This window comes from Lepidochelys kempii, chromosome 6, assembly GCF_965140285.1.
Source record: "Lepidochelys kempii isolate rLepKem1 chromosome 6, rLepKem1.hap1, whole genome shotgun sequence".
In the NCBI taxonomy this organism is placed as follows: domain Eukaryota; kingdom Metazoa; phylum Chordata; order Testudines; family Cheloniidae; genus Lepidochelys; species Lepidochelys kempii.
In genome coordinates, this window is record NC_136385.1 from 9857765 (window position 1) to 9987037 (window position 129273).

Sequence of the window (129273 nt, forward strand, 5' to 3'; positions counted from 1 at the left end):
TGAGGATTTTTATCAAGCCTTCCCCAGGAAAGGGGGTGTAGGGCTTGGGGGGGATATTTTGGGGGAAGACATCTCCAAGTGGGATCTTTCCCTGTTCTTTGTTTAAAACGCTTGGTGGTGGCAGCATAGGGTTCAAGGACAAGGCAAAGTTTGTACCTTGGGGAAGTTTTTAACCTAAGCTGGTAAGAATAAGCTTAGGGGGTCTTTCATGCAGGTCCCCACATCTGTACCCTAGAGTTCAGAGTGGGGAAGGAACCTTGACAGGAGACCTTGCTCATGTCGGTGCAGAAGGAAAGCTTGGGAGGGCATTCAAAGATAGATGGTATGAATGTCATTCAAGATTAGCAGTTCCTTTTTATAAAACAGACACATAAAATGATACCTGAATTAAATGTGGCCTCGGGGCATTTTTCAAAAAGCAGCAGGAATGGTGACAGAATGGGAACATCCACCTTTGAGTCACATATGACAAAAAAGTTTGTCAAACCAATATGTTTCCAAGAAACATTGCAGTTTAGACTGACTGGTGTTTTTCAACAGAAACTAGTTGAGTCAAAATTTTGTCAACCAGTTCTACACATTAACTTTCCAATTAGATTTCTCCATCCGCCCCTCCCCCCCTCATCAGAGGCTGGAGGTGCTCTTCCTAGTTTGAAACACACACATAAAAACCTGCAATCTGCATGGAAACTTTTTAAAAACATAATAGAGGCTCAAACTACATGTCCACCCCAAATAAAAAGAAAAAAAGGTAAGAGGACTGTGATGGGGTACGCTTGCCCCGCACTGGTACTGCAAGGGTTAACTCCACCCTTTGGGCCGAGGAGGCCATGCTCTTTTGGCCCTGCTGGGCATGCTCCAGCTAGACCAGGCATAAAAGGGAGCAGCCCAGCTCATTCAGGGCTGACCGCCAAGGAAGGAGGATGCATGTTGCAGACTCCGCCCAGGAACTGCTGAGGCTGCAGGTGGTGATGAATGCCCAAGCTCCTGCAGATGCCCAAGAAGAGACAGAGCTGCTGAGAGTTGCACAGGCTGAGGGGCCCAGAGACCCTGGCGACACCCAGACCACCGCACCAGGGACAGGGTAGGAAGTGGCTCAGGGGGATTAGTCATTGTGCAGGGGCGGTGTCACCATGTTTCAGACGGACGCCCTGCTGACCCAGTGGTAAGCACACTTGCCACTGCCAGGGCCCTGAGCTGGGACTGCTGGAGCAGGGAGGGCCCGGGTCCCCCTATCCCGGCCGCCACCCACCCATAAGTGGCAGCCCGCTTCCCCGACTGGCCACTAGACCATGCAGCCATATTGACTCAGGCCATTAGGCCACATGGCCCTGCTGAAGAGGGCAGCCCTACTGACTTGAGCCATTGGGCTACGCAGCCCTGAAGGAGAGGACAGCCATATTGACTCTGGCCATTAGGCCACACAGCCATGGGGGAGAGGGCAGTTATATTGACTCTGGTCAGTAGGCCAAGCAGGCCTGAGGGAGAGGGAAACCTCAGTTGATTCAGGCCATTGGGCAACACAGACCTGAGAGAAGGCAGCTATATTGACTTTTGCCCCTAGGCCACGCTAGCCAGAGACAAAGGGCGGTCTCACAGACTCAGCCACGGGGAAATAACCCTCACCCTGCCCCAAAAGGGGATGGGACACTCTTCCTCTGTGACAAGGACCAAAAAAGTGCCACCAGGACTAAACAACAGAGTAAAAGAGGCAGAGACAAAGGAAGACATCTTTTAAAAATTGGAAGTCACATCCTACTGAGGAAAATGTAAAGGAGCATTGCAAGCCAAGTGTAAAAGTATAATTAGGCAGGCCAAAAATGAAGAGGAACTAGCAAATGACACAAAAAAATTACAGCATTTTTTAAAAGTACATCAGAAGCTGGAAGCCTGCCAAACAATCAGTGAGGTCACTGGACAATCGAGGTGCTAAAGGAGCACTCAAGGAAGACCAGGTCACTGAGAAGAAGCTAAATGAATTTTTTGCATCAGTCTTCATTGCAGAGGATGTTAGGGAGATTCCCACACCTGAGCCATTCTTTTTAGGTGACAAATCTGAGGAACTGTCCAAGATTGAGGTGTCTATATAGGTGGTTGTGCAACAAATCAATAAGAAGTCACCAGGACCAGATGGCATTCACCCAAGAGTTCTGAAGGACTTCAGATGTGAAACTGCAGAACTATTAACTGTGGTATGGAACCTATCAGTTAAATCAGTCTCTGTACAACATGACTGGCAGATAGCTCATTTAAAGCCAATTTTTTAAAATGGTTCCAGAGGCGATCCTGGCACTTACAGGCCCATAAGCCTAACTTCAGTACCAGGCAATTTGACTGAAACGATAGTAAAGAACAGAATGATCAGACACATGGATGAACACGATATGTTGGGGAAGAGTCATCACAGCTTTTGAAAAGGGAAATCAAGTCTCACCAATCTACTAGAATTCTCTGAGGGTGTCAACAAGCATGTGAACAAAGGTGATCCAGTTGATAGAATTTACTTGGACTTTCAGAAAGCCTTTGGCAAGAATCATAGAATCCTAGAATATCAGGGTTGGAAGGGACCTCAGGAGGTCATCTAGTCCAACCCCCTGCTCAAAGCAGGACCGATCCCCGACTAAATCATCCCAGGCAGGGCTTTGTCAAGCCTGACCTTAAAAACTTCTAGGGAAGGAGATTCCACCACCTCCCTAGGTAACGCATTCCAGTGTTTCACCACCCTCCTAGTGAAAAAGTTTTTCCTAATATCCAACCTAAATCTCCCCCACTGCAACTTGAGACATTACTCCTTGTTCTGTCATTTGCTATCACTGAGAACAGTCTAGAGCCATCCTCTTTGGAACCCCCTTTCAGGTAGTTGAAAGCAGCTATCAAATCCCCCTCATTCTTCTCTTCCGTAGACTAAACATCCCCAGTTCCCTCAGCCTCTCCTCATAAGTCATGTGTTCCAGTCCCCTAATCATTTTTGCTGCCCTCCGCTGGACTCTTTCCAATTTTTTCCACATCCTTCTTGTAGTGTGGGGCCCAAAACTGGACACAGTACTCCAGATGAGGCCTCACCAATGTCGAATAGAGGGGAACGATCACGTCCCTCGATCTGCTGGCAATGCCCCTACTTATACATCCCAAAATGCCATTGGCCTTCTTGGCAACAAGGGCACACTGTTGACTCATATCCAACTTCTCGTCCACTGTAACCCCTAGGTCCTTTTCTGCAGAACTGCTGCCGAGCCATTCGGTCCCTAGTCTGTAGCAGTGCATTGGATTCTTCCATCCTAAGTGCAGGACCCTGCACTTATCCTTATTGAACCTCATCAGATTTCTTTTGGCCCAATCCTCCAATTTGTCTAGGTCCCTCTGTATCCTATCCCTACCCTCCAGCGTATCTACGACTCCTCCCAGTTTAGTGTCATCTGCAAACTTGCTGAGGGTGCAATCCACACCATCCTCCAGATCATTTATGAAGATATTGAACAAAACCAGCCCCAGGACCGACCCCTGGGGCACTCCACTTGATACCGGCTGCCAACTAGACATGGAGCCATTGATCACTACCCGTTGAGACCGACAATCTAGCCAGCTTTCTATCCACCTTATAGTCCATTCATCCAGCCCATACTTCTTTAACTTGCTGGCAAGAATACTGTGGGAGACCATGTCAAAAGCTTTGCTAAAGTCAAGGAACTGAACACGTGCACTGTTTTCCCCTCATCCACAGAGCCAGTTATCTCATCATAGAAGGCAATTAGATTAGTCAAACATGACTTGCCCTTGGTGAATCCATGCTGACTGTTCCTGATCACTTTCCTCTCCTCTAAGTGCTTCAGAATTGATTCCTTGAGGACCTCCTCCATGATTTTTCCAGGGACTGAGGTGAGGCTGACTGGCCTGTAGTTCCCTGGATCCTCCTTCTTCCCTTTTTTAAAGATGGGCACTACATTAGCCTTTTTCCAGTCATCTGGGACCTCCCGCAATCGCCATGAGTTTTCAAAGATAATGGCCAATGGCTCTGCAATCACATCCACCAACTCCTTTAGCACTCTCGGATGCCACGCATCCGGCCCCATGGACTTGTGCTCGTCCAGCTTTTCTAAATAATCCCGAACCACTTCTTTCTCCACAGAGGGCTGGTCACCTTCTCCCCATGCTGTGCTGCCCAGTGCAGTAGTCTGGGAGCTGACCTTGTTTGTGAAAACAGAGGCAAAAAAAGCATTGAGTACATTAGCTTTTTCCACATCCTCTGTCACTAGGTTGCTTCCCTCATTCAGTAAGGGGCCCACACTTTCCTTGACTTTCTTCTTGTTGCTAACATACCTGAAGAAACCCTTCTTGTTACTCTTAACATCTCTTGCAAGGTCCCTCACCAAAGGCTCTTCAGCAAAGTATGCAGTCATTGGATAAGAGGGAAGGTCCTCTCACAGATTAGTAACTGGTTAAAAGATAGGAATAAATGGTCAGTTTTTACAATTGAGAGTTGTTAATAGTGAGGTTCCCCCAAAGATATATACCAGTGCTATTCAACATTTTCATAAATGATCTGGAAAACAAGGTAAACAGTGAGGTGGCAAAGTTTGCAGATGATACTAAGTTACTCAAGATAGTAAAGTCCACGCTGACTGTGAAGATTTACAAAGGAATCTCATAAAACTGGATAATTGTGCAAGAAAATGGAAGATAAACTTCAAGGTCCATCAGTGGCTATTAGCCAACATGGTCAGGGATGCAATCCCCTGTTCTGGATGTCCCTGAATCTCTGACTGCCAGAAGCTAGGCCTTGACACTAGAGGATGGATCACTTGATAAATTGCCCTGTTCTGTTGATTCTCTCTGAAGTATCTGGCACCAGCCACTGTTGGAAGACAGGATTCTGGGCTAGATGGATTAGACATTCCCCAAGGTACAATCTGGACTGCTGGGTCCCCTTAACTCTGCAATCTGAGATGCCTTTTACACTGCTTTGCTGGAGAACAGCAACCCCTCCAGGCTCTGCTCACACAGCCACTAGCATATAAAATCACTCCCACCTGAATCCATGAATGCTATGCCCAGACACCCACTAATTATATACATGGAGACACCTGAATATCCCCAGCCCCAACCTTGGCTCCCCAGAAATGAGTGTCTTATACTGCTCAGTAGACCCCCTGGACAGTATAAGCTCATAGATAGCCTGATATTCCAACAATAGGTAATGTTTATGCACCAGCCTTTGTTATCTCAAGTAGAGGTTTCCCAAACACTTCAATCAAACACACTGGTTTAGATAAAACAATAAAACAAGTTTATTAACTGGAGAAAGATAGATTTTAAGTGATAAAGCATAAAGGTTAGAATTGGTCACAAAACAAATAAAATAAAACCACAAACTATTCCTAAACTTTACCAAGCTAAATGAGATTTGAAGCAAACATCTTTCTCACCACAGCAGATGCTTCAGGCAGTTCAGAATTCACAGCTCTCACTTCACAGGCTGGATTTCCTGTTAGCCTGGGACATCTCTCCTTGCTTCAGTGTCTTTAAGATATTCATTAATCTCAAGTAGAGAGAAGGGAGGTGGAGAGGAGAGGTGGCCCGAGGCCTTTTTTCCTCCTTCTTATACTCCAACCCTTTGTACTGGAAAAATCCTTGCTGGGTCATGGGGTAGGTCTGTTGCATATGCGAGCTACAAATTGTCCTTCAGATGAATTGTAAATACTTTGTTTTTATCTCCCCCCCCCGCCCCCCACGCTGATGAATGTCTGGTTAAACAGGTAATGACTCTTTAGCATTCTGCTGGTGTACCAGTGTGTCTTTGTCTCTGGGAAATTAGTTTGTGGGTTTTACCCAAAATTACAACATATTTCATTAAAAAATATAGCAAAATCTTGTAAATTTACATGTAGTGTTGTTACACACATTTCAACATGATAATAATATTCAGTAAATTGTGAGTTTTCAAATAATACCTCACAAGGCATGCTTTGTACACAATGTATCATAACCACATAAAAGAGGTGAACATGGGGTACAGGCTGTCACAGTGGACCATTGGTCTGATGCAGTAGGCCATTCTTATGTTCATTTGTTCTTATGATCACTGGATACCTCCATTCCCAAGGGAACAGTGTACCCCAGTTTATCAGTTGCACCTTGGACCACTGGTCTTGTACCACACACAGCTGTTGAGTTCACAGCTGTTGAGTTCCAGCATAGTAAAACAAAAGGAATTTTATTTTAAGAAAGAATAGAGATTCAAAGAGAAACAAGCGTAAGTGATGGCATCAAATGGTTACATCCAAAGCAAAATCACAAAATGTGAACTAGGACCTACCCTTATTAATAGTTACCTTTCCTATGTAATAAAATAGATTCTCACCCCAAAGTTAGGAGCTAGGACCCAGTCTTTCACAAAGTACCCTGCTCATCAAGGTATCTCCTCAATGAATGGATCCAGGCTATCTTTCTCCACCCTGTGATATACTGAATCAGGCCTGGTCTATGTTACAAAATTAAGTCGGCTCAAGCATATTGCTGAGGGGTATGAAAAAATCCACACCGCTGAGCAGTCTAGTTAAGCCAATCAAGCCCTGGTGTAGGCAGCGCTATGGAATTCTACTGTCGACCTAGCTACTGCCTCTCGGGGAGGTGGATTACCTATGCTGATGGGAGAACTCCTCCCGTCAGTGCAGGTAGTGTCTACACAGAAGTGCAGCTGTGTCACTGTAGCATTTTCATTCACAAACAGTGTGATCCCCTCACTGTCATAGAGTTCCTTTTCATTTCCATATGGTTTCAATGTTTATAGTTTGATGGTTTTCCATAGACTTTTCTGGGTTGGTAGAATGGTAGACAACTGAGCACTATATTACATAATCAGCTAACCAGGGAGGGGTGGCAACTCCCTCCCATTTCAGTGGGCCTCCATTGAGACATGTTATTCCCTGGTGACTCACTTTCACTCCAAGACCAGAAGGGCATAATTTTCAATATAGTTACACTATTTCTTAAAAATTACCCATATCCACACCTCACAATGACTATGAGTACCAATAAGTTACAAGCTTTCAGTAGAGACCTCACATGCTACCCTTCATAGATAAATACCATGAAAGTGGTGTATTAGGTGCAGGGAGTTTGTCAGGTTTGTTGAGACAGGAATTGCTTGTAAAGAACAGTGACCCTTTTACGAGTTGGCACCAATGCCTCTGTGTCACATGTACCATGGGAAGAGCCATTTGAGGAGGAGGAAGAAAAAAACCCTCCCCTACTTCCCCCATGCCCACACCCAATTTATTATAACATAACCTATATAGGTGCTCATTAACATTTAAACAGCATATGTAACAAATTGAGATTGATATAATATATACTATTTCACCTTAACAGTTAGTAGGGTTACCACATTAAGTGAGGTATTACATCCTACATACACGGCAAAGATTGGCAGTCCTCTAATGATCCACACATCCACAGAAGAGGGGAGGGAAAAGGAACCTAACATGTAGCAAGGCCATGTTTCTTCATCATTATCGCCAATAACTATCAGGGTATGTTTACACTACGAAATTAAATCGAATTTATAGAAGTCGGTTTTGTAGAAAGTGTTTTTATACAGTTGATTGTGTGTGTCCTCACACAAATGCTCTAACTGCATGTTGTCGGCAGAGTGTGTCCACAGTACTGAGGCAACCGTCAACTTCCAGAGCGTTGCACTGTGGGCGGCTATCCCACAGTGCCCGCAGTCTCCGCCGCCCATTCGAATTCTGGGTAGAAATCCCAGTGCCTGATGGGGCTAAAACATTGTTGCGGGTGGTTCTGGGTACATATCGTCAGGCCCCCGTTCCCTCCCTCCCTCCATGAAACCAAGGGCAGACAATCACTTTGCACCTTTTTTCTTGAGTTACCTGTGCAGATGCCATACCACAGCAAGCATGGAGCCCGCTCAGCTAACCGTCACCGTATGTCTCCTGGGTGCTGGCAGATGTGGTACTGCATTGCTACACAGCAGCAGTTAATTGCCTTTTGGCAGCAGACAGTGCAGTATGACTAGTAGCCATCATCGACATAGTCCTGGGTGCTCTTTTAACTGGGTGCCTGGGCAAACATGGGAGTGACTCAGCCAGGTCATTTCTCTTTTAAGTTTCGTCTCGTGGCGATTGAGTCTGACCGGCAGTGCACTGTCTTTTAACCTCCAGCTAGCAGAAGATGATGGCTAGTAGTCATACTGCACCGTCTTCTGCTGAGCACACAGGAGATGATGATGGCTAGCGGTCGTACTGCACAGTCTGCTACCAGCAAGATGTATAAAGATAGATGAAGTGGCTCAAAACAAGAAATAGACCAGATTTGTTTTATATTCATTTTCTCCTCCCTCCCTCCCTCTGTGAAATCAGCAGCCTGCTAAACTCAGTTTTGAGTTCTATCCTTGAGGTTTTGAGTTCTATCCTTGAGGGGGCCATTCAGTTTCTCGCAAAGCCACCCCCTTTGTTGATTTTAATTCCCTGTAAGCCATGTCGTCAGTCGCCCCTCCCTCATCAGGGCAATGGCAGACAATCATTCCGCGCCTTTTTTCTGAGCGGACGCCATACCACGGCAAGCATGGAGCCCGCTCAGATCACTTGGGCAATTAGGAGCACATTAAACACCATGCGCATTATCCAGCAGTATATGCAGCACCAGAACCTGGCAAAGCGATACCGGGCGAGTAGGCGATGTCAGTGCGGTGACGTGAGTGATGAGGACATGGACACAGACTTCTCTCAAAGCACGGGCCCTGGCAATGTGGGCATCATGCTGCTAATGGGGCAGGTTCATGCTGTGGAATGCCAATTCTGGGCTCGGGAAACAAGCACAGACTGGTGAGACCGCATAGTGCTGCAGGTCTGGGACAATTCCAAGTGGTTGCGAAACTTTTGCATGCATAAGGGCACTTTCATGGAACTTTGTGACTTGCTTTCCCCTGCCCTGAGGCACAAGAATACCAAGATGAGAGCAGCCCTCACAATTGAGAAGCGAGTGGCAATAGCCCTGTGGAAGCTTGCAACGCCAGACAGCTACCGGTCAGTTGGGAATCAATTTGGAGTGGGCAAATCTACTGTGGGGGCTGCTGTGATGCAAGTAGCCAACGCAATCAAAGATCTGCTGATATCAAGGGTAGTGACCCTGGGAAATGTGCAGGTCATAGTGGATGGCTTTGCTGCAATGGGATTCCCTAACTGTGGTGGGGCCATAGACGGAACCCATATCCCTATCTTGGCACCGGAGCACCAAGCCGGCGAGTACATAAACCGCAAGGGGTACTTTTCAATAGTGCTGCAAGCTCTGGTGGGTCACAAGGGACGTTTCACCAACATCAACGTGGGATGGCCGGGAAAGGTACATGACGCTCGCATCTTCAGGAACTCTGGTCTGTTTCAAAAGCTGCAGGAAGGGACTTTCTTCCCAGACCAGAAAATAACCGTTTGGGGATGTTGAAATGCCTATAGTTATCCTTGGGGACCCAGCCTACCCCTTGATGCCATGGCTCATGAAGCCATACACAGGCAGCCTGGACAGTAGTCAGGAGCTGTTCAACTACAGGCTAAGCAAGTGCAGAATGGTGGTAGAATGTGCATTTGGACGTTTAAAGGCGCGCTGGTGCAGTTTACTGACTTGCTTAGACCTCAGCAAAACCAATATTCCCACTGTTATTACTGCTTGCTGTGGGCTCCACAATATCTGTGAGAGTAAGGGGGAGACGTTTATGGTGGGGTGGGAGGTTGAGGCAAATCGCCTGGCTGCTGGTTTCGCACAGCCAGGCACCAGGGCGGTTAGAAGAGCACAGGAGGTGCGGTGCGCATCAGAGAAGCTTTGAAAACCAGTTTCATGACTGGCCAGGCTACGGTGTGAAAATTCTGTTTGTTTCTCCTTGATGAAACCCTCCGCCCCTTGGTTCACTCTACTTCTCTGTAAGCTGACCACCCTCCCCTCCTCCCTTCGATCACCACTTGCAGAGGCAATAAAGTCATTGTTGCTTCACATTCATGCATTCTTTATTCATTCATCACAGAAACAGGGGGATAACTACCAAGGTAGCCCAGGAGGGGTGGTGGAGGAGGGAAGGACAAGGCCACACAGCACTTTAAAAGTTTAAAACTTTAAAACTTATTGAATGCTAGCCTTCTGTTGCTTGCTTGGGCAATCCTCTGGGGTGGAGTGGTCGGGTGGCCAGAGGCCCCCACACCACGTTCTTGGGCGTCTGGGTGAGGAGGCTATGGAACTTGGGGAGGAGGGCGGTTGGTTACACAGGGGCTGTAGCGGCGGCCTGTGCTCCTGCTGCCTTTCCTGCAGCTCAACCATACGCTGGAGCATATTGGTTTGATCCTCCAGCAGCCTCAGCATTGAATCCTGCCTCCTCTCATCATGCTGCCGCCACCTTTCAGCTTCAGCCCTCTCTTTAGCCCTCCACTTACTCTCTTCAGCCCACCACCTCTCCTCCCGGTCATTTTGTGCTTTCCTGCACTCTGACATTGTCTGCCTCCACGCATTCGTCTGTGCTCTGTCAGTGTGGGAGGACAGCATGAGCTCAGAGAACATTTCATCATGAGTGCGTTTCTTTCGCCGTCTAACCTTCACTAGCCTCTGGGAAGGAGAAGATCCTGTGATCCTTGAAACATGCAGCTGGTGGAGGAAAAAAAAAAGAGACAGTGGTATTTAAAAAGACACATTTTATAGAACAATGGGTATGCTCTTTCAGGGTAAACCTTGCTGTTAACATTACATACACAGCACATGTGCTTTCGTTCCAAGGTCGCATTTTGCCTTCCCCCACCACGTGACTAGCCCCTCCCCCCTCCCCGTGGCTAACAGTGGGGAATATTTCTGTTCAGCCATAGGCAAACAGCCCAGGAGAAACAGGCACCTCTGAATGTTCCCTTAAGAAAAGCACCCTATTTCAACCAGGTGACTATGAATGATATCACTCTCCTGAGGATAACACAGAGAGATAAAGAACGAATGTTGTTTGAACGCCAGCAAACATACACTGCAATGCTTTGTTCTACAATGATTCCCAAGTACGTGCTACTGGCCTGGTGTGGTAAAGTGTCCTACCATGGTGGGTGGAATAAGGCTGCCCTCCCCAGAAACTTTTGCAAAGGCTTTGGGAGTACATCCAGGAGAGCCGGAAATGCCAGGGCAAATTAATCATTAAACATGCGTGCTTTTAAACCACGTATAGTATTTTAAAAGGTACACTCACCAGAGGTCCCTTCTCCGCCTGGCGGGTCCGGGAGGCAGCCTTGGGTGGGTTCGGGGGGTACTGGCTCCAGGTCCTGGGTGAGAAACAGTTCCTGGCTGTCGGGAAAACCGGTTTCTCCGCTTGCTTGCTGTGAGCTATCTACAACTTCATCATCATCATCTTCCTTATCCCCAAAGCCTGCTTCTGTGTTGCCTCCATCTCCATTGAAGGAGTCAAACAACACGGCTGGGGTAGTGGTGGCTGAACCCCCTAAAATGGCACGCAGCTCATCATAAAGCGGCATGTTTGGGGCTCTGACCCGGAGCGGCCATTTGCCTCTCTGGTTTTCTGGTAGGCTTGCCTCAGCTCCTTAAGTTTCACGCGGCATTGCTTTGGGTCCCTGTTATGGCCTCTGTCCTTCATTCCCTGGGAGATTTTGACAAATGTTCTGGCATTTCGAAAACTGGAACGGAGTTCTGATAGCACGGATTCTTCTCCCCATACAGCAATCAGATCCCGTACCTCCCGTTCGGTTCATGCTGGAGCTCTTTTGCGATTCTGGGACTCCATCATGGTCACCTCTGCCAATGAGCTCTGCATGGTCACCTCTGCTGATGAGCTCTGGCCAGCGTGGTAAGCTGCAGGTGACCATGCAAACAGGAAATTGAAATTCAAAAGTTCGCAGGCCTTTTCCTGTCTACCTGGCCAGTGTATCTGAGTTGAGAGTGCTGGCCAGAGTGGTCACAATAGAGCACTCTGGGATAGCTCCTGGAGGCCAATACCATCTAATTGCATCCACAATACCTCAAATTCGACCCGGCAAGGCCGATTTAAGTGCTAATCCCCTTGTTGGGTGTGGAGTAAGGAAATAGATTTTAAGAGCCCTTTAAGTCGAAAAAAAGGGCTTCGTCATGTGGACGGGTGCAGGGTTATATCGATTTAACGCTGCTAAATTCGACCTCAACTCCTAGTGTAGACCAGGGCTCAGAGTATAAACACAATAGATGTAACTTGAATCATTAACAATCAACAATAACCTAAATTGAGGTGATATGGCAAAAGGGATGGAAAATCAAGAGGTGAGGCCAGCTAACAATAATTTACAAAATGGGGTAGGGGGCATAGGAGAGGGAAATAAATCTGCAGAGGAGAGTGAGGCCATTTATACAGATCCAGATTGGGGAAGGGCGTGTTTCAGTGAGAAAGAAGGATTCAGCAAATTGCCGTACAGAGAGCTGCAATTCCCTTCTCATGTCTCACAGGGTAACTGTTAAGCAAAAGCAAGCAGCATGAACCAGCATGTACTGTCCACATTACACAGATGCTCACTATCATAAGATTCAGTCCCAGTCCAAGGGAGGTATAAATTATTATGCATCAAGTAAATGTTTCACCTTCATAGTCCTTCCTAGCAGATGGGGTCATTGGTTTCACTGTGGATCTGGATAATCACATACCACTGGCATTGGTAATTCCAGGTACAGTTTTATAGACCCCGACTTCTTATATACTCAGTGGGGGAGGCAGAAGTCTTAAAGAAAAAAGCAGCCTCAAAAATTGTTTCCAGTAAAACAGACCAAGCAAAGAATACCTTCCTTCTATCTTAAATACAGACATTGGGGGTGGAGCAGAATAAGGACTAGTCTATGCCTTGAAGTGTAAAAGAGAGGATCAGTCTCTGGGGTGCTGATCAGAAGAGAGTCCCTCACAGAGAATCCATACATTTCTTAGCTTCTGTTGCTGTGCCAAAACTGTGGCATTATCCTTCAGTCTTAGTCTGAAATCTGGCCGGAAATTAAATGTAGTATGTCATCGGCCTTGTATGCTTGTTCATGGCCTTATTGAACTGGGCCCTTCCCCCTGCCACCTGCTGAGTGTAGACAGAACACCATGATGCTCTTGCTGCCCCATTTCAATTCCCAAGCCTTATGCAGGATAACTGTCTGGTGCCACATTTTAAAAACTTCATCATTAAAAAATGAGGAAAGGTCTTGGTCTCACATCTGCTGGGGGCTTCGGGGCTAACAACGGAACGGTGCTCCCTCTCAATTTCAAAATCAGTTCCCAAAGGGGGTTTTAAGAATTCTGGGGTAGCCTTATTTAGGAATTTCTAGACTTACCTTTTTTAAAGCCCTCCAGAAAGGCAACCAAATGCAAATTATTATATCTTGATCTGCCTCCTGATAGTTGACTCTCTCCTGTAGGGCTCTAATTCTCTGCATTTGCTGATTTGAGGAGGAGTTACTGGCTGTTACAGAGTCTTCCAGTGCAGACACATGGGCCTCAACTTGCCCCACTCTCCTTGAGAGCCTTCATAGGCTTGTTTGATGAGCTGCAGTGGTCTTTTTCACATCAGCAATATCAGCTGACGTTGTTCTTCAGAGATCTACTGAAGCACCTGCAAGGTTTGCTCAGGATTCTATCTGGAGCTTCTTCCTGCATCTCCATCTCTGCCTGACATGGGCTCTCAGATAGCTTTTACTTTTTGCAGGCCTGCTCCATTACTGGAGAAGAGGAGAGGTCCAAACTCTTATCCAGGGATCCCTTAGCAGATGGTGCATTGATATCAACCTAAATTAACTACATTTATAGTAGGATTTCTATTATTTTGAACACATTCTGTGGGGTATAACAAGGAGCAAGAAGCTTGGAGCTCAGGCAGCATACCTCCCCTGTTGGCTCCCCCTGGAATCCTGTTGTTATTATTAACCATATGTTTTGTGAAAGGGAGTTTATTTTTAGCCAATAGTGCTACTAGCCAGCTAGGGTATGTCTACACAGTGAGGAGCAGCCAGCAGCAGCAAGTCTCAGAGTGTGGGTCAACAGACTTGACCTTGAATTACTGTGCTAAAAAGAGCTGTGTAGACATTGCAGCTTGGGCTGGGACCCTAGGCTGATTAGCCAGGTCTCGCCGCTATTTTTAGCGCCATAGCGTGAGCTCCTCAAGCCCAAGTGTGTCAACCCGGGCGCTGAGACCCACGGAGCCCAAGCTCCAGCCCGAGCTAAAACATCTCACAGCTATTGTTAAAGCTGTAGAGTGAGCCCGAGTCCATTGACCTAGGTTCTGACACTTACTGCTACTTGCTGTGTAGACAGACCCACAGTGGCATGGTAGGCTGCTGTGGGGGTGGAGCATGACTGACTTACTTCTGCTCAGCAGTCACCTTTAATCTTCCCTCATTAACGGTTTGTCTGCATGGGGAATTTTACAGGCCATATACAACTGTAATTATATATCTCTCACTCCCCATATGGATATACTTATTCCAGAATAAAAGTGTCCACATGGGAAATTGTACCAGTATAACCAGAGTGGCATAATTATACTGGTAGAACTCCTCATATAGACAAGCCCTAAAAGATACACAAATGCGCACACACGCGTGTACAAGTATTCCTCCTTGTGCAACATCCCAGTTTTTAAATGATCCGTATCTCCGTTACCAGCCACTCTCTGCTCTTGGTTCCTGCCACTGTGCCCTTATGATCAGTCCTCCCACAAGATTCAACTCCATTACCTTGCAATTCCAACTAACCCCCACACCCCGCCAAAGGATCTGTTCCTACCTTCACCAGCTCCTTTCCCCATCTGAATCTCATATCTGTCATCATAAATAAGCCAATACTTCTCGCCCATCCTTCTTACATCTTGTACTTAAGTGCCGCTCTCCAAGCAAAGAAAGTACCACACCACTGTTTTATATCACATGTGGAGTCCCTATTGCGCTGCTACAGATAATGTAATCTGAAGTTACACTTGCTCTATTGGGTTTCTTTTTCACATGGAGGTTTACCAAGGGTATAACAAGCTTTTGTTTTTGATTGACGCTTTTCCCACATTCGGTACATTTGTGAGGTCTCTATCCCTGGTGCACTGACTGTGGCTGGCTAAGGGTGAATTTCTGATGAAAGCTTTTCCCACATTCAGTTCATTTGTGAGGTCTCTCTTCAAGATGCACTAACTGATGCTGGGAAAGGGTGAACTTCTGACGAAAGCTTTTTTCACAATAAGGACATTTATAGGGCCTCTCCCCAGTATGGATCCTCAGGTGCTTAGTCAGGGTTGATTTCCGCCCAAAGCCTTGCCCACATTCAGTGCATTTATGGGGTTTTTCCCCCGTGTGGGTTCTACAGTGACTGGAAAGGTCCCCTTTCAGCCTGAAGCTTTTGTCACAGTCAGGACACTGATAGGGTTTCTCTCCTGTGTGGATTCTCTGATGCAGAGCAAGGTATGAGCTCTCACTGAACCTTTTTTCACAGCCAGCACAGCTATAGGGTTTCTCCTCTTTGTGCGTCCGTAGGTGTTTACTGAGTATCGACTTCCGTCCAAAGCTCTTCCCACAGTCAGCACATACATAAGGTTTCTCTCCCGTGTGGCTTTTTTGATGCCTTCGGAGGTGTGAGTTCCGGCGGTAGCTTTTCCCACACTCAGCACAGCTGTGTCGTTTCTCATCTGGGTGGATTTTCTGATGCAGGTCAGGGGCTGTGCAGCTACTAAAGCTTCTCTTACTATTACTTTGTGTATTCAGCTGTGCTCCCACCTTAGTTCCCTGGTAGGCAATGGTGCGGTTCAATTTCTTAGAACTTCCTTCACATACAGCGGATTCACAGTCTTTCCCCCCTGCAGGGTAAGCTCGCTGCTGTCCTCTCCTGCCCCGACTCTTACCAGCATCTGCCAGTTCACATCTCTGAGATGCCTCATGAGTCTTCGCTCCCACTGGCTTTTTCTGTTGAGGATGCTCATCCTTGTTCTCACTCACAATCCCATCATTAAACCTCCTATGCATCTCTTCGTTGTGGATTCTCTGATGCTGAATAAATCTCTCTCTCAGGATAAAGAGCTGGCCGCACACTGGACACTTACGGGGTCTCTCCAACTTGTGAACTGTGTAACGGTGAAGAACAAGGCTTGTCTTGTGTCTGAAGCTTTTCCCGCATTCATTACATTTATAGGGTCTCTCCTCTGTATGAATTCTCAGATGTATCTGAAGGCACTGTTGTTGAGAAAAGCTTTGGACACATTCATTACACTTGTAGGCACTCTTTTCTGCACAAGTTTGCTGACAATGCTTAACGAGGAGTGAGCATTTATTGAAACTTTCACCAGGTTCAGTACCTGTGTTTGGGCTCTTCCCCGTGCAGGCTGTCTGGTGGGTGCTGGTGTCTTTGGATTTCTCTAAACTTCTTTTGCTATGAGTGGATTTACTCCTGCCTGGAGGGTCTTCCCAGTGCCTCCCTGTCCTGCCCTGACTCTCACTGGCATCTCCCCATTCAAGGCAACAGAGTCTCCCTGAGAACAACCTTTGTGGTTCTGCTCCTGTAGATACTACTTTTGGGGCTTTTTTCTCCTTCTCACTCACCGTCCCAGCACCTGGTGGGAGAGAGAGAGAGAATCCAGATGTGATTCATTGCCTGTGCTGGGTGCAGAGGGGGCAGCAAAGGGATTTGTCACTGATCAGAAAACCTGACGGACAGGAAGCAAATTTCCCTAATGTTTCCCTAGAGGAATGAGGAGGGGCCAGTTTTGGCTCAAAGTCCCATCTGAACCTTAAGAAAAAGGCTGGGGGAGGAAAAGGCTTCTGCCAGGGGTCAGGCAGGACAAGTGGGAGCCAGGGGTGACTCCTTCCCTGAGGACAGGACACAATAGGGAGTGAGATGAGATAAGACAGAACAGGAGCAGTCCTTAGTGGGTTTGCTGGGATCCCAGCTTTTCCCTCAGCCCCAGATGGTTTCCCGGTTGGTGTCACTCATTCCTCACCAGTGCTAGTGCCTCTTGGGTTCTCCCTTTCCTCAGAGCCCTGGAGATCTGGGAACAATGGCTCTTCCCCTTGCTCCATCTGGGACAGCACATCTGGTTTAGCAACAGGAAACCCTGCTTATTGGAAAGAGGTACATGCAACACAACTTGTCAAGTATTTGTCGATCTGTTGCAGTTCAAATACAAGACAGCACAGAGCTTTTAGCAAGCAAGCGAGCTGGTCTGCCAACCGACTTCTGCCTGTCAGCTTTCCACCTTCCCCTTTATTCTTTCTCTCCCCCTGCGCATTACATTCTCCAACAGATAAAAGGAATACACTGGCTTTGTTTAACATTCTTATTTACCAATTTCTATCTACCGCATTCCTTGCTCTCGGGCCTTGAGCCCAGTCCTGGGAGGCTTCCCACGGTTCATGTCATCTGGGCGAGATTCCAAGGTTCATGCCCTTGAGAAGAGCTGTGTGTGCACAGCTCCTATACCAACACTCCGGGTGTGCCCTGAATGTTGCCAAGCGCATGAACCTTGTATGAATCCTACATTGATCACTTAACAACAAAGAACAGCAAAGAAAATCTTGGAATGAAGAGGAAAGACATAATCCATATAGGTTGTCAAACATTCAGTATCATCTTTTGGCAAGCGTATTGTCTGGTGGGAAATGGGCTGTGTTCCTCATAGAAGATTTAAGTCATGTCTACACTATGGGGATTATAGCAACTGCTCACCCAATGAGAGGAGAGTCTCGTAATTCTCCTGCATGACATCTCTGTAGAGTTCCCTCTGCTTTTCACCCAAAAGAGCCCATTCATCTTCAGAGAAGTACACGGCCACCTCCTCAAACGTCACTGGCATCTGAAATGACACGTGTCCTCCACTCAGCACCTGCCTGCTCTGGCCACAATCTCACCACTCAAACATAAGCTGAGCAGCAAAGGGCAAAGCCATCACTGTCAATGCAGCATTCTGGGGGGAGGAACCCCATTTTCCCACTATCCCAACCTCCTCCACACAGCAAGAGATGCCAGACTCAGCCTGCCCTTAAAGCTCCCCATCCCTACAGGGCTCTTAGTCCCAACCCAGGCCACTGAAGCAAGCCCCTGGATCCACAAGGGAGCCCCACTCAGCACATGCTGTTCCTGCGATAGCCTCACCGCTCAGTAACGGAATGAACAGCCAGGGGCAAAGCCTGGCTACCTGGAGGGGCATGAAGTGAGCTATCCAGGATGTGGAAGGAGCTGCACATGCACAAGGCACCTCCCAAAAAAGCGGTGTGGTTATTTTATTGATGGGGAAGAAGGAAAGTTGGAAAGGCTGGTGAACGATGGAGGAGCGGGAGGAAGTGGGAGGAATGAGCGAGGACAGACAAGGAAACAGCACAGCCCGGCAGGAAGAACAGTGCAGATCATTTCACCACTCACCGTAAAGCCAAACCTATGGAGCAAGACCACTATATCCTGGTCTCCTTCATTCCCCTTATCATGAGGAGCAGAAAGATGAGGTCCAGGTAGGTCTAAAGGATGATAAAGATACCGTTAGAGGGATCCACACAGACACAGACACACCTGGACCTCACGACTCTACTAGGAACAGGGAACCACACACCCTTCACACACCACTAGACAACCAAATGCTGTGCTGATGATTTCATACAGGTTGCCTCAGGGACTCCCCTCCCTACTGTGCTATCCATGCTCCCCAACACCACATGCATCCCCACACACAACTTACCTAGTTGCCGTGAATACTGCAGCTTCTCTCTGAGGTCACAGTTCAGCTGTGGTCCTGGTGGTGGAACCTCTGTAACCTTGCACTGGACAGGGGCTCCATCATCTAAGAAATCCCTTCTCTTCCGATCACACAAACGGAGACCTGGGAAACATATTTGTTTATAGCTCTGTGTGAGGGACAAAGGTATTTACTGGGGGGCAGTGACAAGTAGCTCTCAGATTCCCTACTAAACAGAGTTATTGAAAGCTGATGGGCCTGCCACACACATGAAAGGGGCTCTGTGTCCCCCCACATTTCCATCTTCCAGTTTTCACCAATATTAGTTGGGTTCTGCCCATTGATGACTAGAGCAGAGCCCTCAGTTTTGTATTTCTTGCTTGTAGCCTTCTGCCCAGATCAAGCCTTCTTCCTTCCTGTGCGCCTTTATTCTTCCTAGTGAACCCTTTCCACACTTAGGTGATGTTACCTCAATTCTGCCTTTTCTTGGACTAGTCATGGCACCTAGGAATATCAGATCAGAATTGCACTCCTGCAGGTAGTTATTTTTTTGCTTTTTAATGAACATTATTATTATTTATTGGTATTACCCTAGAGCCCAAAAGTCCTAGTCATGGGCCAGGATCCCATTGTATTAGTTGCTGTACAAAGAGAAAGAAAAATGACATTCGATTCCCAAAGAGCTTCCCTTGTAACATAATCTCTCTATATTTGAGGGGCATCACTCAAAGGGGTATCCAATTTTCTCATGAGTCTGAATTAACAGAATTTTATTCAATGGAAACCTTTTTGTTTGAACTTCTCCCATATGCAGATTTAACTGTTCCTCTTACAGGATGTATTTGTCACATTCAGATCTAAAAGGTTTTGACCCTCAAAACTCAAGCAAGACATGTTTTATTTTACATTTCACATCGATCATTTGGACAAGGGTGTGTGTTTGCTAAGCCATCTCTTACTTAGTGAGTAGTAATTTCCAAACCATGCTAGCATAACCAAGGTATGGAGTAAATCTTTACGAATTCCCTTGGTGCTTTTGTCTGAAGACATTGGCCAGAGGGCGGCAATCTTTAATTTCCCATTTCAGCTAGGGAGAAATTTAGATTGCACTGACTAGTTTAAAAGCAATGCTGTCTGTCACTCTCACTTCCATAGCCTCACAGAGACTGTCAGAAAAATAGCGCTGTCTACACTCCAGAGTCTATGCTGGAGCCAGGATGGCCCCCTAGTGTAGACACAATGTACACTGACAGAAGTTTTTCTGATGGCAAGTGAACACCTCCCCAAACAGCATTAGCTATGCCGTTAGCAGCATTTTTCTTTCAGCATAGCTGTGTTCACACTGAGGGTTTTGTCAGCATAGCCATGTTGCTGAGGGTGTATGGTTTTTCAGCCCTGACTGACATACTGATGCCGGCATAAGTTTTAAGTGGAGACAAGGCCTTAGTTCCTCTTTTAGAGTACAATAAGCTCTTAGCTGCGCACCAAGAAGTATAGCTGGTGCTCTTGCTTTTTCACTGTTTCTTTTGCCTGGAAGATTTTTACCTTAAACTAAACTTTACAGAAGCAATAACTTAAAGGGGTAGTTCTAGTAAATAACCCCAAAATTCCTTGTTGAATCTAATTAATACTCCAGTTGTAAGGAGGTTAGACTGACTTTGCATTCACAACTGGAATCGCAAGGTTATACATGCCAAAGATAAAACTACCTAAGCATAACATAGGATGCTTTAATTTCTCACTTGCATTTCACAGAATCATAGACATGTAGGGCGGGAAGGGGCCTCAAAGGGTCATCCAGTCCAGTCCCCTGCACTGAAGAAGGACCAAATAAACCTCCTAGAACACCCGTGACAGGTGTTTGTCCAACCTGTTCTTACAAGCCTATGATGATGGGGATTCCACAGCTTCCCATGGAAGATTATTTCACAGCTAAACTACCCTTCTAGCTAGGAAGCTTTTCTTAACAGTATTGGACCCAGGACTGACCCCTGCAGAACCCCACTTGATGCACCCTCCCAGTTTGATAGCAAACCATTGACATTTACTCTGAGTAATTTTTACTCTTTGAATAATTTTTTCATCCACCTTATAGTAATTTCATCCAAACCACATTTCACTCGTTTACACATGATAATGTTATCTGGGACTGTGTCAGAAGCCCAATTAAAACTGAGATATGTCATGTCTAGTGCTTCCCCTTTATCCACTAGGCCAGTAACCTTCAGCCTGCTAAGTGCCATGGCAATAACCAGCATTAAAAGTTTTTTAACCTTTTACGAAAAGAACAGAAAAAAAAAGAAAAAAACAGTTAAGCCATTTGAAATATAAAGTATTAAGCAAGGCTTTCGTTTCAACTGTATCCCTTATTCCATTTTTCCTTTAGCTGTAGAATGTTTTTAGAAAAGGGGGGAGGAGGAAACTCTGTTCAGAAGTCCTTTGGATGGTGTTATGGATGGTAACAACATTCCTTTTTGTGGGGGGGAAAGGAGAAGAAGTTAGATGAAATGGGCTGGAGCTGTTGTTTCTATTGTTAAAGTCTGATCTTGCTTCCTTGAAGACAGAACAAGATAAACGCACAGAAAAAGGAAGAGGAAAGAACAACAAAGATAGAAAATGCAGTTCTGTCTCACATGCTGACTCTTACTTGCAACCCAGCTCTTGGAGAAACAGAAAAAAGGAAAAGGTACTTGGTTGTATTGTAAGGTTTGCAAATTCCTCATCCCAAAATTGGGATTTTCAAATCTTCTTTGATTAGATGACATATGAACTTTTCTCATGTTAATAAAGATAAGAACTGACAACTCACTTTATTTACACCTAAAACAATTTTAGCAGTGCTGCTGTTCTCTGTCTTGAGATGTTTAGAAACACACTATTCTTATCACATTTTGACTGAATGCCCAGATTGGGTAAAGATCAAAAAACTCTCCCAATCCCATCCCCCACCTCTTCCATATTTAAAGCTGCACATGTCATGAACCGTGAAAATGTCATGCACAAGTGGTAAAATTTCCTGACTTGCAGAAATTTTAGCCCTAGTGGCATTTTTACCCCTATATATTTCCTCCTTTTAAAAAGAAGCAGCCAGCTAATGTTCCTTAGCCACATGTACATCCATGAGCCATTTGCTACACCCAAAGATAGTTAAAATACACCAACATTTTAGTCTATGATAGACCTTGCCCACCAACATTTCACGGCAACTGAGGCAATTTAGCCCCCCACCCCGCCCCGAGATCTAATCTGAATCACTAGAACTGTGCTGATTCACATACACAAAAACAACCACCGATATGTTTTGTTTTTCCAATCACAAAAATCTTGGGGGCTGCAACAGCCCTTTCCAAAGGTTTGAATCTCAATGTATAGTCAATGCAGTAGTAGCTTTGAATTCAGCTGGCATTCAGTTAAAAAAGAGCTACTCATGATGTTGTCTGAGCAGAAGTTTGCTTTAGCAACTTAACCTTTAACAATTGAAAACACTTTATTTTATCACTTTTGCATTTTGCATTTTGCTTAAAAATGCCTTTATGTTGAAGGTTCAAAGTTATTACCAGTTAGAGAAACTACAAACCTTAAAATACACAAAAGAAAATGAGAAACAAAGCATTTGTAAAAAGATTTCAAAACCAGTAATAATTATCAAACAAAATTATAAAAGCCTCTGATTTTTCAAATAAGAACATTAGCAGATGGCTTTGCATGCCCAACCAAAACAAGGTCAAACACACTTGGACAACAATAGCTAGTTTGCCAGAGTTTTCAGCTACTGAGTATGTACATTAATCTTAACTAATTTTGGTCCATTGATTAGTTAAGATCAGTTTACTCTTCCAGTTTACCAAACACAATCTTAACAGAATCCTAGAGTTATAGGATTTACAAATCTTGTTTGATTAGATGCTATCAAAATAACAGTTAAACCCTTCACAGGTTAATAAAGCTAAGAATTTACAACTCACTTCATTTGTAGCTAAAACAAACTTAAAACTGTGGCTGCGTGGAAAAGCTTCCCCACTGATTTCTGATCCCACATTCCTCTTGTTTACCAGACATGATCTTTACACGCTCTTTGAGTTAGATCAGAAGGCCTGTTTCTTTTGAGTAACCCAATCTGTCTGTCTCCCTTTCAAACTGTTTCCCATTAGCATTTGTTATAGGTGCCTAGAATATTTTATAAAAATTTTAGCCATTTTCCCACAGTTGGTGTAGGCCTGTCTGGCCCCAGTTATTACAACAAGTGTACATGTAATGCAGTTTTTATTACCACAGTGCCTCGGAGGTTTACTCATGGACCATGATCCCATTCTGCTAGGCACAGCAGTGTGAAATGCAAGTCTGGATGTAAATATCACTAGGCGGAATGGTGACTAAAAGGAGATTAGTCCGTACAGTTTTATTTCTCTAGCTATGAACTCCGACGGTTCCTCTTACTGTCGCTGAGTCTCTGAGTTGATGGAGTTTCTTCTTGATGGTTTCTAGAGACTGGGGAACAAAGAGATTCTAGTAGGGTAAAAATCTTCCATAACTCAGGAAACACCTTTTCTACAAGGGACCCACCGCTTTTCAAATATAGTTGGTTTTCAACCAATTGCACCAAATAAATTAATTTTTTAGAAGCTTTCACAGGAAGCTTTGAGCTTAAAGCAAACTCTACTGCTCTGTGTCTGCAGCTGGAGGAAAGAAGTTCCTACTTCATTCACATCAGAGCCCTGAGCTACTTCCCCTTTTTCAGTAAAAAATGATCATCAAATGAGGAGGGTACTTTATAGCTCGTCTCCATTTTCAACCAGTCACACTGAAGAAATTATTCTGTTGAAGACGTTCTCAGCAGGAAGCTTTTCATTTAAAGCAAACTCTACCACCTGGAGTCTGCTTGTTACAACAGGAACATGCTGGAATAAGGAACTTCCCTTTCCCCCCACCCCACCCAGTGAAGAGCTCTGAGTTACTAACTCTTTTTCAGTAATAAGCAATGATGAGATATGGAGGGCCTCTACAGCTTTCCAGCTTTTCCTTTTCAAAGGATGCGGTTGGCTAGTGTGGAAGGGAGATACACTGACATTGAGAAAGAGACAATCCATTTTTTGTTCATGTGGATTAAAGATTTGCCTTATTAGCTACTCTTTTTTGAAACTTTGTCATTTCTACAGTGTTATATTTTACATTTTTTTCATTTACTGTCACTTTCTTAAAGTGTTCAGTTTTAGGTACCAAACTTTAAGACAAATTGGAAAGGGGCCAGAGGACAGCAAAATAAATAAATAACATGGTAAGAGATTCAGAAAACCTGACCTATGAGGAAAGGCTAAAAAATCTGGAACGTTTAGCCTTGAGAAAAGAAACTGAAGGTGAACTTGATAATAGTCTTCAAATATGCTAAGGACTCCTATAAAGAGGATGGTGATCAATTGTTCTCCATGTCCACTGAAAACAGGAGAAGAAGCAATTGGCTTACTCTACAAGGGAGATTTAGATTTGATATTAGAAAAAACTTTCCAGCTACAAGGATAGTTAAGGCCCAAAACAGGTTACTACTGAAGTTGTGGAATCCCCATCATTGGAGGTTTTAAAGAACAGATTGCACAAACACCAGTCAGGGATGGTCTAAGTTTACTTGGTCCTGCCTCAGCATGAGGGATGGATTAGATCAGTGGCTTTCCACCTGCGGTCTATGGACTCCTGGTGATCCTCAGACTATGTGTAAGGGGTCTGCAAAAGACTTAGACTGAAAACAGAAGTCAACTATATATAGAGACAATAGATTTCCAAAAGGGTCTGCAGCTCCATTAGAAATTTCCAAAGGCAACTTTAAATGAAAAAAGGTTGAGAAAAATGGGATTAGATAACCTCTTGAGGTCCTTTCCAGCCCTACATTTCTATGATTCTATGATCTGAGAACTAAGGGGCCACCTTCAAGCTAGGCTTAGAAGCCTTTTGCCTCATTGGCTCAAAGGTACACTCCATTGCTTCTGTTGGCCAAGCTCACTGCACACACATCCCTCCACTCCTTTTCCCAAGCTTCCTTTGTGCCCCCCTCCCATCCCACTCTATTTCAGGGACTCCCTATAAACCTTCCCCAATCCTTCGCTCATATCAGGGGCCCAGCGTGCCACCTCACTTCCACATGCCTGGGGGTCGGTGTGCCTCCATTCCCCATACCAGGGTCCCACATTGTCCCCCGCATGTCCAGGGCTCTTTGTCCCCTCCATGCCTTCCAATTCTGCCCCACCATTCTTTCTTTTCCTTTGTCTGGGTGATAAGTCATTCAGGGTGTCAATATTTAAACTCCATTGGGACATACTAATGGGAGTGTTGTTATGCCCGAAGTGGTTAATGGCAACCATTAACTGGTTCTTTGATCTATAGATAATTTCAGAGTTTTTAAAAGTTAATGGGCCTGCTAAGCATATGCCAGGGGCTCCATGTGTACCCATATTCCTCCTTCTATTTTTCTGATTTTCACCAAAATGTATCAAGGCAGAGAACATTCCCTGATATTGTCGAATTAATCAGATGTGGTGTTCAAAAGCTATCACATTACAGACAGAGAAAAGCCATCAAGTTGAGTGTAGAGTTTAATAAGCTGGGCCAAATATTTCATGTGTAGTGCTGATGGCTTAGTCTACACTGCAAAGTTTTGCCAGCATAGCTATACTGGCTAGGAGTGAGTGGAAAAAATCACACACACCCAGCCAACATGGGTGAAATGGCACCCCAACACCGACAGAACGGTGGTTCTGATAGTGTAGCTAGTGTTATTTGAGGCGGTGCGGTAGACATGGTTGCGGAAAAACTCCTTCTGTTGGTGTACGCTGTGTCTCCACTCATAGGCTCACTGGCCAAGGCTCTCTGGTGGAGACAATCTCAATATTTCAGTTATAAGAGTAGTTGCTCTATTCGCCTGGTCAGCAGCAGAAATAAAAATTAATTTTGTGAAATTAATGTTCTTTATGGCCTAAATGGATCAATTTCGTCCTACCTTTTCTCATTTTATTTCTATATATTGTTTTACAGGCTTTTAAAAAAAAAAAAAAAAAAAAAAGCTTAAATTGAATTGAGAAGGATTGATTCTTTGCTTTTCGTTTTTTGTGTTGTGATGGTTTTAAAGTTTTATAATTATTTCATTGAACATCCTGGTTAATTGCCATTTGGTTTGAGATAGTTTATTTCATGAGGAAAATTAGTCTGAGCTATAGTGGCAAAAGCACTTTAGGAGGCTTTGCCAGTTTCTGCAAACGTTTTCTAGTGTAGACATGATCGTAAGCCTAGTCTACACACAGATACCGTACTTTTATACCTATTTCAGTTGGTGGTGTTATTTCTTACCAATGTAGTTATCTCCTAATATGGAGACAGTTATACCAGTATATAGCTTCCTTACACTAGTATAACTATACTGGTACATCTTTCCTACATAAGAACAAGCACTTTTGTAACAAAATAATGACTGGGGGTGGAGGGGAGGGTGTGGGGCTGTACCACTTTATATTGGTATTGGTATTGTTAAAGCACTACACCTTGTGTGTGTGGACAAGGCCTTTTGTAAAAACAACGAGGAGTCCAGTGGCACCTTAAAGACTAACACATTTATTTGAACATAAGCTTTCGTGGGTAAAAAACCCACTTTACGAAAGCTTATGCTCAAATAAATGTGTTAGTCTTTAAGGTGCCACCGGACTCCTCATTGTTTTTGTGGATACAGACTAACATGGCTACCCCTCTGATACTTAAGGCCTTTTGCGTTTCACAAGGCTTTTTAAAAAAATGTTTTGCAGAACAGTTGCTGGCTGGGTTGGAGGGGCCCCTCCTGGGCTCTGGCTGCACAGACCTCCCCTCTTTACATTCTAGAAGCTGGCTGAGTGGGGAGGAGCCTGCAGGACTCAGGTGCACAGGTCCTTCCCACCCACCAGAATGCTGCCCTGGAGCTGGCTGGGCTGGGGGAACTATGCTGGACTCAGCTGCACAGACCTCCCCTATGCAGGGTTCAGGCTCTGATCCCTTTGTCACTGGCACAACTTCCTCCTGACAGAGATCTCTTGCCGCTGCAGGGGCATCTCCTTCCTCTTATCCCAGACACCCCTACTCACCGCTCTTGCCAGCACATGAGGGGGAGGAGAACATGATCTCCTCAGGGTTTTACCAGAAGAGATCAAGGATTTAATCCCTCAGTACACAATGAGACTCAGACCTCATTGGGTTTTCCAAATGAGGAAACAGCTGAGAACAGGAAGTTCCTTTTTTATTTAGTTCCCCTTACAGCATAGCCTGGTCCTCTCTAGAACTGTGTAGCTCTATGGTTATTAGAGACAGGGGTGTGTGGTAATATCTTTTATTGAACCACCTCTATGGTTATTTCTTCTCATTCACCAGACATACTGTAATACTCACTCATAGAAATCACAGGATTTACTAGGACACTGCAACTAACACCTCCCATGGACACTATTCTCGGAATTCTTGGACACTCTGGTACTTCCAAGAAGAGTTGGGGCAGCATGCGTGTGAGGTCATGCCGCATGGGGGGCCATCATCTTTACGATCACACCACCTGCCCCGTCAACATGACCTCATATGCATGGTGCGTACGAGATCATGCCGCATGGGCGGCCACTATTTTTAAGAGTGCCCTGCCCCACATGTGAGGTAACACAGCGCAGAGGGGTGCCATTTTTAAAATCCAGAGAGAGCAGTCCGTCGTCCCCCACCCAATACCAGACAAAATCAGATCTGGTTTTGTTCCCAGGACTGAACAGGGAACAAACCTCTCAAAAAGATAACCATCTGGTTTAATTCAGGATGAGAGGCCTTCCTACCCTTAACCATGCCCTTCCAAGAAAGGACAACACATAATTTGAAAACAAGACAACAACTTAATACTAAGATAAAGATGCATCCGCTTTTGGCAGAGTTGCTATCTGCACTGATTATTACGCATTCCCCCCTTTACTTTAATAAGAGTTTGAAAACAGTAAGAGAAGGTTACTCACCTGCTGCAGTAACTGAGGTTCTTCGAGATGTTTGTCCCTGTGGGTGCTCCACTTAAGGTGACCATAGAGCAGTGCCCTCTGTGGATGGAAGGGGTGATTGAAGATAGTACTGCTAGGCCTAGAAGTGTATCTGAGCCTGAGGTCTGGTCAATTGTGTAATGTTTTATGAATGTATGTTCAGAGGCCAAGGCAGCAGCTTTGCATATGTCTTTGAGTGGTTCATTGTTCAGAAAGGCTATTGAGGTTGCTATAGATCTGGTAGAATGAGTTCTGAACCCTGCTGGGGATTGTTGTAAATTGTTTTGTTGGTAGCAGAGGTGAATGCACCCTGAGATCCATATTGATAGTCTTTGTGTGTAAATAGCCAATCCTTTAGAGCATTCTGTGACAGAAATGAAAAAACCGGGGATCTTCTGAATGGCTTAGTTCTATCAAGGTAGAACGCTAGTCCATGGTACATCCAGGGTATGTAGTACAGCATCATGTGTACTCCCCGTGAGGTTTGGGAAAGAATACAGAAAGATGGACTGGTTGGTTTATATGGAAGGAGGATGATATTTTGGGTACAAATTCTGGATATGGTCTCAAGGTGACCTTGTCCTTGTAGAATATGGTGGATGGTGGATGTGCCATAAGAGCCGCTGTCTCACCCGAGGGGTGACAGGCCGAAGTGACAGTGACTAAAAATGCTACATTCACGGATAGTTGAGTCAATGAACACATCCTTAAGGGTTTGAATGGAAGCCCAGTAAGGCAGCGTAGTACCAGGTTCAAATCTCAAGTTGACGAGGGTGCGCGTACCTCAGGGTAAATGTTCTGTATGCCCGTTAGAAAACATTTAGTGATTGAATGTGCAGATAACGATGCTCCATCGATCTTGTGGTGGAACACAGTAATTGCTGCAAAATGCACTTTGATTGTGGTAGTAGATAGTCCCGAGTGTTTTAGCTCCAAGAGATAATCCAAGATCAAGGGCACAAGTGCAGAAATTGCAGTAACATGTTTGACCTGACACCATATGGAAAATCTCTTCCATTTCTGAAGGTAAGTCTTATGCGTGGTTGTCCTCCTACTGTATAGTAATAAATGTTTAACCTGTTCCGAGCAGGCTAGTTCCCCATGAGGGAACCATGTAGGAGCCACACCTTCAACTGAAGTCTCTCCAGGTTTGGGTGGTGAACCTGGCCGGCATCCTGTGAGAGGAGGTCCGTCCAAAGTGGGAAAGTGCATAGTGTACAGACAGCCATCCACAGTAGGTAAGCATAACAAATCTGTTGTGGCCATGTTGGGGCTATCAGTATGACCTTCACTTTGTCGGTATGTATTTTGTGAATAACCTTCGATAGAAGTGGTATTGGTGGGAACATGTAGTGAAGTATTGTATCCCATTTGAGGAGGAAGGCATCCCCTAGCAATCGCAGTCCCAGACCTGCTCTTGATCAAAATTGTGGTCATTTGTGATTTTGTGATGTCGTGAATACGTTGATGGATAGGTTGCCCCATTGTTGAAATATGTTTTGTGGGACTACATCGTTCAGTTCCCATTCATGTTCTGGGAGAATTGTCTGCTCAATGTGTCCACTATTGTGTTCTGACAGCCTGGAAGATAGGAGGCTGAGATGCTGATGTTGTATCAAATGCACCAGTTCCACAGTTTTATGGCATGTGTGCATAGGGGGTGGGATTGGGCTCCTCCCTGATGATTTATATAGAACATGCAGGCAATGTTGTTGGTCATTACTTGTACCATCTCGTTCCTTATCAAGGGGAAGAAGTGGAGACATTGGTTGAAAACCACACAGAGTTCTAGTAGATTTATGTGTAATTGTGTTTCTAGGGGAGATCACTGCCCTTGAATTTATTAACATTCCAGGTGAGCTCCCCAGTCAATCAAGGAGGTAGCGGTTGTGAACATCATGAAAAGTAGGTCCTGAGTGAAGGGAATCCATGAGCATGCATTGTTGGGTTGTGTTCACCAAGGTAGAGTGTCTTTGTCTTTGGTCGGCATTGTCAGGCGTCTGTTTAGGCTGTGTTTGTGTGGTATGTATAAAGTTCTGAGCCAACCCTGAATGTAGCACATGTAGAGATGCGCATGCCATACCACATATGTGGTTGTCGCCATATGACCTTGTTGCCGGCACCCAGTGCCCAGCAGCAAAACAACAGCAGTGGTTCATTGCCCGGTGTGCGTCACCCAATAAACACAACAGGATGGAGAAGCAGAAAAGTTTATTTGGAATTCCAAAGAAAGGTACAGGGAGAGAAATCTCAAATCCTGCACACCAGAGCAAGTCATTACACACACTTGTATATTCCTTAATGCTACTGCACTACACATCGGCCAATCAAAGCTTTGCACAAATACTCTGCCTTCCTTATATGGGTTACAACAATGTTTATTTCCTGCAACCTCTAACAAGCATTCCTAGCAACTTAAACAACCAGCACATCCTGTCTGGCCTTGTAGCTGTCTCTCCTGTTATCTTTAACTTGGCGTCAGCAAACCTTACACTATGTGGCATTATCTACACCTGCAACATTGTTTTAAGAGCAAAAGAGCTTACTCAAACCAGCCAGGCCTGAGTTCTATTAAGGGGGGTTGACAAGAAGCCCTTAGGCCTTCAGCAGGGAGACTTCCTCGACCCTTATGGCCTTCCATCCCCTCGACTTAACTAGTGGCCATGCCCTGGGGTCTCCAACAACCTCATAGTTGGAGGCAGGTACGTGCTGATAGGTGGACTATTCATCACTGAAGAGATGAGGCTGGTTATGGTCAAAAATCTCTTTGTTGGTATTGATGCTTTGGCTTCTGTAGAGTCAAGGTGGGCCCAAATGAAGTCCAATTGTTGTACAGGAATTAGGGTTGATTTTTGTTTATCTGTATTCCTAGATTCAGAAAGAGAATGATTGTCCGTTGAGTGATATCAAATGACTCTGCCCAAGTATGGCCTTTTAGTAAACAATCATCCAGGTAGGGGAATATTATTACCCCTTGTTTGTGGAAATGTGCCACCACTACTGCGAGAATGTTGGAGAATACTCACAATGTTGTGGAAAGACCAAAAGGTAGGACCCTGTATTGATAATGATCCGTTCCCAGGGTAAATCTGAGAAACCTCCTGGGAGTGGGATAAATTCTTACGTGGAAGTAGGCATCTTGAAGGTCGAGGACTGAAAACCAGTCCCCCCATTTCAGTGTTGGTATTATCTTTGCCAGTGTGACCATCCTGAATCATTGGACCCTCACAAACTTGTTGAGCTTTCTGAGATCTACAGTGGGTCTCCATACTCCATTTTTCTTCTGGGTTAAAAGGTAGTGGGAGTAGAAATCCTTCCTCCTGTTTTGTGGAGGAACTTGTCCCAGGGTACCTAGATCTCGAAGGTGGTTTACTTCTTGTTGTAGAAGGTGCTTGTGAGAAGGGTCCCTGAAGAGAGACAGGGAGGGGGCTTGGATGGGAGGGAATGGAAGTAAATGGGATGGAGTAGCCAGAACGCATAATCTCTAAGACCCACTTGTCTAGAGATGGACGCCCACACCAGGTAGAAGGGGCATAAACGGAGGCCAAAGTGGGATGTGGTAGGTGTTGTCAGCACTGTTGGGTAGGGGAGGTTGTTTAGACCCTCCACCAACCCTCAAAACTGTTGTTTCGCAGATGACAATTGCGATGTTGAGGATTGTGGCTGAGGTGGTGGTCGTCTCTGATGTCTTTGTCTCTGGCATTGTGACTCGTACTGTCATTACTGGGCAAATTGTTTATATCTGTTACGTTGGTATGGTTGAGATCTGTGTTGTCTCCTCTTCGTTGCAGGTGTGTAAATGCCCAGCGTGCTGAGGGTCGCTTGTGATTCCTTCATGGTGTGGAAGACCTTGTCCATCTTTGCAGCAAAGTGTTTCTCTCTGTCAAAGGGGAGATCCTCCACCGTGGACTGTAACTCCTTTGAGTGGCCCGCGGAGTGGAGCCAGGATGCCCTGTGGATGACAATTGCAGTGGCTGTAGATCTTGCGACTGTGTCCACCACATCTAGGGATGCTTGGAGCACAGTTCTGGCAACTAGTTGACCTTCATTCACCAGGGATCTGAATTGGTCCCTTTTGTCCTCTGGGATGTCATTAATAAATTTAATTGTCTTAATGGAATTGTCATAGTCATACTTTGTCAATAGTGCCACGTAGTTGGCCACTCAAAATTGCAAGGTTGCCGACAAGTAAACTTTGCAGCCAAAAAAAGTCAAGTCTCTTCTGTTCCTTGTCCTGGGGAGTAGACTTATATTGAAGTTGTTTCCCATGTTGATTCACAGCCTCCACCACAAGACAGTTTGGCAGAGGGTTGGAAAAAAGAAAGTCCATGCCCATAGAGGGTATGTAATATTTTGTATCAGTCCTCTTGCCTGTGGGCAGAATGGTTGCCAGGGTTTTCCACATATTTTTGGCTGGTTCCATTAGCGCATCATTGATAGGCAGTGCTAATTTTGAAGTGAACGAAGTTTGGAGAATCTCCAGGAGTTTGGGTTGGGTTTCAGATACCTCCTCAAGTGGGACCTCTAGACCTTCCACTACCCATTTGAATAGTTTCTGAAATTGCTTGAAATCATCAGCAGTCATAGGAGGTGGGGGCATTGTGGCCTCATCTGGTGAGGACAAGGAGTTATGAGTAGGTGGTATGGTGTCCTACTCTATCGTCTCCTCCCTGTCTACCATTGTTTCCTCTGGGGGTTCTGACATAGCTGGCACCGAAGGTGGAGGCAATCTAATCCTCACCCTATAGGGACTGGGTGGTCTGCTATAATGTCTTCTATAGGCGGCCCAAGGGTCCCAGTGAGGCCATTGCATGGGGAAAGTTATGAGTGGGCCCATCCATGGATGCCCATACCACTGTCAATATTGGGACCTTGATCTTAGGGTTCCAGAGGTTGGCATTGTTCAGATAGGTGAAGAGTGGTGTGAGGAGAAGATGCCCTCTTCCTCATCATCCTCTTCCTCACTGGAGGATGGAGAGGCTATGCGTGGTGCCAGAGGATCCTGATGCATCAAAGGTACTTAGCCACAGTGCAGTCAGTACTAAGGAGAGCGACCTGGCTGGGAAACATTTATTTTTGGTCAGCTCTCTCTGAGAAGTTGTCACGTATTTCCTCAATGATTTTTTTGAGGAGTGAGCCTTCCTCTGAGCAGAGGGTGAAGTCTCCAGGGATCTTCGTCCAGAGGGGGTTTGCTGCCTGGGGTCAAAGGCCAGGCAGAGAGATTATTCCATAAGAATGAGCTTGAGGCACAGATCTCTGTCTCGCCTAGCCTACAGGTTACTGCAGTGAGCGCACTTTTGGGGAATGTGCGACTCACCAAGGCAGCGGACACAGTATGAATGGCTACCTGACACGTGGATAGCATCCTGGCATAGGATACAGCGTTTAAATCCTGGTGAACCAGGCATAGTTGAAAAAGGGACAGTTAGCCCCAGGTATAGACCCTAACAGTCTCTCAGAAAGATTTTTTTTTTTAACTAGAACAGAAGAAGGAGAAAAGTAACTAAATAACTATGAACTGTTTTTAACTATTTCTAACTACTTTTAAACCTAAAATGAGCTTGAGTTGGGGCACCGCTGGGAACTCCATGCTCCATCTCTGGCCGAGGACGGTTAAGAAGGAATAGTGGGGGTCAGGTCTGCTGCTGAAATTCTCCCATCAATAGCACAGGGACACACCGACAACTAAAGTGGACCACCCACAGGGACATTACTTGAAGATGTTAAATAATATCATCACTATGCCCACCCCACAACCAATGCAAAGGGGTAATAGTATATTCATTAAAAAAAAAAAAAATCCTTGACTTTAGCAGTAAAGAACAATAAATTTGTCAGAATGAAGAACATCACTGAAATGTGCCATAACAAAATATATAGCATACATAAAAGGCTATGAAATTAAAATATGCAATTAGATGTATAAACAATTCAGTACAAAAATCAACATCTGTGTATGCAACGAATTAATAGAAGAGGAAAGTGTGAACTTCAGTATTTGCAGGATGATGGATTACAGGATGATGGATTCAGTATTTGCAGGATGATGAAAATCAGTCCACCTTGAAGTCATATGTTCCCACAGAATAGTGGGTAAGATAAAAACAAGCACTTAGCATTAAAAACTAATATGGCAATACAAACAGGAAGCGCTATACTAGAAATACTGTGAGACATGACTGCTAAAGCTACTAACAACTATTAATATTTTCAACTAATATTTTCAACTGTCAATTAATTGCAGTTAACTCACATGATTAACCGAAAAAAAATTAATCTTGACTAATCAGTTTTAATCACACTGTTGAACAATAGAATACCAATAGCAATTTATTAAATATTTTGGATGTTTTTCTACATTTTCATATATACTGTATTCTGTGTTGTAATTGAAATCAAAGTGTATATTATTTTTATTACAAATATTTGCACTGTTAAAACGATAAAAGAAATAGTATTTTTCAATTCACCCCATACAAGTACTGTAGTACAATCTCTTTGTTGTGAAAGTGCAATTTACAAATGTAGATGATTTTTTTATTACATAACTGCACTCAAAAACAAAACAATGCAAAACTTTAGAGCCTACAAGTCCACCAGTCCTACTTCTTGTTCAGCAAATCACTAAGACAAACAAGTTTGTTTACATTTACAGGAGATAATGCTGCCCTCTTATTTATAATGTCACCAGAAAGGGAGAACAGGCATTTGCATGGCACTTTTGTAGCCAGCATTGCAAGGTATTTACGTGCCAGATATGCTAAACATTCATATGCCCATTCATGCTTCAGCCACCATTCCAGAGGACATGCCTCCCTGCTGATGATGCTCATTTAAAAAAAAATATGTTAATTAAATTTGTCACTGAACTCCTTAGGGGAGAATTGTATGTCCCCTGCTCTGTTTTACCTGCATTCTGGCATATATTTCATGTTATAGCAGTCTCAGATGATGACCCAGCACATGTTGTTCATTTTAAGAACACTTTCACAGCAGATTTGACAAAAACGCAAAGAAGGTACCAACGTGATATTTCTAAACATAGCTACAGCACTCAACCCAAGGTTTAAGAATCTGAAATGCCTTCCAAAAATCTGAGAGACGAGGTGTGGAGCATTCTTTCAGAAGTCTTAAAAAAGCAACACTCTGATGTGAAAACTACAGAACCTGAACCACCAAAAAGAAAATTAACCTTCTGCTGGTGGCATCTGACTCAGATCATGAAAATGAACATGTATCGGTCCGCATCGCTTTATATTGTTATCAAGCAGAACCCGTCAACAGCATGAATGGTGGTTGAAGCATGAAGGGACATATGAATATTTAGCGCATCTGGCATGAAAATATCTTGTGACGCTGGCTACAATAGTGCAATGAGAACGCCTATTCTCACTTTCAGGTGACATTGTAAACAAGAATCAGAGTAGCAGCCATGTTAGTCTGTATCCCTATGATGGTGTCCCCTGAATAGATATGTGGACACAGTTGGCAACGGGCTTTGTTGCAAGGATAGGTTCCTGGGTTAGTGGTTTTGTTGTGTGGTTGCTGATGAGTATTTGCTTCAGGTTGGGGGGCTGTCTGTAAGCAAGGACTGGCCTGACTCCCAAGATCTGTGAGAGTGAGGGATCATCCTTCAGGATAGGTTGTAGATCCTTGATGATGCGCTGGAGAGGTTTTAGTTGGGGGCTGAAGGTAATGGCTAGTGGCGTTCTGTTATTTTCTTTGTTGGGCCTGTCCTGTAGTAGGTAACTTCTGAGTTCAGGGGACACCATCATAGGGCCTAATCACATCAGCCGCACTATCAGAGGCTCGTTCACCTGCACATCGACCAATGTGATATATGCCATCATGTGCCAGCAGTGCCCCTCTGCCATGTACATTGGCCAAACTAGACAGTCTCTACATAAAAAAATTAATGGACACAAATCAGACATCAAGAATTATAACATTCAAAAACCAGTCGGAGAACACGTCAATCTCTTTAGTCACTCAATTACAGACCTAAAAGTGGCAATTCTTCAAGAAAAAAACTTCAAAAACAGACTCCAAAGAGAGACTGCTGAATTGGAATTAATTTGCAAACTGGATACAATTAACTTAAGCTTGAATAAAGACTGGGAATGGATGTGTCATTACACAAAGTAAAATTATTTCCCCATGTTTATTCCCCCCCGCCCCGCCCACTATTCCTCACATGTTCTTGTCAACTGCTGGAAATGGCCCACCTTGATTATCACTACAAAAGGTCCGTCCGTCCATCCCCCGCGCTCTCCTGCTGGTAATAGCTCACCTTACCTGATCACTCTTGTTACAGTGTATATGGTAACACCCATTGTTTCATGTTCTCTGTGTATATAAATCTCCCCACTGTATTTTCCACTGCATGCATCCGATGAAGTGAGCTGTAGATCACGAAAGCTTGTGCTCAAATAAATTTGTTAGTCTCTAAGGTGCCACAAGTACTCCCTTTCTTTTTATTGTAAGCAAGAAGTGGGCAGCATTATCTCCTGCAAATGTAAACAACCTTGCTTTTCTGAACAATTGGCTCGACAAGAAGTAGGACTAAATGGACTTGCAGGCTCTACAATTTTACATCGTTTTATTTTTGAATGCAGTTTTTTTTTTGTACACAACTCTACATTTGTAAGTTCAACTTTCATGACAAAGAGATTGCACTACAGTACTTGTATTAGGTGAATGTAAAAATACTATTTCTTTTGGTTTTTTACACTGCAAATACTTGTAATCAAAAATAAATATAAAGTCAGCACCGTACACTTCGTGTCCTACCTTGTAACGGAAATCAATACATTTGAAAATGTAGACTGCATCCAAAAATATTTAAATAAATGGTATTCTATTTTTTGTATAACACTGTGATTAATCGCAATTAATTTTTTTAATTGCGATTGTTTTTTTTAATCGCTTGACAGCCCTATTTTCACTGTTTCTTTGCACGCCGTCCACCTGCACGACGTTCAGGAAGGTAAATGAGGGGATGCTCAGAGCCGGCAAACACCGGACAAATCGGCGAAAGGCGGGAAAGGCCGCGTACGGCGGGGGGCTCGGGCAGGGCAAGTCAGAGCAGCAGGGAGGGGGCACTTGGGGCGGGCTCGGAGGCTTTGTGTAGACACAGGAACCGAATCCGGATTGTTTTAAACACGGAACCCAGGGCGCAGCAGTAGCGCCTCGGGGGCGGGGGGGGGTGGATGTTGCAGGGGGGCAGGTCTCCCTTAGCAGCTGGGGACAACCTGCCCCGGCCCAGCGCGGGGGGCGCTTCTCGGGGAGCGGGTGCTGAGCTGCGCCCCCCCGGAAAGGGGGGGGGAGCCCCTCTGCCCCCCACGCCCTGGGACTGCGGCCAGGGCAGATGTTCCCCCTCCCCCGGCGACCTGCTAGTCGCCCCGCCCTCGCGCGGGGGTCCCCTCGGCCACTGGCAGGGAGCGCCCCGGCCCCCCCAGCCCAGCCGGGCGCGGGGTCACCCCAGGCCGGGCAGCGGCCGCAGCCGGGGTTACTCGGGGCGCCCGGCTCTTAGGCGGAGCAAGACGGAACCGGCCGGGCAGCGCCGTGAGTCTGGCCGCGGCGTGCGACGGGAAACCGGCTGCTGAGGGGAGCGGGGCGCCCGCCTGCCCCGTAACGGCCACAGCGTCCCCCTAACGGCCGCCGCGCCCGCGTGCCCCTCCCCCCCTAACGGCCACAGCGCCCCCCCAACGGCCGCCGCGCCCGCCTGCCCCTCCCCCCCAACGGCCGCCGCGCCCGCCCCCACCGCTCCCCTCAGTAACCGCCACGGCGCCCACCTCTCCATGGCCCGCTGTGGAACGGCTCTGGCATCCGCCTCCCCCTCACTGTATCTACCACAGCGCCCGCCTCCCTCTTCCCCCTCCCCCTTTAATGGCCGCTGCCCGCAATCCCCTACCTCTGTGCGCTTTGATTCATCCCGTCGTGGAGGCCTGGAAGCCCGGAGGGCAGGGTTCCTTGTCTGACCGGAGAGAGACCGGCAAGGGCCAAGCACAAGCTCTTCCTTGAGGAGCGCACACAACAGTAGAGAGCGGCCCCTCTCCAAGGAGAGCCAGCTGCTCCTTTAGGTAAAAGTGGTAGGTTTTTAGAGACAGGTCCGTGGCCTCCCAGATTATTCACACAGCAGCCCACCCCTCCCGCTATGCTAGTTAAAAGTTCTCTTTCTCTGGTAGCCATGCATTCCTAGCCCCCGGTTGCATGTAGCTCTCAGCAAGTCCTAATGCCTCACCAAATTCCTTATCAGTGTGGGTGTCCAACAGGAGACAAGGAGTTAAGAACAGAAAGGCAGGAACAAACCCGTTCTCATCTGGTACAAAAAAGCAGGAATGCAGGTCTCCCCCATCTCACTCCCAGCAACTTAAACAAGTATTCTGTCATTCTGCTTATCTCCTTCAGGGACTTTCCCAGCAACCTTTATTGGCCTGACTTCGGTTCAGCTGGCATAACTGCCTCATGTTTAATTATTCTTACCTAACACTGTGCAGGGAGCTGCTCTGCCCTTCCCCCTGTGACCCATCTCCTCAGAGGCACCTGCGCCGGGTCGGGGGAGAACATGGGGCTGAACTCTGCACCCCCAATTGGGGGTTGCCAAGCCTCCAGGATTGGCCTGGAGTCTCCAGGAATTCAAGATTACTCTTTAATTAAAAATTGTCATGTGATGAAACCTCCAGGAATAGGTCCAACCAAAATTGGCAACCCCCCAGACACACACACACACACCCCAATGTCACAGACACAGAGGACTTGCTCAGGAGGGCTCAGTCCATAGGCATGGATTGCTCGGGTCTCACCTGAGGGCGTGCAGGCAGGTGTCAGCCAGCCTGAATGGGCTCTGCCCTGACATCTATTGATGAGCTGGGGGAAAGGACTTCAAGAGCAGCCTGAGTTTGCACAGACATGCCGGCTCTGCCTGGACGCGCATCCTGATGGAGCTGCTTTTTCAAAATGATCCATTTCAGACAGCGTTGGGTTGCAAATCATACTAGTGCAGGGGTGAGATATGCCAAGCCAAGCAAGCTGCAGAAAGAGCCAAAGAAGCTCACCACAGCTAAGCTAAAGCAAAGGTGGACAAACTTAAGCTTGAAATCCAAAAAGCAATGGAAGAACAGCAGAAACTGTATCATCTAGAAAGTCCAGTTTATAACAATGATAGTATGTTGTATGACTCTGAGCAATTTCCTGTGTTTAACCAATTTTGCTATGACCAGAGAGAGGTTGTCTCTAACCTGGGGAAGGTGAAAAATAGCTGTTTGTGCAAAAAAGCAATTTATAGGTGAATGAAGTCTCTGAAGGTCTGTCTAGTATCTCAGAAGTGAATCTGAAATTAGATAAAGCACAAAGAGAGCTCATTTATGGGGGAAATGTTTCTCTAGAGCAGCTTAAAGTTGATGATCAGGTTAAAGCCCTAATTAAGGAAGAAAAGGGTAGATTTTTTTATGAGTGATGGATTGCTGGCAACTGAAGTTTGTAAAAATGAAGTTTGTAAAAGTGAGCCTGACCCAGGTAGAAGTGATTTGCTTAAAGTAGCTCAGTATAATGTGGAGAATAGCAGTTTATCTGTTGGGAGTGGCAACTTGCCTGTTAAGGACACTTTCCCACGCCACTACAGTATTAATTCTGCTGGCATCATTGCAGTACATATCATTGCAGCACGAGGACCAGGTCTGTATCCAAAATCTTGCAGCATCTGCTCCCTTGACACCTCTGTTACCCTCACAAGACTGATATCACATCGGGTCACCTACGGGAGACGGTGGAAATTTTCATTACAGGTGCTCACACTGCAAACAATAGAGCATGTGATCCCACGCCCATTGTGGTTTCCAGGTCCCTCAACCAGTTTTGCTAACATACTGGTGGTTTGGGTGGCAGGGATGGGCATTGACCTCAGAATCTGCAAGTCCAGGGTGCCTGATACCATCAGCAATAAGGGAAGCGGGGGTCCTGTGTTCTCATGGCTGCCCCACGCCCCTCCCCCTGAGCTGCCTCGGACAAAGACCGGTATTTGGGAGAGTTAATGCTGGTCCCTGGTAACCAAGCACTGCCCATGTTTCCCACAAGTTGCAGCACAGGGCCCATTGCCCGTGCCGCTAGGTCATACCTTGGCAGGAACAGCAAACCGGTTCACTGAATAGCTAGGGATACAGATTATGTTCAGGCTCGCACTTCAGTGTAATAAGGGGAGTGATTTTTAAATAGTAACTTTGTACTAGACACTGGGTATGCACTGACAGAGTTTGCCTTGTGCTTTGCATGCCTTACAGTGGAAAGCTTGGCCTTCAGCACAGCCTCCACACTGGCAGAGAGGCTGTCACAGAACATACAGAGAGGAGGCACAAAAATTATAACAAGACTAGACAAAATGCCTTACAGTGAGGGACTTAGAAAGTTCAATTGGTTTAGCTTTTCAAAAAGAAGATTGAGAGTGATTTGATTACAATTTAAATGCTTTTATAGAGAGAAAATCCCAGCTCCTAAAGGGCTGTTTAATCTAATGGAAAAAGGCAGGGCCACCACCAATGACTGCAAGCTGAAGCAAGCTAAATTTGAATTATCAATAAGTACCAAATTTTTAAAGGTGAGTGATTAACCACTGGAACAAACTACTAAGGGAAGTTTATATAACCCTATGGAACTCATTTCCACTAGATAGCATTGAGATTTGGAAATCATGGAATTTTGAAAAAGGGTCGGATAGAAATATAGATAATGAGAACCTCTAGAGTTACACTAGCTGAACTAATGTATAATGTATATATGACGAATCTGTTTCAGGGCACAAGCCAACAACTGGTTGACAGGAACTGTTGCTAGGGTCAGATTTTGCCATGTCCACAACGGGGTTTCCTGCACATTCCAACCATGTAGTGCTGGCCGCTGTCAGACACAGGTCGAGATGAACGACTGGTCTGCCCTGATGTGGCTATTGGGACTGAACAACATCATGGCAGTTCATGAAAAAATAAAGTTGAATTTGCAGAGAGGTAAAAGAGGGGCTCAGATCTCAGTCTCTTACCAGTGAGAGGGAACGAGCAGGCAGCTGAGCAAAAACGGATCCCCTTAGAATTTCTTCAGGAACAAGGGATTTATCCCCACAACCTTCCAGAGAAAAGCAATGTGTTCCCTAGTAAGGAGCCAAAAGGGGTGCTTTTGTTGTGAGCTAGTGTCACAAATGTCCCCAGCCCAACCAAAGAAATACACAAACTCACTGTTTCGTAACAGGCCCACCCACTTTCACTGGGGCATTCATGTTTAATTAATAGCACAGTTAATACTGTAAAGTAGTGCTACTTTTATTAAATGAAGCCTATTGAGAAATGAAAAAAAAAGGCATCTCTTCCTTGATCTGTAATCCCTTCCCCTTAATGCCTCACACATCTGGGATACTGTCCTCTGTCTTAATGAAATCCAGTCACTATGAGGCCCCATTCCCATTACAGCTAGAAATGTGATCCTGTAAGTCGTTTGAGGTGGTTGCTCATTAAGTTTGTCATCAGTTAATGAGATCTCAAATAACTCACTCAATCACTTTATTGATTAGCAATAAAACAGCATAATACAGAAAGGTCAGACATTACCAGGATAGAGAACAGGTCTTCCAGTGACTGTAGTTTACATATTTCTTGTGTTAATAACCAATAATTTGTCAATAATTAATAAATGAATAGCTAATAATGGATAAGGATTTTAAGTGTGATTATATGTTTAATGAATAGCCTTCTCTTAAATTTAGATTTAGTTAACAAGTCAGCTTTGATTTAATTTATTAAACAGTCAAGACAGCACATACAGAGAGGCATGCAATTACCTACAACTGTGGAAGGCTTTCTCCATAGCTTCAGACAGTCTGGATCCTGTCTGCCAGTGGTCTTACTTCCTTATGATTTCTTGTGGTAATTATACTCTGGTAACTCTCATTAGTTCAACATTTCAACCCTTATCAATTTCCTCCTTTTGGTATATACTTCTCCATATCTTAGGACTTGTCTACACTACGGGGGTAAGTCGATACCCCCGACTCCACTTCACTCAACTCCAGTGAATAACGTAGCTGGAGTCGACATAGCTCAGATCAACTTACTGTAGTCTCTACACCGCACTGCATCGACGGGAGATGTTCTCCCATCAACTTACCTTACACTACTCATTGTGGTGGAGTACTGAAATTGACAGGAGAGTGATCTGCGGTCGATTTAGTGGGTCTTCACTAGACCCGCTAAATCAATGCCCGGTACATCGACTGCGGCAGCAGCATTGATCCCTGGTAAGTGTATACATGCCCTTAGGCTCTTTCCTCAGTTCCCTTTTCCTGGTAATTTTCCAACTGTTTCAAAACCTACTGGTTAGTCATTGTTTATGGCCTTTTTTATGCATTACATACCTTGCAAATATGTTGCAGTTACTACACTGCAAAAATATATTGTATAACATAAAATATATCATGGGTTACTGCATTGTAAAATTCCATTCCTTGCTAGATACACCTCTACCCGATATAACGCTGTCCTCGGGAACCAAAAAATCTTACCGCGTTATAGGCGAAACTGCGTTATATCAAACTTGCTTTGATCCACTGGAGCACGCAGCCCTGCCCCTCCGGAGCGCTGCTTTACTGCATTATATCCAAATTCGTGTTATATCGGGGTAGAGGTGTGCTTTATCTTAATTGCAAAGTATCACGGGAATCTTGCCCCCAGGCAAGCCGTAAAATCTTTCCTGATCTATCTTTAAGTGTCAATACCTGTGTCTATTCCAATTTGCTTATTCCCGACACATATGCCCCAGTTGTTTACAGCCTAGTTACTTCCTATTTCTGTTAGTACCACTCCATGTCCCTTACTCAGCAAAACATCTAGTACTTGCAATTAATGGTTAAAACATCTGCAAACAGATCAGTCTCAGTACCTCTCCATTCCTTATTTCACCAGCAAGCATTGCAGTCTGTCACACATATCCTTTATATATTTTGTATAGCTGCAAAGCCTTAGGGGCCTTTAGTTCATAAGCTAACAAATCACACTCAGGCTTAACCAGCTGTAAGTTATACGGGGCATTTTCTGTTTTCCAGTTCATACCCAGCACTCTGCCCAACTGTGTTTTTAGGAGTAAATTGTGAAACATTTTGGGCAGCAATTCTATGCAGGATGAGCAGCAGGTCCCTGCACCAAGGATTATGGGTATTTTTTCAGACACTGTCAGTGGACTCTAGAATGCACAGCTCGGGGAGGAAGAAGGACTTGCATTACTAGTTACACTGGCACAGTTAAGGGTACCTGCCACACAGGAAAAATCACGATGTGCCTAACCCCTTACAAGAGCCATGGAATAGACTGATGCTGGGGATGGAAGATCCAGGTGAAGATGCACTCAGCATCCCATTATTAATCATATGCTTTTGACAGTGAGCTGAATCTTTAGCCAATAGTGCTATAGCCCATTAGCGCATGGTAGAAAGCTGCTGTAGGGGTGGTGCAAGGCTGACTTACTCCTGTTCACCTGTTACCTTGAAAACTGCTCTCGCTAAGAGCTTGTCTACATGTGGAATTTAAGTGGCATAAAATATACCAGTATCATTATACCTCTGTAACGCCCCATGTTGACACACTTATTCACAGGAAGTTATGCCATTATAACTATACTGGCAAAATTATACCAGTAAAACTTCCGGAGTAGATAAGTTTAAAAAACACAGTTGCCTTAGTGCCAAATACAGAGGTAAAATAACCTCTCTGTTCCTACTTGATATTCCCCTGTTTATGCATCTCAGGATTGCGTGAGTTCTTTTGGAGACAACATCATACTGGGAGTTCATATTCAGCTGATTATCCACCACAAACCCGAAATCTTTTTCAGAGTCCCACCTTCCCAGGATGGAATCCCCCATCCTATAAGTATGGCCTACATATTTTGTCCTAGATGTATACATTTACATTTAGCCACATTAAAATGCATACTGTTTTCTTGTGCCCAGTGTGCAAAGTGATCCAGTTCACTGTTAAATCAGAGACCTGTCCTCTTCATTATTTATCATCCTCTGGTTTAGAGTGTCATCTGCAAATTTTATCAGTGATCATTTTATGGGTTTTTTTCCAGGTAATTGATAAAAATGTTACAAAGCAGAGAATCAAGAACTGATCTCTGCAGGACCCCATTAGAAACACACCTGCTCAATGAGGATTCCCTGTTTACAGTTACATTTTGTGACAACTCAGTTCACCAGGTTTTAATCCATTTATAGAGTACCATGTTAAAATACCCGTGTCTTCACAATGTGCGGAGGACGCCATTTTGTTCTACACAATGGCATCCTCCCTGTGTGTTCAGGGGCCGGATGGAATCGTCCCACTGGCACAGCCAGTCAGGAAGTCATATTCAGGGCTCACATGGGAATGCAATCCATGCGTTGCATCCAGAGATGGCATACCGCTGCGCAACTTCCAAAATTCAACTTAACTGCCTTGAAATTCTCACTAACCATCCCCCCACCCCATCAAAAGATCAGTTCCTCTCTTCATCAGCTTTGTCCTCCTCCCATCATCAAAAATAAGCCAATACTATCCACCCATCCTCCTTAAGCCTTGTATTTTAGAAGTGTCTCACCAGAATTAAAAAAAAAACAAAAACAAACCACTCCACTGTTTTCTACCATTGCGATTGTAGATCTATTTAATCTGAAGCTACATTTGCGGTGTGGGGTTTCTTTTTCAAGTGCAGTTTTGCCAAGTGTTGAACAAGGTTTGATTTGTGATTGAAGCCTTTCCCACATTCAGTACATTTGTGAGGCCTCCCTCCGCAGTGCATTAACTCATGCTGGGAAAGGGAAAACTTCTGACGAAAGCTTTTCTCACACTGGGTGCATTTATAGGGCCGCTCCCCAGTGTGGATCCTCATGTGTTTATGTAGGGTTTCTTTCCGCCCAAAGCCTTGCCCACATTCAGTACATTTAAAAGGTTTAGCTCCTGTGTGGGTTTTACGGTGAGTACAAAGGACCCCTTTCAGTCTGAAGCTTTTGTGACAGTCAGGACACTGATAGGCTCTCTCTCCTGTGTGGATTGTCTGATGGGAAGCAAGGTGCAAGTACTCTCTGAATTTTTTCCCACAGTCAGTGCAACTGTAGTTTTTCTCCTCTTTGTGGATCCTTTCATGTCTGCTGAGTGACGATCTGCAGTTAAAGCTCTTTCCACAGTCGGCGCATACATGGGATCTCTCTCCTGTGTGTTTTTTCTGATGCCATCGGAGGTGCGAGTTGTGGTAATAGCTTTTCCCACACTCAGTACAGCTGTAACGTCTCTCTTTGGGATGGACTTTCTGATGCACTGCTGAGCTTCTACTGAAGCTTTTCTGATCACTACTTGTACTCGGTTGTGCTCCCTGATTGGTGCTCTGGTGGCCAATGGGGCAGTTCAGTTTCTTGGAAATTTGTTTATGTTGAATAGATACGCTGCCTCTCCCCCCTTCCGGGGTCCCGTGCTGCCTTCGTGCAGCTCCCGCACTTCCACAGGCTTCTCCCCACTCAAGACTCTGAGGTCTCCCCAACAACACCCTGTCCTGCTCTGCTCTTACCAGCCCTTCCTTCTGGGGATTCTTGTCTCTGTTCTCACTCACCATCCCATCATTAAACCCTCTAGACACCTCTCCTGAATGGATTCTCTGATGCTGAATAAGTCTGTCTTTTAGAATAAAGAGCTGGCCACAGTCTGGACACTTATGGGGTCTCTCTGACTTGTGGACTGTGTAACAATGAAGAACAAGGCTTGTCTTATGTCTGAAGCTTTTCCCGCATTCATTACATTTATAAGGTCGCTCCTCTGGGTGAATTCTCAGATGTATCTGAAGGTTTTCTTGTCGAGAGAAGCCTTTGCCACACTCATAACACTTGTAGACACTTTTTTCTGCATCAGTTTGCTGACAGTGCTGAATAAGGAGCGAACTGTTACTGAAACCTGCCCTCTGTTCATTGACAGTATTTGGTGTCTCCCCCATAAGGATTACCGGGTGGGCACTGGTGTCCTTGGATTTCCTCAAACCTCTTTTGCTGTGAGTGGATTTACTCCTGCCTGGCGGGTCTCCCCTCTGCCGCCCTGCCCTGCCATGGCTCTCACTGGCATCTGCCCCGTCAGGGCACTGTAGTCTCCCTGAAAACATCCTGTGAATCTTCACTCTCACAGCCCCTTCCTGCTGGGGACTCTCCTCCTTGTTTTCACTTGCTATCCCGGTACCTGTTGGGAGAGAGAATCCAGATGGGATTCATTCCATGTGCTGGGGACAGAGGGGGCAGAAAAGGGATTGGTCACCGATAAGAGAACCTGACAGGTAGGAAGTAAATTCCCCAAATCTTTCCACAGAAGGGAAAAGGGGTCAGTTCTGCCTCAAAGACCCACCTGAGCCCTGAGGAAAAGGCTTCTGCCAGGGGTCAGGCAGAACGAGTGGGAGCCACGACTGACACCTGCCAGGAGGACAGGGCACAATAGTGAGTCAGATGAGGACTCAGTGGGTTTGCTGGAATTCCAGCTTTTCCCTCAGTCCCAGATGGTTTCTCAGTTGGTGTCACTCATTCCTCACCAGTGCTAGTGCCTCTTGGGATTTCCCTTTCCTCAGAGCCCTGAAGATCTGGGAACCATGGCTCTTCCCCTCGCTCCATCTGGGACAGCACATCTGGTTTAGCAATAGGAAATCCTGCTCAATGGAAAGAGGTACATGCATCACAACATGGCAAGTATTTGTCGATCACTTAACTACAAAGAACAGCAAAGAAAATCTTGGAATGAAGGGGAAAGACATAATCCATATAGGTTTACTTGTAGCACCTTAGAGACTAACCAACTTATTTGAGCATAAGCTTATGCTCAAATAAATTGGTTAGTCTCTAAGGTGCCACAAGTCCTCCTTTTCTTTTTGCGAATACAGACTGACACGGCTGCTACTCTGAAACCAATCCATATAGGTTGTCAATTATTCATGAAACCCCCTTTGGCGAGCAGATTGTCTGGTGGGAAATGGGTTGTGTTCCTTATAGGAGATTTAGGCCATGTCTACACTACGGGGACGATAGCAACTGCTCACCCAATGAGAGGAGAGTCTCGTAATTCTCCTGCATGACATCTCTGTAGAGTTCCCTCTGCTTTTCATCCAAAAGAGCCCATTCATCTTCAGAGAAGTACACGGCCACCTCCTCAAACGTCACTGGCATCTGAAATGATATGTGTCCTCCACTCAGCACCTGCCTGCTCTGGCCACAATCCCACCACTCAGACACAAGCGGAGCAGAAAAAGGCAAAGCCATCACTGTCAATGCAGCATTGGGGGAGAAGGAACCCCATTTCCCATGATCCCAACCTCCTCCAAACAGCAAGAGATGCCTGACTCAGCCTGCCCTCAAAGCTCCCCATCCCGCCAGAACTCAGCCCCAGCTCAGGCCACTGCAAGCAAGCACCATTTCACAACTCACCATAAAGCCAAACCTACGGAGCAAGGCCACCATATCCTGGTCTCCTTCATTCCCCTTATCATAAGGAACAAACAAATAAGGCACAGGAAGATCTAAAGGATAATAAAGATACCATTAGAGGGACCCACACAGACACACATGCTCCTGGATCTTACGACTCTGCTAGGAACAGGGACCTACCCGCTCACCACATGCCACGAGACAACCAAATGCTGTTCTGATGATTTCACAAAAGAATAAATGGACACAAATCAGGAATTATAACATTCAAAAACCACTAGGAAAACTCTTCCGTCTCCCTGGTCACTCAATAACAGACTTAAAAGTAGCAATTTTTCAACAACAAAATTTCAAAAACAGACTCCTAGGAGAAACTGCTGAACTGGAATTAATTTGCAAACTGGACACCATCAAATTAGGCCTGAATAAAGACTGGGAGTGGATGGGTCATTACAAAAACTAATTTCCCCCTACTGTTACTCACACCTTCTTGTCAACTGTTTGAAATGGGCCACCCTCATTACCACTACAAAAGTGATTTTTCCTCCCTTGGTATTCTACTGTTAATTGAATTGTCTCATTAGCACTGACCCCTCCACTTGGTAAGGCAACTCCCGTCTTTTCACGTACTCTGTGTGTAGATAGAGACATAGAGACAAGATGGCCAGTGTTACTCTGGTGGGTCCTGCGCTTTTCTTGGCAGGGAGCTAAGATGCCACCCCTTGCCCCTGTTCTTGGGGCGTCGATGGCCCCACTAGTGGCCTAGGAAGGTGGTAAAGGAGGGAAGCAGGAGAGGGGTCTGGGTTTGCTCCTCACTCTGAGCCCCAGCCCCTCTCAACCCCTATGGGTTTTTACCCTCTTCCCCCTTGGGTGGGGTACCTGCAGTCCTTAGATGCTGGGGAAGGGAGTCTACCTCCCATACTGGGCAGGGTCCCCCTTACTTCAGTTCTCTGATTTTCCAAGTCTCACAGCACACCTCCAATCTCCTCTCCTCTTCCCCTGTCTGCCTGAAGCAGGGGGTTTTATTAGGTTCCTAACAGGGCCTTAATTGACTGCAGGTGCTCCAATTAACCTGCAGCCACCTTCCCTAGTCTACAGGGAACCACACCTTAATTAGCCTTGAGTTTATATATTTCCCCTCTAGCACTCTCACACTGCTCCCTGGCCCTCTTGTATCACAATATATATACACCTGCTACTTTAGTTTGCACTCCATGCATCTGATGAAGTGGGTTCTAGCCCACAAAAGTTTATGCCCAAAAAAATCTGTTAGTTTCTAAGGTGCCACAAGGACTCCTAGTTGTTTTTGCACACACAACTTGTTACCTAGTTGCCGTGAATACTGCAGTTTCTCTCTGAGGTCACAGCTCAGTTGTGGTCCTGGGTGGTGGAAGATCTGAGACGTTGAATTGGACAGGGGCTCCATCATCTCAGAAATCCCTTCTCTTCCAATCACACAAACTGAAACCTGGGAAACATAGACGTTAGCTCTGTGTGAGGTACAAAGGTTTCATCTGAGGGCCAGTGACAAGTGCCTCTCAGATTCTCTACTAAACAGAGTTATTGAAAGCCGATGGGCCTGCCACACACATGAAAGGAGCTCTGTGTCCCCCCCACATTTCCATCTTCCAATTTTCACCAGTATCAGTTGGGTTCTGCCCATTGATGACTAGAAGAGATCCCTCCATTTTGTATTTCTTCCTTGTAGTCTTCTGCCCAAACCAAGCCTTCTTCCTTCTTGTGCTGCTTTTTTCTTCCTAGTGAACCCTTTCTGAACTCAGGTGATGTTACCTCAGTTCTGCCTTTTATTTGACTGATCATGGCACCTCGGAATATCAGATCACAATTGCACTACTGCAGGTAGATGGCTCTTTTAACGCTTTTTAATGAACATTATTATTATTTATTTGTGTTAGCTTAGAGTTCAGGACTTTTAATCATGGGACAAGACCCCATTGTATCAGACACTGAAAAAGGACACAACAAAAAGACAGTCTTTACCCGCAAAGAGCTTCGCTTGTAACATAATCCTTCTACATTTCAGGGGCATCACTCAAAAGTTTTACAATTTTCTCATGAGTATGAATTTACAGAATTTTATTTAATGGCAACCTTTTTGTTTGAACTTGTACCAGATCCAGATTTAACTGTTCCTTTTTCAAGACCCTTAAGGGATTTGAAATGTAAAGTACTCCATAAGGCTTTCATTTCAACTATATGCCTTATTCCATTTTCCTTTAGCTGTAGAGAGTATTCAAGAGGGGGGAGGAGGAAACCCTGACAAGCAGTCTTTTTGATAATGTTATGGATGGTAACAAAATTCCTTTTTGGGGGGGAAGAGAAGCAGTTAGTTGAAATGGGCTGGAGCTGTTGCTTCTGTTGTTAGAGTCTGATCTCGTTTCTGTGAAGACAAAACCAGACAAATGCACAGAAAAAGGGAGAGGAAAGAACAGCAAAGATAGAAAATGCAGTTCTGTCTCGCATGCTGACTCGCAACTCTGCTGTTGTAGAAACAGGGGAAAAGGTACTTGGTTGTATTGCAAGGTTTGCAAATTCCTCATCCCAAAATTGGGATTTTCAAATCTTATTTGATTAGATGCTACAAAAAAAAAAATCACATTTCAACCTTTCGAGTGTTAATAAAGATAAGAACTTACAACTCATTTGATTTGTACCTAAAACAAACTTAAAACTGATGTTGGTCTCTGTCTTCAGATTTTTAGAAACAGACTAGCTCTTGTCACATTTTTTGCTCAAAGTCCAGATTGGGGAAAGATTGAAAATCTATCCCCCCCATCCCCCTACTCCTCTTGCCTTTTTAAAGCTGCACATTTACAGAAATGGTGAAAATCATAGAATCATAGAATATCAGGGTTGGAAGGGACCCCAGAAGGTCATCTAGTCCAACCCCCTGCTCGAAGCAGGACCAATTCCCAGTTAAATCATCCCAGCCAGGGCTTTGTCAAGCCTGACCTTAAAAACCTCTAAGGAAGGAGATTCTACCACCTCCCTAGGTAACGCATTCCAGTGTTTCACCACCCTCTTAGTGAAAAAGTTTTTCCTAATATCCAATCTAAACCTCCCCCACTGCAACTTGAGACCATTACTCCTCGTTCTGTCATCTGCTACCATTGAGAACAGTCTAGAGCCATCCTCTTTGGAACCCCCTTTCAGGTAGTTGAAAGCAGCTATCAAATCCCCCCTCATTCTTCTCTTCTGCAGGCTAAACAATCCCAGCTCCCTCAGCCTCTCCTCATAACTCATGTGTTCCAGTCCCCTAATCATTTTTGTTGCCCTTCGCTGGACTCTCTCCAATTTATCCACATCCTTCTTGTAGTGTGGGGCCCAAAACTGGACACAGTACTCCAGATGAGGCCTCACCAATGTCGAATAGAGGGGAACGATCACGTCCCTCGATCTGCTCGCTATGCCCCTACTTATACATCCCAAAATGCCATTGGCCTTCTTGGCAACAAGGGCACACTGCTGACTCATATCCAGCTTCTCGTCCACTGTCACCCCTAGGTCCTTTTCCGCAGAACTGCTGCCTTGCCATTCGGTCCCTAGTCTGTAGCTGTGCATTGGGTTCTTCCGTCCTAAGTGCAGGACCCTGCACTTATCCTTATTGAACCTCATCAGATTTCTTTTGGCCCAATCCTCCAATTTGTCTAGGTCCTTCTGTATCCTATCCCTCCCCTCCAGCGTATCTACCACTCCTCCCAGTTTAGTATCATCCGCAAATTTGCTGAGAGTGCAATCCACACCATCCTCCAGATCATTTATGAAGATATTGAACAAAACCGGCCCCAGGACCGACCCTTGGGGTACTCCACTTGATACCGGCTGCCAACTAGACATGGAGCCATTGATCACTACCCGTTGAGCCCGACAATCTAGCCAGCTTTCTACCCACCTTATAGTGCATTCATCCAGCCCATTGTTACACCAAAATGTCACGCACAAGTGGTTAAACTTGCTGACTAGCAGAAATTTTAGCCCTCGTGTCATTTTTACCCCTGTATATTTCCTCCTTTTAAAAAGAAGCAACCAACTAATGTTCTTTGGAACCAGTTTTGCATCCATGAGCCATTTGCTACCCCAAAGGTAGTAAAATACACTGGCATTTTAGTCTATGATAGACCTTGCCCACCAACATTTCACAGCCACTGAGGCAAATTAGCCCATCCCAGAGTCTAATTCGAACCACTAGAACTGTGCTGTTTCACATAACAAAATCCACCACCAACACATTGTTTTGTTTTTCCAATCACAAAAATCTTGAGGGTTGCAATAGCCCTTTCCAGTGGTTTGAAACTCAATTTACAGCCCTGAATTAAGCTGCCATTCAGTTAAAAAATGTTATCTAAGCAGAAGTTTGCTTTAGCAACTTAACCTTTAACAATTTAAAACACTTTATCACTTTTGCATTTTGCTTAAAAATGCCTTTATGTTGAAGGTTCCAAGTTATTACCAGTTAGAGAAACTACAAAAGAAAACGAGAAACAAAGCATTTGTACAAAGATTTTAAAACCAGTAATAACTATCAAACAAAGTTACAAAAACCTCTGATTTTTTAAACAAGAACATTAGCAGATGGCTTTGCATGCTCAGACAAAACAAGCTCAAACACACTTGGATAACAATTGGTAGTTTGCCAGAGTTTTCAGTTACTGAGTATGTACGTTAACCTTAACCAATTTTGGTCCACTGATTTCTGATCATACCCCTGTTGTTTACCAGACACGATCGAAACACAATCCTAGATTTATAGGATTTACAAATCTCATTTGATTAGATGCTTTCAAAATCACAGTTAAACCTTTCAGAGATTAACAAAGCTAAGAATTTACAACTCACTTCATTTGTAGCTAAAACAAACTTAAAACTGAGGCTGTGGCTTAAAACTTCCCCCACTGATTTCTGATCCCACATTCCTCTTGTTTACCAGTCATGATCTTGACACACTCTGAGTTAGATCAGCAGGCATGTTTGTTGGGTGTAACCCAATCTGTCTGTCTCCCTTTCAAACTGTTTCCCATTAGCATTTGTTATAGGTGCCTGGAACATTTTATAAATTTTTAGCCATTTTTCCACAGTTGGGGTAGGCCTATCTGGCCCCAGTTATTACAACAGGTATACATGTAATGTAGCATGTTTACCCATGGACCACAACTCCATTCTGCTAGACACAGCAGTGTGAAATACAAGTTTGGATGTAAATATCACTAGGCAGAATGGCGACTAAAAGGAAATAAGCACGTACAGCTTTCTTTCTTTCCGAGTCCAGCTATGAACTCTGGCGGTTCTTCTTACTGTTGCTGAGTCTCTGAGTTGATGGACTTTCTTCTTGGTGGTTTCTAGAAACTGGAAAACAGAGATTCTAGTAGGGTAAAATATTTCTGTAACTCAGAAAACACATATTAAACAAGGGACCCACGGCTTGTCAACTATAGTTGGTTTTCAACCAATTGCACCAAAGAAATTATTTCTTCACAGGCTTTCTTTCATTGGAACCTTTGACCTTAAAGCTGTTGCATGTCTGAATTAATGACTCAAGATTGGAATTATTTAATCTCAGATTATTCATCAGAGATTAGTACAGCACTATACGGAAAGAAATAGCTACATTACCACCCTTTCTTGCTGACGTGTCTGTCCTGCATCTGGAAGGGATGTGCAGTCTTCACTCTGCCAACTAAGTTTCTGTATCAATTTGATTAGATAGGGTTTCAGACAAAGGAAACCTCATTGCCAAGCATATTCTGCCAGAAACATATGTTGCAGTGTCATTTCTATATATTCTCAGTTTACCTGATTTATGTGTGAAGACATGGTTAGAGGACAGCTGGGAGGACTAACAATTCTTTAAGATAGTATCTCTCAGTGGATCCTTCTTACCCCACCATCATTCTTCCCTGCTGATTCCCCAACAGGAAACATCTGCTGTAACAATCATCCCTTGCTGGCAGCCACTCTGACAATTTTTCCTAACATACTTAATTAACGTTAGGAAAAACAAATAAATATGCACATACACATGTCCACATCACTGTAATTTATTTATGATGGGGTTTTTTTATTTGCAAACTCGGTAATAAAAATATTGTACAATTGTCTCTATTCTTTACTGGACCTAAACAGAATAGAAACAAAACTAACGTGCTTTGCATGTTCTTCTTGTCTTTTGTTGTTGTTGTTGTTTCTTTTGCTTTTTTAGTTGTCTAAAAGACTTTTTTAGTTGCTAGCTAGTAAGTCTGCTCCTGTGAAAAGTGATATTTGTATGTTTGTTAAAATCACTTTTCACAGAAGCAGACTTGCTAGCTAACTGGGAGGCAGTGAAAAGCGCTATTAAAAAACATAAACATTTCACTTTTCACAGCAGATTTACTAGCCCCAGCAAACCGTGGGACAAAGACCTGGATGGGACGGTGGGTAGGGAGGCGGTGGCAGCCAGGGAGGATGGGGGGTGGGTGAGGGGCCAGGAGAAGCAGCAGGGGCCAATGGCAATGGGTGGGGTTGAGCACGGTGCCGGTGTCCAAAGCCCTGTGGCTGGGGACTGGGGCCAGAGGAAGCAGCAGGGTCCGGGGTCATGGAGGGCGATGAGCACAGGGCCAGAGCCCAAAGCCCCACGGCTGGATACTGGGGTCCCACAGCCAGAGGCCAGGGCCTGGGGATGGAGCCTGCTGCCGTGAGGCCAGAGCTTGGGGATGGAGGAGGCAGTGGGGGCCAGGTGTGATGGGCAGGGGGTGGTGAGCCTGGGGACAGAGCCTAAAGCCCCATGGCTGGATCCCAAGGCCCCACAGATGGAGCCCGGGAGACAGCCCGCCGCTGCCTGGCCAAAGGCTGGGGCTGGAGGACGCAGCGAGGATCAGGGGGGTGAGCCCAGGGCCAGAGCCCAAAGCCCCACACACAGATCTTGGAGCCCCATGACCAGAGGCTGAGGCCGGCGCCAGGAACAGAGCCCGCTGCCGCGCAGCCAGAGCCCAGGGATGGAAGAGACAGCGGGTGACCAGGGGCGACAGGCGGGGGCTGAGAGGGGTGGATCCTGGGGCTGGCACCTGCTGCCATGTGGCTGGGGCCAGATCCAGAAGCCCCACAGCCAGATCCTGGGGCCCCACAGCTAGAGCCTGGGGGATGGAGTCTGCTGCCACATGACCGAAGCCCAGGGCCAGAGGAGGCAGTGGGAACCAGGGACGATGTGGGAGCGATGAGCCCAGGACCAGTTGACGGACCATGCCAAAGCCCCATGTGTGGAGCCGGCCACCTGTCACTGCAGGGCTGAAGTCGAAAGCTCGAGCCCCACCGCCCCTAGGAAGGTGGGGAACTCACACCAGCTGCCTGCTCCTCTGGCATTTCTGGCTCCAGAAGGGGGCAGGATCCAACCCCTGCTGGGGGTCCTGGGGGAGGGGTCACTGCTTCGTGCCCCCAATCACTGCCCAGGAGGCTGTGGCCCCAAGAAAAGACCCTGGTGGCCCCCCCCCATCTGAGAAACACTGGTGTAACTAGCATCATTTGAGGAGGTGGGGCAGCCATGCTGGCAGAAAACCTCCTCCTGTGGGCGTACGCGGTGTCTCCACGCACAGGCTCTGGTGGCCAAGGCTCTGTGGTGGAGACAATCGCAGCGTGCCCGTCATCAGGGCGGTCGTCCTGTTTGCCTGGGCAGCGGCAGAAATAAGAAGTAACGGTGTGATGGATGCACATGGCTCAAGGTCTTCCCTCCTTTTCTCAGCCGACTGCTGTACATTGCTACACAGGCCTTTTAAAAAAAAGCATAACTTGAATTTAGGAGAACTGAATCTGAGCTTTGCCTTACACCAGGGTAGCTTACTCCCTTTTCCGTGCAAGCACCTTTGTAATAAAATAATTATATCCATATGCTGGGCTGGGGGCACTGGACCGCTTTAAACGCAGGGGTGGTTGAAGCAGGACACCTTGCCCCGCGTGTGGACACGGCTCCCTCTGCACCGGCCCTTTTGCGTCCGCCCCACCAAGGCTTTTTGTCACGCGTTGTTTTGCGGGACAGTTGCTGGCCGGCTGGCAGGGGCCCCTCCCGGGCGTTGCGGGCTCAGACCTCCCCTCTTTGCACCCCGGGAACCGGCTGCGTGGGGAGGAGCCTGCAAGGCTCAGCTGCAGGGACCCCCCCGCGCCCTGTGCTCCCCGGGAGCCGGCTGGGCTGGGTTCAGGCTCTGCCCCCCTTGTCCGGCCACGGCTCGGCCCGCGGCGGAGCTCTCCCGCCGGGGCACCTCGTCTCTCCCTCCCTGCCCCGATCCCCGGCTCACCGCGGCTCCCGGGGCTCTCACCAGCCGGGACCCCGGAGTCGCGCCCGCAGCCAGAGGCGGACCGGGCTCGCTGAGTTGCCGGAGGAAACAAGCGCCGCCGAGGAGGGGAAGTTCCGCCGCTATTCGCTTCCCCCGACCCCCCGGCCGGGTCCCCGCCAGCGCCGGGGACGAGAGGCGGGGGGGGGGGCAGGGTTGTCTCGGGTTTGGGGGTGCCCAGAGCCGGTCCGAGTCCTGCCCTCACACCGCACTCCGCCTGCGTGCTGATGCACATAACAAAATGAATGGGGTGGGGCAGAGGGTTGGGGTGCGGGGGTGAGGGCTGCAGGGTGGGGCTGGGGATGTGGGGTTCAGGGTGCAGGAGGGGGCTCAAGGCTGGGGCAAAGGGTTGGGGTGCTGGCTCTGGCTGGGGGTGTGAGCTCTGGGGTGGGGCTGGGGATGAGGGGTTTGGGGTGTGGGTGGGGCAGAGGGTTGGGGTGCGGGGTTTGGGGTGTGGGTGCGGCAGGTGGTTGGGGTGTGGGTGGGTCAGAGGGTTGGGGTGCAGGGGTGAGGGCTGCAGGGTGGGGCTGGGGATGCGGGGTTCAGGGTGCAGGAGGGGGCTCAGGGCTGGGGCAAAGAGTTGGGGTGCATGGGGTGCCGGCTCTGGCTGGGGGTGCGAGCTCTGGGGTGGGGCTGGGGCTGAGGGGTTTGGGGTGTGGGTGGGGCAGAGGGTTGGGGTGCGGGGGTGAGGGGTTTGGGGTGGGGTTGAGGGGTTTGGGGTGTGGTTGGGGCAGAGGGTTGGGGTGAGGGCTGCGGGGTGGGGCAGAGGGTTGGGGTGCGGGGGTGAGGGCTGCAGGGTGGGGCTGGGGATGTGGGATTCAGGGTGCAGGAGGGGGCTCAAGGCTGTGGCAAAGGGTTGGGGTGCGAGGGTGAGGGCTGCGGGATGGGGCTGAGGGGTTTGGGGTGTGGGTGGGGCAGAGGGTTGGGGTGAGGGCTGCGGGGTGGGGCTGAGGGGTTTGAGGTGTGGGTGGGGCAGAGGGTCGGGGTGCCGGGGTGAGGGCTGCAGGGTGGGGCTGGGGATCTGGGGTTCAGGGTGCAGGAGGGGGCTCAAGGCTAAGGCAAAGGGTTGGGGTGCGGGGGTGAGGGCTGCGGGGTGGGGCTGAGGGGTTTGGGGTGTGGGTGGGGCAGAGGGTTGGGGTGCGGGGGTGAGGGCTGCAGGGTGGGGCTGGGGATGTGGGGTTCAGGGTGCAGGAGGGGGCTCAGGGCTGGGGCAAAGGGTTGGGGTGCAGGGGGGTGAGGGCTCTGGCTGGGGGTGCGAGCTCTGGGGTGGGGCTGGGGATGAGGGGTTTGGGGAGGAGGCAGGCTGCCCCACGGCTGGGGCCAGAGACTAGGATGCCATAGTCCCCCCATTTCCCCACCCCCCAGCAGCACACTCACCCAGCACTGTCACTGCACATCTCTAGGGGCCAGGCCCCTTTCTGGTCCAGGAAGCCCCCTCGCCTCCCCTGTGGTGGGTGCTGGGGGGGGGGCTGCTATCCTGTGTGCGCCTCCTCCCTCCACAGGCGGCAGCTGTGCAGCCACCTCATCCTGCCGCAGGTGCCCGTCCCTTTTGTAGCCGGCAGCGGCTGGCGAGGGAGCACGGCGCAGCGTGGCAGGCAGCAGCCTGCTGCCCAGGGCACAGGCAGGGATGCTTCGGGGGGGCATGCGGGGGAGGCAGGCGGGGCTGGGGGAGAGACCCAACCCCAAACATTGGTGGAGCCGGGCCCTCAGGCCCTGAATTTTCTGGAGCATGGGCACCATGGGCCCATATAACTCACCGTCCATGGGTTTATTTGACCACCTCTGTGGTGGTTTCTTCTCATTCACCAGACATGCTGCCATAGGTCAACCAGAGAAATCACGGGATTTACCAGGACACTGCAACTAACAACTCCAATACACACGGGTAAGACAGGTTTCCTCTGCCCTTGAACCAAGGTGGCCGCTCACATGTTCCGGAGGACTAGGGTTGCCACCTGTCTGGGTTTTACTTGGGCAGTCCGGTTTTTCGCTTCTGTGTCCAGGTGCCATTTAAGGTTGCCAGGTGCCAGCTTTTTGACTGGAAAGTCTGGTCAAAATGGGGATGTGGCAGTGTCTGGTCAGTACAAAGTCCAATGACCCCGAGTCGGGATCAGACGCCAGGTCATTAACCCGTGCCAGCCCGGATCACCTCCTGCCTGCAGGCAGGCTCCTTTTCAGGCTGCAGCAGCTGCCACCCCAGCCCCAGAACAGAGGGAGCCCAGTGGCAGGAGCGGGAAGGTTGAGACAATCCAGCAAGCAAGGGGAGCAAATCCAGGAGCGGGGCCTGAGTGAAGAGGGGGAGACTGGTGGAAGAGGCAGGGCAGGGGCAGGGCTTCAAGGATCCAGTTAGCAGCAGTTAGAAAGGTGGCAACCCTAAGAAAACCCTATGATAGTTCCAGAAACTGTGGAGACAACGTGAGTGTGAGATCCTGCCACACGGGGGACATCGTCTTTAAGAGCATACCCACCCTGCCCCTGCTGGTGTGCCCTCATACTCATGGTGAGTGCGAAGTCACGCCACACGGAGACCACTGTTTTTAAGAATGCGCTGTCCTCACTGGCATGACCTACGTGCGAGGTCATACTGCATGAAGGGTGCCATTTCTAAGAGTCAGAGGGGACAGAACATTGTCCCCCATCCAATACCATGTCTGGTTTTGTCCCAGTACTGAAAGGAGGACACGCTTCTCAAAAAGAGGACCATCTGGTTTAATACGGGACTAGTGGCCTCCCCACCCTTAACCCTGCCCTTCCCAACCAGGACAACACACACTATGAAAACAAGACAACTTAAGCCTAAGATAAAGATGCACCAGCTGTTGGTGGAGGTGCTATCTGCACTGATCATTACACCATTCCCCACTTCCATTTAATAAGAGTTTGAAAACAGCAACCAAAATATTACTGCTGAAACTCCTAGGAATCCAGGTAGTCTGCCATCCACGTGGGTTTCTGGGTTGGTCTTCCCTCTGAAGCCCTGTATTCAGTCATGGACACATCAGTTTTGGTTTTGTTTTAACACCAGTGGTAGGGGCTTGGCACATATGGCATTCACTTTGTATTTCCTGGTTTTCAAAGGTTTAGGTTTAGCCACTTTTCAGTCTGGAAGGACATGAGGCACCACTGAGCAGCCCTAACTTGGCATGCATTAATGACTTTGGGAGGCATTTAAATAAGGGATAGACACTACAAGTCTCTACTTAGTGCCCCAGTTCCAGGAGTCATGTGATTACAGCAGAATCTCAGCTTTCATTAAAAGAAAACTATCATCTGTTATTTTTACAGAGGCCAAAGAGTGTGCTTATTCACCTAAAAAGGAGAGAAATTCCTGGTCTCCATAGGACACTCCTCAAATAAGGAGACAAGGTCCTTGCCCCCAAAGAATTTCCAGTCTACATATTGGATTTGTTTAGCACTTTGCAGTGCAGAGCTGGAAGATAGGAAGCTAGGAACCCTGAAGAAGTTGTTCGTGTCTTGAGGTGAGTGCATTGTTTGCATATCTAGCCATTTTATCCCTTCTTGCAATATTTGGTGCTTTTCTTAAAGCCTTGCTCATGAAGTCAGGTGATCATGTGAGAATCTCTGCTTTAATTTTTAAAAAAGTGTTTACTAACCTTCTCTAAAGGTTGTTCTTTGAGACATGTTGCACACGTCCATTCCTTCTAGGTGCGTATGCACCCCAAGCACAGTTGCTGAAAATTTTCCCCTCAGCGATACCTGTCATTAAGGCACCCAGCCATCCCCTCGCCCCCTCCATTCCTTCTTTCCAGAAAACTACGATGTAGAGGGCAGGAGGGTGGATCGCAGAATAGACACATGCAACACACCTCGAAGAACAACAGTCTGAGTCGAGCAGCACTTCCAAGTTGCCACCCTCCTATGCCACAGGTTCAGCACGTCCCTATCCCCACTTTCCCGTTACAATTGTTCTGCTAGTAACCCGCTTGATGAGAAAACCCCACAGGATTGTTGGGCACTGCAGGGATCTCTAGCTTAGGTAAGAGGAGCATTGCTGCAGAGTAAATGGGGAAGCCAAAAACACAAAAGAAACAGGGACGGAGGGAGGGAAACAACCAGCTTAACCATAAAAGTTATTTATTGCCAGGTAATAACAATTCAAGGAGAACCAAACAAACAATACAGCCACATACAAGTGTTGGGATATATATACACATACACATACAAACATCGTGATTCATATACCATGTAATGTGTTATAGGTCATTGAGGCCTGATATGAATGACGCGTACTTGACATGAATACGTGCGTTGAAAGTTGGCAACTGAAGCAAGAACTTAAGGTCAAGGACTATTAGAACTATTTGGGCAAAAATAATCTTATGTTCCAAGAAAAATACAGAAAATCATCAGAAAAGGAAACAACACCAGCTGGACTGATATAAAATTGTATAAGAATTGGAGGAAATGGCACATTGGATCATGGCGGCCTGCCCAGGATTGTGTCTTTGGAATTGTGTGGGTAGAAGGACTAGTAAACGAAGGCAAAGAACGGATGACGCAATGGAATGCGTATAAATGGTTTCCTATGATTTTTACAAATCAGAATTGTTTATTGATCCAGAGCCCCATGTGGATATAGATGTTTTTTGCTGGCTCCCTGCATCTTATGATCTTATCCTGACGGAAGGAACCTCAACTGACCATTGGGACCATTCTGACCTTTGGACTCTGGCATAGTATGTTTGGGGTGTGAATGTGGAGTGAGAAAGATTTGTTTTGTAATCAGTAAAGAGCATTTAGAGTATTATATACCAACACAGCATCCGCTATCTACTTGCTTCCCATCCCATAGGGAGACCTCTACTGCGGGTCTAACACCAGGTCGTCCACCTAAGAATGCTGGTCTTGGCTGCAGAATGGGCAACTGTATCCTAGAAAGCAGTGGCTCTGAAAAGGATTTAGGGGTCACAGTTGACAGACATCTGAACATGAGCCCCGAGTGTGATCCTGCGGCGAAAAGAGCTAATGTGATGTTTGGATGTATAATCAGAGGAGTAATAAGTAGGGCAAGAGTGATTTTACTCCTGTGTACCACATTGGTGAGACTGATACGATAATACTGTGTACAGTTCTTGTAGTCGCATTTTACAAATCATGTTGAAACACTGGAGAGGAGCCACAAAATGATCACAGGGCTAGACAAAATACCTCACAGTGAGGGACTTAGAGCTCAATGTGTGCAGCTTCTCAAAAAGAAGATTCAGAGGTGCGGTGACTTGATTACAATTTAAATGCCTTTACGGGGAGAAAATGCTGGGCCCTAGAGGGCTGTTTAATGTAATGGAGGAAGAGCCACTGCCAAGGACTGCAAAATGAAGCAAAACAAATTTGAATTAGGAATAAATTCCCAAGTTTTAAAGGTGAGGGTGATTAACCACTGGAACAAACTTGTGAGGGAAGTGGTGGATCTCTGTCTCTTGATGTCTTCAGATCAAGGCTGGATGCCTTTCTAGGTGTTCTTTAGGCAAACATAAGTTATTGGCAAAAAGAACAGAAGGACTTGTGGCACCTTAGAGACGAACAAATTTATTTGAGCATAAGCTTTCGTGAGCTACAGCTCACTTCATCGGATGAATCCATCATGCGTCCGATGAAGTGAGCTGTAGCTCACGAAAGCTTATGCTCAAATAAATTTGTTCGTCTCTAAGGTGCCACAAGTACTCCTGTTCTTTTTGCGGATATAGACTGACATGGCTGCTACTCTGAAGTAAGTTATTGGGTAGCTGGGTGAAATGTAGAAGCCTGTGATATACAGGAGATCAGATTAGATTATCTCATAGATATATAACCCTATGGAACTCATTTCCACTAGATAGCATTGAGCCTTGGACCTCATGGAATTTTGAAAAAGGGTCGGATAGAAATATAGATCATGAGAACCTCCAGAGTTACACTAGCTGAACTAATATATAATGTATATATGACGAATCTGTTTCAGGGCACAAGCCAACAACTGGTTGACAGGATTAGGTAGAAACTTTTGCTAGGGACAGATTTTGCCATAATTGTCCACTACGGGGTTTCCTGCATGATCCAACCAAGCGTGTAGCGCTGGCCGCTGTCAGACACAGGACTAGCTGAACAACTGGTCTGCTCTGATGTGGCTATTGGGACTGAACAACGTCATGGCAGTTGAAGAAAGAGTTGATTTTGCAGACAGGTAAGAGAAGAGGGGCTCAGATCCCAGACTCTTCCCAGTGAGAGGGAGTGAGCAGGCAGCTGAACAAAAACGGATCCCCTTAGAAATTCTTCAGGAACCAGGGATTTACTCCCACAACCTTGCAGAGAAAAAGCAACGTGTTCCCTAGTACTAGGAGCCATGCGGGTGTTTTTGTTGTGAGTTACAATGTCACAACAGTCCCCAGCACCACCAAAGAAATACACAAACTCACTGTTTCGTAACAGGCCCACCCACTTTCACTGGGGCATTCATGTTTAATTAATAGCACCCAGAGTTAATAGTGTAAAGTAGTGCTACCTTTGTTAAATCAGTCTATTGAGAAATTTTAAAAAAGGCATCTCTTCCTTGATCTGTAATCCCTTCCCCTTAATGCGTCACACAGCTGGGACACTGTCCTCTGTCCTCATGAAATCCAGTCACTTTGAGGCCCCATTCCCATTACAGCTAGAAATGTGATCTTGTAAGTGGTTTGAGGCGGTTGCTGGTTGTTTGTCATCCGCTAATGAGACCTCAGAGAACTCAGCTCAATCACTTTATTGATTAACACTAAAACAGCATAATACAGAAAGGTCAGACATTACCAGTACAGAAAACAGTCTTCCAGTGACTGTAGTTTACATATTTCTTGTGTTGATAATCAACCAATAATTTGTCAATAATTAATAAATGAATAGCTAATAATGGATAAGGATTTTAAGTGTGATTATATGTTTAATGAATAGCCTTCTCTTAAATTTAGATTTGGTTAACAAGTCAGCTTTGAATGAATTTACTAAACAGTCAAGACAGCACATACAGAGAGGCATACAATTACCTACAACTGTGGAAGGCCTTCTCCATAGCTTCAGATAGTCTGGATCCTGTCTGCCAATGGTCTTGCTTTCTTATGATTTCTTGTGGTAGTTATACCCTGGTAACTCTTCTTGCCAACTGTCTAAATGGGCCATCTTGATTATCACTGCAAAAGGTTTTTTCTCCTGCTGATAATAGCTCATCTTAATTAATTAGCCTCTTACTCCACCTTTTCATGTTTTCTGTATGTGTATATATACAGTTTTCTCTGTGTGTGTGTGTATATATATATATATATCTTCTTACTATATGTTCCATTCTATGCATCTGATGAAGTGGGCTGTAGCCCACGAAAGCTTATGCTCAAATAAATTTGTTAGTCTCTAAGGTGCCACAAGAACTCCTTTTCTTTTTGCGGATACAGACTAACACGGCTGCTACTTTGAAACTCTTCTTAGTTCAACATTCCAACTCTTATTTATTGCCTCCTTTTGGTGTATAGTTCTCCATATCTTAGGCGTTGTCTACATTACAGGGTATCAATGTGCGATCGATCCTCCGGGGATCGATTTAGTGGGTCTAGTGAAAACCCGCTAAATTGACCGCCGATTGCTTTCTCGTCGACTCTGGTACTCCACCGGTACAAGGAGCATAAGGTAAGCCGATGGGAGAGTTTCTCCCATTAACCCCAGCACGGTGTAGACACCATAATAAATTCACTGAAGGCACGTCGACTCCAGCTATGTTATTCACATAGCTTGAGTTGCGTAACTTAGGTCGACTTAGCCCCATAGTGTAGACCTTCCCTTAAGGCTCTTTCCTCAGTTCCCTCTTCCTTGTAATTTTCCAAGTGTTTGAACACCAAGTAGTTAATCATTGTTTATGGCCTTTTTTGGACATTTTTATTCATTACATATCTTTCAAATATGTTGCGGTTAGTACATTGCAAAAATATATCTTATATAAAATATGTCATCAGTTACTGCATTGTAAAATTCCATTCTTTGCTAGATAGCTTTATGTTAACTGCAAAGCATCATGGGAATCTTGTCCCAAGGCAAGCCGTAAAAATCTTTTCTGACCTATCTTTAAGTGTCAACATCTGTGTCTGTTCCAATTTGTTTATACCATCACATATACCTCAGTTGTTTACAACCTAGTTACTTCCTTGTTTTGTTCATACCACTCGCATGTCCCTTACACAGCAAAATATTTAGGACTTGCAATTAATGGTTAAAACATCAGTCTCAGTACCTCTCCATTACTTTTTTCACCAGCAAGCATTGCAATCTGTCACACATATCCTTTATACATTTTGTATAGCTGCAAAGCCTTAGGGGCCTTCAGTTCATAAGCTAACAAATCACACTCAGGCTTAACCAGCTGTAAGTTAAACAGGGCATTTTCTGTTTTCCAGTTCATACCCAGCACTCTGCCCAACTCTGTTTTTAGGAGTAAATTGTGAAACATTTTGGGCAGCAATTCCATGCAGGATGAGCGGCAGGTCCCTGTACCAAAGATTATGGGTATTTTTTTCAGACACCGTCAGTGGACTCTGGAATGCACAGCTCAGGGAGGAAGTAGGACTTGCATTACCAGTTACACTGGCACAATTAAGGGTACCTGCCACACAGGAAAAATCACAGTGTGCCTAACCCCTTACAAGAGCCATGGAATAGACTGATGCTGGGGATGGAAGATCCAGGTGAAGATGCACTCATAATGCCCCATATTGACACACTTATTCACAGGAAGTTATGCCACTATAACCATACTGGCAAAATTATACCAGTAAAACTTCCGGAGTAGATAAACCCTGAGACATGTTTAAAAAACACAGTTGCCTCAGTACCAAATAAAGAGGTAAAATAACCTCTCTGTTCCTACTCGAGATTCCCCTGTTTATGCATCTCGGGATTGCATGAGCTCTTTTGGAGACAGCATCATACTGGGAGTTCATAGTCAGCTGATTATCCACCACACCCCAAATCTTTTTCAGAGTCCCACGTTTCCAGGATCAAATCCCACATCCTTTAAGTATGGCCTACGTTCTTCATTCATACATGTATATATTTACGTTTAGCCACATATAAATGCATATAGTTTTCTTTTGCCCAGTTTGCAAAGTGATCCAGTTCACTGTGAATCAGTGACCTGTCCTCTTCATTATTTACCACTCCTCCAATTTATGTGTCATCTGAAAACTTTATCAGTGATCATTTTATGTTTTTTTCCAGGTCATTGATAAAAATGTTTCAAAGCAGAGGATCAAGAACCGATCTCTGCAGGACCCCACTAGAAACACACCCGCTCAATAAGGATTTCCTGTTTACAGTTACATTTTGACACATCTCAGTTCGCCAGGTTTTAATCCATTTATAAAGTGCCATGTTAAAATACCCGTGTCTTCATAATGTCCGGAGGATGCTATTTTGTTCTGTAGTGTGTTCAGGGGCCGGATGGAATCGTCCCACTGGCACAGCCAGTCAGGAAGTCCTATTCAGGGCTCACATGGGAATGCAATCCATAGATGGCATGCCGCTGGTCAACTTGCAAAATTCAATTCCACTCCCCTGAAATTCCCACTAACCATCCCCAAAACCGTTGAAAGATCAGTTCCTCTCTTCACCAGCTTTGTCCCCCTCACACATCTTACTCCCATAATCAGAAACTAGGCAATACTACCAACCCATCCTCCTTAAACCTTGTATTTTAGAATAAGTATGAAAGGAAAAGTGTTTCACCAGAATCAAAAAAGTACCACTCCATTATTTTCTATTACAGCTGTAGATCTATTTAATCTGAAGCTACATTTGCTGTATGGTATCAGAGGGGTAGCCGTGTTAGTCTGGATCTGTAAAAGCGGCAAAGAGTCCTGTGGCACCTTATAGACTAACAGAAGTATTGGCGCATAAGCTTTCGTCTGTTAGTCTATAAGGTGCCACAGGACTCTTTGCCACATTTGCTATATGGGGTTTCTTTTTCAAGTGGAGTTTTGCCAAGTGTTTAACAAGATTTGATCGGTCATTGAAGCTTTTCCCACATTCAGTACATTTGTGAGGTCTCTCTCCCTGATGCACTGACTGATGCGTGGTAAGGTGGGACTTCTGAAGAAAGATTTTCCCACATTCAGTACATTTGTGAGGCCTCTCTCCCTGGTGTATTAACTGATGCTGGGAAAGGGCGAACTTCTGACGAAAGCTTTTTTCACACTGCGTGCATTTATAGGGCCGCTCCCCGGTGTGGATCCTCATGTGTTTAGTCAGGGTTGATTTCCGCCCAAAGCCTTGCCCGCATTCGGTGCATTTATAAGGTTTGTCCCCTGTGTGGGTTCTACAGTGACTGGTAAAGTGTCCTCGCAGCCTGAAGCTTTTGTCGCAGTCAGGACACTGATAGGGTCTTTCCTCCCTGTGGATTCTCTGATGCATAGTAAGGTATGAGTACTCACTGAAGTTTTTCCCACAGTCAGTGCAGCTATAGTTTTTCTCCTCTTTGTGGGTCCTTTCATGTCTGCTGAGTATTGACCTGTACACAAAGCTCTTTCCACAGTCAGCACATACATAGGGTCTCTCTCCTGTATGGTTTTTCTGATGCCTTCGAAGGTGAGCATGCTGGTGGTAGCTTTTCCCACATTCAGCACAGCTGTAACGTTTCTCTTCCAGGTGGATTTTCTGATGCACAGAAAGGGCTGAGTTGCTACTGAAGCTTTTCTCATTGTCACCATTTGTGTTTGTTTGTGCTCCAGTATGGGTCTCCTGGTGCGTGATGGTGCTTTTCAATTTCTTGGAATCTCTTTCACATTGATTAGATATATTGCCTCTTTTGCCTGTAGGGTGTCTCTGCTTCCTTCGTGCCATGCCCTGACTTCCACAGCCTTCTCCCTGCTCAGGACCTCGGGGTCTCCCTGAGAATGTCCTCTGTGGTTCTGCTCCGGGAGGCCCTTCCCGCTGGAGATTCTTAGCTTCATCTTCACTCATGATCCCATCATTAAACCCTCTAGGTTCCTCTTCTTTGTGGATTCTCTGATGCTGAATAAGTCTCTCTCTCAGGACAAATTGCTGGCCACAGTATGGACACTTATATGGTCTCTCCACCCTGTGGACTATGTAAAGATGATATACAAGGATTGTCTTCTCTCTGAATCTTTTCCCACACTGAGTACATTTATAAGGTTGTTCCATTCTGTGACTCATGGAGTGATCTTTGAGCACTGAACTCCGACTGAAGCTTTTCCCACATTCTTTACATTTATAAGGTCTCTCTCCTTTGTGAGTCCTCAGATGTATCTGAAAGTATTTTTCTTGAGTGAAGCTTTTCCTACACTCACTACACTTGTAAGCACTCTTTTCTGCACCAGTTTGATGATGCTTAATAAGGAGAGAGCAGTTATTGAAACTTTCCCCAAGTTCAGTGCCTGTATTTGGTCTCTTCTCCATGCAGTCTCTATGCTGTGTGCTGGCGTCTTTGGATTTCCTTAAGCCTGTTTTGCTGCAAGTGGATTTACTTTGTCTCCAATCTGGAGGGTCTCCATGCTGCTCTCTCACCTTGCCCCTACTCTCACGGGCATCTCCCCACCCAGGGCACTGGGGTCTCCCCGACAACATCATGTCTGGCTTTGCTCTCCCAGACCCCTTCTTCTGGGGATTCTTGTCCCTGTTCTCACTCACAATCCCATCGTTGAACCCTCTAGATGCCACTTCGTTGTGGATTCTCTGATGCTGAATAAATCTCTCTCTCAGGATAAAGAGCTGGCTGCAGTCTGGACATTTATGGGGTCTCTCCGACTTGTGGACTGTGTAACGGTGAAGAACAAGGCTTGTCTTGTGTCTAAAGCTTTTCTTGCATTTGTTACATTTATAGGGTCTCTCCCCTCTGTGAATTTTCAGATGTATCTGAAGGTATTCTTGTCGAGTGAAGCTTTTGCCACATTCACTACACCTGACGGCACTCTTCTCTACACTAGTTTCCTGACAATGTTGAAAAAGGAGCGAGCTGTTACTGATTCTTTCCCCCAGTTCATTGATGGTATTTGCGGTCAACCCAATATGGGTTACCGGGTGGGCGTTGGTGTCTGTGGATTTCCTCAAACCTCTTTTGCTGTGAGTAGAATTACTCCTGCCTGGAGAGTCTCCTCTCTGCCGCCCCACTCTGTCCTGACTCTTACTGGCATCTGCCCCACCAGGGCACCGCAGCCTTCCTGAGAACATCCTGTGCAGCTTCACTCCCACAGCGCCTTCCTGCTGGGGACTCTCCTCCTTGTTTTCACTTGCCGTCCCGGTACCTGTTGGGAGAGAGAATCCAGATGGGATTCACTCCATGCGTTGGAGACAGAGGGGGCGGCAAAGGGATTTATCATTGATAACAGAACCTGATAGGCAGGAAGTATATTCCACCAAGTGGCAGAGGAGGGGCAAGTTCTGCCTCAAAGTCCCATCTGAGCCCTAAGAAAAAGGCTGAGGGAGGAAAAGGCTTCTGCCAGGGGTCAGGCAGAACGACTGGGAGCCAGGAGGACAGGGCACAACAGTGAGCCAGATGAGATGGGACAGAACAGGGGGAGGACTCCGTGGGTTTGCTGGGACCCCAGCTTTCCCCAGTCCCAGATTGTTTCTCAGTTGGTGTCACTCATTCCTCACCTGTCATAGTGCCTCTTGGGATTTCCCTTTCCTCAGAGCCCTGGATATCTGGGATCCACAACTCTTCCCCTTGCTCCATCTGGGACAGCACATCTGGTTTAGCGATTGTAAATCCTGCTCATTGGAAAGAGGTACATGCATCACAACGTGTTAAGTTGGGGGGAGGGATAGCTCAGTGGTTTGAGCATTGGCCTGCTAAACCCAGGGTTGTGAGTTCAATCCTTGAGGGGGCCATTTGGGGCAAAAATTGGGGATTGGTCCTGCTTTGAGCAGGGGGTTGGACTAGATGACCTCCTGAGGTCCTTTCCAACCCTGATATTCTATGATTCTAAGTATTCGTCAATCACTTAACTACAAAGAACATTCCAAGATTTTCTTTGCTGAAGGGGAAAGACATAATCCATATAGTTTATAAAAGATTCGTGTATCACATTTTAGCAAGCAGGCTGTATGGTGGGAAATGAGCTGTGTTGCTTATAAAAGATTTAGGCCATGTCTACACTACGGGGACGATAGCAACTCCTCACCTAACGAGATGAGAGTCTTGTAATTCTCCTGCATGACATCTCTGTAGAGTTCCTTCTGCTTTTCACCTAAAAGAGCCCATTCATCTTCAGAGAAGTACACGGCCACCTCCTCAAACGTCACTGGCATCTGAAATGACATGGGTCTTCCACTCAGCACCTGCCTGGTCTGGCCACAATCCCACCATTCAGGCACAAGCTGAGCAGCAAAGGGCAGAGCCATCACCATCAACGCAGCACGGGAGGAGGGGAAGGAATCCCATTTCCCACTATCTCATCCTCCTCCACACAGCAAGAGATGCCAGAGTCAGCCTACCCATCCCCTCAGAGCTCTTAGTCCCAATCCAGGCCACTCAAGCAAGCCCCTGGAGCCACAAGGGAGCCCCACTCAGCACATGCTGTTCCCACGATAGTCTCACCGCTCAGTCATGGGATGTACTGCTAGGAGCTAATCCTGAGCAACTGGAGGGGCATGAAGTGAGCTATCCGGGATGTTGGAAAAGCTCCATATGCACAAGACACCTCCCAAAGAAAGGGGTGTGATTATTTTATTGATGGGGAAGAAAAAGTTGGGAAGACCCTTGAGCAATGGAGGAGCCAGGAGGAGGTGAGAGCAACGAGCGAGGACAGACAAGGAAGCAGCATGGCCTAGCAGGAGGAACTGCGCGGACCGTTTCACAACTCACCATAAAGCTGAACCTATGGAGCGAGGCCACCATATCCTGGTCTCCTTCATTCCCCTTATCGTAAGAAACAATCAAATAGGTCGCAGGAAGATCTACAGGATGACAAAGATACCGTTAGAGCAGTGGTTCTTAACCTTCACTGCAGCTTGCACCCCTTTGGTTCTCAAAATATGTTCTCGCTTATCAAAAATCGTTGAAGTAGGTCAGTTCTTTAAACCTAGATATATCATAACTATAGAATGAAAGAGAGAATTATATATTTATTTTAATTTCGCAGTAATTTTGTCGTTCCATTTGCGTTTCTTTGGACATGGCAAGGGTTACTGAAATGAAAAAATATATATAAAGATAGGGGGACCTATACACTTTTAAATGCATATTAAATATATGTAAAATAGTTTTATGTTATTACTCACCACAAATAATAGTACAGTAGGCACCCAAAAATAGGCAAGTACTTCCCAGAGATGTTGGAGTTTTGCTGTGGAAGTAAACTGTAGCCAACGCGCTAACAGTTAGCAGCTAACTGAATTCAAACAAAGCCACAGCGCTGCCACATCATTGTCTGTGTATGCATCAAGAAATACCCCGCAACTGCTGGTACACTGTATTTTGTAGCGAGATAATTTCACTACAATTAGCTTAAAAACTTGAAAATAAATTTTTTGTTTGTAGATTACAGTCATCCTTAAAAAAATGTATAATGCTAATAAATACATAGGTTTCATGAAACAAAGCAGTTGTACTTATGTGCCTGTGCTTAATTTGTGTTTTCAATGATTTACCTTCTAAAAAAATTTGGCATGTCTCACACCCCCAGAAAGGGCATCTCGCACCCCCAGGGGGTGCGTGCACCCCAGGTTAAGAACCACTGCGTAAGAGGGACCCACACAGACACATATGCTCCTGGACCTCACGACTCTACTAGGAACAGGGATTCACCCAGCCTCCACATGCCACTAGACAAGCAAATGCTGTTCCGATGATTTCAAACAGGCTGCCTTGGGGACTCCCCTCCATGCTCCGATGAAGTGAGCTGTAGCTCACGAAAGCTTATGCTCAAATAAATTGGTTAGTCTCTAAGGTGCCACAAGTACTCCTTTTCTTTTTGCGAATACAGACTAACACGGCTGCTATTCTGAAACCTCCATGCTGTGATATCCATACTCCGCAACATCACCGCATCTCCACACACAACTTATTACCTAGTTGCCGTGAATACTGCAGCTTCTCTCTGAGGTCACAGCTCAGTTGTGGTCCTGGGTGGTGGAAGCTCTGAGACCTTGAGCTGGACAGCGGCTCCATCGTCTCAGAAATCCCTTCTCTTCCGATCACACAAACTGAGACCTGGGAAACAAATATGTTGTTAGCTCTGTGTGAGGGACAAAGGTATCATCTGAGGGGCAGTGACAAGTGCCTCTCAGATTCTCTACTAAACAGAGTTATTGAAAGCTGATGGGCCTGCCACACACATGAAAGGGGCTCTGTGTCTCCCCCACATTTCCATCTTCCAGTTTTCACCAATATCAGTTGGGTTCTGCCCATTGATGACTAGAAGAGATCCCTCTGTTTTGTATTTCTTCCTTGTAGCCTTCTGCCCAAACCAAGCCTTCTTCCTTCCTGTGCTGCTTTTTTCTTCCTAGTGAACCCTTTCCGCACTCAGGTGATGTTACCTCAATTCTGGCTTTTATTGGACTGGTCATGGCACCTAGGAATATCAGATCACAATTGCACTCATGCAGGTAGTTGGCTCTTTTTATGCTTTTTAATTAAGATTATTATTATTTATTGGTATTACCCTAGAGCCCAGGAGTCCTAGTCATAGGCCAGGATTCCATTGTATTGGGTGCTGTACAAAGAGAGAAAAATGACATTTGATTCCTGAAAGAGCTTCCCTTGTAACATAATCTCTCTACATTTGAGGAGCATCACTCAAAGGGGTATCCAATTTTCTCAAGAGTATGAATTAACAGAATTTTATTTAATTAAAATCTTTTTGTTTGAACCTCGACCAGATCCAGATTTAACTGTTCCTCTTTCAAGACCCTTTTTGGCCCAAACAAAGTTTTATACCCGTGCTCTACATTTTCCAGTGTACTTGTCTTTGGTAGTGAGAGATTAGCTCTAGTTTGATTTAATTGAGTGCTTTTCCCATAAAGGAACTCCAGTCAACATCATACCAGAACGGTTAGGTTACCTTTGGCCTCTGTGTCAGACAAAGCCTTGTCATAAGAAGATGCTGAACTCTGGAGTAACATTAAAATACCCAGAAAACCATCTGTTCTATGTTTCTTGTTAAATGAGAAAGCCAGTCTGATGTATGTCAGTATGATTTACCCGTGTCCAGCTTCATGTTTCAAGATGTATTTGTCATATTCAGATCAAAAAAGTTTTGACCCTCAAAACTGAAGACACACTTTGTTTTACATTTCACATTGATCATCTGGACAAGGGTGCCTGCTTGCTAAGCCATCTCTTACTTAGCGGGTAGTAATTTCCAAACTATGCTAGTATAATCAAGGTATGGACTAAATCTTTACAAATTCCCTTGGTGCTTTTGTCTGAAGACATTGGCCAGCAATCTTTAATTACCGACGCCGGCATAAGTTTTAGTGGAGATCAGGCCTTAGTTCCTCTTTTAGAGTATAATCAACTCTTGGCTGCACACCCAGAAATGCAGCTGGTGCTCTTGCTTTTTCACTGTTTCTTTTGCTGGACGCGCACACAAGTCCATGGGGCCGGATGCACTGTATCCGAGGGTGCTAAAGGAGCTGGCGGATGTGATTGCAGAGCCATTGGCCATTATCTTTGAAAACTCATGGCGATCTGGGGAGGTCCCGGATGACTGGAAAAAGGCTAATGTAGTGCCCATCTTTAAAAAGGGAAGGAGGATCCGGAGAACTATAGGCCAGTCAGCCTCACCTCAGTCCCTGGAAAAATCATGGAGCAGGTCCTCAAGGAATCAATTCTGAAGCACTTAGAGGAGAGGAAAGTGATCAGGAACAGTCAGCATGGATTCACCAAGGGCAAGTCATGCCTGACTAATCTAATTGCCTTCTATGACAAGATAACTGGCTCTGTGGATGAGGGGAAAGCAGTGAACGTGTTATTCCTTGACTTTAGCAAAGCTTTTGACACGGTCTCCCACAGTATTCTTGCCAGCAAGTTCAAGAAGGATGGGCTGGATGAATGGACTATAAGGTGGGTAGAAAGCTGGCTAGATAGTCGGGCTCAATGGGTAGTGATCAATGGCTCCATGTCTAGTTGGCAGCTGGTATCAAGTGGAATGCCCCAAGGGTCAGTCCTGGGGCCGGTTTTGTTCAATATCTTCATTGATGATCTGGAGGATGGTGTGGAGTGCACCCTCAGCAAGTTTGTGGATGACACTAAACTGGGAGGAGTGGTAGATACGCTGGAGGGTAGGGATAGGATACAGAGGGATCTAGACAAATTAGAGGATTGGGCCAAAAGAAATCTGATGAGGTTCAACAAGGACAAGTGCAGAGTCCTGCACTTCGGACAGAAGAATCCCATGCACCGCTACAGACTAGGGACTGAATGGCTAGGCAGCAGTTCTGCAGAAAAGGACCTAGGGGTTACAGTGGACAAGAAGCTGGATATGAGTCAACAGTGTGCCCTTGTTGCCAAGAAGACCAATGGCATTTTGGGATGTATATGTAGGGGCATTGCCAGCAGATCGAGGGACGTGATCGTTCCCCTCTATTCGACATTGGTGAGGCCTCATCTGGAGTACTGTGTCCAGTTTTGGGCCCCACACTACAAGAAGAATGTGGAAAAATTGGAAAGCGTCCAGCGGAGGGCAACAAAAACGATTAGGGGACTGGAACACATGACTTATGAGGAGAGGCTGAGGAACTGGGATTGTTTAGTCTGCAGAAGAGAAGAATGAGGCGGGATTTGATAGTTGCTTTCAACTACCTGAAAGGGGGTTCCAAAGAGGATGGCTCTACACTGTTCTCAGTGGTAGCAGTTGACAAAACAAGGAGCAATGGTCTCAAGTTGCAGTGTGGGAGGTTTAGGTTGGATAGTAGGGGAAACTATTTCACCAGGAGGATGGTGAAGCACAGAAATGCGTTACCTAGGGAGGTGGTGGAATCTCCTCCCTTTGAGGTTTTTAAGGTCAGGCTTGACAAAGCCCTGGCTGGGATAATTTAGTTGGGGATTGGTCCTGCTTTGAGCAGGGGGTTGGACTAGATGACCTCCTGAGGTCCCTTCTAACCCTGATATTCTATTATTCTATTTTTACCTTAAATTAAATTTTATGGAAGCAATAACATAAAGGGATAGTTCCAATAAGTAACCCCAGAACATTTAACTCCAAAACTCCTTGTTGAATCTAATTAATACTCCAATTTATGGATGTTAGACTGACTTTGCATTCACAATTGGAATTGCAAGGTTATACATACCAAATATAAAACTACCTAAGCATAACATAGGATCTTTTAATTTCTCACTTGCATTTCATAGAATTATAGAAATGTAGGGTGGCAAGGGGCCTCAAAGGGTCATCCAGTCCAATCTCCTGGGCTAAGACAGGACCAAGTAAACCTTCTAGACCATTGGTTCCCAAACTTTCCGGCATCACACCCCCTTTTTAATTTTCAAGAAACCCTCACGCCCCCAACCTCTCCTTTTAACAAATGCAATTCGTAATTTAAACCCCCTGCTCCTTGTCCCCTGACTGCTCTCTCCCGGGACCCCACCCCCTATCGAACCCCCACTGCTCCCTGTCCCCTGACCGTCCCCTTGCCGAATCTCTGCCCCATCCAACTGCCCCCTGCTCCCTGTCCCATGACTGCCCACTGGGACCCCCTGCCCCTTATCCAACCCCTCCCTGCTCCCTTACCACGCCGCTCAGAGCAGCAGGAGCTCGCAGCCACACCGCCACCTTGCCTGGCAGGAGTGGCAGGCCAGAGCGCTGGCAGCGCAATGCACTGAGGCTGCGGGGGATGGGGGATGAAGGGGGACAGCAGGGGAGGGGCCAGGGGCCAGCCTCCCCGTCCGGGAGCTCAGGGGCTGGGAAGGACAGTCCAGTGGGCCAGATGTGGCCTGCAGGCCATAGTTTGCTCACCTCTGGATTAGCTTGTGGTTCCTGAAGTATTGCAACTGGGGCTCCATGCCGACCTATTTTAGGGCCTCCCTGAGAATATGCCTTGGCGAGGGGCAGTAATAGAATATTTTTGATGTATTTATTTTTTTAGAATTCCCCTGATTGGGCTTCTTTTGGGGTTAATTTATTAGCTCCCCCATTTTTTGTAGCATAGGGTTTTAATTTTTAGTGAGCTTTTATTTTTTTTACTTTAATTGGCATCCTGGCACAGCGATTGTTACTGCTAACCAGCGGATGTATTTTACCAGCGATGCATACCTAATAGGTGAGCCATTAGAAGATGTGAACCCATTTGTTTTTCAACGTGGTAGAAACTTTGCGAGAGAATTGCATACCCATACGGAGTTTGCAAACAGACAGATACTTTGGTATGTGGTGATGGAGAACTGCACACAGTACTCCAACACACAAGCCACCGCTGCTAATTTAGCATATTGAGCCAAATGTGGAATGCATGAATATGCCTTCTTCCAAGGCTCTTTTTTCTCCTCAGGAGGAACTGCATAGATTTTAAGTCCGGTATAAGGTTTGCCCTGATGGTAAATAACTAGTTTTCTGGATTAATGGTTGGAAAAGGTTTTTTTTTCCTTCCCCCTTAGATTCAACTGCTTAAGATCGGGACACACATGTGGCTCCCCTTGGTACAGTAGGGCAGTTGGTAACAAAGATGGTGTCCTAACAGGTTTTACTGCAATAGTTTTTGCAGTACCAATGCCCAGTGGGCTAGGCGAGCATTTGAGACTTGCCCATCTTATACCCTATTGGACAGTAAGAACTGAAGGGGAGTGTGCAATGAGTGTAATATGATTGGGCTGAGGCCAATTAAAAAAAAAAAGTATTGTATGGCCTAACTGGTGGCCGATAGGTACTTTTACAATTGTTATACTTAAGTTTAATTGATGACATTAAACATGAGGCATAGGCCACAGGTCTGATTTTTTCATGCCTCTCTTGTGAAGCCACAGCCGCTAATGTATTAATGCTTACCACTACCTTTAGATGATAGAATATCTTAGGATTTGAAGTGATCAACACCAGAGCCTTGACAATGGCCTGTTTTAGCTGGGATACTGCTTCCATGCGTTGTTCATTTCATTTTCATTGGATACTTTTCTTTAACAGTTGGTACAAGGGACCTGCAATGGAAGCAAAATTGAGAATGAAATTCCTGTGGTACCCAGTTAAACACAAAAAGGATTTTAAAGCCGTTTGGTCCTGTGGTAAAGGCAATGTTTGAATTGCATTTACTTTTTGTTACGCCAGGATTTTACCCCATTTTGTCAGGGTCAAGCCCAAGAAAGAGACACGGTCAGCCATTAGCTGTGCCTTGGCCAGATTGCATTTTAGTCCTGCTTCCTTTAGGATCTGCAGGAGCTTGACAAGCCTTTTCAGATGCTCCTTCTTGGTTTGTGTTGCTAAACAAAGGTCATTTACGTATTGAAACAGAATAGTTGGTTTAGAAAATTGCAACAGTACCCACCTCATTTGCGCATAGAATAAAGCTGGAGAATTTTTGTATCCCTGGGGTAAACATGTTTAGGAATACTGGACCCCCTGGAAACTTAAATGCAAAACGGTACTGTGAAATGCGGGCCAATGGTAATGTCCAAAAGCTGTTACTGATGTCAAGGACAGTAAACCACACAGCCTCTGGATCAAAGGACTCGATTATATCTGGCATTTTGACCACTGTAGGGGCACAAGTGACCTGATTTAGGTGTCTGTAATTAATTGTGAGACGCCAAGAACCATCTGGTTTCTTCACAGGCCAAATAGGGGAATTGCCAGTGGAAGTACATCTACGTAGTATTTCCTGTGTCAGCAAAGACTTGATAGTCTTTTCTAAGTATGGGTTTGTCTAGTTTGGTCTGGGCTGATACATCTTTTCCTTTTACAACAATAGTGACTGCCATACATCCACAATCATGTTTGTGTTTAGCAAAGGCATCCACATGCTTGCGAAGTAAAGCCTGTAACTTAGGTTGGTTTGCATGATTAGCCACTATTTTGTTTAAATCATACCCCTCCACTGGAGACACCATGCCAGTGGCTTCTGAGACTCAATCTCCAACTCCACTCCTAAAGATACTGTATCAGCCTGAACTAACGCTCTCACCCTACTTTTAGTAATTGGCCCTGCAGGTTTCTCCATCTTCATCAGTTTCACCATGCCAATAGGGATAGGAACTGATTCTTTGTCGTCCTCTAACACATTTTCTGTCTTTTCCAACTCTTCGATTCTTTTCAACAGCCGACCTTGGTCTGATTTGTAGCCGTCCAGCGATTTTAAGCTGGCATTCACTTGCTCCTGCCAACAACGTGCTTCCTCTCCTGCTTCCTGTATTTGGTACCTGCACCGTTTTAATGTTTTCTTTATCTCCTGCTTCTTTTGGAAAGTACTGACCGCTTCTCTGACGCTACATGTAACCGATTTGTTAAATCCTGAATAACCTTTCCTCTCTCATCCAAAGTTTGCTGGACTTTTCTGAGTAACTCTAATTTTTTATTCAATTTCTTTCCCAGCAAACTACAAGCCACGAACAGACATTCAACAGCTATTCCCTTCACCAGTTTAGCCTTTCTTTTTTTTTACTCTGTTTCTACATTAAACACCTCACTTACAAAACCCCATGGGTTACAATGTTTAGAGATCATTTAGCTATTTCTCAGTTGTACTAAACCTCCTCCATGTTCCTGAATGTATTTTCTGGCAAAGTTTTTTAAAGCCGGACTGCGGGTAACTCCAACAGACTCTACTCTTGACCTTGCTCCACTCATCTTAACACGTAACGTAGAACTTATTTCAATTCTAAAACTTCACTACTGATGAGCCTATGTAATAAACTATATAATGAACACTCTGCTGTTCTTTACTTTGAAACTGAAGGCATCTCTTCACAGAAACAACAGGAAACAACACCCTAAACTGTTTTTTACACTTAGTTCAATAAGTCCCAAGTAAATGATAGAGGGGTGGGGGCGTGTTCTCCTTTCTTCCCTCGATGGCTTGTAGCTGTTCGAGAGGTCTCTTTCCCTCTGTCAGGGCCTGCCAAACAGCTGGGGGAAACTGAGGCAGACAGATCAGAGGTGCAGCCCAGGAGAGTTGAGGGGACTGAAATAAGGTAACTCGAAACATACAAGTTCTGAGTTACTGCAGCCTCTTGGCAGCAATTAATATATAGATTTATTAACTCCCCTGCCACCACTACTGTGGGTCATCGGGCCTGATGCTACTGCTAATATCTTATTGGTGCCATTCATTATAACTTCAACCTTCAACAAAGCCCCTTAAATGCATGTATCACTTTAAATAATAACACTATTACTCTTTAATCTTGCAAGATTAAATTCAAAACCTCTAAGCTAAAACTCTAAGTCTAACTACAGTACATAACAGGAAATTCTGGGATCGCTGCCAAGAAGCAGTCACAGAAAATCAGGTTCCTGTGTTCTTAAGAGTGAGTGAGTAAAACGCACAATCTTGCTCTCTAATTCTAACTCTTCACTTATGTTTCAGGTGAGATTTCCAGAGGTCTAAAGATGCCTGGAATCCCTGAAAATCCCTGTCACACACTCTTTGAGTGTCCTACCTGGCTCGCCAGTCTGTTGCTTGATTTAGGAGGTTAATAATACTAATTTGGATAGTATGGGTTTTAGGCTCAGCAGTTTGTTTGATTAGAAGATAATAAGGTTCTTGTCCCAAATTAGTATCCACAGAATTTACAAAGGAGCCTAGGGGTATGATAGGAAGCTTACACTGAGACAGATATAGCCTTAAAGACTTTTTATTAAGATAAATGAAGTAGTAATTAAATGGTAAAATAGTCAGAGTTACAAAGTTACAATTGTATTAGTGCTATTCAAAAGATACACATGGTATTATGGTATTATATGCTACAAAGCTTTGCTTAATATATTCATACCCTTCCTTGATAACCCAGTGGTGAGAGACACAGGATCAGCCTCGCGTTTGGCAGTTCAGGTTCGAGTGAGAGGCGTAAAGCTTAGAAGAAGCTAGAGCTAAGAGCTATCGAAGCTAACTTAGAGTTTACTTAACTAATTTAAACTTAAAATTAAAAGCTAATACAGAAAATTAAGAACAAAAGCTTAGGGAAACCAAGTTTAGCCTAGTCCCCTTGGAACTTAGAAAGTTCTAAGAAAAACAAGTACAGCCTCTCTAGCAAGGCCCTCTTTTACAGGGCGCAGGTGTCTGAACCCTCCTTCTATGCTCAAGCTTTATTTCCCACCCACAAAAATGTTAGGGTACACTTACTCCATGGGCTAGTATGTTTGTGTATATTGATGACATGTACATACATATTAATGACATTAGATCATATACACACATGTTATTTTTATTCTCCCGGTTATTTCAGTTCTTTCCTTGTGGTGTACCTGTTAAATTTGAGAGTACAGACTTGGAAACCCCCTATGCCATTCTACCATTATCAATCTACCTAGGTGAAAGGTCTCAGACATAGATATGCTAACTTTGTCTTAGCTCAACATACAGGATATGGCCTGTAGGTCCCTTGCATTACAGCCAAACTTACTTTAAGTATTTGGTTTATTGTAATAGGTTTATAGATTTATATTAAACTATAAAAAAAGATTATATGTATATGTATGCAAGCAAGCAGGTTAATACTATAGGCTACACCCTCCTCCTCATTTAAAGCTGCACATTTACATAAACCATGAAAATATCATACACAAGTGGTTAAAATTGCTGACTTGCAATCCCCTTGAGGGATTTTAGCCCTATATTTTTCCTCCTCTTAAAAAGATGTAGAAGGCTAACATTCTTTAGAACCACTGTTGCATTCATGAGCCATTTATAACACTCAAAGGTAGTAAAATACACTGGCATTTTAGTCTATGATAGACCTTGCCCACCAACATTTCACAGCCACTGAGGCAATTTAGCCCCTCCCAGAGATCTAAGCTGAATCACTAGAACTGTGCTGATTCACATACACAAAAACAACCACCGACAAATTGTGTTGTTTTTCCAATCACAAAAAACTTGGGGGCTGCAACAACCATTTCCGATGCTTTAAAACTCAATGTATAGTCAATGCAGTAGCCTCCCTGAATTAAGCTGGCATTCTGTTAAAAAAGAGTTACTCATGATGTTGTCTGAGCAGAAGTTTGCTTTAGCAGCTTAACCTTTACCAATTTAAAACACTTTATCACTTTTGCATTTTGCTTAAAAATGCCTTTACGTCGAAGGTTCAAAGTTATTACCAGTTACAGAAACTACAAACCTTAAAATACACAAAAGAAAAAGAGAAACAAAGCATTTGTAAAAAGTTTTTAAAAACAGCAATAACTCTCAAACAAAATTGTTAAATGCTCTGATTTTTCAAATAAGAACATTAGCAGATGACTTTGCATGCTTAGCCCAATCAAACAAGCTGAAACACACTTGGACAACAATTGCTAGTTTGCCAGAATTTTCAGCTACTGAATACATACCTTAACCTTAACCAATTTTGGTCCAGTGATTTCTGATCCCACACTCCTCTAGTTTACCAGACACAATCGTAACACAATCCTAGAGTTATAGGATTTACAAATCTTATTTGATTAGATGCTTTCAAAATCACAGTTAAACCTCTCAGAGGTTAACAAAGCTAAGAACTTACAACTCACTACTTTTTTAGCTAAAACAAACTTAAAACTGTGGCTGGATGGAAAAACTTCCCCCATTGATTTCTGATTCCACATTCCTCTTGTTTACCAGGCATGATCTTGACAGACTTTTGAGTTAGATTAGTAAGCCTGTTTGTTGGGAGTAACCCAATCTGTCTGTCTCCCTTTTGAACCGTTTCCCATTGGCATTTGTTATAGGTGACTGGAACATTTTATAAAATTTTAGCAGTTTTCCCACAGTCCTGTACTGCCCCAGTTATTACAACATGTGGACCTGTAATGTAGTATTTATTACCACAGTGCCTCAGAGGTTTACTCATGGACCACAACCCCATTCTGCTAGGCACAGCAGTGTGAAATGCAAGTTTGGATGTAAATATCACTAGGCAGAATGGCGACTAAAAGGAAATTAGTACGTACAGTTTTCTTTGTCTAGCCATGGACTCCAGTGGTTCCTCTTGCCATTGCTGAGTCTCTGAGTTGATTGGGTTTCTTCCTGGTGCTTTCTAGAGATTGGAGAACAGAAAGATTCTAATAGAGTAAAATACTTCTGTAACTCAGGAAACACCTTTCAAATACAGTCGGTTTTCAACCAATTGCACCAAAGAAATTATTTCTTCAGAGGCTTTCACGGGGAACTCTGAGCTTAAAGCAAACTCTATTGCTCTGTGTCTGCAGCTGCAGGGAAGAACTTCCCACTTCACTCACATCAGAGTCCTGAGCTCCTCCTCCTTTTTCAGCAAAAAATGATTATCAGAGGAGAGTTCTTTATAGTTCTTTCCATTTTCAACCAGTCAGACTGAAGAAATTATTCTGCGGAGTCCTCACCAGGAAGCTTTAACCTTAAAGCAAACTCTACCCCTCTGGGTCTGCTTGTTACAACAGGAACATGCTGGAGTAAGGAACTTCCCCTTTTTTCTCCCCCACTCAATGTCCTGAGTTACTTCTCCTTTTTCAGTAATAAGCAATAAGATATGGATATTCCACCTTTCCCTTTTCAAAGTATATAGTTGGCTAGTGTAGAAGGGACTGACAGTGAGAGACAGAGACAATCCTTTTTTTGTTCATGTAGATTAAACATTTGCCTTATTAGCTACTGCTTTGTAACTTTGTCATTTCTATAGTGTTATATTTTCTATTTTTACATGCCTTATCACTTTCTTAAAGTGTCCAGTTTGAGGTGCCAGATTTTAAGACAAATTGGAGAGGAGAGCAAAGAAAAAAAAATTCCTCATAAAATAGGCTTTCTGAAAGAATAAAAAAATCTGAAATGTTTGGTCTTGAGAAAGGGAGACTGAGGGGGGACCTGATAACAATCTTCAAATATGTGAAGGACTCCTTTAAAGAGGATGCTGATCAATTGTTCTCCTTGACCACTGAAAGCAGGAGAAGAAACAACTGGCTTAATCTGCAACAAGGGAGATTTAAGTTTGATATTAAGAAAAACTTTCTAACTATAAGGATAGTTAAGGCCCAGACCCAGAACAGGTTACCTACACAAGTTGTGGAATCCCCATCATAGGAGGTTTATAAGAACAGGCTGCAAAACACTGGTTAGGGATAGTCTAGGTTTACCTGGTCCTGCCTCAGCATGGGAGATGGACTAGATAACCTCGAGGTCCTTTCCAGCACTACATTTCTATGAGTGAATGATCTGAGAACTAAGCGGCCATCTCCAAGCTAGGCTCAGAAGCCTTTTGACTCATTGGCTCAAACATAACTCCATTGCTTCTATTGGCCAAGCTGATTGCACACACATTTCTCCATTCCCTTCCCCAAGCTTCCTTTATGCCACCATCCCATCTCACTCTATTTCAGGGACTCCCTACAAACCCTCCCCAACCCTTCCCCCATATCAGGGGCCCAGTTTGCCACCTCACTTCCCCCTCTGCCACATGCGAGGGGATCTGTGTGCCTCCATTCCCCATACCAGGGTCCTCCATTGTCCCAGGCTCTGTGTGCCTTCCATGCCTTACAATTCTGCCCCACCATTCTTTCTTTTCCTTTGCCGTTAAAGGTCTGGTTGGCGGTGCAGCAGGAGCCCGAGGCTAAGGGAGGCTCCCTACCTGCCCTGGCTCTGCGCTACTCCCAGAAGTGGACACCAGGTCCCTGCAGCCCCTAGATGCATGGGCAGCCAGGGAGGCTCCGTACGCTGCCCCCGCCCTGAGTACCAGCTCTGCAGCTCCCACTGGCCAGGAAGAGTGACCAATGGGAGCTGTGGAGGGCAGCACCTGTGGGTGCAAAGGCAGAGTGCAATGCGCAGAGCTGCCTGACCACCCATGCACCTACGGCCTGCAGGGACCTGGCGGCCACTTCCTCAGAGCCACGATAAGCGCCACTGATACCCCCCCACACACACACACCTGCACCCCAATCCCCTGGCCCAGCCCGGAGCCCCCTCCTACACCCAAACCCCTCACCCCCACACCCCTCAACCCCCTCTCCCACCCCCAGCCGGAGCCCTCATTTTCCCCACACCCCAGCCCGAAGTTCCCTCCTGCACCCCAAACCCCTCATCCCCAGCCCAACCCCAAGCCTGACAGAGATTTCTTGCCCTGCAGGGGTAGCCTGTGAACTTTGAACAGATAAACTTTGCACAGATAAACGACCCAACGAAAACTCCAAGTACTTGGGGAGCTGAAAATAGAGTTTAAGGGCAAATTCTGACCACAGGTACATGAGTCAACCACAGAAATGTCCTGGCAACAAACTGATGTAGATAACAGGTACATGAGATACATGTAAGGCCAGCTTGCTTGCTTGCCTATATATCTCCTTATGGGTTTGGTTATTTGTTTTACTATAATAGGTTTATATTAGAGAATATTTTGGCTGTAACACAAGGAACCTGCAGGCCACATCCTGTACGTTGACCTAAGGCAAAGTTAGCATACGTATGTTTGGGACCTTTCACCTAGATAGATGGTGATGAGCTAAAGCATAAGGTCCACGTATGGCTGCGACCTTTCATATAGAGGATGGCTTAAAGCAGGTTGGCATACAGGCTCTCCTAAGTTCATACCATTTTAAACTCAGCAGGTACACCACAACTTGGAAAGAACTGAAATAACCAGTTAGAACAGAAATAACAAATGTGATACCTAACCACAAAAGGGCTATGGTAACAAATTGACGTATGTGATAATAATTTGAGATCACTGATATACTAACCTATAGGAAAAAAAGACTCCAACATTAGTAAGGCGAGGAAATACAAATAAGGAAAAGGGGGAAAATCCCCTACTGAATATTCATCAAACATAGTGGCGTCAGCACAACGTATTATAAAAGTGGCAACCAGCCTAGGGGCAGTAGGAGAGAGAGATGTAGTCCTTGGGAGGTGCCAGAGTGATGGCCACTGGTGATGAGGGGGAAGGTGATGGCGATGATGAAGATGATGGCTAACATTTCAGGTTGTTCTACAGGAGATGGTGTGAGTAAATGGACGTGCAGATGTATATTCTGTAGTGTATCTATCTTACTAAGTTGGGATGCTTGTGACTGTGCTAAATGTATTAATAAACTATATTTGTAAATATAAGAGTTCTTATAGTGTGAGTGTTGCAACTGTGCACATCAGGGCTATTGTAAGTAAAAACCTGAATGGAGGTGTAGTTTTTTCTTTATTGAACTCTGCATTGTAGAGAATTGCATAGAATTTCTATAATAAACAAATATTTAATGTACATGAAACACTGAACATGAAATTTAATGCACATGAAACACCAACTAGGCAGAAAATCAACCATTGTTCCTTATATATTGTTCCCTCCATTGTCATTGTTACTAGGCATGTAAATAGCATGTAAAAAAAGTAACCATGTAACCTATTAAAATTCTATCGGTTAAATGTTTAACCAGGGAACTAGGGGTGCAGGGGGTGCTGCAGCACCTCCATGTTTTATGTGGGGCTCCGCTGCCGCCCGAGGGCTCTGCTGCCACCCACGCCCAGCATCCCAGTGCACCTGGGGTCCCAGCTGCTAGCCCCCTGGGCGCACGGGGCGGCAGCTGGGACCCTGGGGCGCACGGGGCAGCAGCGGAGTTTAATCGTTAACGGAAACCGATAAGCATCAAGCTTATTGGTTAACCAGTTAAACTTTTACATCCCTAACTGTTACACATATTGATCCAGTTTTCAAAACAAAATTTGTACTTCTCTACTTTGGTACAAACACATAAGCACAGCGCCCCCTGATATTCCAGAGACATTTTCTCAGGCCTTTTCCTCACTGCTAAAACCAAGTGCCTTGGCCTCGGTGTGTTTTTACCTCAGAATAGCTCCCGCACCTTAAGTTACCCTGAAATTAAAAAAATACATAAATCACTTTTAACAGTGAAGAAAAGGCCTAAGCACTAAATTTACAACGGGACTTAGGTGTTGTGACGCTGAGCATTGCATTGCCTATGTTTTTGGTGCCTAAAAAGTCACAGGAACACCTCTGTGATTCACAAAGCTTGAGTAAGAGACTTATGCTTCCTATACAATGAACAGGGAGAGAGAGGCACCACAGAGTGGGATCCATAAAAGCCAGGATGCTAGATGGGGAGCCACCTAAACTTGCTGATGGGAGACACTCACCAGAGGGGTGTGTACTAAGCCCCACTCCTCAGACACTGTTCATCCCCAAGTCCACGAACGGGAACCCTTCTCCTAGAGCCAGGTAGCCTAGAGGCCCAATCTGTTTCTTTTGAGAATGAGCTGGGTAGGTGCCTAACTGCACACAAAACAGCCAGAGGAGGAGGTAATGCCCACCTTGTAACTTTTAACCCAGGGGTTAAAGCACTGACATGAGATCTGGGAAACCCCTGTTCAAATATTTTCTCCCCTTCTGCCTGAGGAAGAAATTGATGCTGGGTCTTCCACATCCCAAGAGACACAACATCACAATGTTTTAAGTGACCTGCAAATATTTTTGTTGCCACCTATTGAATTGTAACCTCACACCTTTTCAAATATCGCAATCTGGTCTCATTAATATTAGTATCATAATATATGAAAAGTGTAAGAAGCAAAGCTATGTTTGTAAGTTATATTTTCCTGAGAACACATAGTAAAAGAAAAGGCTTATATCATGTGTGGTTAGCAAGCAGGGAGAGGTGAGATCAAAGGGGAATCTTTACAGTTAGAGCACCAAAAATATGGATCAACTGGTTAATTCTAATAGGACAAGAGAGCCACCACTTCATATGCATTGCTCATAGAGTGGATCACTGTACAGCTAGGCCAAAACCTTCTGTGTGCACAGCAGGATCTACCAGTGTAAGTGCGGGGGGGGGGATGATCCCGCTGTTGTAGAAGCCAGGAAAGTTCCCTACACTACCGTGGTGGAATCAGACAGCAAAAGGATCCGAGTCCCCGCTCCCATTCCCTTTACATGGAGACCTGCCTGACCTCAAAGACTCCCCTTCCACTCTTCTGTGCAGACTCCTTGTAACCCCGACAAGGCTGGACCCAGGATTCCTGGGGGAGCTTAACCCACAGTCTTGTTGTGCTCCCTTAGGACAGGCACTGGGGTGTCCCCACTCTGAGGTTCTCTCTCCCCACCAGGTACTTCCCTGACCAACTGATCACTACATTTAGTTCAAACCAAATACAATTTATTAAACAGCAACTGTGAGAAAAATAAGGGAAAAAATAGAAAAGGTTAAAGGAACAAAGGACCCCACCATATGAGCATGGGGAACACCATAAACAGCCATAAACGTTCACAGTCTGTTTCTCACACATCCCAGGCCTCCTTCTCAGGCCTTTGCTGCACTGTGGTGATACCACAGGTCAGATACCTGCTCCGGTGGTGGCCACACGCCCTCAGGCTATAGGTGGCAAGACCCTTCTCCCCGTATTGGCCCTCCCATAGGGTTCACATTAGGGTTGCCAACTTTATAATTGCACAAAACTGAACACCCTTGCCCCACCCCATGCCCTTTCTCTGAGGCCCCTCCCTCCGTTGCTCGCTCTCCCCCACCCTCATTCACTTTCACTGGGCTGGAGCATGGGTTTGGGATACGGGAGGGGGTGAGGGCTCCAGCTGGGGGTGCAGGCTCCAGGATGGGGTCAGAAATCAGGGATTCAGGGTGCAGGAGGGGCTCCAGCACAGGCAGGGGTGCAGGCTCTGGGAGGTGGCTCAGGGCTGGGGCAGGGGTGCAGGCTCCAGGAGGGAGTTTGGATGCGGGCTCAGGGCTGGGGCAGGGGTTGGGGTGTGGGAGGAGGTGCAGGCTGTAAGAGGGAATCAGGGTGCAGGAGGGGGTTCCGACTTGGGGCAGGGGGCTTGGGGTGTGGTCTCTGGCCAAATGGCATTTAGCTCAGGCGGCTCCCAGTTGGCCGTGCAGAGGGCTAAGGCAGACTCCCAGAAAGCAGCTGCCATATCTGGATCCTACGCAGACTGGTGGAGGTGCAGCCAAGCAGCTCCACGTGGTGCGCGCTGCCCGTGCCTGCAGGCACCGCCCTGCAGCTCCCAGCCAAAGGGACCTGCAGAGGCCACACTCAGGACAGGGGCAGCTCGCCCTGATCACACCTGCGCCTAAGGGCTGCAGGGACATGCCAGCCACTACCGGGAACTGCGCAGAGCTAGGGCAGGCAGGGAGCCTGCCTTAGCCCTGCTGCACCGCTGACTGGACTTTTAACGGTGCTGACTGGAGCTGCCAGGGCCCCTTTTTGACCGGCTGATCTGGTCGAAAACCGGACACCTGGCAACCCTAGTTCCCGTGCCCTCTCCAGTCTGGCAACGTCTCCCTGCACTGGGCCCTCTGCCCAGGATTCCCCTCTCACTCTCCCCAGCTGCTCACCTCATTTGGCTGCAGTGTTACTTGTGGTACAGCCAGCATCTGCTATCCTGACTCTGACCCCACAGCTCCCTGCTGTAGCTCAGCCCTGGCTCACCATGGGCACAGCTGGTCTGTGCTGCTTCAGACCCCTAGCTCTGGCTCCTCTGCCTCCAGTTCAACCTGGCTCCTCTGGCTTAGTGCTGCTGCACTGCCTCCAGCCCAGCTCAGGCTGCTGCTCTCCTTAGCTATGCCCTGATCTGGCTCAGGCAGCTCCAGCTCACATAGAGGACGGGCCCCCGAGTTCCTGACTCCCTCACTGGCTTGCCTGCCCTGTCAATCGGGCTGACCTGGAGCACTGCCCTCTCCCCATTGGCCCTGGGGACTGTCAGTCTCAGGATCCTGAGTTCTCATCAGCCCCCCCCCCCTTTTATATTGGGAGAGGGCCAACCAAAAAACCCACTAATTTTCAGTAAGATGCCAAAAGCCCCATTATACATGACATGATGAGGCCTTCATTCTCCTGCTCATGAAAGATGTCCTGACCAGTGCAGGGCAGAGAGAAGGAAAGAGATCGCCTCAAAATTTAACCTTTAACCTTATATTTCAATTTATTGAAATTTTCTTGGGTCAAAATTGATACCTGTGAAATATTGCAAATGCTTTTCTACAGGGGACAACAATCAGAAGAGCTAAGATGAGTGCTCCACTGCTTCTCCCCTTCGCTTTGGACTTAAAAAATCAAATGTGGATGGCACCTGGACTATACAAAACTTTAAAAATGTTGAAAACAAGTAAAAGCCCTGATGATTAATAGTTTTTAGGGGAAACACTCCTACAATCTTCTATGATGGCCCTCTCAGTGCAAAACTAAGGCCAATTCTGAAAGAGAGCATTCACACAGAGGTGTAAGGCATTGTAACTTATGTTCACTAATGTCACACCTTTAGTGTCACACCATGTAGACTAGCCTTTAATAACTTAAAGGGAAGGAAATAAGTGAAATTAAGGGAGGAAAAATCTCTATTAACGCTTTAGTTTAAAATGTTTTAACTGTTTTTTCCTGATACCCACGTAACTGGGGGGCTGCAGGCATTCAGACGCAAATACATCTGATGGCAAAGGAGCAGTGTTAGCCACATAATCAGTAACAGGGTTGTCAAGTTCTGAATAATAATGGTTCATTTAACATCTGTGTCCTAGGTGCTAAGAAAAGGGATGCTTTTAATCACATGCATTACCTATCCCACTGTAAAAACACAAAAAGAAAAGGAGTATTTGTGGCACCTTAGAGACTAACCAATTTATTTGAGCATAAGCTTTCGTGAGCTACAGCTCACTTCATCGGATGCCACGAAAGCTTATGCTCAAATAAATTGGTTAGTCTCTAAGGTGCCACAAGTACTCCTTTTCTTTTTGCGAATACAGACTAACACGGCTGCTACTCTGAAACCTGTAAAAACACAGTGGACCCAAAGCACTTTTAGTTTCACCAAAAGACAAGCTAGGTGATATCACCACCATGTCCCCACCCAACCAATGCAAAAAAGTAACAGTATATTCATTGTTTAAAAAAATCCTTGACTTTGGCAGTAAAGAACAATAAACTTGTCAGAATGAAGAACATCACTGAAATGTGCCATAACAAAATATACATAAAAGACAATGAAATTAAAATATGTAATTAGAAGAATAAACAGTTTGGTACAAAAATTAATATCTATGTATGCAACAAATGAAGTAATAGTAGAGGAAAGTGTAAACTTCAATATTTGCAGGATGGGGAATTACTTAGAGAAATAAGAATTTTTAATAAGTTTGCAGTTACAAACAGGGGGAGGAAAACACATTACCAGAAGTCCAAAATGGTGTTGAATGTTGTAGGAATGTACAACTTTTTTCAGTATATGGAATCTTTGGGGTAAATACAGCAAAAGCATGAAGCTAGTATGCCCTAAAGGCTCAGAAACAAAAAGGCAAATTAAAAGAACCCAAAATGTATGTATGTGTTTAACTTCATGACTTTTAGGTGTATAACTCATGATTTTTGAATGCTTGTGGTTGTCAGTCTATCTTGGGGCTTTATACCTATATTTAGTAAAAAAAAAAAATTACAGTAGAAATTTGCCTTTGAGAAGGATTTACATAAGATAATTTTTAGATATATAGGGCCAGGTATTTAGATGACTAGTGGGATGTTCAAAAGCATCTAGGTGCTTTCAACCTTTACAAAAACTGGCCTTTAATAAATCTTTGGGAACCAAATAGTACACTCCAGTGGTGAGGTGAAATAGCATTAGGGTTCTGGATAAAGAGACAAAGTAACAGTTGACAAAGGCCATCCCCATTGGCAGATCAAAGGAAAGTGAAGAAGTTTGGACAGCAACCCAGAAAATCAGTCCACCTTGAAGTCCTCTGTTCCCACAGCACTAAACTTGTATATCAATAAAAGGATTAAAGACAAAAACGTAGAATGAAAATCTAACACAGCAAGACAAACAGGAAGCACTATACTAGAAACACCGTGAGATAGGACTGCTGAAGCTAGGAGCACCTATTAATATGACCAGTGATTATTTCCTATTAAAATAGGAGTAGCACAAGGGCATCCAGCGGCGAAACGTTCAGGAAGGTAAATGAGGGGATGCTCAGAGCCGGCAAACACCGGACAAATCGGCGAAAGGCGGGAAAGGCCGCGTACGGCGGGGGGCTCGGGCAGGGCAAGTCAGAGCAGCAGGGAGGGGGCACTTGGGGCGGGCTCGGAGGCTTTGTGTAGACACAGGAACCGAATCCGGATTGTTTTAAACACGGAACCCAGGGCGCAGCAGTAGCGCCTCGGGGGCGGGGGGGGGGTGGATGTTGCAGGGGGGCAGGTCTCCCTTAGCAGCTGGGGACAACCTGCCCCTGCCCAGCGCGGGGGGCGCTTCTCGGGGAGCGGGTGCTGAGCTGCGCCCCCCCGGAAAGGGGGGGGGAGCCCCTCTGCCCCCCACGCCCTGGGACTGCGGCCAGGGCAGATGTTCCCCCTCCCCCGGCGACCTGCTAGTCGCCCCGCCCTCGCGCGGGGGTCCCCTCGGCCACTGGCAGGGAGCGCCCCGGCCCCCCCCGTAACGGCCGCCTGCCCCTCCCCCCGTAACGGCCGCCGCGCCCGCCTGCCCCCGTAACGGCCGCCGCGCGCGCCTGCCCCTCCCCCTCCCCGTAACGGTCGCCGCGCGCGCCCGCCTCCACCGCTCCCCTCAGTAACCGCCAGGGCGCCCGCCTCCCCTCTGCCGCGGCAACGACCCCATGCAGACAGGGCGCGTGGCATGGGGCGGGGGGGGGGGAGATGGGAAACCCGCCGCCGCCGCCAGCCCCGCCCCGCGCTCTCACCGGCAGCGCCGCGCGGCCAAGTCCCCGGGAGCCGGGGACCGAGCCTCCCGCCACCCTCCTCGGCTTCCCCCAATCGGCAGCCGAGAGGAGACTGGAATGACAAGCCTGCTAACCAATAGCAGCGTTCTACGGCCCAGGCATCGCCGCCCCGGGCGGGGTGAGGACACGTGCCTCGGACAGCCGGACACGCCGCGCCCCCTACTGGCCGGGGCAGCGAGCCGCGCGGGAAGCTCTCAGCGGCCTGCAGGGTCCCTGTCCCCCCAGGCTGGCGGGAGGGGGGAGGTGAGGGCATAGGGCAGTGTCCTGGGGCTGGGAGTGTGGGAGGAGCAGCTGGGGGGAGCAGCCCCTGGGGCAAGGATCCTGAGGGAGGGGGGAGCTGCAGAAGGGGGGTGGGGGGCTGGGATCAGCGAAGGGGGGCTTGGGGGCGCTCAGAGCAGCGGGGAGCCCCGTCACCTCTCCTGGGGAAGAGACCAGGGACAGACCCTTCTGGTCCAGAGCCCCCACGGCCCCTCGCACCAGGACCAGGGTGGGGCTGTGCCCTGCTGCCTCTTCTGCCAGCCGGTGCTGAGCCAGCGGGGAATGAAGGCTGTGCTGCGGGCCACGGGCTGTGGCCCCGTAACGGCCACAGCGACCACCTCCCTCTTCCCGCATCTAATGGCCACGGCAAGAACTTCCCCTGTCCCCCTCTGTAACGGCCACAGCACCCCCTTCCCACAACCAATGGCTGTGCCGCCCTACCAAGAGGGTGGGGGGGGTCACCTGCCGCCCCCTGTGCGGCACCGAGGTCTACTGGCCCCACACGGCCTGTACTCCAGCACAGCACAGGCTTCAGAACGGGCTCGCAAGCCAAGTATGCGCCCAAAGTCCACGCCGGACTTCACTCCTGACAGAAGTCTGCGCCACTGCGCGGGCACAGAATTCATGTGGCCCGCAGTTTTCTGTGCCTCTCTGTGCAGAAAAACGCAAAAAAAATCTGCCAGGGGACACGCGTCTCTTCCCCGGCAGCGTGTCTGTTCCAGCGTTCCTGGAGCAGCCTCAGAACAGGGGAGGGGGGCTGGGCGTGCGTGCCTGCGTGGTTGATCACCATGGGGAGGCAGAGCGGGGCTGGATGTACGTGCATGCCAACGAGAGAGAGAGAGAGACTCTGTCCCTCTCGCTTGCTACTGCAGCTCACTGGCATGGAAAGGTAGGGCTTTTTATTATGCACAAGGCCGGCTAGAGGCAGAAATGTAGCAGCCTGCCAGTTAGTTAATTGGTCTCATATTCTGAGGCACAAATGTAGCAGCCTGACTGTGTCCTAACAGTTAAAGTTGCTGTTGATGGTTAATTGATCTCATTCTCTGAGGCAGAAATGTAGCAGCCTGTCTATGTAGTAACATTGTTAATGTTCCTATTGTTAGTTAACTGTTCCCATTCTTAGTCAAGTCCCCCAGAAGCTTTAAAACTGTGAAAGTTTTAAGGCCCCTACATTACCAGAGTGATGTAAAGGAGCCCATAGGCGGCAAGTTTTATGGGCCTGTGGTGCCCGTGCTCCACCAATATTCAGGAACACGGGCCCAGCTCCACCAATGTTTGGGCTCATATTTTACATACATTTTGATGTGAACAATATCTCTGTTCATAATTGTCCACTGAGCATCAACTTGAAAGGCATGCTTAACCTTATTTTCATAGGCGCGGGAACTAGGGATGTGGAAACATTTTACACAGGGTCCCAGCTGCCGCCCGGAGACCCACTGCCAGACCTGTGCCCGGGGCTCGGCTGCCAGCTGGGTCTCCACTCCCGGCCCCACACTCGGGGTCCCAGCTGTGGCCACAGCCTCATCCCCCTTTCTCCTGTCTGGGTCCCCCCTCCCAGGGACGTGGCCCTGCTCCCGGCCCCAGCTGTGGGGGTGGGGTGGACAGGGGTAAGGCTATATATCGGCTTACAAGGAAGGTGTGGGGGACTGTAGTGGGGCAGCTGCCCCACTCCAAGGTAAAAGGAATTAAGAGCAACTGAGGGAGGCTGGAGAGGTAGGTGGCCCCAGGTGTGGCTGTAGTGAGACCGGCTAGCTGCCTGGGAGCGAGGTACCTGAAGCAGAACAGGGCTGGGGAAAGGCAAGAGGAGCTGGGGAGCTCCAGCCTGGCAATTCCCCAGGCTGAAGGCCTTGTTGAAGGCCTACAAAAGTACTGGGGCTACAGAGGTGCAGCCTGGGAATTGGCAGAGGCAGCTGCTCCTAATCCCCCTTGCCAATGATGAGTGGCCATTACAGACTACAGTCTGCCCCAGTGAGAGGGGGCTAGATGATGACTGGCAGTAGCCACTGAGGCAAGGCAGGCACAGAGCGTTGGGGGTCCCCCTGGGAAGGAAGACCCAGAGTGTGGGGGTACTGCTAGGGCAGAACACCGAGGTAAAGGGGCACTGGGGTCCGGTAGGGACATGGGGCCTGATCAGGCGAGCCACTGGCCAGCAGAGGGCGCTCCGAGGCAAAAAAAGAGCTAATTCCCAGACAACCAACAGGAGGCACCGTGCCGGTGAATCAGTGCCCTGCTACAGGGACAGGTCTTGGACCCATTCTGGCCACCACCAAAAATTATACAAACCTGGAGCCCATGAAGGAGCCTTATTATAAATGGCTGCTTGCCTATATATCTTTTCTTATAAGTTTCTTATTTTTGTATGGGTGTGATTATTTGTTATATTATTATAGATTTATATTAGAGTATATTTTGGCTCTAACACAAGGGACCTGCAGGCCACATCCTGTTTGTTGACCTAAGGCAAAGTTAGCGTACATATGTTTTGGACTTTTCACCTGGATAGATGGTGATGAGCTAAAGCATAAGGTCCATGTATGGCTGCGACCTTTAACATACAGGATGCGTTGAAGTAGGTTGGCATAGGGGCTTTCCTAAATTCATTCCCTTTTAAAATTAACAGGTTAAAATTAACTGGTACACCACAACTTGGAAAGAACTGAAATAACCGGTTAGGACAGAAATAACAAATGTGATACCTAATCACAAAAGGGCCACGGTAACGAATTGACATATACGATAATAAGCTGTGATCACTGATATACTGACCAGTAGGAAAAAGACACTCCAACATTAGTAAGGCGAGGAAATACAAATAAGGAAAAGGGGGAAAATCCCCTACTGAATATGCATCAAACGTAGCGGTATCAGCGTAACGTATTATAAAAGTGGCATCCCAGCCTAGGGGCAGTAGGAGCAAGAGATGTAGTCCTTGGGAGGTGACAGAGTGATGGCCACTGGTGATGAGGAGCACAGTGATGGTGATGGCTAACACTGCAGGTTGTTCTACAGGAGATGGTGAGAGTATATGGAAGTGCAGAGATACATTCTGTAGTATCTCTATCTTACTGAGTTGGAGTGTTTGTGACAATGTTAAATGTATTAATAAACTATATTTGTAAGTATAAAAGAGTTCCTATAGTGTGAGTGTTACAACTGTGCACATCGGGTTTCCCAACTATATAATAAATACTGGGCCTGATCTTGGGGCAAGAACCCGTCAACCCTCAAAGTGATAACTGGGGATTCTTAAGTAATCAGTATAATTAATACACAATCTAAAGATGAGGAAACAAGTAGTATTTACAAGCACTGTTAAGGCACAGCAGGAGCTAGCCCAGAAGCTGTAGTAAAGAGAGCCTGGAGCACTGGGCCTGGTGCAAGAGCTGAGGCCTGAACCCAGCACCCCCTCCCGCATCCCAACCTTCTGCTCCAGTCCTGACCCCCCTCCCACATGCAAATTCCCTCCTGCACCCCACACCCCCTCCTGCACCCCAACCCCCTGCCTCAGCTTCGAACCCCCTCCCATTCTCTGAACCTCTTGGCCCCAACCTGGAGCCCCCTCCTGCATCCCAAACCCCACCCCAGAGCCCTTACCCCCAACTGAAGCCCTCCCCCCCACACCCCAATCCCCTGCCCCAGCCTGAAGCCCCCTCCCACACTCCAAACCCCTCAACCCCAGCCCAGATCCCCCTCCTACAACCCAAGCCCATCATCCCTGGCTCTACTCCAGAGCCTGCACCCCTGCCAGAGCCTTCATCCCTCCTGCACCCCAACCCCCTGCCCCAGCCCAGTGAAATGAGTGAGGGAGTAAGTGAGTGAGGGTGGGGGGATGGAGAGAGCGGGGACGGGGCCTCGCAGAAGGGGTGGGGCAGGGGCAGGGCAAGGGTGTTTGGTTTTGTGCCATTAGAAAGTTGACAACCCTAGAACCCTTATGAACACATCTCTGAGTTTTTTGTTAACCAAGAACAGACAGTAATGAGAGGACTTCAGTCCGCCACTCCAGGCCAATGGGGGCTGCAGGAAGGGCAGCCAGCACATCCCTCGGCCCGCACCCCCCATTGGCCTGGAGCAGCAATCGGCCAAACCTGCAGACGTGGCAGATAAACAAACAAGCCCAGCATGCCAGGGGCTTTCCCTGAACAAACAGTGGACCACAGTTGAGAACCTCTGTCTTAGAGGCACCTACGGATGGTGTTAAATTTTCCCAGATTACTGGATGAGGGCTTAAGCCAGTTCTATTTTGTATTGTTAAGAGGAACCCCTAGATACTGAACCTAGCCCCTGTTGCTGCTGGCTCCCCCTGGCAGAAGGGTTGCATTGGGCTCCCTCATCATAAAAGGGCAGGAATCTCTGTTGGGTATATTGTGTGGGGCTCCCTTTATGTAATGAGGACACACAGATTGTCCTTCGTGTGAGGAAAAAAAAGATACGGCTAGTTTCCCACTAGAACGCATCAAGGGAGGCTAGGCCAGGCTGGGGAAGACGTTAAAGAAATGGAGGCTCAGGTGATCTTCAGTGAGATTCTACCTGTCCCAAGAGTAGGAGAGAAGATTATGATCATCAACAGATGGCTCAGGCAATGATGCTATAAGGAGGTCTTTGGGATATTCGACCACTGGGAGGAATTCATGGGCAGAGGACTGTTCTCCTGGGATGGACTCCACCTGAATAGGGAGGGAAATAGACTTCTGGGATGGAGGTTGGTACAACTGATTCAAATAGCTTTAAACTAGGAATTCTGGGGAGACCATTGGGATCTCCACGCCCGAGTCTAATACTAGTGGGAGGAAAATCAAGTAAAAGAGGATACAGCAATGGAGAAAGGAACAACAAAGGGGAAGAGAATGGACATCAAGAGGAAAGGTAGTGCCAATACCAATGATACTAACAGTCAGGTAGATGATACTGGCAGTAGAATGATTGTTCCTAATCAGGTGAGGAATCTGGGCAAAGCAAAGCAGAAACCACAAAGATGTCTGTACACAATGCAAGGAGCCTGGGTGACAAAACGGATGAATTAGAACTACTGACACAGGAAGGGAAACCAGATATTACAGGGATAACAGAAACATGGTGGACTAGTCGTGAGAGGTGGCAAGAGGTGCTCGGAGGAGGGGCAGAACATGGCAGGAATAAGCTGACCGGGGGCAGGAAGAGGCAGAGTAGGGGTGGGACCAGCTCTGGGGCGGAGCGTGGATCGAGCACCCCGTGGAAAATGACAAAGTCAGCGCCTGTGGTACGTGCTGTTCAGGAAAGACAGAAATAAAGGCAAAGGTGGTGGAGGCGCGAGGGCACAGCAGGCTCAGAGGAGGGGGTGGGAAGGGTGGTGATGGGAAGTACATAGCAAACTAGCGCTGTAAATTTAATCTGGATGTGGTAGTGACCTTTGCATCACACTTTCATGTCATTAGACAAGCTGTCAGATACTTTTCACAGGCATTTTAGCCATCAGGATTACAATACACAAAGGGGAAATGATCGTCATTTTTCCCACTGATCTTGTGCAATGACCACTGACTGATCTTCCCATCACCACCCAAAAAAATCCTGTTGATAGGGCAACAGCATAGGGGAGAACAGAAGAGGCAGGGTGAGCTGCAAATACGCCACCGGCCTGGGACAAGCTGTGGGATAACGTGAACACCAAACTCTGTATCCAGTGCACTTCAGCCCCTAAAAATCAGTGTAGACCCACTGGCTTCTTCAGGCTCCTCAGAAGCAACAAAAGGAAGCAGAAAACCATCCCAGTTTTAAAGTGGGCAGCTTTATTCTACATAGACAGTACAGACAACCACAAATGGACCCCATATCTCACATACAACTCTCTGTAAAAGTCTGGTGTCCCCAAGGGCACATCTTCATTGCAATCAGAGACTCGCGGCTGGCCTGGGTCAGCTGACTTGGGGTCATGGGGTTCGGGCTGCAGGGCTAAAAATGGCACTGGAAATGTTCAGACTTGGCTGGAGCCCAGGCTCCGAAAACCAGCGAAAGCCAGGCTCCAGCCCGAGCCCAGGCAACTACACTGCAAGTTTTAGTCCCACACCCCAAGCCCCGCGAGCCTGAGTCAATCAAGCCGGGCTCCGAGGCTCGGTGCCGTGGGGTATTTATTGCAGTGTGGACGTAGCCCAAGACACCGGAAGCCTAACTGGGAGTGGAGGTGGCTTCTGCTGGGTTGTTCTGCTGACTGAAGTAGCCGGAGAGCTCTTTGAGTGCTCTGTAGCGATGAGAGATGGAGTTCTTCACTGCCTTGGGCAGCTCAGCATACCTGGGGAGGAGGAGAAAACAGGAATGGCCACAATCCCAACCAAGAGTCTAAACCACAGTTTACTTGGTAACTGCGTGCTCCTGAGCTCCAGCGGCCTGTTGAGAAGCTGAGACCGCTCCCTTCACCGGCTAGTGTAATGCCAGGCCTTAGAGATACCGCTGGTAACAGACCAGATCCGTGCATTCTGTAACTGTTACATTCCTTTGCAGAAGTGGTTCCCTTGGCCTGCTTTGTACGTGCAGATTAGGGCGCCCTCTGTTGACTCTGGGCTTTACTTCGGCACCAACCTTTTGTCACATAATTTCTACTTGGGAGTCAAGCAGGCTCTCTTGCCAGGCTTAACTCACTGAGCCCTTTGTCATCTTATTCAGAGGGCAAGGAATTGAGTGCAGCTCAGTTCCCAAAGGAGAGTCAGACCCTGGGCCTGGGTCTCCATTGTCCTGGACTTGTGCAGTCATGTGCCCTAGTGCAAGGCCACCTCTGTCCATTTATTTAACAACACTACTCTAGGCAGGCTGATGCAGCTCACTTAAAGTCAGAGTCAATTAAAAACATATCTGACTCCTACAACAGTCCACTAACTAGCAGCAGCTACTAGAAAACAAGAGCAGAACCGTCCCTGCATCTCTCCAAAGTCTGTGAGGAGTCCTAGGGTGGGAAACAGTTCTTTAGAAACACGCTGCACACTCAGGTCTTCTGCCCTACAGGCTTGAGACAGTCTGAGCTGTGAGGTTCCGAGCCACGTCCCCCATGGTCAAAGCTGTTCAGATGTAAAATTCTGCTTTAAGCCCATCTCAACTTCCCTCTGGCAGAGCTCACTGTAAGTGGGTTCCACTTGATGCATTAACAGAACCTTTGGTTTCTTGGATTTTCTTAAGTAAAGAATTAAAGGCAAAGAGTCACTTACGTCTGGTCATAACCGTCAGGCTGAAAGCAAGGATCCCAGCCAAAGTCTCTGGGGCCTCTGGGTTCAACAATGCGACCCTGCCAATTCGAGGAGGAAGAAAAAATAAGAGGTTTCTTTCTCAGCACTGCTCTGCCACATTTACATTCCAGATCATTACACGTGGAAAAATGAACCTCTTACATTTTAGACCTCTGCTTTGTAAAACCACCAAAAGCTACAAGATTGCTTAGCATTCCCGCAAAACAAGGCCAAGGTAAACAACTAGGACTTCTTGGTTTAGTGCTCCATCTTCTTACGTCCATGCCGTAGGCAGACAGACCTCCTGCACTGCTCTCCACCTTCCCCTGGCAGGCCTGCTCAACATACACATCCCAGGGCGTTGAGGCTTCAGGACTCCGCCCCCAATAAGAATTCCTGACTGTCTGAAGGATAAACTAGCAAACAGGCATAGGAGCAGGAGAGAGCAACTGCAACAAGATTTAAGGCTGGCTGGAGAAAACTCTGGGCATGGATGGTGGGAGAAGACCGGTCACTTCTGTGCTTCTCAGTACCAGCAAGATGTAGCCATATTAGAGGGAGTTCGGAGAAGAGCAACCACATATCCAAATGAAAATGATAGGGTCTGGAAAGACGGACATCTGAGGAAAGGGTTAACTATGTGCAGCTGAGTGATGGGGCTTGGAGCACCGCTACCAGCTCATTGAAACGGTGCAGCCACACATTCTGCTCCTAGCATTAAAGGGCTTGGACGGCTGAAGAGCCACCAGACTCAGGAGTGGAGACAAGAGAACTTGGAGGATCATTCAGAACCTTTAACCAACGTTTTCAAACTCAGGTGCCCCTCGGCACCACGATGAGTAGCCCGATCTCCAGACGTGCTGAGTATCCACATCTCCCACTGAAGTCTTTGGGAGTTGCAGCGGCTCAGCAACCCTGGAAAAATCAGGCCATTCATGTAGGTAACTAAATAAGGATGTAGGTGGCCAAGATGAGCCCCATGTGAATTAGTGCTGTTAACGGACTCACGTTACAAGCCCCCTCACTCCCATCTGCAGAGGCTTCTTTTGCACAGTGATCTGAATACCTACACAAGTTTGGCCTTTGAACAGCTTCACCGGGTCCTCCGGGTTTCCAGTGCTGAATGCAAAGGTGCAAAGAGCATAAGCAGACTTGTCTTCAAACCCCGCTAACAGCTTGTACAGACCTAAGCAACAGAAGAAGGATTCCATCATCTCCACGTTTCATTCAGCACACAGCACAACTGACAAGAGGCAATCTGCGACGAGCGAGGGGAGGGGGAACCCCAAACAGATAACATTTTGTGCCCCCGTGGCAGGCCTCCCACGGACTGCATCCACATTCACAAGGGTGAGGGAGTATTACCGGGATTAGGCAGGGAATGGTGTCTCACGGGTATTTCAGGAGACTGGTGATCAGGATTCCTGGACTCTACTCATGAGTTTTCCACAGAATCCTTGCAAGGGGGCTTAATGAATGTTTTTGAAATGTTTTGCAATGCCTAGATGACATGCTACATAACTGCCTAAGATAATGGTTTTATTCATCTGATACTAAAGGTTACATCTCCTGTCACTTGGGGTCAGTCTGTTTCCCATTGTCCATACTTGTGACAGCATTATGCAGCAGAGAGGGAGCTCCCAGAGTGTAGTCAGAAGAGCAGACAAAGAAGGGGAATTTGGTGGTACTGGAGGGACACGAGGTGGGTGACAGGAAGATCAGATCAGTAAAAAGGAGATCAGGAAGGCACATACAGGGGAGGGATGGATTTTGGATAGGTTGGAAAAGAAGTGACAGGATTCAGTAATAGTCTAGATGTGAGGAGGGGAAAGGAAAGAGGGGTGACACGAAGGTTGTACTACTGTGTTGCCATGCTGAACTGATAACTACAGGGCAATTAGGAAGAGCAGTCATCAGTACCAAGACAGATATGACTCTGAAGAGAGTGGGAGAGGTAGATTTGGGAATCATCGGCACAGAGATGGCTGCTGAAGCCATCAGAGCAGATGATCTTACTCACTGATAAGGTGGAGATGGAGCAAAGGGAGGGGCTAAGGGCAGAACATGATGGGACACATGGAGACCGTGAGGAATGGGGAGAAGTGAGCGGTCCCAGAGATGGCAAAGCAACCAGTCAAGTGCAGAGCCATGAAAGCCCAGAGAGGAAAGGGATTAATTTCACATTATTGCTAGGTTGCACAGGAGCATGTGATTCTGAACAGCAAATCCCATTCAGAGCAGTAATTCGAAGGGAAATACCTTCTGGTTTTAACTTCTCTAGAAACCATTTTCTGAAACGTAAGAAGAGAACACAAGTGTCAGGAGCAGGGTTATTTTCTGCCATTGCCATCAACAATGGAAATATGTCCAGCGCAACATTCTAGGTCTGATTTCTCTCTGCACAGGTTTCCTAGCACCATGAATCCCTGTTGAACTTGCGCTGTTTAGTAAACCTTACTCCGGGCTATATATTAACAAACATTATGAAATGCAGACTTAGACCCCAAGCCAGCAAGTTACAGACCCACGTGGGTCATACTAAATCAATGGGTCTCCTCCCTGGGCCAGGGGTCAACTTGCATAGAGTTCATTGCAGGGTTGGTGCCTATTTCTTAAAGAACTGAGCCTGTGGCTCTTTAGCCCAAGATTCTACTCCAGTACTTTTGCTATTCAGATTACGTGCCAGTCTGTTGTGCCGTACCACCTAGCATGTATGTTCAATATTTTAGCGAGGAAGCATAGTCTAATGGTTAAAGCAGAGACCCAAGACACCTGGGTTCTTTTCCTGAGTTGCTGTACATTTGGGGGAAATCACTTAAGCTCTCCATGCGGTAGCAATCCCCCCTGTACAATGGGAAGAATACCTACCTCGCATAGGTGAGTTTGTAAAATACTTGGGAGCTCTTTAAATAAAGAGAACTATAAAAGCGCTAAGTATTCCAGAGGCCAAGTGTTCAGAAGTGTAATTCCCACAAATGAGCAGTGAGATGGTAAAAAAAAATCCTTCATCTTAAGTTTTTTTTCCTCCTTCCAGAATCACTAAGCCAATTAACTCACATCTGGGGAGTGATCATTTGCCCAGTTTTGTTGTAAGAAATAAAGAAGATGAGTTACAGAAGTACATAATCACATTCCGCCTTCCATGTTTTCTGCCCTAGTAACCTGAACAAGCAGAGCAAATTGTGGAGAAATTGCAAAACTAAAAAGCAGTACCAAGAGCTATAGTAGGTCTTTGCTAGAGGAGTTATGAGTAAGGCTGTGGTTCGGTCATGGATTCCGTAACTTTCTGGGAACTCCAGGACTTCCACAGCTGCAGCAGCTGGTGTGGCTGGCCCCAGGGCTGCCTGAGCAGCCGGCCCCAGGGCCGCCGGAAAAGCAGTCAATGTGGCTGGCCACTGGAGCAGCAGCGGTTCTGGGGGCTGTCCCAGAGCCATGGTCCCGGGGGGCCTCAGAGCAGCGGGTGGGGTCAGCAGTCAGCCCCAACTGCCAGAGCAGGGGTCAGCCATTGGCCCCCAGGGCTCCCCTGAAGCAACAGTCCCTCGGGGCCCCCCCAGAGCAGCTAAGATTTAGTCAGGGGTATTTATAATAAAAGTCAGGGACAGGTCACGGCCCGTGAATTTTTGTTTACTGCCTGTGACCTGTCCATGATTTTTACTAAAAATACCCGTGACTAAACCTTAGCCTTAGTTATGAGCGATTAAATTTAGAAATCTTGTTACCAGTTGAACTACAGCAGCCTCCAGGGTCCCCCATTATATAATAAAATAAATCCAGCGATTTGAATTAACAAAACTCTGAAGCTCTTTCTCTACTGCAGTGGCAGAATGGACAAAATTCCTCCCCTGATGACTTCAGAGTAAAAAGAAAAGGAGTACTTGTGGCACCTTAGAGACTAACCAATTTATTTGAGCATGAGCTTTCGTGAGCTACAGCTCACTTCATCGGATGCATGCCGTGGAAACTGCAGATGGACACAAATCAGATGTCAAGAATTATAACATTCATAAACCAGTCGGAGAACACTTCAATCTCTCTGGTCACGCAATCACAGACATGAAGGTCGCTATCTTAAAACAAAAAAACTTCAAATCCAGACTCCAGCGAGAAACTGCTGAATTGGAATTCATTTGCAAATTGGATACTATTAATTTAGGCTTAAATAGAGACTGGGAGTGGCTAACAAGGTAGCCTATTTCCTCTTGTTTTTTCCTACCCCCCCCCCAGATGTTCTGGTTTAACTTGGATTTAAACTTGGAGAGTGGTCAGTTTGGATGAGCTATTACCAGCAGGAGAGTGAGTTTGTGTGTGTATGGGGGTGGGGGGATGTGAGAAAACCTGGATTTGTGCTGGAAATGGCCCACCTTAATTATGCACATTGTAGGGAGAATGGTCACTTTGGATGAGCTATTACCAGCAGGAGAGTGAGTTTGTGTGTGTGGTTTTCGGGAGGGGGGTGAGGGGGTGAGAGAACCTGGATTTGTGCAGGAAATGGCCCAACTTTATTATCATGCACATTATGTAAAGAGTTGTTACACAAAGGATGAGTTTGGTCCAATCACTTTAAACCATCATTTCAGTTTAAGAGCCCAACCCTCCAAATGACGCCCGTGCTGAGTTTGGAGTGCATGGATCAGCCTCCAGGGATTCCTTTGCAGGGCCAGTAGCTGGGAGTAAATCAGGCTCACTGAGCTGTTCAATCCATCCCGTGCACCACGCATGAAGTGCAAAGCAGGGACCAGGTGAGTACAAATCCCTTCCCCATTGCCCCACTCTTCAGGATGAAGCTGCAGGAGCTCGGACAGCAAACAGCAGAAAAGAGAGTTCTGCTAGTGGGATTTGGAGAGCCCCCAGGACTCACATCTCAGAAACCCATAGCCCCAGTCAAACCGCAGTACAGGAAAGAACTACAAGCATATTCACTCCTACTTACATATATGGTCCTGGGAGGCCCCCCAAGGCATTGAAACACAAACAAGTATCTTCTACTATAACAGGTCCCTGAATCTGCAGAGGGAAGTCAAAAAAACAGAAATATTAGATCTAAGGGGAAGGCACCCTCTCCTAAACGGCCTTTTAGGTTACAATCCATTACAGTTCCACATGGTGTTAGAGGCTTCATAAAAACACAATATCCATTAAAGCTCCTTAAATCGGAGGCTAAGAGAACAAGCGACGAACCCTGTGCTCCGCATCTGCAGTTAAAACCGGAACTACCACGGCAGAGGGAATAAGCTTTCCTTTGGAAGTCGGAGGAGAACTAATCTAAAGCATTCATATGGGTATCGCCCTCATTGGGGGGCCAGTGCTGGAGGAACCTAACATGCAGGGGGCTACATTTGCACAGTCCTGGCTTTCATTGGAGCCCGAGGCCTAACTGGCTTCTTGAGTCTGAAAGAAATCTGCACCTGCGCTCTTTGGATGACAACCTGCCACTGGCTGGTGGAGAATCATAGAATCATAGAATATCAGAGTTGGAAGGGACCTCTGGAGGTCATCTAGTCCAGCCCCCTGCCCAGAGCAGGACCAATCCCCACCAAATCATCCCATCCAGGGCTTTGTCAAGCCTGACCTTAAAAACTTCTAAGGAAGGGGATTCCACCACCTCCCTAGGTAACGCATTCCAGTGTTTCACCACCCTCCTAGTGAAAAAGTTTTTCCTAATATCCAACCTAAATCTCCCCCACTGCAACTTGAGACCATTGCTCCTTGTCCTGTCATCTGCTATCACTGAGAACAGTCTAGATCCATCCTCTTTGGATCCACCTTTCAGGTAGTTAAAAGCAGCTATCAAATCCCCCCTCACTCTTCTCTTCCATAGACTAAACAATTCCAATTCCCTCAGCCTCTCCTCATAAGTCATATGTTCCAGACCCCTAATCATTTTTGTGAGCTACAGCTCACTTCATCGGATGCGTACTGTGGAAACGGCCGTTTCCACAGTATGCATCCGATGAAGTGAGCTGTAGCTCACGAAAGCTCATGCTCAAATAAATTGGTTAGTCTCTAAGGTGCCACAAGTCCTCCTTTTCTTTTTGCGAATACAGACTAACACGACTGTTACTCTGAAACTAATCATTTTTGTTACCCGTCGCTGGACTCTCTCCAATTTCTCCACATCCTTCTTGTAGTGTGGGGCCCAAAACTGGACACAATACTACCTCATTGCCACCCAAATGATAAGAGGGGATCAAAGGCGCTGACCCTGTACCTGCAATCAGGGGCACCGGAACAGCGGGTCCATGCAGCCATAGCCCGATCACTTTTAAAAGAGGGAGGGCAATGTCCTCCCACTTTTTACTGGCCGTAGGACATGTGGAAAGGAGCGAGCAGGGGCTGGGTTCTCAGTGGGAAGAGGCGGGGCAAGGGCGGGGCCTTGGGAAAGAGGCGGGGCAAGGCCTCGGCAGGAAGGGGTGGGGCACAGGATGAAGGGACAGTGCAAGGGTGGAGCCTAGGAGAAATGGGTGGTGCCAGTGGCCCCCCCCACACACACATTTTTAAGGAGCTTTTGCCGCTCCTGCCCGCAATAGGTACAGCAACTCCTGACTTAACGTCGTCCCGGTTAACGCTGTTTCATTGTAACATTGCTGATCAATTAGGAAACATGCTCGTTTAAAGTTGTGCAATGCTCCCTTATAACGTTGTTTGGCAGCCGCCTGCTTTGTCCACTGCTTGCAGGAAGAGCAGATCGTTGCAGTTAGCTGGTGGGGGCTTGGACCTTGGGTGGACTAGCAGCCCCCCGCATCAGCTCCCTGCTCCCCTAAGTTCCCTGTGTAGCAGCCACCCTATGCCGGGCAGTTCAGCTGTCCCTCCCCCCACTGCCTCGTGCTGCTCCTGCCCTCTGCCTTGGAGCTACTCCTGGGAGCCTCCTGCTTCCTGCGGGGGGGGGAGGGGGGCGAGAGGGGTGCTAATGTCAGGGTGTCCCCCTCTGCCCACTCCTGCCCCCCATCTCCACAGAGCAGTGGGGGGACACACGACAGGGATCAGGAAGGAGGGAGCTTAGTGGCAGCAGCTGCTGTCTCAATTTGCTGATCTACTTAAACAGGCAGTGTACTTAGAGTGGGGTCAGCATATTTAAAGGGGCAATGCGCCTCTCTCTCTCACACTGTGACTCTGTCTGCCATGCTGTCTCCCCTCCCTCCATTCATGCTGCCTTGTAGAGTGTGAGGCTGCATTAACAACAACATGTTAACCTTTGAGGGCTCAGTGGAGTGTTTGTTCATCATTTAGCAGTAAGGTATCCCCTGGGAAATATCCCACCCTCGTCCACCCTCTGACTTCACCACCTCAACCAAGCTTCACAATCATCATTGCTACGTACAGTATTATAAGTTTTAAACAAACAGTTTATACTGTGTACATGTGTGTATGTGTAAATATATATATCTTTCCCTGGAACCTAACCCGCCCTATTTACATTCATTCTTATGGCGAAATTGGATTCACTTAACATTGTTTCGCTTAAAGTAGCATTTTCAGGAACATACCTACAACGTTGAGCGAGGAGTTACTGTACCTAGTAACAGTGGCAGCCTCTGTTCTAGGGATGTGAGAGGCCGGAGATCTGTGGATGGACACACTACCCTTCACCATGTCCCTGCTCTACCGGATTGGAAGATGAGAATACTAATAATCTAGGACAGAGCCAGTTGTAGGAATGTTCTGCCAAAGAAACTGAGCAGACCTCACTCTCAGTCCTAGAGATCAGTGCGATCAGGCCAGGGAAGGGCCTTTGCCGCGGCAGACCCCATTTATGACCCTTTCTCATATGGGCTTCCATTGGAATATCTCTGTAGCTATATTCAAATCTTCTACGTCCTTTTTGTTGGCACCAGTCAGTCCATGGCCATTTAATTCCCCACCAACTCTGTGCCAAACGGGTGGGTTGTCATGCGGTGGGTAACAGCTGGGCCATTTAGCCTAAACTCTTTGTTAATCTGTATTCATTTTTGACTTACACCTGTGGAAGTGGGAAAAGCGGAAAAGGACATGACCTGATTTGCTGCTTCCCGACATTTCTGAATGGAGATCTCATCTGGCTCCCCTTGGTATTCTGGCACTGCAACAACAACAGGAGGGATTATTGCGGGGGGGAGGTTGGCCAATGGCTGCTGAAATGTTACTGTTTAACGAGCGAGAAACAAAATCACGAGCTTACAGTCAATTTTTTTTGCGACCAGTCTGTAGGGAAACGCATCCCCGAGGATCTGAAGGACCTGTTGGGAACAAGACAGCGGCTGTTCAGCAAGCTCTGCGGGTGGGAGACAGCACTTAACCCAGTGTGTGAGATACTGGGGGATAGTTTGGTCCCATCCCTCGCAGCCACAGGGGCTCTCGCCACCTGCCTCAGACCCACGCACTATGGGGGGGTGGCAGGAAGTTGGCAGCAGGGCGGGCGCTGGGCAGCGCCGGATGGGAGCAGTGTTTGTCCAGGACCAGGGATGGCGAAGGGGGACTCGCTCTAAGGCTCCCACCAGGCTCTGGTTCAGGGGAGCGGGCCCGCCCCCCCGACGGGGCTCGTCCGGGGACAGGTTCAGCGTCGGGAGCGTCCCCAGGGCAGCGACAGTCCCGGCGGTTGCGGGCGCGGGAGGCCGAGCCACGGCCCGCCCGGCCGTTAACTCTGGAGCCTAACGATGGCGGCACCCGGAGCGGCCGGGCAGTGACTGCAGGGGGCGGGGCTAGCTGCGGGGGCGGGAGGAAGCACCGCACGCGGGAGGCGGCCCCGCCCCTCCTCCGGGAGTTGGCGGACACCGTGCTCACTCCGGTACGGTGGCCCCCTCCGCCCAATCCGCGCGGCTCCCTGCCCCCGCACCCACCTCCTCTAGCTTCTTGGCGTTGCCGGTCACGAACACCACGTTCCTCCCGGCGGCGGCCGCCATAACAGAGCCACAGCGCCTGCGCGCTGACCTGCCCATCACAGTCTCAGCGCCCGGCACCCAGGGCAACGCCCCCAGCCCCGCCCCGCGGAACCGGCCAATGAGAGGAGAGACCGCCGTGGGGCCCGAAAGGAGCCGGGTACGCATTTCCGCTGACGAAGGCGATGGATGCTCGGGGACAAAACACTTCCGGTCTCCCAAGCCGCTACTCGCTGGAGCGGACCGGAAGCGCCTGTCTGCCCCACTCCACCCCGAGCTCTACGGCCCTGGAGGCCGGAAGTGCGGGGTCGGGTTGCTCCGGTAACCGATGCCCCGCCGGAGGGGGCGGGGGGCTGCGGAGACCCCGCAGGGCGATGCTGTTGCCCGGGTGTAACGGGGCCCCCCGCGCAGCCCCGCCCCCCAGGAACAGACCCTCCGCCGCCATCGGGGCCGGGGGGTCGCCAGGGGTTTTACCGCCCCGCTGCCCTGCTTCGGGTTACCAACCTTCTATTGGCCCAAACCCAACACCCTCGCCCCGCCCCCCGCCCCCGAGGCCCCGCCCCCTTCCCCGAGGCCCCGCCCCCCGCTCACTACGTTCCCCCTCCCTCGGTGGCTCGTTCTCCGCCACCCTCGCTCACGTTCCCCGGGCTGGGGCAGGGTTTTGGGGGGCGGGAGGGGGTGAGAGGTTCAGGGTGCGGGAGGGGGCTCTGGGGTGGGGCAGGGGATTGAAGTGCAGGGGGGTGAGGGCTCTGGGGTGCAGGAGGGGGTATGGGCTCTGGGGTGGGGGTGCAGGCTCTGGGGTGGGGCCAGGGATGAGGGATTTGGGGTGCAGGAGGGGGCTTCGGTTTGGGGGGGCTCAGGGCTAAGGTAGGAGACTGGGGCCCAGGCTTACCTTGGGCGGCTCCCGGTCAGCGGCGCAGCAGGGCTAAGGCAGGCTCCCTGCCTGCCCTGGCACTGCGCTGTGCCCGGGAAGCTGCCAGCAGCTCTGGCTCCTAGGCGGGGGCAGGAGGCTCCATGGTGCACGCTGCTCTTGCCTGCAGGCACTGCCCCCCTCCAGGTCCCATTTGCCGGGAACTGGCCACTGGGAGTGAGGAATCGGTGCTTGGAATGGGGGCACCGCATGGAGCCCCATGGCCCCCCAGCCCAGGAGCCGGACCTGCTGGCAGCTTCCGGGGCACAGCGTGGTGCCCCAGGACAGGTAGGAACTAGCCTGCCTTAGCCCTGGAGCACCGCTGACCAGGCTTTTAATAGCCCGGTTGAGGGTGCTGACCAGAGCTGCCAGGGTCCTTTTTCAACCAGGTGTTCCGGTTGAAAATCAGACACATGGTCACCCTAGCCCTACTCCAGTTTGCAGGCTCCCACGGGGAGGGGGACTCTGTTAGGCCCAGCTGCACATCCCCCCCACACTTCCGGGCTGCCCCTGGGCTGCTGGGGGGGATCCCTTCTGGGCCTAGTGGGGGTTCAGGCTCTGATCCCCTCCCGCTTCCACTCCTCTTTAGACCTGACTCCCCTGGGCTTTAGCAATGCTCAGACAGAGGTGTGCCATTCCAGTAGGGTCTTACCAGGAGAGAAATGCCTTAGTGCACCAAGGGGCTGAGAGACTCAGAGCCAGGGGAGTCACTTAACACCTCTAGATGAGGAAACAGCTGAGAGCAGGAAGTTCCTGTCTTTATTAAGTTCCCCCCCATACAGCATAGCCTGGTCCTCTCTGGAACTGAGGAAGGCCTTGGGGCTCTATAGCTAATTCTTTCTGTTCCCCAGATACACTGAAAGGAGCACTTCCATACCACATGCCAAATATTAAATACATGCAGCCCTGCTGTACTAAAACAAAGAAATTAACCAGTTGAAGGGTATAAGGTCCACAGAGCATATGTACACAGCTGTCATTTCTTCCATATTTAATATAGGTCACAGGTTAAGCTGCTAAATGTGGAAGTGAATGTGAGAGTCATCAGAGGTTTTGAGAGAGGATTCAGAATCTGCTTCTGAGCCGGCATCCTGCACATCCACTTGTAGGGCAAACTCCTCAGCTGCTGAATATGGAGAGCATGGGAATTTCAAAACCACTCAGGGTGGGCCTTGTTCTTCACCCATTGAAATGAAAGGTAAACCTCCCCTTGACTTCAAAGGGAGCAAGGCAAGAGCAATGCTGGGCTCTTTTGAAAATAACACCGGGAAGCCTCAATAGCAGAAGTTCTTTCCTATGGACACATTTTAAGTTGTTTGGCAAATTGCAGAATGGTTTTATTAAGTATAAATATTCCTATTTTACAGGGAAAGGTGAAATACACAGATGAGGGAATCCAGTTCACTATTCCTTGTCCAGCTGACAATTCTTCCCAGCTGGGATTTTGAAAGCAGCCCAACTCCCACTGAAGTTGGGTTCCTACTGAATTTGAGAGCATCATTCCCTTAGGGTCCTTTGAAATCCTGAGCATGCATCATCCCCTCTAACGAACAGGGAGGGTGGGAAATTTTCAAGTAATTGGTCAGGGGACATTAGCCCCTTTCAGACACATCCTCGGCAAAGCAGTGTCTGCTTTTAGTGTAACAGGCTTATGGCAGCACAAGACATGAAAGAAACACACAACCACACACATTACATGTTCCCTTTTGGAGTTTGCAACCAGCACAGCGGCCCCCCTCCCCCGATAGTAACAAAGCAGCTGCGAAATGTTTTCCACCGGCCCTACTTGCACAGTGACTCCAATATCTCCAGGGTCCTTTTGATCTCCCGGATCTGTTTGGCCAGGGCGTGGACCGGCTGCATGGAGCGGTCCAGCTCCTCGCAGCGGGCCATCAGGGTGTACATCCCTTTGATACTCATGTCTACGGACTCGCCCAAGCTGTCCACGGCGTCCCGGTAGGTCTGGATGTAGCCCACGCTCAGGGCCGTCATGTTCTGGATGCTGCCGTTCAAGCTCCTCATCATCTGGTCCACCTTGTGGGCCACCTCTTGGGTCAGGCGCTCCAGCTCCGACAGCACCGCGGGGTCAATGGGGGGGATGTCGGCCGCTTTGCTCCGCCCCAGCCCCGGGAAGGGCTGGCCCGGGGGCTCCGGCTCCTCCAGGCTGCCCCGGGAGCTCAGCTTGATTTTCAGCTGCAGGTTGTTGGCCACGAAGTGGGTGAGGTCCCCGTCGTGGCTGACCGTCCCTTCCAGCTCCAGGGCGCTGGAGATGGTGGCGCGGCGCCCCTCCTGCGCCCGGCTGGCCCCGTACGCCTGGCTGATCCCATCCAAGCTGCGGCTGTCCAGCAGCCGCCCTCCGGCCAGCCTGTCCCCGGCGGCAGCCGCTTGCTGCCTTCGCGAGCCTTCCCGGCACGGATCCTCCCGGCTGGCCGCGGCCCCCGGGGCTTGGACGCGCACCTGGGCCATGATGTGCTGCGGCAGGCCTGCGCCCCTCTCCATGCTCCGGCCTGGGGCTTCCCAGCGCGCACAGGCCGGGAGAGCGCGGGAGGGGGACAGAGGCACCGGAGGAGGAGCCTGGGGAGAAAGCCAGCGATCCAGTCTGCCCACTTCCCTGCTTCCTCTGTGCACCTTTCCCAGAAGGAGGAGCGAGCTGCGGGCAGGGGGATCCCTGATTGGGCTCTCCCAGAGGCAGAGAGCAAATCACAAGGAGCAACACCAGGACAGGGGGAGGAGACGAGACAGGAGAGGGTGTGAATGTGATTGAGAGGGATGGGATGGGGAGAGAATAGGATGAGGAAAGAGAAAGTAGCAAAAAGAGACAGAAGAGGGATGGAGGGAGAAGAGGGGGAGGGAAAGGGTCACGGAAGTGAAGGGTTTCAGAGTAACAGCCGTGTTAGTCTGTATTCGCAAAAAGAAAAGGAGGACTTGTGGCACCTTAGAGACTAACCAATTTATTTGAGCATGAGCTTTCCTGAGCTACAGCTCACTTCATCGGATGCATGCCGTGGAAACTGTAGCAGACTTTATATATACACAGAGAATATGAAACAATACCTCCTCCCACCCCACTGTCCTGCTGGTAATAGCTAATCTAAAGTGATCATCAGGTGGGCCATTTTCAGCACAAATCCAGGTTTTCTTACCCTCCACCCCCCCACACAAATTCACTCTCCTGCTGGTTCATGGATCTTAAGGCAGAAGGAATCTGATCATCTACCTTGACCTCCTTCATAGCATGGGCCACAGAATCTCACCCAGTTGCCTCCGTATTGAGCCCAGTCACCTGTGTTTGCCTAAAGCAGTGGTTCTCAGCCAGGGCTAGGCAGAGGTCTTCCGGGGGGGGGGGCATCAACTCATCTCAATATTTGCCCAGTTTTACAACAGGCTACACAAAAAAGCACTAGTGAAGCCAGTACACACTAAAATGTCACACAATGACGTGTTTATTCTGCTCTACACACTGTACACTGAAATGTAAGTACAATATTTATATTCCATTTGATTAATTTTATAATGACATGGTAAAAATGAGAAAGTCGGCAATTGTTCAGTACTAGTGTGGCTTGCGACACTTCTGTATTCTTATGTCTGATTTCATAAGCAGTCAGAGCAGCAGGATGTATTTCCCTGGCAGGAGCCGGATAGAGCCTCTGGCATGGTGGGGAGAATGGGATCCTGCTACGGGGGACGAGGAAATGGGGGGGACAGAGCCCTGGCATGGTGGGGAGAATAGAGGATCCTGGTATGGGGAAATGGAGGGCACAGAGAACCCCTCACAGGGGGCACCCAACCCCTTGTGAGGGGAGGGAAATTGGGGGGTATAGGGAAAGGGGGCACACAGAGGCCCTGGCATTGCAGGGTTTGGGGGGTTGCAGGGAGACCTTGAAATAGAGAGGATGGGAGGAGGGCATTCAGGGATGGAGGGATACCAGGAGTCCCAGAGCTCATGCCCCTCTAGCGTATGTTTAGAAAACACAGTTATTTTGAACCCAGCTGTGATTCCTTCCGATTATTGTTGTGTAAAGAGCAAAAGATACAACACAGAAGAGAGAAGACATATTTGAGATCAGGAAGGATTTTTCCCCTGGGTCAGATAGACAGAGACCCTGGGGCCGTTTTTTGCCCTCCTCTGCAGCGTGGGCTCTGGTCACTTGCAGGCTTAAACTAGTGTAAATGGTGAATTCCCTGTAACTTGTAAGTCTTTAACTCATGATTTGAGGACATCAGTAGCTCAGCCAGAGGTTAGGGGTCTATTACGGGAGGGCCGGGGGGAGGTTCTGTGGCTTGCGACATGCAGGATGATCCCTTCTGGCCTTAAAGTCTATGAGGTGTATTATGGTAGTTCCTAAGGGCCCCAGTCATGGCCCAGGGTCCTACTGTGCTAGGCACTGTACAAACACAAAACAAAAATGCATCCCCTGCCCCAAAGGGCATACAATATGAGTTTAAAGCAAAAGAGAGCAGAGACAGACAGGGCAGTAAAAGGAACCAATGAGCTAATAATGGGTCACAGGATCAGCAGTGGTCTCAGTGCACCAGCAGTCTGACAGTTGTCGAGTTTTTTATAGGCATTGCAGCAAAGGAGTGTTATGAGGAGGCATTTGAAGGAGAAGGAGGAAGAGGTCGTTTTGCAGATGTTTTTGAGGAGCTCCTCCCAAGCCTGAGGGGCAGCACATTAAAAAGCACAAAGGGGCTTGTTTGCGAATTTCATGAGTAGGCTGAATCATGGGCCAACCAGAGGAGGGAGTCGACCTCTTGGTGCTGAATGAGAGATGATAGGTAGGATGGGGAATAAACATTGCAGTCTCTTGCCAGTGAAGACAAGCAGCTGGAGAAAGTGACTGACAAGCTGGAGAAAGAGGAGCCAGTGGAGGGATTCAAAGAGAAGGGTGACACGGGCAAAGCGACTGGCTAGGAGAGCGATCTTTGCAGCAGCATTCTGAATGGAGACAAGCGGGGCAAGATCCCAGCAGCGTTCAGTCCTGATAGATAGGTGGGGGCTTGGGGGGGGGGTTGGATGGATGGATAAATAAAGGGGTGTGTATGCGGATGGATATAGGGATGTGTATGGGTCAACAGATAGAGGTGAGTGTGTGGAGACAGGCAGATAGATAGGACTTGAGTCTCCCCTATATTACATACGTTTTGTATGAGTCCATTGGAACTGATGTAACAGCCAAGAAACAGACCCCAATCTGTGCATGTCTCCTTATCATTTTATGCCCTTCTCATTTCACTCATGAAGTGAAATCCATTGACACCAGTGGGAGGTCTGCCATTCACTGCAGTGAGGCCAGGATGGTGACCCAGGGTCTGAAACTTTTCCCCCCACAAGGAAAGCCTGCAGGTGAGGTTCTGGGGCTCAGACCTAGCTCCAGGCCACAGCCCTGGCCTTGGCTGCCTGTTAGAAGAAAGGACTGGTTGATCTGTGTGTTTGGCTAAGATTCCTATGTCGGGTGGGTTTCGGACAGGTGAGGCAGTGGATGAGATTTCCAGCGATGTGGGGTGCTAGGTGACCTTGCCCAGGCCAACTTTGCATGAACATCCCAGACACAAGTCAATACTGCAAGGATCTGAACTAAAAACAAGGTGTATTAGGAGAAAAGAGGAGAAAGTCCTACTGTAAAGCAAACCCCACAGTTGGCAAACCAACCTAAGATATTAGACATGATTTATTGTGGAAGAGTCAGCATGGCTTTTGTAAATCTATTAGAATTCTTTGAGGTGGGTCAACAAACATGTGAACAAGGGTGATCCAGTGTATATTATATATACACTGGATATAGTATATAGTATATTTAAATTTTCAGAAACCTTTGACAAGGTCCCTCACCAAAGGCTCTTAAGCAAAGTAGGCAGTCATGGGATAAAAGGGAAGTTTCTTTTGTGGATCAGTAACTAGTTAAAAGACAGGAAACAAAGGGTAGGAATAGATGGTCAGTTTTCAGAATGGAGAGAGGTAAACAGTGGTGTCCCCCAGGCGTCTGTACTGGGACCAGTACTGTTCAACATATTCATAAATGATCTGGAAAAAAGGGTAAACAGTGAGGTGGCAACATTTGCAGGTGATACAAAATTACTCAAAATAGTTAAGTCCAAAGCAAACTGCAAAGAGTTACAAAGGGACCTCACAAGACTGGGTGACCGGGAAACAAAGTGGCAGATGAAATTCAATGTTGATACATGCGAAGTAATGGATATTGGAAAACATAATCCAAACTATACATATATAATGATGAGGGTCTAAATTAGCTGTGACCACTCAAGAAAGAGATCATAGAATCATAGAATCATAGAATATCAGGGTTGGAAGGGACCCCAGAAGGTCATCTAGTCCAACCCACTGCTCGAAGCAGGACCAATTCCCAGTTAAATCATCCCAGCCAGGGCTTTGTCAAGCCTGACCTTAAAAACCTCTAAGGAAGGAGATTCTACCACCTCCCTAGGTAACGCATTCCAGTGTTTCACCACCCTCTTAGTGAAAAAGTTTTTCCTAATATCCAATCTAAACCTCCCCCACTGCAACTTGAGACCATTACTCCTCGTTCTGTCATCTGCTACCATTGAGAACAGTCTAGAGCCATCCTCTTTGGAACCCCCTTTTAGGTAGTTGAAAGCAGCTATCAAATCCCCCCTCATTCTTCTCTTCTGCAGGCTAAACAATCCCAGCTCCCTCAGCCTCTCCTCATAAGTCATGTGTTCCAGACCCCTAATCATTGGAGCTCTTGGAGTCACTGTGGATAGTTCTCTGAAAACATCCACTTCATGTGCAGCGGCAGTCAAAAAAGGTAATAGAATGTTAGGAACCATTAGCAAAGGGATAGAGAACAAGACAGAAAATATCATACTGCCTCCATATAAATCCATGGTATGCCCACATCTTGAATACTGCATGCAGATCTGGTCACCCCATCTCAACAAGATATATTGAAATTTGAAAAAGTACAGAAAAGGGCAACAAAAATTATGAGGGGTAATGAACAACTTCCATATGAGGAGAGATTTAAAAGATTGGGACTTTTCAGCTTGGAAAAGAGGTGACTAAGGGGGGATATGATAAAGGTCTATAAAACCATGAATTGTGTGGAAAAAGTGAATAAAGAAATGTTATTTACTCCTTCACATAACACAAGAACTAGGGGTCACCAAATGAAATTAACAGGCAGCAGGTTTAAAACAAACAAAAGGAAGTACTTCTTCACACAACGCACAGTCAACCTGTGGAACTCCTTGCCAGGGGATGTTGTGAAGGCCAAAACTATAACAGGGTTAAAAAAAGAACTAGGTAAGTTCATGGAGGATAGGTCCATCAATGGAGAACCCCATGCTCTGAGTGTCCCTAGCCTCCATTTTCCAGAAGCTGGGAATGGACAACAGGGGATGGATGATTGCCTGCTCTGTTCATTCCCTTTGAAGCACCTGGCATTTGCCACTGTTGGAAGTAAGGATACTGGGCTAGATGGACCATTGATATGACCCAGTATGGCCGTTCTTAAGTTCTTATATGTGCAGCTGCCTATCCTTGAGGGGATCTGGGCTAATACAAACTACAAAGTGCATAAGGAGGTGGGGTGGGGGGAAAGGTAATCCCTAATTAATATAATTTTTTAAAATGCAATTACTGACCTGACATTGTCACGAAAATAAAGGAGGATCAGAGTTGTGACATACAGGGGTACAATCCAGACCAGTGAGAGGCTGTGTCGCCTGCCCCCCATGACTAGGGGGGCCTTGCAATGCCTTGCTGCTGTAGTCTCCAACCTGGACTGCTCACAATCAGCCACCAGCATGCAGGTCACTCGCAGACATGTTTGTAGAACTGAAGCCTGCCAGTCACACCCTGGGTCTCACCAACCTGGGTTATACAGCAGGGTGACCCCAACGTAGTCCCAGACTTTCCCTCGGAAATGTATGTTTTTCAGTGCCCAGCCCTCACCTGGACAGTCCAAATATATTGTCTGTCAGTCCTTTAAGGGAATAATATACACTAGCCTGTTATCTTAAATAGAGTTACCCAAACACTTTAACTTAAACACACTGGATTAGATAAAACAATAAAACAAGTTTATTAACTACAAAGAGAGAGATTTTAAGTGAATGCAAGCAATGAGACATAAAAGTCAGAAATGGCTGCAAGAAAAGTAAAGTTAAACGCTTACTGGTGCCTAACTTCACAAACTATATTAGTTTTAAGCAAAATTTCTGACCACATGAATCAAGAAAGATTACTGGCCAAACTCATCAGGTCGGGACTCCTTCCCCCAAAGTCCAATAGCTGTTTTCCTTTGACTTCTTAGGTGTGATGCCAGAGACAGAGAGGGAGAGAAAAAGGGGTGTCTTGGGGTGTTTGCCTCTCCTTTTTATAGTTTTCTGTTCCTCATTGAAAAGCATTTCTGGCTGCGAACTAGGAGACAGCTAGTCTTAGGAGGAAAACCCTTCATGCTCTCTCTTTGCTCAATATAGATCTTTGTGCCTGCCACCTGGTCTTGCCAGACATGGCCACTTGGTAGGTAATGGCCCATTAGCTTTGTTGACACCTATGTGGGGCATCAGCTTGCCCCTTGTCTTTGAGAAACTGGGTTAACCACTCCCCAGACTTAACTGGGAAACACACTTCAGTCATGATTTCAGCTTACGTTCAGACCTTTACATATAATGTTGCGATGTGAACTTTAGCATGCTCTTACTGATCAGCCAGGCGTGAGTTTTCAAATGAAACCTCACCAGGCATACTTTGTACAACCGCTATTTCAGTAGGGTGCGAACACAGGGGTGTATTCCATTACAGAAGTGTCTCGCTCAGGATTTTATCTTGCTTCTGTGAAAGTGGTGGCTGAGCACTGGAAGCAGCGGCAGCAGGTGACCCATGTTGGGCTCTGGCTCCTAGTGGAGGGATTAGGGTGACCAGATAGCAAGTGTGAAAAATCAGGGAGGGCGGGAAGGAGGTAATGGGAGGGGGTAATATCAAGCCCCTAATAATTGGGATGGTCAGGACATCTGGTCACCCTAGAAAGGATATGAGTCTGCTCCTGGCTTCCCTTTAAGGTGGCTGCTTTTTTAGTGCAGGCAGGTACTTCTTTGGTTCTGAGGTCCTGAGTTCAATCAGTCTGAGCCGGAGAGGCAGTTCCAATTGATCCTGGTGAGAGATGGCTGGCACGTTGGCATAGGGAAGGCAGGGTCTAGATCCACACAAGACAGAGAAATTACAGTGTCTGGAACCACCACGTTAAAGCCAGGCGCAAAACCATCAGAGCCGGGGAAGTGAACATTCTTAGATATGGCCGTGAGCCGGGCTGTCCCCTGTGCTCACAGCCCTCTCCAGAGCTTGGCTCCCCTGTGGATCTTCTGGTGCTGCATGAGCGTGAACCTCTGAGCAAAGCGGCTCCCACGCTCAGCACACTGATAGGGCCGCTCCCCGGTGTGTCTCCTGCAGTGTTTGCTGAGGGTGGAGCTGTGGGCAAAGCTCCTCCCACAGTCGGGGCAGCGGTAGTGTCACTTTCCGGTAATCTTGGGAGACAGGCCAGTCCTTGCCTACAGACAGCCCCCCAACCTGAAGCGAATACTCACCAGCAACCACACACCACACCACAGAACCACTAACCCAGGAACCTATCCTTGCAACAAAGCCCGTTGCCAACTGTGCCCACATATCTATTCAGGGGACACCATCATAGGGCCTAATCACATCAGCCACACTATCAGAGGCTCGTTCACCTGCACATCCACCAATGTGATATATGCCATCATGTGCCAGCAATGCCCCTCTGCCATGTACATTGGTCAAACTGGACAGTCTCTGCGTAAAAGAATAAATGGACACAAATCAGATGTCAAGAATGATAACATTCATAAACCAGTCGGAGAACACTTCAATCTCCCTGGTCACGCGATTACAGACATGAAAGTTGCGATATTACAACAGAAAAACTTCAGAAACAGACTCCAAAGAGAGATTGCTGAATTGGAATTAATTTGCAAATTGGATATAATTAACTTAGGCTTGAATAGAGACTGGGAATGGTTGATTCATTATAAAAAGTAACCTATTTCCCCTTGTTTATTCCCCCTCCCTACCCCCACCCACAAGCCCCTAAACCCCAAGGGGAACCATCTCCTCACCCAGCGAGATCAGAGTCTTGTAATTTTCCTGCATGACATCCCTGTAGAGCTGCCTCTGCCCTTCATCCAGGAGCCCCCACGCTGCCCAGGAGAAATACACGGCCACCTCCTCAAACGCCACCGGTGCCTGGAACCACAAGGAACCCCGCTCAGCACCTGACTCTCCAGCTGCCACCCAGCTGCTTGGTCTGAGGCCGAGCACGCAATTTCTCAAATCTTTGTTCTTATAGCATCATCCTTGTTGGGCTCACTGAGTCACTGATCCCAAGGCCAGGAGGGACCACTGTGATCATCTATTTGATCTCCTTTATAATGTGGGCCATAGGACCTCCCTGAGTTAATTCCTGTCTGCACGAGAGCAGAGCTTTTAGAGAAATATCCAATATTGATTTAAGAATTGCGAGTGATGGAGAATCCACCACAACCCTTGGTAAATAGTTCCAACAGTTAATTCCCCTCAAGGGTAAAAATGTTACACCTTATTTCCAGTCTGAATTTGTCTAGCTTCAGCTTACAGCCATTGGATCTTGTTATTTCTCCCTCGCCTAGACAGAAGAGCCCATTATCAAATATCTGATCCCTTTGTAGAGACCAGGTGGGTGAGGTAATAACTTTTACAGGATCGACTTCTGCTGGAGAGAGATACAAGTTCTCAAGCTGCACAGAGCTCTTCTTCTGGTCTGGGAAAGGTACTTAGGGCAGATCTACTTTACAAACACTGCTGCTTAATTAATTTAATAAATTAATACATTATTAATTAATAAATTTAACTTAAATTAATACATTTGTAGCTCTTTGATGAAGACGCTCTAAGCTAATGGGAGAGAGTTCTCCAGTCGGCTTAGTTACTCCATCTCCGTGAGAGGTGGTAGCTATGTCAGTGGGAGAAGCTCTCCCGCTGACATAGCGCTGTCTACACAGGGGGCTGAGGTTGGGATAACTACATTGCTCAGGGGTGTGAATTTTTCACAGCCCTGAGTGACATAGTTACACTGAAGTAAGTGTGTAGTGTAGGCCTGGCCTCGGAGTATCACAGCTAAACATAAGGTGGAGGAGATAGTTTAGCGTAAGTCGTTAACACATATTCTAAGAGACTGTGACATTCTATACCTTGGGGGAGCGCCCTGTAACCCCCATATTCCTCATTTATATATATATTTGTGATATTGCATATAAAGCATGCCATGTAAGGTATCAGGGGAAAGGTTATGATCTGGTGAAAGTCTCTGCTCTATCTAAATATGTACACCATTAGTGCATATGAAGTTATGAGAGTGTGCTGTATGGTTGTCAGTAAAACATGCTGTAAGTTGGGGAATTGGCCAGATATTAGCTCTCCAGGGACAACAGCAAGGAAAGTAACCAATGCCCAGGAGGGTGTCAAACAACCATCAACAGTCATTGTCCAGCGGAGGAGTTACAATTCAGTGACTCACCTGCATAAGGCCACACCAGGGGAATTGCTCAACCTTGCCTGGTGACTCAGCAGTGCTCACCAGACATGCCTGGACTTGTGTTCTCCAAACACACGGACTAAGGATATAAAACAGAACAGGAGCCATATGCTTGGCCTTTCTTCTTCCTCCACCTACGCTGCAAGCAACAAGGATACTCTGAAGACTGAAGACTCCAACGGAGGAGACTGGCCCAGGTTTCAAGGGTGAAACCTGTGTACTATGAACTGCAATATCCAGTAGGGAGAGAAAAACTGCTTAATCTAGATGTTGCCCAGTCTAATAGGGTTGAGAGATTAGTCTGCGTGCTTATATTTTATTTTATTTTGGCCTTGTAGTCAATAAATTTGTTTTACTGTTTGTTTTTACCAGTGAGTTTGCTTGAAGTTTTTAGTAAATCTGCTCAGGTTAGAAAGGCTGGTGTATGTCCACTTTCCATTGATGAAGTGGTGAACTAATTAATAAATTTGCATTGCTCAAGAAAGGGTCTTGAGCAGTGCAAGATGGTATAGTCCTGAGGCACAAGGCTAGGAGTTGGGGGGATTTGGCAGGTGCCTTTCTCTCTGTGATTCATGAGTGGCTCTGGGAGCATTCATGCAATCTAGCTGGGTGTGGGTGCTCCACATACGGTTGTGCTGAGTGATCACAGTGCCGGGAGGGGTTTGCTGTTTGTCACTAGCAAAGCAAAGCATTGTGAGAGACAGCCCAGGTTGGAGAGTTTAGGGGGCACAGCAGTCCCATAGTCCCAGACTGCACCCTGGGGATCCTGTCACAGGGACCATTCCAGGTGAAGTGGCCCGTTAATACCACTATAGTCATAAGAGGAAAAGGGAGGTTAGTGGGTTATAGATTGTTGTAATAAGCCATAAATCCAGTCTCTGTATTAAGACCACGTGCAGGTTGTCAAAGTCAGATTCAGGACTCACATAATTTGTCAGACCACTCTGTTTATTAGCAAAGCGCTTTGCCAATCCACCCAGATATGTGAGTCCCTCTCTGAGGCTCAAGCTAACTTATTTATACAAATAAGCCAAAGCCAATCTAACATAAGAGACAAAAGGAAGCAGAAACTGACAAATATACATACATATCTTATTTCCATACTAACGTTTACCAATCTCCTAGCTCAGTAGGAGCTCTAAGTTAATTAGTTTGAGGACCCATTGTCTCACACTCCTTAATGTTTCTCTTCCTGACAACTATATTTCAACAAACCCTTCAAGTAGCATTTCTTTAATGAATTATAATTTCAATATAATTCATTCTACTTTCACAAGGCCGCTGTAGCGCTTAAGTGAAGAGGCTCCTGCGCTGATGGGAGAACTTCTCCCATCGACATAGTGCTGTCTACACAGGGGGCTAGGCTATGTCTACACTACGGACCTTGCAGCAGCACCGCTGTTCCGATGCAGCTGCCCCACTGTAAAGCCTCCTGTGTAGCCGCCCGATGCCAGCGGGAGAAAGCTCTCCTGCCGGCATAATTAAACCACCCCCAACGAGCTGCAGTAACTACGTCAGTGGGAGACGCTCTCCTGCCGACATAGTGCTATTTCATCAACACCGGTGCTTTTGTTGATGAAACTTATGTTGGTCCGAGGGTGTTTTTTCACACCCTTGACGGACAAAAGTTTTGCCAACAAAAGTGCTAGTGTAGACACAACCTTAGCTTGTGGATTTTTCATGCCCCTGAGTTACATAGTTATACCAATATAGGTCTGTAGTGTAGACGTAGCCCATGCTTTTTAGTGTATCTCAAAGGTATGAATTTAAGCACCCAGGGTCAGCTTTTGATTGCAGCCAATTAAGTGAGCTGTAGCTCACGAAAGCTTATGCTCAAATAAATTGGCTAGTTTTTAAGGTGCGACAAGTCCTCCTTTTCTTTTTGCGAATACAGACCAACACGGCTGCTCCTCTGAAACCTTTTGAAAGTGTGCAGGTTTCCTTTGAGGATGAGGACTGAGAGGTCAGATGTGGAGTGATCACTTTGTGAAAAGTGTTCACCCAGAGGTGACAGGGTGGTTTCGTCTTTCATCATTTTCCTGTGTGACTTCATTGAAGAGTGTAGTGATTGTCTGGTTTCACCCACATCGTTGTTACTGGAGCATGTAGTGCACTGGATGAGGTACGCCACTTATTTTGATAGGCATGGGTAGGACCCACGGATCTTGAAAGGCGTGGTGTGGAAGGGTTCTCTTGTGGGTACTCAGGGATTGTGATCAAGTTGCCCCTTAACCTTCTCTTTGTTAAGCTAAAGAGATTGAGCACCGTGAGTCTATCACTATAAAGCCGGTGTTCCTATCCTTTAATCATTCTCATGGCTCTTCTCTGAACCCTCTCCAATTTATCAACATCCTTCTTGAATTGTGGGCACCAGAACTGAAGACAGTATTCAATGAGTGGTTGCACCAGTGCCGAATACAGAGATAAAGTAAAGTCTCTGCTACTCCAGATTCCCCTGTTTATACATCCATGGATCACATTCGCTCTGTTTTGCTGGGAGCTCCTGTTCCACAAATTATCCCCCAGGAGCCCCAAGTCCTTATCTAGCATCCCTGCTTCCCAGGATGAAGTCCCCCATCCTGTAAGTATGGTCTGAGTTCTTTGTTCCTCACTATGTGACTTTATATTTGGCTTTATTGAAACACACATTGCCCTGAAGTGAGAGTGCTGGAGTAACTTGGAACAAATGGCAGCATCTCTTGGCTCTTTTTCAGGGCAATGCTCCTGGCCAGACCTAGAAAGGGCTTAGCAGGCTGTGGGCTTGTCCCCAAGGTCTGTGGTTAGTGCCTCACTCTAAGAGAACTCATAACACTTAAACGTGCAAAGGGTCCTTGCTTAAAATGTTCCCCAAACCCTGCCCCAGAGAGAACCTGGGGCTGGTAGTCAGTGGGAAGGTGGAAAAAGCTGCAACGGAGCAGACAGGAGGTGAGAAGGAACCATGGGTGATGGTGGGGGGGAGCAGTTATATCCGCTGTGCTGCTTACCTGAAGGCTGAACCTGCCATGCAAAACCTCAGCCTCCCAACAGCCATCACTCTGCTCCTCCCAAAGGGCCAACCACCAGGGCAGACCTGAGAAGAGAAAATATGTAGTTAGAGACAGCATGCCTGGAACATAGTTCATCCCACAGCTCAGGGCCTAGACTACTCCTGGGCAATGTTCCCTCTAATTTTTTCCATCCATGTAAAGAATAAATTTTTTTATGTGCACCGAGGTATGTGCCTATGTGCGACACCAGTAGAAACAAAAAACCTAGATAGAATATATATGTTTTAAAAGTTACCATAGGAATAATTAGTCCAGCCAGGACTGGTTAGGCACTTTAGAACTCACTACTCAAAGAATTAAATTTAGTGTAAGAGAAATAAAAATCATGAAATGCATAGACTAGTTAAAAGACTAAAATAATGCTTTGAAAGAATAAAATTACAGCGAATATACGTGCATTGCAGGAAGTACCAAGGAGCAACAGCAACAATAATACAAGTATGTGTTGGGAGCTGAGTGTGCAAGAGACAGAGTATGTGTGTGTGTGACACATAGACAGTGTGTGTGTTTGAGACACAGAGATGCTGTGTGTGTGTGTATTTGATACAGTGTGTGTGTGTGACACAGACAGTGTGTGTGCTGGCTGCTGAGGAAAGCCATGCACTGTCTCTTTAAAAAAAGAAAAGGAGTACTTGTGGCACCTTAGAGACTAACCAATTTATTTGTACTCCTTTTCTTTTTGCCAATACAGACTAACACGGCTGCTACTCTGAAACCTGTCTCTTTAAGACACTCACTGAAAGCTCTCCTGCTCTTTCCTGAGCCCTGTTGTCTCCTCTCCCCTGCTCTGTGGAGATGGGGTACATGAGCAGGGAGGGGGGAGTGTGTATGTGTGTGTGTGAGAGAGAGAGAGACAGAGACTGAGACTGTGTGAGCTGGCTCCTGGGGAAATCTCAGAAACAGTGCTGTCATAAATATAAAGGGAAGGGTAAACCCCTTTGAAATCCCTCCTGGCCAGGGGAAAGCTCCTCTCACCTGTAAAGGGTTAAGAAGCTAAAGGTAACCTCGCTGGCACCCGACCAAAATGACCAATGAGGAGACAAGATACTTTCAAAAGCTGGGAGGAGGGAGAGAAACAAAGGGTCTGTGTGTCTGTCTATATGCTGGTCTTTACCAGGGATAGACCAGGAATGGAGTCTTAGAACTTTTAGTAAGTAATCTAGCTAGGTATGTGTTAGATTATGATTTCTTTAAATGGCTGAGAAAAGAATTGTGCTGAATAGAATAACTATTTCTGTCTGTGTATCTTTTTTGTAACTTAAGGTTTTGCCTAGAGGGGTTCTCTATGTTTTTGAATCTAATTACCCTGTAAGATATCTACCATCCTGATTTTACAGGGGGGATTTCTTTATTTCTATTTACTTCTATTTTTATTAAAAGTCTTCTTGTAAGAAAACTGAATGCTTTTTCATTGTTCTCAGATCCAAGGGTCTGGGTCTGTAGTCACCTAGGCAAATTGGTGAGGCTTTTTACCAAACCTTGTCCAGGAAGTGGGGTGCAAGGTTTTGGGAAGTATTTTTTGGGGAAAGACGCGTCCAAACAGCTCTTCCCCAGTAACCAGTATTAGTTTGGTGGTGGTAGTGGCCAGTCCAAGGACAACGGGTGGAATATTTTGTACCTTGGGGAAGTTTTGACCTAAGCTGGTAAAGATAAGCTTAGGAGGTTTTTCATGCAGGTCCCCACATCTGTACCCTAGAGTTCAGAGTGGGGGAGGAACCTTGACAAGTGCACTGTCTCTTTAAAGTAAAGGAGGACTTGTGGCACCTTAGAGACTAACCAATTTATTTGAGCATGAGCTTTCGTGAGCTACAGCTCACTTCATCGGATGCATACCGTGGAAAATACAGTGAGGAGATTTATATACACACAGAACATGGCTGCTACTCTGAAACCTGTCTCTTTAAGAAAGGCACTTGAACACTCACCATTCAGAGCTCAGCAGCTCTGAGTCCTTCTGAGCCAGGCTGTCCCCTCTGGCCTGCTCTGCAGAGATGGGGTGCAGGCAGGGGCAGGGGGAGGGGCACACCCTGACATCAGCTCCCTCCCCTAACCCACCCCCACCCCTGCTCTGCAGAGCCAACAGGAGGGTCCTAGAAGCAGCTGCAGGATGGAGCAACGTGGGGGGAGGTTTCAGAGTAACAGCCGTGTTAGTCCTTTTCTTTTTGTGGGGGGAAGGGCACCTGAACACATGCTGCCAGCTGTGCGTGCTCTGCTATCAGCTGGGCGGCACTTAAATCTCTCCTGCGTGGCCGCCCAAGCACGCAGGGAACACAGCTCCTGGGGGAATTCTGCGCTACTGCGTGCGCTCATAATTAATGAGCCACACAACTTTTTAATTTTTTGGGTAGGAAAAAGCTTCTGCTGGAATGTTGCTGCAGTTTCATCTTTTGCCCACCAGAGGGCACTGTGGCTCTAGAACAAGGCAGCAGCTCCCAGCAGAAAATAACTTCTGCAGTTTCACCTTTTGCCCACCAGAGGGCACTGTGGCGCTAGAACACAGCAGTCACTTCCAGCCAGCTAGGGAAGAGAAAGAGCCTGCAGAGCCTTCTTCACAGTGGGTCAGGAGACAGAGGCTATGGGTAGACACCGTGCGGTCCTGGGGGAGGGGGAGGGGCGGGGGCGGGTCAGACAGGGGCTCATAACAGCTAGTGTGGGAGGACATATTGGGGAAGGGGCTGAATGGGAGTGGAGGTGCATGGTCACAGGGAGGAGGGAGGTACAGGGCCACATAGGGACAGGGGAGTTGCTGAGTGGGACACAGAGACATATGGGGACAGGGGGAGGGGGGAGAGGGTGTCTGAGTGGGGGTGGAGGGCAGTGTTCCTTCTAATTTTTTCCATCGATGTGCAGAATGAATTTTGTTATGTGCACCATATCGAGGTAATGTGTGGATGTGCACCACCAGTAGAAACCAAAAACCTAGATATAATATATATTTTTTAAAAGTTGCCATAGGGATAATTACTCCAGCCAGGACAGGTTAGGCATTTTAGAACTCAAACAATTAAATTTAAATTTAAGAGAGAAATAAAAATTATGAAATGCATAGAGCAGCCAAAAAACTAAAATTACACACTTTGAAAGAAGTATCAAGAAGTAACAACAACAACAACAACAAAAATACAAGTATGTGTTGGGAGGTGAGTGTGAAAGACAGTGTGTGTGTGTGTGACAGAGACACACACCAGGTGTGTGTGGGTGCATGACAGAGACACACACTGTGTGTGTGTGACAGAGACACGCATTGTCTCTTTAAATATGCTGACCCCACTTTAAGTATGCTGCCCTTTTAAGTAGATCAGCAAATTCAGACACAGCAGCAGCTGCCAGCAAGCTCCCTCCATCCTGAGCCCTGCCGTGTGTGCCCCACACATACTCTGTGGAGATGGGGTACAGGGGCAGGGGGAGGGGGACACCCTGACATCAGCACCCCTCTCCCCTCTCTTCCTCCCTCTCCCCCCCCAACTCTGCCCAGCCACACAGCTTACAGGGAACTTAGGTGGAGGGACACATGTGGACAGGGGGTGCAAGGACACATGGGGGTGCAGGGACACATGAGGACAGGGCAGATGTGTCTGACTGAATGGGAGAGGCTAGGGGTCAGCCAGGATTTGCATGTCCCTTCCCGCTTGTTCCATACTTTTCCCACCCATATCCAACAACCCTCCAAGTTCACATCCAGGCTCCTTCTGAGCAATTACTTCCTTCTCCCTCAGCTCCTCCATTACCCCTGTCTCCCCCAAGCCTTTGCACTGCTTCTAAGGGTACGGGAAATACGGTTCTGTATTATAGTTTAAATGAATTATTACTCAGAGTTCTGTATTAATATGCCTAATAAGGAATCTATTTGTCAAACAACATTTTCTGAATCTTTTTTGTTGTCTGTATTGTTACAGACATATTTGTTGACAGGCATTTTGAAATAAATGACCAAAAATAAATGAAACTGGTGTGATTATATTGTCTTGTTATTTTAACAAATAAAATATGCAGAATTTTACAGAATTTGAAAATATTGTGTGCAGAATTTTTAATTTTCTGTTGCAGAATTTTTAGGCACAGAATTCCCCCAGGAGTACTAGAAACACACATGCTGCCAGATCGCTCTGTATCAATAACCTGTCCTCTTCATTGTTTACAACTCCCCCAATATTTGTGTCACTTGTGAACTTTAGCAGTGATTATTTTATGTCCAAACCATTGATAAAAATGTTCAATAGCTTAAGGCCAAGAACTGATCCCTGTTGGACCACACTACAAATACACCTCCCTGATGATGAGTCTCCATTTATAGTTACATTTTGAGGCCTATCAGTTAGCCAGTTTTGAATCCATTTAATGTGTACCATGTTCATTTTTTAATGTCCTAGTTGTGTAATCAAAATGTTGTGCAGTACAAAGCCAAATGCCATAAAGAAGCCTAAATATATTACATAAATGCTGTTACCTTTATCAACCAAACTTGAAGTCTTGCCCAAAAAAAAAATGTTTGTTTGCCAGGATCTATTTTCCATAAACTGATGCTCATAAGCATTAATTATATCACTCCAAACTCTTCTCCAAATGGGAGAGGAGGGCCAGTTCTGCCTCAGTGACCCATCTTAGCCCTCAGGGAAAAGCTGCGGGCAGGGTGGGAATCAGGAGTGATACCTGCCATGAAGACAGGCCCTGCTGGGGATGATACTGAGCAAGACAATACAGAACTGGGGGGCTTCTAGTGGCTTTGCTGGGATCCCAGTTTTTCCCTTCACCCCCAGACTGTCTCTAAGCTGCTATCGCTCATTCCTCACCTGTGCCGGAGCCTCTTGGGGTCTCCCTTTCCTCAGAGCCCTGGAGATCCAGGATGTGTGGCTCTTCCCCTCACTCCATCTGGGAGACCACAGCAGGGACAGGGAATCCTGATGGTGGGGAAGGAAACAGCAAATACAATAATTTAAGTTTGTGTCAGAGACTGGACTCGCTGCAGCCTTCGGCTCATGACTTGAAGTTGGCAGGGGACGTGTGATGTGAATAGAGGGGGAATTGTTCACGGGGACCTTTTGGAGCAGGGAGACACTTGGAGGAGGTGGACAGCACCTCTTGTAGGGGAGTCAGGGATCCCCACACACATATATGATTCAGACATAGCACCTGTTACGAACACTTTGGAGCCTTTGGGAATGTTCCCCCAGGAATGAAAGTGAGTGGACACAGCCTGGAGTCAGAGAGCCCAACCGGGCAATTAAGTCATGCCCCCCCCCACACACACACACACACCCACTCCGAAGGGAAATCTTTAGTAGATTCCTCACCCAGCGAGATCAGAATCTGGTAATTCTCCTGCATGACGTCCCTGTAGAGCTGCCTCTGCCCTTCGTCCAGCAGCCCCCACTCCTCCCGGGAGAAATACACGGCCACCTCCTCAAACACCGCTGGTACCTGGAACCACAAGGAACCCTATTCAGCACCTGCCGCTCTAGCCACAATCTGAGAGCTCAGGCTGCAAGGGGACCAGCCACATCAGGAGAGTCATGACATGGGTACCATTGCGGTGGGCTCGATCCAGGTGAGGGGAGGTACTAGCACCAGGCTCCTGCCTAGAATGTGTTACTACTCCGATGTGGTGGAGAGATGGGAGGTGGATCAGTGTTGGGGACAGGGAAATGGGCAGCTGGAAGATGCAAGATGAAACAGAGGAGAGAGAAGGCCAAGGGAGAAAGGGTTAGAGATCAAGACCCCATTGTGCCAGGTGCCGCACAGACCCCAACCGAGATCGGGGCCCCCATTGTGCTGGGAGCTGCACACATTTGCAGTGTGAGACACTACACTGGAGAGCTCACAGTCTAAAGAGGCAAGAAAGACCAAGGAAGGGTTGTTATACCCATTCTATACAGGGGGAATGGAGGCCCAGAGAGACAAAGTGACTGCCCCAAGGCCATGCAAGAGGCCTGTGGCAGAGACAGGCACTGAACACAGCTTTCTCAAGCCCCAGCCCAGTGCTTTGACCACAGCCACAGCGGCCTGGCCTGGCTGAACACCATTCTCCTCCTCCAGCGAGGGGCCACAGGAGCGAATGAGCCAGGTGAGGGAAGCTGGACTCCTGCGGGAAGTGCCATGACAGACCAGGCAGCTGCCAGGGCCTGGCACAGCCTCTCCCCAAGGACGAAGGGCCTGGGCAGGTGTGTTGGGCACAGCCATTGCTGCAGGGCTGGCACTGGGACGGGGGTACCACCCAGAGGAGGCGAAGCTGGGACCCCAGGAGGGCAAAGCACTAGCCAGCTCACCTGAGAGTGGAGCGCATGGAGCAAGTCCATCATCCTCCCTTCCCTCCTCTCCTCTTTGCCGGAGATGGCCATCAGGGCAGGGGCAGAGCTGTGAGGAACAAAGATGCTGTCACATGCCCTGGGGCGAGAGTGGGACCCCAGGGGCAGACACGGGAGCTACAGAGCAAAGCACCGTTGTGGAGACGGACACACCCAAGGCCAGATCCACAGCCAGTGTGAACTGGAGACGAGCTATGGCATTTACACCAGCTGGTGATCTGGCCCCATGGATTACACCCTGCTGGGCTCAGCTGCACAGACACCCTGTCCTGGAGCTGGCTGAGGGGGCGGGAGGTAATGTGTCTCTCCAGGCCCAGCTGCAGTTCAGGCTCTGATCCCCTCATTACTGCAGCCACTTTCTCCGGGCAACGATTTCCTGCCCCTGCTGCTGTTTCTCTCCCTCCCTGGGGCTTCCGCTTGCTGCAACTCTCGCTGCATCTCCCCTGTGCCCAGTGCCCCTACTCGCCACCCGGCTGGAGCAATTCTCTCTGGGGCTCGGGGCTGAAGACGGAGACTCACCCCTGCACAAACACGATGCAGGAGTCACTCCGGGTACGTCTACACTGCAATTAAAAACCCGCGGCTGGCCTGTGCCAGGTGACTCCAGTTGCAGGGGTGTTTAAATGCAGTGTAGACTTCCCACCTCGGCCCAGCCTGAGCCCGGAGGTGTACTGCAAGTAACCAGACCTGTGAGCCAGAGTCAGCTGGCACAGGCCAGCTGTGGGTTTTTAATGGCAGTGTTGTTCCCCTATTGAAGTCTGCTCAGACCCATCTAGACTTTAACTCAAGCTACCATGTGTTTACAGCTGTCTTAACCCAAGTTAACTCCGGTTAAGAGCGCGCCTTTCTTTGTAGAGTAGACCTACGCTGGGAC

General features: G+C 47.2%; 3 protein-coding genes, 1 long non-coding RNA gene and 1 pseudogene across 7 annotated transcripts; 1 reads left to right on the top strand and 4 right to left on the bottom strand.

Moving 5' to 3' along the window:
- Positions 1-9197: 9197 nt before the first annotated feature.
- On the bottom strand, positions 9198-55664 carry LOC140912953 (uncharacterized; annotated as a pseudogene). Its single transcript, XR_013635909.1, has 13 exons — positions 55436-55664; positions 52420-54912; positions 48483-49557; positions 47157-47248; positions 46772-46898; positions 46271-46384; positions 44381-45927; positions 18687-18941; positions 18377-18468; positions 17684-17810; positions 16959-17072; positions 11222-16571; positions 9198-10641 (listed from the first exon to the last, which is right to left on the bottom strand). The product of XR_013635909.1 is annotated as an uncharacterized LOC140912953 (transcript).
- A 1501-nt stretch (positions 55665-57165) lies between these two features.
- Positions 57166-60993, top strand: LOC140913782 (uncharacterized). The gene is made up of 3 exons (XR_012159656.1): positions 57166-57356; positions 58757-58950; positions 59692-60993. It is a non-coding gene; the product is annotated as an uncharacterized LOC140913782 (long non-coding RNA).
- A 2325-nt stretch (positions 60994-63318) lies between these two features.
- Positions 63319-90300, bottom strand: LOC140913649 (uncharacterized). 2 transcript variants are annotated; one of them, XM_073350398.2, is made up of 8 exons: positions 90226-90300; positions 80518-80603; positions 75436-75578; positions 70514-70655; positions 69309-69400; positions 68626-68752; positions 68099-68212; positions 63319-67746 (listed from the first exon to the last, which is right to left on the bottom strand). In XM_073350398.2, exons 3-8 carry the CDS (start codon positions 75520-75522, stop codon positions 65351-65353), a joined length of 2958 nt encoding a protein of 985 aa, XP_073206499.2. In that variant the 5' UTR covers positions 75523-75578; positions 80518-80603; positions 90226-90300; the 3' UTR covers positions 63319-65350. The 2 variants fall into 2 exon arrangements, with proteins under 2 accessions (XP_073206499.2, XP_073206497.2); XM_073350396.2 differs by having other exon boundaries at positions 75430-75578.
- A 5969-nt stretch (positions 90301-96269) lies between these two features.
- ITPA (inosine triphosphatase) lies at positions 96270-106750 on the bottom strand. Of its 2 annotated transcripts, none has more exons than XM_073350493.2 (8): positions 106529-106750; positions 105871-105928; positions 105707-105771; positions 102646-102719; positions 99975-100006; positions 98786-98901; positions 97698-97774; positions 96270-96790 (listed from the first exon to the last, which is right to left on the bottom strand). In XM_073350493.2, exons 1-8 carry the CDS (start codon positions 106733-106735, stop codon positions 96667-96669), a joined length of 753 nt encoding a protein of 250 aa, XP_073206594.2. In that variant the 5' UTR covers positions 106736-106750; the 3' UTR covers positions 96270-96666. The 2 variants fall into 2 exon arrangements, with proteins under 2 accessions (XP_073206594.2, XP_078709593.1); XM_078853467.1 differs by having other exon boundaries at positions 105671-105771.
- Positions 106751-108455: 1705 nt separating this feature from the next.
- Positions 108456-110110, bottom strand: BORCS6 (BLOC-1 related complex subunit 6). The gene has a single exon (XM_073350494.2). It carries the CDS (start codon positions 109974-109976, stop codon positions 109260-109262), a length of 717 nt encoding a protein of 238 aa, XP_073206595.1. The 5' UTR covers positions 109977-110110; the 3' UTR covers positions 108456-109259.
- Positions 110111-129273: the final 19163 nt, after the last annotated feature.

What these genes read in the sequence shown, in the direction of transcription:
- LOC140913649 (XM_073350396.2), bottom strand. Translation starts at nt 75,522, where the DNA reads ATGGAAGCAGTATCCCAGCTAAAACAGGCCATTGTCAAGGCTCTGGTG. An exon ending in TCTATCATCTAAAGGTAGTG is followed by an intron (nt 70,656 to 75,429) that starts GTAAGCATTAAT and finishes TTTGTTTCCCAG; the next exon opens with GTCTCAGTTTGTGTGATCGG. An exon ending in CAAGACTCTCATCTCGTTAG is followed by an intron (nt 68,213 to 68,625) that starts GTGAGGAGTTGC and finishes TCCAATGAGCAG; the next exon opens with GATTTACAATCGCTAAACCA.
- ITPA (XM_078853467.1), bottom strand. Translation starts at nt 106,735, where the DNA reads ATGCGTACCCGGCTCCTTTCGGGCCCCACGGCGGTCTCTCCTCTCATT. An exon ending in ACGCCAAGAAGCTAGAGGAG is followed by an intron (nt 105,929 to 106,528) that starts GTGGGTGCGGGG and finishes TGTTCCCAACAG; the next exon opens with GTCCTTCAGATCCTCGGGGA. An exon ending in TGTTCAAAGGCCAAACTTGT is followed by an intron (nt 97,775 to 98,785) that starts GTAGGTATTCAG and finishes TCGAATTGGCAG; the next exon opens with GGTCGCATTGTTGAACCCAG.
- BORCS6 (XM_073350494.2), bottom strand. Translation starts at nt 109,976, where the DNA reads ATGGAGAGGGGCGCAGGCCTGCCGCAGCACATCATGGCCCAGGTGCGC.